The following is a 115,399-nucleotide window of genomic DNA, read 5'->3' as shown; positions in this document are numbered from 1 at the left end:
CTGTCCACTTAGGTGTCCATCCGTTCCTACCAATTTGCCGGTGAGCGCGCGCACGTGGTGCTCGTGTGTCCGTTCTTGGGACACCTGGCCTACTGGAACGGGTTCCAGCTCTGGCCAGGAGAACACGAGAGGCGCCCCCTCACCGCTGCTCCTCACAGCCGAATGGCACTCCGTGGTGTCCACGCGCCACATGTTACTAATGCACTCCTGGATGGATGGGCACTCGGGTCGCTTCCACATCTTTGCGATTGTGAATTGTGCCCTAACTGTCACCCTACCCCTTACCCAGCCCGTCTCCTCTGCCCCTGCCTGACGCGCTCCTCCCCCGCCAGGCCCGTCACTGTCCTCGGCCCCTGCCCCTGCCTGACCGGCCCCTTCCCGCCCCGGCCCGTCACCGTCACCGTCCTCTGCCCCTGCCTGACAGGCTCCTCTCCGCCCGGCCCACCACCTGGGCCACTGCCTGACTCGCTCCTCCCCGGCCAGGCCCGTCACTGTCCTGGGCCCCCGCCTGACCGGCTCCTTCCCGCCCGGCCTGTCACCGTCCTCGGCCCCTGCCTGACACGCTCCTCCCCGCCCGTCACCGTCCTCGGCCCCTGCCTGACCGGCTCCTCCGTCGCCTGGGCCTTCCAGGGGCTTGGTGTGGACGCTGCTTCCAGGAAGCCCTCCAGGAACCCGGCAGCAGGGCGGCCGCAGCAGTCTGGCGCAGGCATCGCTAAGTCGCCTGCCGGGGACGGGGACGTGCCCCGCTGTGCCGCGGGGGCCCAGCCTGGTGTCTTCCCTGAGGCCCTGGGGCTGCCGCTCCCCGCAAGGGGAGAGCCTCGGAGGTGGGGACCGCCTCCTGATGGGGACGTCCACGCAGCTCTCCACGTCGGATTCCGGGGCTCTCTGTCCTGCCTGAAGGCCCAGCTGGCCTGCGGGTCCTTAGAGTGGCAGGAACATCCTCAAACTGATATTGCGAGTCCGGGGGTTGTCTGCACTTTTGTGCTGGGCACCCCAGGGAGGCCCAGGGGCTGGCTGGACAACGCGGTCTGCTCGGGTGCTTTGGAGGAGCAACCGATGCCCTTTGGACTTTGGTAGCAGCGTCTCAGGTGTCTCTGAGCCCTGCGCCATGTCGGGGAGGAGGCGGGAGGGGCCGCGACCTGCAGTCGTGTTCCCGGGGTGGCACGGCATGTGGCTTCTTCCACAGGCTGCTTGGCCTGGGCTCCCTGCACCTGGGCCTTTGGGGGACTGGCCCTGTGCTTGCCAACGCTTCCTGCAGGGACCCGGAGCTGGGAGGTGGCATCTCCCAGCCCTGGGCCGGGCAGAGCCCCAGCGGGCCATGCCCACAACCTCTCTCAGCACGGGTCCCCCAGAAGGCTCCTTTGGGACCAGGATTCTCCTGCGGGTGACTTCTTAAAGTCTGGCCCCTGGATGGAGGGGCACCGGGAGCAGAGGAGCCGGAAGCGGAAGGGGGTGCCCATGCGAGGGGACATTTTCAGGCCAAGTACCAGCTTCAGCCTGATCCTCCTGGGAACCCCGGGGTGTACGTCACACCTCCTGGTTGTCCCGCTCTGAGACAAGGAGCCGGGCTTCGCATTCCCACAGCAGCCAGTCGTGGGCTGAGGACACCTGGGGCCTTGGGAACTCCCTGGCTTCTCTTTGGATTACCATTTGGAGCTGCTTGGGAATCGTGCCGCCACACACACCCGAGTGCAGGTGTCTTCTGCACAGACTGCGGGCCTCGCGCTTCTGAATGCCACTGGCTCGCCACCCACCCACGGGTGAACCTGGTCAGGGTGCTTTCTCTAAGGAGCCGACTCTGATCCGGGCGGGCTACCGGTGTCTCTGTTTGCTCGTTTCTTTCTTCCATTTCGGGAAAGTCTGCCTTACTGGGTGTGGAAATCTCCTATGCCTTTCCTCGCCTATTCTGTCAGCTTTAAAATTCTCTTTCAGTTGCCACCCTCACAGATGGATTAGGAAACTCTTTCCGGTGCACTCATTAGTGAAATGACCTCAAGGAAGCTCGAATCCAATATCTAATCGCCGGCTTTTAGCAAGTCCACACCCGAGGGTGGTTGGGGTCCAATCCAGCCCCGGGCCAGGCCCAGGCCCCTTGGACTGGGCCACAGGAGGACACGGAGCAGGGTCCCGGCCCCCACGGGAGCGGTGCCGGCAGTTCTCCAAGGGCTTGGGGGTTTTCCAGAGGTAGGAGATGGAGGGGACTGATTTCTTCAGCGCCCCCCAAACCACCCCGCCCCACCCCAGCCATGGGACACATCCCGAGAGACGCCCCTACACTCGCTCCCCTCCCCCATGCGCTGTGCCCCAGCCCTGGCCCTGGGGAATAGGCTGCAGCCCACCCACAGGGCGGGGGCGCAGCTGACAGGGGTTGTGCGGGAGGGCGGCCCCTGGCTGGGGTCAAAGGGTGAGCGCGCGTGCGCAGTCAGCGGCGGCGCGCTGGGGGTGGGGGCGGGTAGGTGAAGGAGGCGAGGTGAGGAGAGGAGGGGGGCTGGAAGGTCTCCACCTTGGCGGGTCCAGCCGTGGAGGCGCATCGTGTCTGTGTGTGTGTGTTTGTGTGTGTGTGTGTGTGTGTGTGTGTGTGTGTGTAGACAGCCCCCACCCCACCCCGCCCCGCCCCGTCCCTCACCTCAGTCCTCCGGAGTCTGCCCGACCGGGCCGGCCAACTGCACAGGCCCGGCGCGGGTCAGCGCTATCGCGGGGAAGCGCGGTGAGGCTGGCCTCTTGAGCGGGGCAGGGGCGCCCTCCGCGGTCTAGGGCCACACCACCCCGAACGCGCCCCATCTCGTCTGATCTCCGAAGCTAAGCAGCGTCGGGCCTGGTTAGTACTTGGATGGGAGACCGCCTGGGAATCCCGGGTGTCCTAGGCTTTTTTTTTTTTTTTTTTTTTTTTTTTTTGCCTGTTGCTCTGTCCCCTTGCCGGGAGCGCGGCGGGGCGGCGGTCCGGCGGATCACCCCCACCCTCAGCGCCCGCCGCGGTGCCTGCCGCCCCAGCCCGCACCGTGGGGCCTCCTCTTGTCCCAAGCCGGGACACCGCCGCCACGGGGCAGCATGCGTGCCATCTGGACTGTCCGGTCTCAGTCCAAAGGTCTGGTCTGTGGGAAACGACACGCTGGAGGAAACCTGGAGAGTCTGAGAGGGGAGGGAGTTCCGGAAGGATTCCAGGATGTCACTTTGAGCGAGTATGTGACCAGAACTCGTCCCGTTGCTTTTGGGGTTCTATGGGCTACACGTAGGAATCTCTGGTGGTGGCACTGGAGGTTGGGGGATCCGGAGTCACACCCAGACCTGCTCGACAGGCCTCCTTTTACTTTTCTTTTCGGATTCATGTTCTTAGAAAGTGTCTCTTATCTCTATGATTGCATTTTCTTTTCTCTCTCCTTTCTAGCAGATGATGGGAGTACAAGTATTGAGGTGACATGTGTTGCCCGTGCCCCCCTCCCCCCTGTCTCCTTATTTATTTCTCATTCTCTCCCAGCGTATTGTGGGGGTACCAATGTTCAGGTCGGGTGCATTGCTCTTTCCCCGCCTCCCCCCTCGGGTCAGAGCTTCAAGTGCGCCCATCCCCCAGTGGGTGCGCACCCACCCCCTCCCTAATGGATGTGTATGCCCACCCCCTCCCCACGCCCGCCCGACACCCACCCGATGAAGGTGATTCCTCGCTGTCCACTTAGGTGTCCATCCGTTCCTACCAATTTGCCGGTGAGCGCGCGCACGTGGTGCTCGTGTGTCCGTTCTTGGGACACCTGGCCTACTGGAACGGGTTCCAGCTCTGGCCAGGAGAACACGAGAGGCGCCCCCTCACCGCTGCTCCTCACAGCCGAATGGCACTCCGTGGTGTCCACGCGCCACATGTTACTAATGCACTCCTGGATGGATGGGCACTCGGGTCGCTTCCACATCTTTGCGATTGTGAATTGTGCCCTAACTGTCACCCTACCCCTTACCCAGCCCGTCTCCTCTGCCCCTGCCTGACGCGCTCCTCCCCCGCCAGGCCCGTCACTGTCCTCGGCCCCTGCCCCTGCCTGACCGGCCCCTTCCCGCCCCGGCCCGTCACCGTCACCGTCCTCTGCCCCTGCCTGACAGGCTCCTCTCCGCCCGGCCCACCACCTGGGCCACTGCCTGACTCGCTCCTCCCCGGCCAGGCCCGTCACTGTCCTGGGCCCCCGCCTGACCGGCTCCTTCCCGCCCGGCCTGTCACCGTCCTCGGCCCCTGCCTGACACGCTCCTCCCCGCCCGTCACCGTCCTCGGCCCCTGCCTGACCGGCTCCTCCGTCGCCTGGGCCTTCCAGGGGCTTGGTGTGGACGCTGCTTCCAGGAAGCCCTCCAGGAACCCGGCAGCAGGGCGGCCGCAGCAGTCTGGCGCAGGCATCGCTAAGTCGCCTGCCGGGGACGGGGACGTGCCCCGCTGTGCCGCGGGGGCCCAGCCTGGTGTCTTCCCTGAGGCCCTGGGGCTGCCGCTCCCCGCAAGGGGAGAGCCTCGGAGGTGGGGACCGCCTCCTGATGGGGACGTCCACGCAGCTCTCCACGTCGGATTCCGGGGCTCTCTGTCCTGCCTGAAGGCCCAGCTGGCCTGCGGGTCCTTAGAGTGGCAGGAACATCCTCAAACTGATATTGCGAGTCCGGGGGTTGTCTGCACTTTTGTGCTGGGCACCCCAGGGAGGCCCAGGGGCTGGCTGGACAACGCGGTCTGCTCGGGTGCTTTGGAGGAGCAACCGATGCCCTTTGGACTTTGGTAGCAGCGTCTCAGGTGTCTCTGAGCCCTGCGCCATGTCGGGGAGGAGGCGGGAGGGGCCGCGACCTGCAGTCGTGTTCCCGGGGTGGCACGGCATGTGGCTTCTTCCACAGGCTGCTTGGCCTGGGCTCCCTGCACCTGGGCCTTTGGGGGACTGGCCCTGTGCTTGCCAACGCTTCCTGCAGGGACCCGGAGCTGGGAGGTGGCATCTCCCAGCCCTGGGCCGGGCAGAGCCCCAGCGGGCCATGCCCACAACCTCTCTCAGCACGGGTCCCCCAGAAGGCTCCTTTGGGACCAGGATTCTCCTGCGGGTGACTTCTTAAAGTCTGGCCCCTGGATGGAGGGGCACCGGGAGCAGAGGAGCCGGAAGCGGAAGGGGGTGCCCATGCGAGGGGACATTTTCAGGCCAAGTACCAGCTTCAGCCTGATCCTCCTGGGAACCCCGGGGTGTACGTCACACCTCCTGGTTGTCCCGCTCTGAGACAAGGAGCCGGGCTTCGCATTCCCACAGCAGCCAGTCGTGGGCTGAGGACACCTGGGGCCTTGGGAACTCCCTGGCTTCTCTTTGGATTACCATTTGGAGCTGCTTGGGAATCGTGCCGCCACACACACCCGAGTGCAGGTGTCTTCTGCACAGACTGCGGGCCTCGCGCTTCTGAATGCCACTGGCTCGCCACCCACCCACGGGTGAACCTGGTCAGGGTGCTTTCTCTAAGGAGCCGACTCTGATCCGGGCGGGCTACCGGTGTCTCTGTTTGCTCGTTTCTTTCTTCCATTTCGGGAAAGTCTGCCTTACTGGGTGTGGAAATCTCCTATGCCTTTCCTCGCCTATTCTGTCAGCTTTAAAATTCTCTTTCAGTTGCCACCCTCACAGATGGATTAGGAAACTCTTTCCGGTGCACTCATTAGTGAAATGACCTCAAGGAAGCTCGAATCCAATATCTAATCGCCGGCTTTTAGCAAGTCCACACCCGAGGGTGGTTGGGGTCCAATCCAGCCCCGGGCCAGGCCCAGGCCCCTTGGACTGGGCCACAGGAGGACACGGAGCAGGGTCCCGGCCCCCACGGGAGCGGTGCCGGCAGTTCTCCAAGGGCTTGGGGGTTTTCCAGAGGTAGGAGATGGAGGGGACTGATTTCTTCAGCGCCCCCCAAACCACCCCGCCCCACCCCAGCCATGGGACACATCCCGAGAGACGCCCCTACACTCGCTCCCCTCCCCCATGCGCTGTGCCCCAGCCCTGGCCCTGGGGAATAGGCGGCAGCCCACCCACAGGGCGGGGGCGCAGCTGACAGGGGTTGTGCGGGAGGGCGGCCCCTGGCTGGGGTCAAAGGGTGAGCGCGCGTGCGCAGTCAGCGGCGGCGCGCTGGGGGTGGGGGCGGGTAGGTGAAGGAGGCGAGGTGAGGAGAGGAGGGGGGCTGGAAGGTCTCCACCTTGGCGGGTCCAGCCGTGGAGGCGCATCGTGTCTGTGTGTGTGTGTTTGTGTGTGTGTGTGTGTGTGTGTGTGTGTGTGTGTGTGTGTGTAGACAGCCCCCACCCCACCCCGCCCCGCCCCGTCCCTCACCTCAGTCCTCCGGAGTCCGCCCGACCGGGCCGGCCAACTGCACAGGCCCGGCGCGGGTCAGCGCTATCGCGGGGAAGCGCGGTGAGGCTGGCCTCTTGAGCGGGGCAGGGGCGCCCTCCGCGGTCTAGGGCCACACCACCCCGAACGCGCCCCATCTCGTCTGATCTCCGAAGCTAAGCAGCGTCGGGCCTGGTTAGTACTTGGATGGGAGACCGCCTGGGAATCCCGGGTGTCCTAGGCTTTTTTTTTTTTTTTTTTTTTTTTTTTTTTGCCTGTTGCTCTGTCCCCTTGCCGGGAGCGCGGCGGGGCGGCGGTCCGGCGGATCACCCCCACCCTCAGCGCCCGCCGCGGTGCCTGCCGCCCCAGCCCGCACCGTGGGGCCTCCTCTTGTCCCAAGCCGGGACACCGCCGCCACGGGGCAGCATGCGTGCCATCTGGACTGTCCGGTCTCAGTCCAAAGGTCTGGTCTGTGGGAAACGACACGCTGGAGGAAACCTGGAGAGTCTGAGAGGGGAGGGAGTTCCGGAAGGATTCCAGGATGTCACTTTGAGCGAGTATGTGACCAGAACTCGTCCCGTTGCTTTTGGGGTTCTATGGGCTACACGTAGGAATCTCTGGTGGTGGCACTGGAGGTTGGGGGATCCGGAGTCACACCCAGACCTGCTCGACAGGCCTCCTTTTACTTTTCTTTTCGGATTCATGTTCTTAGAAAGTGTCTCTTATCTCTATGATTGCATTTTCTTTTCTCTCTCCTTTCTAGCAGATGATGGGAGTACAAGTATTGAGGTGACATGTGTTGCCCGTGCCCCCCTCCCCCCTGTCTCCTTATTTATTTCTCATTCTCTCCCAGCGTATTGTGGGGGTACCAATGTTCAGGTCGGGTGCATTGCTCTTTCCCCGCCTCCCCCCTCGGGTCAGAGCTTCAAGTGCGCCCATCCCCCAGTCGGTGCGCACCCACCCCCTCCCTAATGGATGTGTATGCCCACCCCCTCCCCACGCCCGCCCGACACCCACCCGATGAAGGTGATTCCTCGCTGTCCACTTAGGTGTCCATCCGTTCCTACCAATTTGCCGGTGAGCGCGCGCACGTGGTGCTCGTGTGTCCGTTCTTGGGACACCTGGCCTACTGGAACGGGTTCCAGCTCTGGCCAGGAGAACACGAGAGGCGCCCCCTCACCGCTGCTCCTCACAGCCGAATGGCACTCCGTGGTGTCCACGCGCCACATGTTACTAATGCACTCCTGGATGGATGGGCACTCGGGTCGCTTCCACATCTTTGCGATTGTGAATTGTGCCCTAACTGTCACCCTACCCCTTACCCAGCCCGTCTCCTCTGCCCCTGCCTGACGCGCTCCTCCCCCGCCAGGCCCGTCACTGTCCTCGGCCCCTGCCCCTGCCTGACCGGCCCCTTCCCGCCCCGGCCCGTCACCGTCACCGTCCTCTGCCCCTGCCTGACAGGCTCCTCTCCGCCCGGCCCACCACCTGGGCCACTGCCTGACTCGCTCCTCCCCGGCCAGGCCCGTCACTGTCCTGGGCCCCCGCCTGACCGGCTCCTTCCCGCCCGGCCTGTCACCGTCCTCGGCCCCTGCCTGACACGCTCCTCCCCGCCCGTCACCGTCCTCGGCCCCTGCCTGACCGGCTCCTCCGTCGCCTGGGCCTTCCAGGGGCTTGGTGTGGACGCTGCTTCCAGGAAGCCCTCCAGGAACCCGGCAGCAGGGCGGCCGCAGCAGTCTGGCGCAGGCATCGCTAAGTCGCCTGCCGGGGACGGGGACGTGCCCCGCTGTGCCGCGGGGGCCCAGCCTGGTGTCTTCCCTGAGGCCCTGGGGCTGCCGCTCCCCGCAAGGGGAGAGCCTCGGAGGTGGGGACCGCCTCCTGATGGGGACGTCCACGCAGCTCTCCACGTCGGATTCCGGGGCTCTCTGTCCTGCCTGAAGGCCCAGCTGGCCTGCGGGTCCTTAGAGTGGCAGGAACATCCTCAAACTGATATTGCGAGTCCGGGGGTTGTCTGCACTTTTGTGCTGGGCACCCCAGGGAGGCCCAGGGGCTGGCTGGACAACGCGGTCTGCTCGGGTGCTTTGGAGGAGCAACCGATGCCCTTTGGACTTTGGTAGCAGCGTCTCAGGTGTCTCTGAGCCCTGCGCCATGTCGGGGAGGAGGCGGGAGGGGCCGCGACCTGCAGTCGTGTTCCCGGGGTGGCACGGCATGTGGCTTCTTCCACAGGCTGCTTGGCCTGGGCTCCCTGCACCTGGGCCTTTGGGGGACTGGCCCTGTGCTTGCCAACGCTTCCTGCAGGGACCCGGAGCTGGGAGGTGGCATCTCCCAGCCCTGGGCCGGGCAGAGCCCCAGCGGGCCATGCCCACAACCTCTCTCAGCACGGGTCCCCCAGAAGGCTCCTTTGGGACCAGGATTCTCCTGCGGGTGACTTCTTAAAGTCTGGCCCCTGGATGGAGGGGCACCGGGAGCAGAGGAGCCGGAAGCGGAAGGGGGTGCCCATGCGAGGGGACATTTTCAGGCCAAGTACCAGCTTCAGCCTGATCCTCCTGGGAACCCCGGGGTGTACGTCACACCTCCTGGTTGTCCCGCTCTGAGACAAGGAGCCGGGCTTCGCATTCCCACAGCAGCCAGTCGTGGGCTGAGGACACCTGGGGCCTTGGGAACTCCCTGGCTTCTCTTTGGATTACCATTTGGAGCTGCTTGGGAATCGTGCCGCCACACACACCCGAGTGCAGGTGTCTTCTGCACAGACTGCGGGCCTCGCGCTTCTGAATGCCACTGGCTCGCCACCCACCCACGGGTGAACCTGGTCAGGGTGCTTTCTCTAAGGAGCCGACTCTGATCCGGGCGGGCTACCGGTGTCTCTGTTTGCTCGTTTCTTTCTTCCATTTCGGGAAAGTCTGCCTTACTGGGTGTGGAAATCTCCTATGCCTTTCCTCGCCTATTCTGTCAGCTTTAAAATTCTCTTTCAGTTGCCACCCTCACAGATGGATTAGGAAACTCTTTCCGGTGCACTCATTAGTGAAATGACCTCAAGGAAGCTCGAATCCAATATCTAATCGCCGGCTTTTAGCAAGTCCACACCCGAGGGTGGTTGGGGTCCAATCCAGCCCCGGGCCAGGCCCAGGCCCCTTGGACTGGGCCACAGGAGGACACGGAGCAGGGTCCCGGCCCCCACGGGAGCGGTGCCGGCAGTTCTCCAAGGGCTTGGGGGTTTTCCAGAGGTAGGAGATGGAGGGGACTGATTTCTTCAGCGCCCCCCAAACCACCCCGCCCCACCCCAGCCATGGGACACATCCCGAGAGACGCCCCTACACTCGCTCCCCTCCCCCATGCGCTGTGCCCCAGCCCTGGCCCTGGGGAATAGGCGGCAGCCCACCCACAGGGCGGGGGCGCAGCTGACAGGGGTTGTGCGGGAGGGCGGCCCCTGGCTGGGGTCAAAGGGTGAGCGCGCGTGCGCAGTCAGCGGCGGCGCGCTGGGGGTGGGGGCGGGTAGGTGAAGGAGGCGAGGTGAGGAGAGGAGGGGGGCTGGAAGGTCTCCACCTTGGCGGGTCCAGCCGTGGAGGCGCATCGTGTCTGTGTGTGTGTGTTTGTGTGTGTGTGTGTGTGTGTGTGTGTGTGTGTGTGTGTGTGTGTGTAGACAGCCCCCACCCCACCCCGCCCCGCCCCGTCCCTCACCTCAGTCCTCCGGAGTCCGCCCGACCGGGCCGGCCAACTGCACAGGCCCGGCGCGGGTCAGCGCTATCGCGGGGAAGCGCGGTGAGGCTGGCCTCTTGAGCGGGGCAGGGGCGCCCTCCGCGGTCTAGGGCCACACCACCCCGAACGCGCCCCATCTCGTCTGATCTCCGAAGCTAAGCAGCGTCGGGCCTGGTTAGTACTTGGATGGGAGACCGCCTGGGAATCCCGGGTGTCCTAGGCTTTTTTTTTTTTTTTTTTTTTTTTTTTTTGCCTGTTGCTCTGTCCCCTTGCCGGGAGCGCGGCGGGGCGGCGGTCCGGCGGATCACCCCCACCCTCAGCGCCCGCCGCGGTGCCTGCCGCCCCAGCCCGCACCGTGGGGCCTCCTCTTGTCCCAAGCCGGGACACCGCCGCCACGGGGCAGCATGCGTGCCATCTGGACTGTCCGGTCTCAGTCCAAAGGTCTGGTCTGTGGGAAACGACACGCTGGAGGAAACCTGGAGAGTCTGAGAGGGGAGGGAGTTCCGGAAGGATTCCAGGATGTCACTTTGAGCGAGTATGTGACCAGAACTCGTCCCGTTGCTTTTGGGGTTCTATGGGCTACACGTAGGAATCTCTGGTGGTGGCACTGGAGGTTGGGGGATCCGGAGTCACACCCAGACCTGCTCGACAGGCCTCCTTTTACTTTTCTTTTCGGATTCATGTTCTTAGAAAGTGTCTCTTATCTCTATGATTGCATTTTCTTTTCTCTCTCCTTTCTAGCAGATGATGGGAGTACAAGTATTGAGGTGACATGTGTTGCCCGTGCCCCCCTCCCCCCTGTCTCCTTATTTATTTCTCATTCTCTCCCAGCGTATTGTGGGGGTACCAATGTTCAGGTCGGGTGCATTGCTCTTTCCCCGCCTCCCCCCTCGGGTCAGAGCTTCAAGTGCGCCCATCCCCCAGTCGGTGCGCACCCACCCCCTCCCTAATGGATGTGTATGCCCACCCCCTCCCCACGCCCGCCCGACACCCACCCGATGAAGGTGATTCCTCGCTGTCCACTTAGGTGTCCATCCGTTCCTACCAATTTGCCGGTGAGCGCGCGCACGTGGTGCTCGTGTGTCCGTTCTTGGGACACCTGGCCTACTGGAACGGGTTCCAGCTCTGGCCAGGAGAACACGAGAGGCGCCCCCTCACCGCTGCTCCTCACAGCCGAATGGCACTCCGTGGTGTCCACGCGCCACATGTTACTAATGCACTCCTGGATGGATGGGCACTCGGGTCGCTTCCACATCTTTGCGATTGTGAATTGTGCCCTAACTGTCACCCTACCCCTTACCCAGCCCGTCTCCTCTGCCCCTGCCTGACGCGCTCCTCCCCCGCCAGGCCCGTCACTGTCCTCGGCCCCTGCCCCTGCCTGACCGGCCCCTTCCCGCCCCGGCCCGTCACCGTCACCGTCCTCTGCCCCTGCCTGACAGGCTCCTCTCCGCCCGGCCCACCACCTGGGCCACTGCCTGACTCGCTCCTCCCCGGCCAGGCCCGTCACTGTCCTGGGCCCCCGCCTGACCGGCTCCTTCCCGCCCGGCCTGTCACCGTCCTCGGCCCCTGCCTGACACGCTCCTCCCCGCCCGTCACCGTCCTCGGCCCCTGCCTGACCGGCTCCTCCGTCGCCTGGGCCTTCCAGGGGCTTGGTGTGGACGCTGCTTCCAGGAAGCCCTCCAGGAACCCGGCAGCAGGGCGGCCGCAGCAGTCTGGCGCAGGCATCGCTAAGTCGCCTGCCGGGGACGGGGACGTGCCCCGCTGTGCCGCGGGGGCCCAGCCTGGTGTCTTCCCTGAGGCCCTGGGGCTGCCGCTCCCCGCAAGGGGAGAGCCTCGGAGGTGGGGACCGCCTCCTGATGGGGACGTCCACGCAGCTCTCCACGTCGGATTCCGGGGCTCTCTGTCCTGCCTGAAGGCCCAGCTGGCCTGCGGGTCCTTAGAGTGGCAGGAACATCCTCAAACTGATATTGCGAGTCCGGGGGTTGTCTGCACTTTTGTGCTGGGCACCCCAGGGAGGCCCAGGGGCTGGCTGGACAACGCGGTCTGCTCGGGTGCTTTGGAGGAGCAACCGATGCCCTTTGGACTTTGGTAGCAGCGTCTCAGGTGTCTCTGAGCCCTGCGCCATGTCGGGGAGGAGGCGGGAGGGGCCGCGACCTGCAGTCGTGTTCCCGGGGTGGCACGGCATGTGGCTTCTTCCACAGGCTGCTTGGCCTGGGCTCCCTGCACCTGGGCCTTTGGGGGACTGGCCCTGTGCTTGCCAACGCTTCCTGCAGGGACCCGGAGCTGGGAGGTGGCATCTCCCAGCCCTGGGCCGGGCAGAGCCCCAGCGGGCCATGCCCACAACCTCTCTCAGCACGGGTCCCCCAGAAGGCTCCTTTGGGACCAGGATTCTCCTGCGGGTGACTTCTTAAAGTCTGGCCCCTGGATGGAGGGGCACCGGGAGCAGAGGAGCCGGAAGCGGAAGGGGGTGCCCATGCGAGGGGACATTTTCAGGCCAAGTACCAGCTTCAGCCTGATCCTCCTGGGAACCCCGGGGTGTACGTCACACCTCCTGGTTGTCCCGCTCTGAGACAAGGAGCCGGGCTTCGCATTCCCACAGCAGCCAGTCGTGGGCTGAGGACACCTGGGGCCTTGGGAACTCCCTGGCTTCTCTTTGGATTACCATTTGGAGCTGCTTGGGAATCGTGCCGCCACACACACCCGAGTGCAGGTGTCTTCTGCACAGACTGCGGGCCTCGCGCTTCTGAATGCCACTGGCTCGCCACCCACCCACGGGTGAACCTGGTCAGGGTGCTTTCTCTAAGGAGCCGACTCTGATCCGGGCGGGCTACCGGTGTCTCTGTTTGCTCGTTTCTTTCTTCCATTTCGGGAAAGTCTGCCTTACTGGGTGTGGAAATCTCCTATGCCTTTCCTCGCCTATTCTGTCAGCTTTAAAATTCTCTTTCAGTTGCCACCCTCACAGATGGATTAGGAAACTCTTTCCGGTGCACTCATTAGTGAAATGACCTCAAGGAAGCTCGAATCCAATATCTAATCGCCGGCTTTTAGCAAGTCCACACCCGAGGGTGGTTGGGGTCCAATCCAGCCCCGGGCCAGGCCCAGGCCCCTTGGACTGGGCCACAGGAGGACACGGAGCAGGGTCCCGGCCCCCACGGGAGCGGTGCCGGCAGTTCTCCAAGGGCTTGGGGGTTTTCCAGAGGTAGGAGATGGAGGGGACTGATTTCTTCAGCGCCCCCCAAACCACCCCGCCCCACCCCAGCCATGGGACACATCCCGAGAGACGCCCCTACACTCGCTCCCCTCCCCCATGCGCTGTGCCCCAGCCCTGGCCCTGGGGAATAGGCGGCAGCCCACCCACAGGGCGGGGGCGCAGCTGACAGGGGTTGTGCGGGAGGGCGGCCCCTGGCTGGGGTCAAAGGGTGAGCGCGCGTGCGCAGTCAGCGGCGGCGCGCTGGGGGTGGGGGCGGGTAGGTGAAGGAGGCGAGGTGAGGAGAGGAGGGGGGCTGGAAGGTCTCCACCTTGGCGGGTCCAGCCGTGGAGGCGCATCGTGTCTGTGTGTGTGTGTTTGTGTGTGTGTGTGTGTGTGTGTGTGTGTGTGTGTGTGTGTGTGTGTAGACAGCCCCCACCCCACCCCGCCCCGCCCCGTCCCTCACCTCAGTCCTCCGGAGTCCGCCCGACCGGGCCGGCCAACTGCACAGGCCCGGCGCGGGTCAGCGCTATCGCGGGGAAGCGCGGTGAGGCTGGCCTCTTGAGCGGGGCAGGGGCGCCCTCCGCGGTCTAGGGCCACACCACCCCGAACGCGCCCCATCTCGTCTGATCTCCGAAGCTAAGCAGCGTCGGGCCTGGTTAGTACTTGGATGGGAGACCGCCTGGGAATCCCGGGTGTCCTAGGCTTTTTTTTTTTTTTTTTTTTTTTTTTTTTGCCTGTTGCTCTGTCCCCTTGCCGGGAGCGCGGCGGGGCGGCGGTCCGGCGGATCACCCCCACCCTCAGCGCCCGCCGCGGTGCCTGCCGCCCCAGCCCGCACCGTGGGGCCTCCTCTTGTCCCAAGCCGGGACACCGCCGCCACGGGGCAGCATGCGTGCCATCTGGACTGTCCGGTCTCAGTCCAAAGGTCTGGTCTGTGGGAAACGACACGCTGGAGGAAACCTGGAGAGTCTGAGAGGGGAGGGAGTTCCGGAAGGATTCCAGGATGTCACTTTGAGCGAGTATGTGACCAGAACTCGTCCCGTTGCTTTTGGGGTTCTATGGGCTACACGTAGGAATCTCTGGTGGTGGCACTGGAGGTTGGGGGATCCGGAGTCACACCCAGACCTGCTCGACAGGCCTCCTTTTACTTTTCTTTTCGGATTCATGTTCTTAGAAAGTGTCTCTTATCTCTATGATTGCATTTTCTTTTCTCTCTCCTTTCTAGCAGATGATGGGAGTACAAGTATTGAGGTGACATGTGTTGCCCGTGCCCCCCTCCCCCCTGTCTCCTTATTTATTTCTCATTCTCTCCCAGCGTATTGTGGGGGTACCAATGTTCAGGTCGGGTGCATTGCTCTTTCCCCGCCTCCCCCCTCGGGTCAGAGCTTCAAGTGCGCCCATCCCCCAGTCGGTGCGCACCCACCCCCTCCCTAATGGATGTGTATGCCCACCCCCTCCCCACGCCCGCCCGACACCCACCCGATGAAGGTGATTCCTCGCTGTCCACTTAGGTGTCCATCCGTTCCTACCAATTTGCCGGTGAGCGCGCGCACGTGGTGCTCGTGTGTCCGTTCTTGGGACACCTGGCCTACTGGAACGGGTTCCAGCTCTGGCCAGGAGAACACGAGAGGCGCCCCCTCACCGCTGCTCCTCACAGCCGAATGGCACTCCGTGGTGTCCACGCGCCACATGTTACTAATGCACTCCTGGATGGATGGGCACTCGGGTCGCTTCCACATCTTTGCGATTGTGAATTGTGCCCTAACTGTCACCCTACCCCTTACCCAGCCCGTCTCCTCTGCCCCTGCCTGACGCGCTCCTCCCCCGCCAGGCCCGTCACTGTCCTCGGCCCCTGCCCCTGCCTGACCGGCCCCTTCCCGCCCCGGCCCGTCACCGTCACCGTCCTCTGCCCCTGCCTGACAGGCTCCTCTCCGCCCGGCCCACCACCTGGGCCACTGCCTGACTCGCTCCTCCCCGGCCAGGCCCGTCACTGTCCTGGGCCCCCGCCTGACCGGCTCCTTCCCGCCCGGCCTGTCACCGTCCTCGGCCCCTGCCTGACACGCTCCTCCCCGCCCGTCACCGTCCTCGGCCCCTGCCTGACCGGCTCCTCCGTCGCCTGGGCCTTCCAGGGGCTTGGTGTGGACGCTGCTTCCAGGAAGCCCTCCAGGAACCCGGCAGCAGGGCGGCCGCAGCAGTCTGGCGCAGGCATCGCTAAGTCGCCTGCCGGGGACGGGGACGTGCCCCGCTGTGCCGCGGGGGCCCAGCCTGGTGTCTTCCCTGAGGCCCTGGGGCTGCCGCTCCCCGCAAGGGGAGAGCCTCGGAGGTGGGGACCGCCTCCTGATGGGGACGTCCACGCAGCTCTCCACGTCGGATTCCGGGGCTCTCTGTCCTGCCTGAAGGCCCAGCTGGCCTGCGGGTCCTTAGAGTGGCAGGAACATCCTCAAACTGATATTGCGAGTCCGGGGGTTGTCTGCACTTTTGTGCTGGGCACCCCAGGGAGGCCCAGGGGCTGGCTGGACAACGCGGTCTGCTCGGGTGCTTTGGAGGAGCAACCGATGCCCTTTGGACTTTGGTAGCAGCGTCTCAGGTGTCTCTGAGCCCTGCGCCATGTCGGGGAGGAGGCGGGAGGGGCCGCGACCTGCAGTCGTGTTCCCGGGGTGGCACGGCATGTGGCTTCTTCCACAGGCTGCTTGGCCTGGGCTCCCTGCACCTGGGCCTTTGGGGGACTGGCCCTGTGCTTGCCAACGCTTCCTGCAGGGACCCGGAGCTGGGAGGTGGCATCTCCCAGCCCTGGGCCGGGCAGAGCCCCAGCGGGCCATGCCCACAACCTCTCTCAGCACGGGTCCCCCAGAAGGCTCCTTTGGGACCAGGATTCTCCTGCGGGTGACTTCTTAAAGTCTGGCCCCTGGATGGAGGGGCACCGGGAGCAGAGGAGCCGGAAGCGGAAGGGGGTGCCCATGCGAGGGGACATTTTCAGGCCAAGTACCAGCTTCAGCCTGATCCTCCTGGGAACCCCGGGGTGTACGTCACACCTCCTGGTTGTCCCGCTCTGAGACAAGGAGCCGGGCTTCGCATTCCCACAGCAGCCAGTCGTGGGCTGAGGACACCTGGGGCCTTGGGAACTCCCTGGCTTCTCTTTGGATTACCATTTGGAGCTGCTTGGGAATCGTGCCGCCACACACACCCGAGTGCAGGTGTCTTCTGCACAGACTGCGGGCCTCGCGCTTCTGAATGCCACTGGCTCGCCACCCACCCACGGGTGAACCTGGTCAGGGTGCTTTCTCTAAGGAGCCGACTCTGATCCGGGCGGGCTACCGGTGTCTCTGTTTGCTCGTTTCTTTCTTCCATGTCGGGAAAGTCTGCCTTACTGGGTGTGGAAATCTCCTATGCCTTTCCTCGCCTATTCTGTCAGCTTTAAAATTCTCTTTCAGTTGCCACCCTCACAGATGGATTAGGAAACTCTTTCCGGTGCACTCATTAGTGAAATGACCTCAAGGAAGCTCGAATCCAATATCTAATCGCCGGCTTTTAGCAAGTCCACACCCGAGGGTGGTTGGGGTCCAATCCAGCCCCGGGCCAGGCCCAGGCCCCTTGGACTGGGCCACAGGAGGACACGGAGCAGGGTCCCGGCCCCCACGGGAGCGGTGCCGGCAGTTCTCCAAGGGCTTGGGGGTTTTCCAGAGGTAGGAGATGGAGGGGACTGATTTCTTCAGCGCCCCCCAAACCACCCCGCCCCACCCCAGCCATGGGACACATCCCGAGAGACGCCCCTACACTCGCTCCCCTCCCCCATGCGCTGTGCCCCAGCCCTGGCCCTGGGGAATAGGCGGCAGCCCACCCACAGGGCGGGGGCGCAGCTGACAGGGGTTGTGCGGGAGGGCGGCCCCTGGCTGGGGTCAAAGGGTGAGCGCGCGTGCGCAGTCAGCGGCGGCGCGCTGGGGGTGGGGGCGGGTAGGTGAAGGAGGCGAGGTGAGGAGAGGAGGGGGGCTGGAAGGTCTCCACCTTGGCGGGTCCAGCCGTGGAGGCGCATCGTGTCTGTGTGTGTGTGTTTGTGTGTGTGTGTGTGTGTGTGTGTGTGTGTGTGTGTGTGTGTGTAGACAGCCCCCACCCCACCCCGCCCCGCCCCGTCCCTCACCTCAGTCCTCCGGAGTCCGCCCGACCGGGCCGGCCAACTGCACAGGCCCGGCGCGGGTCAGCGCTATCGCGGGGAAGCGCGGTGAGGCTGGCCTCTTGAGCGGGGCAGGGGCGCCCTCCGCGGTCTAGGGCCACACCACCCCGAACGCGCCCCATCTCGTCTGATCTCCGAAGCTAAGCAGCGTCGGGCCTGGTTAGTACTTGGATGGGAGACCGCCTGGGAATCCCGGGTGTCCTAGGCTTTTTTTTTTTTTTTTTTTTTTTTTTTTTTGCCTGTTGCTCTGTCCCCTTGCCGGGAGCGCGGCGGGGCGGCGGTCCGGCGGATCACCCCCACCCTCAGCGCCCGCCGCGGTGCCTGCCGCCCCAGCCCGCACCGTGGGGCCTCCTCTTGTCCCAAGCCGGGACACCGCCGCCACGGGGCAGCATGCGTGCCATCTGGACTGTCCGGTCTCAGTCCAAAGGTCTGGTCTGTGGGAAACGACACGCTGGAGGAAACCTGGAGAGTCTGAGAGGGGAGGGAGTTCCGGAAGGATTCCAGGATGTCACTTTGAGCGAGTATGTGACCAGAACTCGTCCCGTTGCTTTTGGGGTTCTATGGGCTACACGTAGGAATCTCTGGTGGTGGCACTGGAGGTTGGGGGATCCGGAGTCACACCCAGACCTGCTCGACAGGCCTCCTTTTACTTTTCTTTTCGGATTCATGTTCTTAGAAAGTGTCTCTTATCTCTATGATTGCATTTTCTTTTCTCTCTCCTTTCTAGCAGATGATGGGAGTACAAGTATTGAGGTGACATGTGTTGCCCGTGCCCCCCTCCCCCCTGTCTCCTTATTTATTTCTCATTCTCTCCCAGCGTATTGTGGGGGTACCAATGTTCAGGTCGGGTGCATTGCTCTTTCCCCGCCTCCCCCCTCGGGTCAGAGCTTCAAGTGCGCCCATCCCCCAGTCGGTGCGCACCCACCCCCTCCCTAATGGATGTGTATGCCCACCCCCTCCCCACGCCCGCCCGACACCCACCCGATGAAGGTGATTCCTCGCTGTCCACTTAGGTGTCCATCCGTTCCTACCAATTTGCCGGTGAGCGCGCGCACGTGGTGCTCGTGTGTCCGTTCTTGGGACACCTGGCCTACTGGAACGGGTTCCAGCTCTGGCCAGGAGAACACGAGAGGCGCCCCCTCACCGCTGCTCCTCACAGCCGAATGGCACTCCGTGGTGTCCACGCGCCACATGTTACTAATGCACTCCTGGATGGATGGGCACTCGGGTCGCTTCCACATCTTTGCGATTGTGAATTGTGCCCTAACTGTCACCCTACCCCTTACCCAGCCCGTCTCCTCTGCCCCTGCCTGACGCGCTCCTCCCCCGCCAGGCCCGTCACTGTCCTCGGCCCCTGCCCCTGCCTGACCGGCCCCTTCCCGCCCCGGCCCGTCACCGTCACCGTCCTCTGCCCCTGCCTGACAGGCTCCTCTCCGCCCGGCCCACCACCTGGGCCACTGCCTGACTCGCTCCTCCCCGGCCAGGCCCGTCACTGTCCTGGGCCCCCGCCTGACCGGCTCCTTCCCGCCCGGCCTGTCACCGTCCTCGGCCCCTGCCTGACACGCTCCTCCCCGCCCGTCACCGTCCTCGGCCCCTGCCTGACCGGCTCCTCCGTCGCCTGGGCCTTCCAGGGGCTTGGTGTGGACGCTGCTTCCAGGAAGCCCTCCAGGAACCCGGCAGCAGGGCGGCCGCAGCAGTCTGGCGCAGGCATCGCTAAGTCGCCTGCCGGGGACGGGGACGTGCCCCGCTGTGCCGCGGGGGCCCAGCCTGGTGTCTTCCCTGAGGCCCTGGGGCTGCCGGGACCGCCTCCTGATGGGGACGTCCACGCAGCTCTCCACGTCGGATTCCGGGGCTCTCTGTCCTGCCTGAAGGCCCAGCTGGCCTGCGGGTCCTTAGAGTGGCAGGAACATCCTCAAACTGATATTGCGAGTCCGGGGGTTGTCTGCACTTTTGTGCTGGGCACCCCAGGGAGGCCCAGGGGCTGGCTGGACAACGCGGTCTGCTCGGGTGCTTTGGAGGAGCAACCGATGCCCTTTGGACTTTGGTAGCAGCGTCTCAGGTGTCTCTGAGCCCTGCGCCATGTCGGGGAGGAGGCGGGAGGGGCCGCGACCTGCAGTCGTGTTCCCGGGGTGGCACGGCATGTGGCTTCTTCCACAGGCTGCTTGGCCTGGGCTCCCTGCACCTGGGCCTTTGGGGGACTGGCCCTGTGCTTGCCAACGCTTCCTGCAGGGACCCGGAGCTGGGAGGTGGCATCTCCCAGCCCTGGGCCGGGCAGAGCCCCAGCGGGCCATGCCCACAACCTCTCTCAGCACGGGTCCCCCAGAAGGCTCCTTTGGGACCAGGATTCTCCTGCGGGTGACTTCTTAAAGTCTGGCCCCTGGATGGAGGGGCACCGGGAGCAGAGGAGCCGGAAGCGGAAGGGGGTGCCCATGCGAGGGGACATTTTCAGGCCAAGTACCAGCTTCAGCCTGATCCTCCTGGGAACCCCGGGGTGTACGTCACACCTCCTGGTTGTCCCGCTCTGAGACAAGGAGCCGGGCTTCGCATTCCCACAGCAGCCAGTCGTGGGCTGAGGACACCTGGGGCCTTGGGAACTCCCTGGCTTCTCTTTGGATTACCATTTGGAGCTGCTTGGGAATCGTGCCGCCACACACACCCGAGTGCAGGTGTCTTCTGCACAGACTGCGGGCCTCGCGCTTCTGAATGCCACTGGCTCGCCACCCACCCACGGGTGAACCTGGTCAGGGTGCTTTCTCTAAGGAGCCGACTCTGATCCGGGCGGGCTACCGGTGTCTCTGTTTGCTCGTTTCTTTCTTCCATTTCGGGAAAGTCTGCCTTACTGGGTGTGGAAATCTCCTATGCCTTTCCTCGCCTATTCTGTCAGCTTTAAAATTCTCTTTCAGTTGCCACCCTCACAGATGGATTAGGAAACTCTTTCCGGTGCACTCATTAGTGAAATGACCTCAAGGAAGCTCGAATCCAATATCTAATCGCCGGCTTTTAGCAAGTCCACACCCGAGGGTGGTTGGGGTCCAATCCAGCCCCGGGCCAGGCCCAGGCCCCTTGGACTGGGCCACAGGAGGACACGGAGCAGGGTCCCGGCCCCCACGGGAGCGGTGCCGGCAGTTCTCCAAGGGCTTGGGGGTTTTCCAGAGGTAGGAGATGGAGGGGACTGATTTCTTCAGCGCCCCCCAAACCACCCCGCCCCACCCCAGCCATGGGACACATCCCGAGAGACGCCCCTACACTCGCTCCCCTCCCCCATGCGCTGTGCCCCAGCCCTGGCCCTGGGGAATAGGCGGCAGCCCACCCACAGGGCGGGGGCGCAGCTGACAGGGGTTGTGCGGGAGGGCGGCCCCTGGCTGGGGTCAAAGGGTGAGCGCGCGTGCGCAGTCAGCGGCGGCGCGCTGGGGGTGGGGGCGGGTAGGTGAAGGAGGCGAGGTGAGGAGAGGAGGGGGGCTGGAAGGTCTCCACCTTGGCGGGTCCAGCCGTGGAGGCGCATCGTGTCTGTGTGTGTGTGTTTGTGTGTGTGTGTGTGTGTGTGTGTGTGTGTGTGTGTGTGTGTGTGTAGACAGCCCCCACCCCACCCCGCCCCGCCCCGTCCCTCACCTCAGTCCTCCGGAGTCCGCCCGACCGGGCCGGCCAACTGCACAGGCCCGGCGCGGGTCAGCGCTATCGCGGGGAAGCGCGGTGAGGCTGGCCTCTTGAGCGGGGCAGGGGCGCCCTCCGCGGTCTAGGGCCACACCACCCCGAACGCGCCCCATCTCGTCTGATCTCCGAAGCTAAGCAGCGTCGGGCCTGGTTAGTACTTGGATGGGAGACCGCCTGGGAATCCCGGGTGTCCTAGGCTTTTTTTTTTTTTTTTTTTTTTTTTTTTTTGCCTGTTGCTCTGTCCCCTTGCCGGGAGCGCGGCGGGGCGGCGGTCCGGCGGATCACCCCCACCCTCAGCGCCCGCCGCGGTGCCTGCCGCCCCAGCCCGCACCGTGGGGCCTCCTCTTGTCCCAAGCCGGGACACCGCCGCCACGGGGCAGCATGCGTGCCATCTGGACTGTCCGGTCTCAGTCCAAAGGTCTGGTCTGTGGGAAACGACACGCTGGAGGAAACCTGGAGAGTCTGAGAGGGGAGGGAGTTCCGGAAGGATTCCAGGATGTCACTTTGAGCGAGTATGTGACCAGAACTCGTCCCGTTGCTTTTGGGGTTCTATGGGCTACACGTAGGAATCTCTGGTGGTGGCACTGGAGGTTGGGGGATCCGGAGTCACACCCAGACCTGCTCGACAGGCCTCCTTTTACTTTTCTTTTCGGATTCATGTTCTTAGAAAGTGTCTCTTATCTCTATGATTGCATTTTCTTTTCTCTCTCCTTTCTAGCAGATGATGGGAGTACAAGTATTGAGGTGACATGTGTTGCCCGTGCCCCCCTCCCCCCTGTCTCCTTATTTATTTCTCATTCTCTCCCAGCGTATTGTGGGGGTACCAATGTTCAGGTCGGGTGCATTGCTCTTTCCCCGCCTCCCCCCTCGGGTCAGAGCTTCAAGTGCGCCCATCCCCCAGTGGGTGCGCACCCACCCCCTCCCTAATGGATGTGTATGCCCACCCCCTCCCCACGCCCGCCCGACACCCACCCGATGAAGGTGATTCCTCGCTGTCCACTTAGGTGTCCATCCGTTCCTACCAATTTGCCGGTGAGCGCGCGCACGTGGTGCTCGTGTGTCCGTTCTTGGGACACCTGGCCTACTGGAACGGGTTCCAGCTCTGGCCAGGAGAACACGAGAGGCGCCCCCTCACCGCTGCTCCTCACAGCCGAATGGCACTCCGTGGTGTCCACGCGCCACATGTTACTAATGCACTCCTGGATGGATGGGCACTCGGGTCGCTTCCACATCTTTGCGATTGTGAATTGTGCCCTAACTGTCACCCTACCCCTTACCCAGCCCGTCTCCTCTGCCCCTGCCTGACGCGCTCCTCCCCCGCCAGGCCCGTCACTGTCCTCGGCCCCTGCCCCTGCCTGACCGGCCCCTTCCCGCCCCGGCCCGTCACCGTCACCGTCCTCTGCCCCTGCCTGACAGGCTCCTCTCCGCCCGGCCCACCACCTGGGCCACTGCCTGACTCGCTCCTCCCCGGCCAGGCCCGTCACTGTCCTGGGCCCCCGCCTGACCGGCTCCTTCCCGCCCGGCCTGTCACCGTCCTCGGCCCCTGCCTGACACGCTCCTCCCCGCCCGTCACCGTCCTCGGCCCCTGCCTGACCGGCTCCTCCGTCGCCTGGGCCTTCCAGGGGCTTGGTGTGGACGCTGCTTCCAGGAAGCCCTCCAGGAACCCGGCAGCAGGGCGGCCGCAGCAGTCTGGCGCAGGCATCGCTAAGTCGCCTGCCGGGGACGGGGACGTGCCCCGCTGTGCCGCGGGGGCCCAGCCTGGTGTCTTCCCTGAGGCCCTGGGGCTGCCGCTCCCCGCAAGGGGAGAGCCTCGGAGGTGGGGACCGCCTCCTGATGGGGACGTCCACGCAGCTCTCCACGTCGGATTCCGGGGCTCTCTGTCCTGCCTGAAGGCCCAGCTGGCCTGCGGGTCCTTAGAGTGGCAGGAACATCCTCAAACTGATATTGCGAGTCCGGGGGTTGTCTGCACTTTTGTGCTGGGCACCCCAGGGAGGCCCAGGGGCTGGCTGGACAACGCGGTCTGCTCGGGTGCTTTGGAGGAGCAACCGATGCCCTTTGGACTTTGGTAGCAGCGTCTCAGGTGTCTCTGAGCCCTGCGCCATGTCGGGGAGGAGGCGGGAGGGGCCGCGACCTGCAGTCGTGTTCCCGGGGTGGCACGGCATGTGGCTTCTTCCACAGGCTGCTTGGCCTGGGCTCCCTGCACCTGGGCCTTTGGGGGACTGGCCCTGTGCTTGCCAACGCTTCCTGCAGGGACCCGGAGCTGGGAGGTGGCATCTCCCAGCCCTGGGCCGGGCAGAGCCCCAGCGGGCCATGCCCACAACCTCTCTCAGCACGGGTCCCCCAGAAGGCTCCTTTGGGACCAGGATTCTCCTGCGGGTGACTTCTTAAAGTCTGGCCCCTGGATGGAGGGGCACCGGGAGCAGAGGAGCCGGAAGCGGAAGGGGGTGCCCATGCGAGGGGACATTTTCAGGCCAAGTACCAGCTTCAGCCTGATCCTCCTGGGAACCCCGGGGTGTACGTCACACCTCCTGGTTGTCCCGCTCTGAGACAAGGAGCCGGGCTTCGCATTCCCACAGCAGCCAGTCGTGGGCTGAGGACACCTGGGGCCTTGGGAACTCCCTGGCTTCTCTTTGGATTACCATTTGGAGCTGCTTGGGAATCGTGCCGCCACACACACCCGAGTGCAGGTGTCTTCTGCACAGACTGCGGGCCTCGCGCTTCTGAATGCCACTGGCTCGCCACCCACCCACGGGTGAACCTGGTCAGGGTGCTTTCTCTAAGGAGCCGACTCTGATCCGGGCGGGCTACCGGTGTCTCTGTTTGCTCGTTTCTTTCTTCCATGTCGGGAAAGTCTGCCTTACTGGGTGTGGAAATCTCCTATGCCTTTCCTCGCCTATTCTGTCAGCTTTAAAATTCTCTTTCAGTTGCCACCCTCACAGATGGATTAGGAAACTCTTTCCGGTGCACTCATTAGTGAAATGACCTCAAGGAAGCTCGAATCCAATATCTAATCGCCGGCTTTTAGCAAGTCCACACCCGAGGGTGGTTGGGGTCCAATCCAGCCCCGGGCCAGGCCCAGGCCCCTTGGACTGGGCCACAGGAGGACACGGAGCAGGGTCCCGGCCCCCACGGGAGCGGTGCCGGCAGTTCTCCAAGGGCTTGGGGGTTTTCCAGAGGTAGGAGATGGAGGGGACTGATTTCTTCAGCGCCCCCCAAACCACCCCGCCCCACCCCAGCCATGGGACACATCCCGAGAGACGCCCCTACACTCGCTCCCCTCCCCCATGCGCTGTGCCCCAGCCCTGGCCCTGGGGAATAGGCGGCAGCCCACCCACAGGGCGGGGGCGCAGCTGACAGGGGTTGTGCGGGAGGGCGGCCCCTGGCTGGGGTCAAAGGGTGAGCGCGCGTGCGCAGTCAGCGGCGGCGCGCTGGGGGTGGGGGCGGGTAGGTGAAGGAGGCGAGGTGAGGAGAGGAGGGGGGCTGGAAGGTCTCCACCTTGGCGGGTCCAGCCGTGGAGGCGCATCGTGTCTGTGTGTGTGTGTTTGTGTGTGTGTGTGTGTGTGTGTGTGTGTGTGTGTGTGTGTGTGTGTAGACAGCCCCCACCCCACCCCGCCCCGCCCCGTCCCTCACCTCAGTCCTCCGGAGTCCGCCCGACCGGGCCGGCCAACTGCACAGGCCCGGCGCGGGTCAGCGCTATCGCGGGGAAGCGCGGTGAGGCTGGCCTCTTGAGCGGGGCAGGGGCGCCCTCCGCGGTCTAGGGCCACACCACCCCGAACGCGCCCCATCTCGTCTGATCTCCGAAGCTAAGCAGCGTCGGGCCTGGTTAGTACTTGGATGGGAGACCGCCTGGGAATCCCGGGTGTCCTAGGCTTTTTTTTTTTTTTTTTTTTTTTTTTTTTTGCCTGTTGCTCTGTCCCCTTGCCGGGAGCGCGGCGGGGCGGCGGTCCGGCGGATCACCCCCACCCTCAGCGCCCGCCGCGGTGCCTGCCGCCCCAGCCCGCACCGTGGGGCCTCCTCTTGTCCCAAGCCGGGACACCGCCGCCACGGGGCAGCATGCGTGCCATCTGGACTGTCCGGTCTCAGTCCAAAGGTCTGGTCTGTGGGAAACGACACGCTGGAGGAAACCTGGAGAGTCTGAGAGGGGAGGGAGTTCCGGAAGGATTCCAGGATGTCACTTTGAGCGAGTATGTGACCAGAACTCGTCCCGTTGCTTTTGGGGTTCTATGGGCTACACGTAGGAATCTCTGGTGGTGGCACTGGAGGTTGGGGGATCCGGAGTCACACCCAGACCTGCTCGACAGGCCTCCTTTTACTTTTCTTTTCGGATTCATGTTCTTAGAAAGTGTCTCTTATCTCTATGATTGCATTTTCTTTTCTCTCTCCTTTCTAGCAGATGATGGGAGTACAAGTATTGAGGTGACATGTGTTGCCCGTGCCCCCCTCCCCCCTGTCTCCTTATTTATTTCTCATTCTCCCCCAGCGTATTGTGGGGGTACCAATGTTCAGGTCGGGTGCATTGCTCTTTCCCCGCCTCCCCCCTCGGGTCAGAGCTTCAAGTGCGCCCATCCCCCAGTCGGTGCGCACCCACCCCCTCCCTAATGGATGTGTATGCCCACCCCCTCCCCACGCCCGCCCGACACCCACCCGATGAAGGTGATTCCTCGCTGTCCACTTAGGTGTCCATCCGTTCCTACCAATTTGCCGGTGAGCGCGCGCACGTGGTGCTCGTGTGTCCGTTCTTGGGACACCTGGCCTACTGGAACGGGTTCCAGCTCTGGCCAGGAGAACACGAGAGGCGCCCCCTCACCGCTGCTCCTCACAGCCGAATGGCACTCCGTGGTGTCCACGCGCCACATGTTACTAATGCACTCCTGGATGGATGGGCACTCGGGTCGCTTCCACATCTTTGCGATTGTGAATTGTGCCCTAACTGTCACCCTACCCCTTACCCAGCCCGTCTCCTCTGCCCCTGCCTGACGCGCTCCTCCCCCGCCAGGCCCGTCACTGTCCTCGGCCCCTGCCCCTGCCTGACCGGCCCCTTCCCGCCCCGGCCCGTCACCGTCACCGTCCTCTGCCCCTGCCTGACAGGCTCCTCTCCGCCCGGCCCACCACCTGGGCCACTGCCTGACTCGCTCCTCCCCGGCCAGGCCCGTCACTGTCCTGGGCCCCCGCCTGACCGGCTCCTTCCCGCCCGGCCTGTCACCGTCCTCGGCCCCTGCCTGACACGCTCCTCCCCGCCCGTCACCGTCCTCGGCCCCTGCCTGACCGGCTCCTCCGTCGCCTGGGCCTTCCAGGGGCTTGGTGTGGACGCTGCTTCCAGGAAGCCCTCCAGGAACCCGGCAGCAGGGCGGCCGCAGCAGTCTGGCGCAGGCATCGCTAAGTCGCCTGCCGGGGACGGGGACGTGCCCCGCTGTGCCGCGGGGGCCCAGCCTGGTGTCTTCCCTGAGGCCCTGGGGCTGCCGGGACCGCCTCCTGATGGGGACGTCCACGCAGCTCTCCACGTCGGATTCCGGGGCTCTCTGTCCTGCCTGAAGGCCCAGCTGGCCTGCGGGTCCTTAGAGTGGCAGGAACATCCTCAAACTGATATTGCGAGTCCGGGGGTTGTCTGCACTTTTGTGCTGGGCACCCCAGGGAGGCCCAGGGGCTGGCTGGACAACGCGGTCTGCTCGGGTGCTTTGGAGGAGCAACCGATGCCCTTTGGACTTTGGTAGCAGCGTCTCAGGTGTCTCTGAGCCCTGCGCCATGTCGGGGAGGAGGCGGGAGGGGCCGCGACCTGCAGTCGTGTTCCCGGGGTGGCACGGCATGTGGCTTCTTCCACAGGCTGCTTGGCCTGGGCTCCCTGCACCTGGGCCTTTGGGGGACTGGCCCTGTGCTTGCCAACGCTTCCTGCAGGGACCCGGAGCTGGGAGGTGGCATCTCCCAGCCCTGGGCCGGGCAGAGCCCCAGCGGGCCATGCCCACAACCTCTCTCAGCACGGGTCCCCCAGAAGGCTCCTTTGGGACCAGGATTCTCCTGCGGGTGACTTCTTAAAGTCTGGCCCCTGGATGGAGGGGCACCGGGAGCAGAGGAGCCGGAAGCGGAAGGGGGTGCCCATGCGAGGGGACATTTTCAGGCCAAGTACCAGCTTCAGCCTGATCCTCCTGGGAACCCCGGGGTGTACGTCACACCTCCTGGTTGTCCCGCTCTGAGACAAGGAGCCGGGCTTCGCATTCCCACAGCAGCCAGTCGTGGGCTGAGGACACCTGGGGCCTTGGGAACTCCCTGGCTTCTCTTTGGATTACCATTTGGAGCTGCTTGGGAATCGTGCCGCCACACACACCCGAGTGCAGGTGTCTTCCGCACAGACTGCGGGCCTCGCGCTTCTGAATGCCACTGGCTCGCCACCCACCCACGGGTGAACCTGGTCAGGGTGCTTTCTCTAAGGAGCCGACTCTGATCCGGGCGGGCTACCGGTGTCTCTGTTTGCTCGTTTCTTTCTTCCATTTCGGGAAAGTCTGCCTTACTGGGTGTGGAAATCTCCTATGCCTTTCCTCGCCTATTCTGTCAGCTTTAAAATTCTCTTTCAGTTGCCACCCTCACAGATGGATTAGGAAACTCTTTCCGGTGCACTCATTAGTGAAATGACCTCAAGGAAGCTCGAATCCAATATCTAATCGCCGGCTTTTAGCAAGTCCACACCCGAGGGTGGTTGGGGTCCAATCCAGCCCCGGGCCAGGCCCAGGCCCCTTGGACTGGGCCACAGGAGGACACGGAGCAGGGTCCCGGCCCCCACGGGAGCGGTGCCGGCAGTTCTCCAAGGGCTTGGGGGTTTTCCAGAGGTAGGAGATGGAGGGGACTGATTTCTTCAGCGCCCCCCAAACCACCCCGCCCCACCCCAGCCATGGGACACATCCCGAGAGACGCCCCTACACTCGCTCCCCTCCCCCATGCGCTGTGCCCCAGCCCTGGCCCTGGGGAATAGGCGGCAGCCCACCCACAGGGCGGGGGCGCAGCTGACAGGGGTTGTGCGGGAGGGCGGCCCCTGGCTGGGGTCAAAGGGTGAGCGCGCGTGCGCAGTCAGCGGCGGCGCGCTGGGGGTGGGGGCGGGTAGGTGAAGGAGGCGAGGTGAGGAGAGGAGGGGGGCTGGAAGGTCTCCACCTTGGCGGGTCCAGCCGTGGAGGCGCATCGTGTCTGTGTGTGTGTGTTTGTGTGTGTGTGTGTGTGTGTGTGTGTGTGTGTGTGTGTGTGTAGACAGCCCCCACCCCACCCCGCCCCGCCCCGTCCCTCACCTCAGTCCTCCGGAGTCCGCCCGACCGGGCCGGCCAACTGCACAGGCCCGGCGCGGGTCAGCGCTATCGCGGGGAAGCGCGGTGAGGCTGGCCTCTTGAGCGGGGCAGGGGCGCCCTCCGCGGTCTAGGGCCACACCACCCCGAACGCGCCCCATCTCGTCTGATCTCCGAAGCTAAGCAGCGTCGGGCCTGGTTAGTACTTGGATGGGAGACCGCCTGGGAATCCCGGGTGTCCTAGGCTTTTTTTTTTTTTTTTTTTTTTTTTTTTTGCCTGTTGCTCTGTCCCCTTGCCGGGAGCGCGGCGGGGCGGCGGTCCGGCGGATCACCCCCACCCTCAGCGCCCGCCGCGGTGCCTGCCGCCCCAGCCCGCACCGTGGGGCCTCCTCTTGTCCCAAGCCGGGACACCGCCGCCACGGGGCAGCATGCGTGCCATCTGGACTGTCCGGTCTCAGTCCAAAGGTCTGGTCTGTGGGAAACGACACGCTGGAGGAAACCTGGAGAGTCTGAGAGGGGAGGGAGTTCCGGAAGGATTCCAGGATGTCACTTTGAGCGAGTATGTGACCAGAACTCGTCCCGTTGCTTTTGGGGTTCTATGGGCTACACGTAGGAATCTCTGGTGGTGGCACTGGAGGTTGGGGGATCCGGAGTCACACCCAGACCTGCTCGACAGGCCTCCTTTTACTTTTCTTTTCGGATTCATGTTCTTAGAAAGTGTCTCTTATCTCTATGATTGCATTTTCTTTTCTCTCTCCTTTCTAGCAGATGATGGGAGTACAAGTATTGAGGTGACATGTGTTGCCCGTGCCCCCCTCCCCCCTGTCTCCTTATTTATTTCTCATTCTCTCCCAGCGTATTGTGGGGGTACCAATGTTCAGGTCGGGTGCATTGCTCTTTCCCCGCCTCCCCCCTCGGGTCAGAGCTTCAAGTGCGCCCATCCCCCAGTGGGTGCGCACCCACCCCCTCCCTAATGGATGTGTATGCCCACCCCCTCCCCACGCCCGCCCGACACCCACCCGATGAAGGTGATTCCTCGCTGTCCACTTAGGTGTCCATCCGTTCCTACCAATTTGCCGGTGAGCGCGCGCACGTGGTGCTCGTGTGTCCGTTCTTGGGACACCTGGCCTACTGGAACGGGTTCCAGCTCTGGCCAGGAGAACACGAGAGGCGCCCCCTCACCGCTGCTCCTCACAGCCGAATGGCACTCCGTGGTGTCCACGCGCCACATGTTACTAATGCACTCCTGGATGGATGGGCACTCGGGTCGCTTCCACATCTTTGCGATTGTGAATTGTGCCCTAACTGTCACCCTACCCCTTACCCAGCCCGTCTCCTCTGCCCCTGCCTGACGCGCTCCTCCCCCGCCAGGCCCGTCACTGTCCTCGGCCCCTGCCCCTGCCTGACCGGCCCCTTCCCGCCCCGGCCCGTCACCGTCACCGTCCTCTGCCCCTGCCTGACAGGCTCCTCTCCGCCCGGCCCACCACCTGGGCCACTGCCTGACTCGCTCCTCCCCGGCCAGGCCCGTCACTGTCCTGGGCCCCCGCCTGACCGGCTCCTTCCCGCCCGGCCTGTCACCGTCCTCGGCCCCTGCCTGACACGCTCCTCCCCGCCCGTCACCGTCCTCGGCCCCTGCCTGACCGGCTCCTCCGTCGCCTGGGCCTTCCAGGGGCTTGGTGTGGACGCTGCTTCCAGGAAGCCCTCCAGGAACCCGGCAGCAGGGCGGCCGCAGCAGTCTGGCGCAGGCATCGCTAAGTCGCCTGCCGGGGACGGGGACGTGCCCCGCTGTGCCGCGGGGGCCCAGCCTGGTGTCTTCCCTGAGGCCCTGGGGCTGCCGCTCCCCGCAAGGGGAGAGCCTCGGAGGTGGGGACCGCCTCCTGATGGGGACGTCCACGCAGCTCTCCACGTCGGATTCCGGGGCTCTCTGTCCTGCCTGAAGGCCCAGCTGGCCTGCGGGTCCTTAGAGTGGCAGGAACATCCTCAAACTGATATTGCGAGTCCGGGGGTTGTCTGCACTTTTGTGCTGGGCACCCCAGGGAGGCCCAGGGGCTGGCTGGACAACGCGGTCTGCTCGGGTGCTTTGGAGGAGCAACCGATGCCCTTTGGACTTTGGTAGCAGCGTCTCAGGTGTCTCTGAGCCCTGCGCCATGTCGGGGAGGAGGCGGGAGGGGCCGCGACCTGCAGTCGTGTTCCCGGGGTGGCACGGCATGTGGCTTCTTCCACAGGCTGCTTGGCCTGGGCTCCCTGCACCTGGGCCTTTGGGGGACTGGCCCTGTGCTTGCCAACGCTTCCTGCAGGGACCCGGAGCTGGGAGGTGGCATCTCCCAGCCCTGGGCCGGGCAGAGCCCCAGCGGGCCATGCCCACAACCTCTCTCAGCACGGGTCCCCCAGAAGGCTCCTTTGGGACCAGGATTCTCCTGCGGGTGACTTCTTAAAGTCTGGCCCCTGGATGGAGGGGCACCGGGAGCAGAGGAGCCGGAAGCGGAAGGGGGTGCCCATGCGAGGGGACATTTTCAGGCCAAGTACCAGCTTCAGCCTGATCCTCCTGGGAACCCCGGGGTGTACGTCACACCTCCTGGTTGTCCCGCTCTGAGACAAGGAGCCGGGCTTCGCATTCCCACAGCAGCCAGTCGTGGGCTGAGGACACCTGGGGCCTTGGGAACTCCCTGGCTTCTCTTTGGATTACCATTTGGAGCTGCTTGGGAATCGTGCCGCCACACACACCCGAGTGCAGGTGTCTTCTGCACAGACTGCGGGCCTCGCGCTTCTGAATGCCACTGGCTCGCCACCCACCCACGGGTGAACCTGGTCAGGGTGCTTTCTCTAAGGAGCCGACTCTGATCCGGGCGGGCTACCGGTGTCTCTGTTTGCTCGTTTCTTTCTTCCATGTCGGGAAAGTCTGCCTTACTGGGTGTGGAAATCTCCTATGCCTTTCCTCGCCTATTCTGTCAGCTTTAAAATTCTCTTTCAGTTGCCACCCTCACAGATGGATTAGGAAACTCTTTCCGGTGCACTCATTAGTGAAATGACCTCAAGGAAGCTCGAATCCAATATCTAATCGCCGGCTTTTAGCAAGTCCACACCCGAGGGTGGTTGGGGTCCAATCCAGCCCCGGGCCAGGCCCAGGCCCCTTGGACTGGGCCACAGGAGGACACGGAGCAGGGTCCCGGCCCCCACGGGAGCGGTGCCGGCAGTTCTCCAAGGGCTTGGGGGTTTTCCAGAGGTAGGAGATGGAGGGGACTGATTTCTTCAGCGCCCCCCAAACCACCCCGCCCCACCCCAGCCATGGGACACATCCCGAGAGACGCCCCTACACTCGCTCCCCTCCCCCATGCGCTGTGCCCCAGCCCTGGCCCTGGGGAATAGGCGGCAGCCCACCCACAGGGCGGGGGCGCAGCTGACAGGGGTTGTGCGGGAGGGCGGCCCCTGGCTGGGGTCAAAGGGTGAGCGCGCGTGCGCAGTCAGCGGCGGCGCGCTGGGGGTGGGGGCGGGTAGGTGAAGGAGGCGAGGTGAGGAGAGGAGGGGGGCTGGAAGGTCTCCACCTTGGCGGGTCCAGCCGTGGAGGCGCATCGTGTCTGTGTGTGTGTGTTTGTGTGTGTGTGTGTGTGTGTGTGTGTGTGTGTGTGTAGACAGCCCCCACCCCACCCCGCCCCGCCCCGTCCCTCACCTCAGTCCTCCGGAGTCCGCCCGACCGGGCCGGCCAACTGCACAGGCCCGGCGCGGGTCAGCGCTATCGCGGGGAAGCGCGGTGAGGCTGGCCTCTTGAGCGGGGCAGGGGCGCCCTCCGCGGTCTAGGGCCACACCACCCCGAACGCGCCCCATCTCGTCTGATCTCCGAAGCTAAGCAGCGTCGGGCCTGGTTAGTACTTGGATGGGAGACCGCCTGGGAATCCCGGGTGTCCTAGGCTTTTTTTTTTTTTTTTTTTTTTTTTTTTTTGCCTGTTGCTCTGTCCCCTTGCCGGGAGCGCGGCGGGGCGGCGGTCCGGCGGATCACCCCCACCCTCAGCGCCCGCCGCGGTGCCTGCCGCCCCAGCCCGCACCGTGGGGCCTCCTCTTGTCCCAAGCCGGGACACCGCCGCCACGGGGCAGCATGCGTGCCATCTGGACTGTCCGGTCTCAGTCCAAAGGTCTGGTCTGTGGGAAACGACACGCTGGAGGAAACCTGGAGAGTCTGAGAGGGGAGGGAGTTCCGGAAGGATTCCAGGATGTCACTTTGAGCGAGTATGTGACCAGAACTCGTCCCGTTGCTTTTGGGGTTCTATGGGCTACACGTAGGAATCTCTGGTGGTGGCACTGGAGGTTGGGGGATCCGGAGTCACACCCAGACCTGCTCGACAGGCCTCCTTTTACTTTTCTTTTCGGATTCATGTTCTTAGAAAGTGTCTCTTATCTCTATGATTGCATTTTCTTTTCTCTCTCCTTTCTAGCAGATGATGGGAGTACAAGTATTGAGGTGACATGTGTTGCCCGTGCCCCCCTCCCCCCTGTCTCCTTATTTATTTCTCATTCTCTCCCAGCGTATTGTGGGGGTACCAATGTTCAGGTCGGGTGCATTGCTCTTTCCCCGCCTCCCCCCTCGGGTCAGAGCTTCAAGTGCGCCCATCCCCCAGTCGGTGCGCACCCACCCCCTCCCTAATGGATGTGTATGCCCACCCCCTCCCCACGCCCGCCCGACACCCACCCGATGAAGGTGATTCCTCGCTGTCCACTTAGGTGTCCATCCGTTCCTACCAATTTGCCGGTGAGCGCGCGCACGTGGTGCTCGTGTGTCCGTTCTTGGGACACCTGGCCTACTGGAACGGGTTCCAGCTCTGGCCAGGAGAACACGAGAGGCGCCCCCTCACCGCTGCTCCTCACAGCCGAATGGCACTCCGTGGTGTCCACGCGCCACATGTTACTAATGCACTCCTGGATGGATGGGCACTCGGGTCGCTTCCACATCTTTGCGATTGTGAATTGTGCCCTAACTGTCACCCTACCCCTTACCCAGCCCGTCTCCTCTGCCCCTGCCTGACGCGCTCCTCCCCCGCCAGGCCCGTCACTGTCCTCGGCCCCTGCCCCTGCCTGACCGGCCCCTTCCCGCCCCGGCCCGTCACCGTCACCGTCCTCTGCCCCTGCCTGACAGGCTCCTCTCCGCCCGGCCCACCACCTGGGCCACTGCCTGACTCGCTCCTCCCCGGCCAGGCCCGTCACTGTCCTGGGCCCCCGCCTGACCGGCTCCTTCCCGCCCGGCCTGTCACCGTCCTCGGCCCCTGCCTGACACGCTCCTCCCCGCCCGTCACCGTCCTCGGCCCCTGCCTGACCGGCTCCTCCGTCGCCTGGGCCTTCCAGGGGCTTGGTGTGGACGCTGCTTCCAGGAAGCCCTCCAGGAACCCGGCAGCAGGGCGGCCGCAGCAGTCTGGCGCAGGCATCGCTAAGTCGCCTGCCGGGGACGGGGACGTGCCCCGCTGTGCCGCGGGGGCCCAGCCTGGTGTCTTCCCTGAGGCCCTGGGGCTGCCGCTCCCCGCAAGGGGAGAGCCTCGGAGGTGGGGACCGCCTCCTGATGGGGACGTCCACGCAGCTCTCCACGTCGGATTCCGGGGCTCTCTGTCCTGCCTGAAGGCCCAGCTGGCCTGCGGGTCCTTAGAGTGGCAGGAACATCCTCAAACTGATATTGCGAGTCCGGGGGTTGTCTGCACTTTTGTGCTGGGCACCCCAGGGAGGCCCAGGGGCTGGCTGGACAACGCGGTCTGCTCGGGTGCTTTGGAGGAGCAACCGATGCCCTTTGGACTTTGGTAGCAGCGTCTCAGGTGTCTCTGAGCCCTGCGCCATGTCGGGGAGGAGGCGGGAGGGGCCGCGACCTGCAGTCGTGTTCCCGGGGTGGCACGGCATGTGGCTTCTTCCACAGGCTGCTTGGCCTGGGCTCCCTGCACCTGGGCCTTTGGGGGACTGGCCCTGTGCTTGCCAACGCTTCCTGCAGGGACCCGGAGCTGGGAGGTGGCATCTCCCAGCCCTGGGCCGGGCAGAGCCCCAGCGGGCCATGCCCACAACCTCTCTCAGCACGGGTCCCCCAGAAGGCTCCTTTGGGACCAGGATTCTCCTGCGGGTGACTTCTTAAAGTCTGGCCCCTGGATGGAGGGGCACCGGGAGCAGAGGAGCCGGAAGCGGAAGGGGGTGCCCATGCGAGGGGACATTTTCAGGCCAAGTACCAGCTTCAGCCTGATCCTCCTGGGAACCCCGGGGTGTACGTCACACCTCCTGGTTGTCCCGCTCTGAGACAAGGAGCCGGGCTTCGCATTCCCACAGCAGCCAGTCGTGGGCTGAGGACACCTGGGGCCTTGGGAACTCCCTGGCTTCTCTTTGGATTACCATTTGGAGCTGCTTGGGAATCGTGCCGCCACACACACCCGAGTGCAGGTGTCTTCTGCACAGACTGCGGGCCTCGCGCTTCTGAATGCCACTGGCTCGCCACCCACCCACGGGTGAACCTGGTCAGGGTGCTTTCTCTAAGGAGCCGACTCTGATCCGGGCGGGCTACCGGTGTCTCTGTTTGCTCGTTTCTTTCTTCCATTTCGGGAAAGTCTGCCTTACTGGGTGTGGAAATCTCCTATGCCTTTCCTCGCCTATTCTGTCAGCTTTAAAATTCTCTTTCAGTTGCCACCCTCACAGATGGATTAGGAAACTCTTTCCGGTGCACTCATTAGTGAAATGACCTCAAGGAAGCTCGAATCCAATATCTAATCGCCGGCTTTTAGCAAGTCCACACCCGAGGGTGGTTGGGGTCCAATCCAGCCCCGGGCCAGGCCCAGGCCCCTTGGACTGGGCCACAGGAGGACACGGAGCAGGGTCCCGGCCCCCACGGGAGCGGTGCCGGCAGTTCTCCAAGGGCTTGGGGGTTTTCCAGAGGTAGGAGATGGAGGGGACTGATTTCTTCAGCGCCCCCCAAACCACCCCGCCCCACCCCAGCCATGGGACACATCCCGAGAGACGCCCCTACACTCGCTCCCCTCCCCCATGCGCTGTGCCCCAGCCCTGGCCCTGGGGAATAGGCGGCAGCCCACCCACAGGGCGGGGGCGCAGCTGACAGGGGTTGTGCGGGAGGGCGGCCCCTGGCTGGGGTCAAAGGGTGAGCGCGCGTGCGCAGTCAGCGGCGGCGCGCTGGGGGTGGGGGCGGGTAGGTGAAGGAGGCGAGGTGAGGAGAGGAGGGGGGCTGGAAGGTCTCCACCTTGGCGGGTCCAGCCGTGGAGGCGCATCGTGTCTGTGTGTGTGTGTTTGTGTGTGTGTGTGTGTGTGTGTGTGTGTGTGTGTGTGTGTGTGTAGACAGCCCCCACCCCACCCCGCCCCGCCCCGTCCCTCACCTCAGTCCTCCGGAGTCCGCCCGACCGGGCCGGCCAACTGCACAGGCCCGGCGCGGGTCAGCGCTATCGCGGGGAAGCGCGGTGAGGCTGGCCTCTTGAGCGGGGCAGGGGCGCCCTCCGCGGTCTAGGGCCACACCACCCCGAACGCGCCCCATCTCGTCTGATCTCCGAAGCTAAGCAGCGTCGGGCCTGGTTAGTACTTGGATGGGAGACCGCCTGGGAATCCCGGGTGTCCTAGGCTTTTTTTTTTTTTTTTTTTTTTTTTTTTTTGCCTGTTGCTCTGTCCCCTTGCCGGGAGCGCGGCGGGGCGGCGGTCCGGCGGATCACCCCCACCCTCAGCGCCCGCCGCGGTGCCTGCCGCCCCAGCCCGCACCGTGGGGCCTCCTCTTGTCCCAAGCCGGGACACCGCCGCCACGGGGCAGCATGCGTGCCATCTGGACTGTCCGGTCTCAGTCCAAAGGTCTGGTCTGTGGGAAACGACACGCTGGAGGAAACCTGGAGAGTCTGAGAGGGGAGGGAGTTCCGGAAGGATTCCAGGATGTCACTTTGAGCGAGTATGTGACCAGAACTCGTCCCGTTGCTTTTGGGGTTCTATGGGCTACACGTAGGAATCTCTGGTGGTGGCACTGGAGGTTGGGGGATCCGGAGTCACACCCAGACCTGCTCGACAGGCCTCCTTTTACTTTTCTTTTCGGATTCATGTTCTTAGAAAGTGTCTCTTATCTCTATGATTGCATTTTCTTTTCTCTCTCCTTTCTAGCAGATGATGGGAGTACAAGTATTGAGGTGACATGTGTTGCCCGTGCCCCCCTCCCCCCTGTCTCCTTATTTATTTCTCATTCTCTCCCAGCGTATTGTGGGGGTACCAATGTTCAGGTCGGGTGCATTGCTCTTTCCCCGCCTCCCCCCTCGGGTCAGAGCTTCAAGTGCGCCCATCCCCCAGTGGGTGCGCACCCACCCCCTCCCTAATGGATGTGTATGCCCACCCCCTCCCCACGCCCGCCCGACACCCACCCGATGAAGGTGATTCCTCGCTGTCCACTTAGGTGTCCATCCGTTCCTACCAATTTGCCGGTGAGCGCGCGCACGTGGTGCTCGTGTGTCCGTTCTTGGGACACCTGGCCTACTGGAACGGGTTCCAGCTCTGGCCAGGAGAACACGAGAGGCGCCCCCTCACCGCTGCTCCTCACAGCCGAATGGCACTCCGTGGTGTCCACGCGCCACATGTTACTAATGCACTCCTGGATGGATGGGCACTCGGGTCGCTTCCACATCTTTGCGATTGTGAATTGTGCCCTAACTGTCACCCTACCCCTTACCCAGCCCGTCTCCTCTGCCCCTGCCTGACGCGCTCCTCCCCCGCCAGGCCCGTCACTGTCCTCGGCCCCTGCCCCTGCCTGACCGGCCCCTTCCCGCCCCGGCCCGTCACCGTCACCGTCCTCTGCCCCTGCCTGACAGGCTCCTCTCCGCCCGGCCCACCACCTGGGCCACTGCCTGACTCGCTCCTCCCCGGCCAGGCCCGTCACTGTCCTGGGCCCCCGCCTGACCGGCTCCTTCCCGCCCGGCCTGTCACCGTCCTCGGCCCCTGCCTGACACGCTCCTCCCCGCCCGTCACCGTCCTCGGCCCCTGCCTGACCGGCTCCTCCGTCGCCTGGGCCTTCCAGGGGCTTGGTGTGGACGCTGCTTCCAGGAAGCCCTCCAGGAACCCGGCAGCAGGGCGGCCGCAGCAGTCTGGCGCAGGCATCGCTAAGTCGCCTGCCGGGGACGGGGACGTGCCCCGCTGTGCCGCGGGGGCCCAGCCTGGTGTCTTCCCTGAGGCCCTGGGGCTGCCGCTCCCCGCAAGGGGAGAGCCTCGGAGGTGGGGACCGCCTCCTGATGGGGACGTCCACGCAGCTCTCCACGTCGGATTCCGGGGCTCTCTGTCCTGCCTGAAGGCCCAGCTGGCCTGCGGGTCCTTAGAGTGGCAGGAACATCCTCAAACTGATATTGCGAGTCCGGGGGTTGTCTGCACTTTTGTGCTGGGCACCCCAGGGAGGCCCAGGGGCTGGCTGGACAACGCGGTCTGCTCGGGTGCTTTGGAGGAGCAACCGATGCCCTTTGGACTTTGGTAGCAGCGTCTCAGGTGTCTCTGAGCCCTGCGCCATGTCGGGGAGGAGGCGGGAGGGGCCGCGACCTGCAGTCGTGTTCCCGGGGTGGCACGGCATGTGGCTTCTTCCACAGGCTGCTTGGCCTGGGCTCCCTGCACCTGGGCCTTTGGGGGACTGGCCCTGTGCTTGCCAACGCTTCCTGCAGGGACCCGGAGCTGGGAGGTGGCATCTCCCAGCCCTGGGCCGGGCAGAGCCCCAGCGGGCCATGCCCACAACCTCTCTCAGCACGGGTCCCCCAGAAGGCTCCTTTGGGACCAGGATTCTCCTGCGGGTGACTTCTTAAAGTCTGGCCCCTGGATGGAGGGGCACCGGGAGCAGAGGAGCCGGAAGCGGAAGGGGGTGCCCATGCGAGGGGACATTTTCAGGCCAAGTACCAGCTTCAGCCTGATCCTCCTGGGAACCCCGGGGTGTACGTCACACCTCCTGGTTGTCCCGCTCTGAGACAAGGAGCCGGGCTTCGCATTCCCACAGCAGCCAGTCGTGGGCTGAGGACACCTGGGGCCTTGGGAACTCCCTGGCTTCTCTTTGGATTACCATTTGGAGCTGCTTGGGAATCGTGCCGCCACACACACCCGAGTGCAGGTGTCTTCTGCACAGACTGCGGGCCTCGCGCTTCTGAATGCCACTGGCTCGCCACCCACCCACGGGTGAACCTGGTCAGGGTGCTTTCTCTAAGGAGCCGACTCTGATCCGGGCGGGCTACCGGTGTCTCTGTTTGCTCGTTTCTTTCTTCCATTTCGGGAAAGTCTGCCTTACTGGGTGTGGAAATCTCCTATGCCTTTCCTCGCCTATTCTGTCAGCTTTAAAATTCTCTTTCAGTTGCCACCCTCACAGATGGATTAGGAAACTCTTTCCGGTGCACTCATTAGTGAAATGACCTCAAGGAAGCTCGAATCCAATATCTAATCGCCGGCTTTTAGCAAGTCCACACCCGAGGGTGGTTGGGGTCCAATCCAGCCCCGGGCCAGGCCCAGGCCCCTTGGACTGGGCCACAGGAGGACACGGAGCAGGGTCCCGGCCCCCACGGGAGCGGTGCCGGCAGTTCTCCAAGGGCTTGGGGGTTTTCCAGAGGTAGGAGATGGAGGGGACTGATTTCTTCAGCGCCCCCCAAACCACCCCGCCCCACCCCAGCCATGGGACACATCCCGAGAGACGCCCCTACACTCGCTCCCCTCCCCCATGCGCTGTGCCCCAGCCCTGGCCCTGGGGAATAGGCGGCAGCCCACCCACAGGGCGGGGGCGCAGCTGACAGGGGTTGTGCGGGAGGGCGGCCCCTGGCTGGGGTCAAAGGGTGAGCGCGCGTGCGCAGTCAGCGGCGGCGCGCTGGGGGTGGGGGCGGGTAGGTGAAGGAGGCGAGGTGAGGAGAGGAGGGGGGCTGGAAGGTCTCCACCTTGGCGGGTCCAGCCGTGGAGGCGCATCGTGTCTGTGTGTGTGTGTTTGTGTGTGTGTGTGTGTGTGTGTGTGTGTGTGTGTGTGTGTGTGTAGACAGCCCCCACCCCACCCCGCCCCGCCCCGTCCCTCACCTCAGTCCTCCGGAGTCCGCCCGACCGGGCCGGCCAACTGCACAGGCCCGGCGCGGGTCAGCGCTATCGCGGGGAAGCGCGGTGAGGCTGGCCTCTTGAGCGGGGCAGGGGCGCCCTCCGCGGTCTAGGGCCACACCACCCCGAACGCGCCCCATCTCGTCTGATCTCCGAAGCTAAGCAGCGTCGGGCCTGGTTAGTACTTGGATGGGAGACCGCCTGGGAATCCCGGGTGTCCTAGGCTTTTTTTTTTTTTTTTTTTTTTTTTTTTTTTGCCTGTTGCTCTGTCCCCTTGCCGGGAGCGCGGCGGGGCGGCGGTCCGGCGGATCACCCCCACCCTCAGCGCCCGCCGCGGTGCCTGCCGCCCCAGCCCGCACCGTGGGGCCTCCTCTTGTCCCAAGCCGGGACACCGCCGCCACGGGGCAGCATGCGTGCCATCTGGACTGTCCGGTCTCAGTCCAAAGGTCTGGTCTGTGGGAAACGACACGCTGGAGGAAACCTGGAGAGTCTGAGAGGGGAGGGAGTTCCGGAAGGATTCCAGGATGTCACTTTGAGCGAGTATGTGACCAGAACTCGTCCCGTTGCTTTTGGGGTTCTATGGGCTACACGTAGGAATCTCTGGTGGTGGCACTGGAGGTTGGGGGATCCGGAGTCACACCCAGACCTGCTCGACAGGCCTCCTTTTACTTTTCTTTTCGGATTCATGTTCTTAGAAAGTGTCTCTTATCTCTATGATTGCATTTTCTTTTCTCTCTCCTTTCTAGCAGATGATGGGAGTACAAGTATTGAGGTGACATGTGTTGCCCGTGCCCCCCTCCCCCCTGTCTCCTTATTTATTTCTCATTCTCTCCCAGCGTATTGTGGGGGTACCAATGTTCAGGTCGGGTGCATTGCTCTTTCCCCGCCTCCCCCCTCGGGTCAGAGCTTCAAGTGCGCCCATCCCCCAGTCGGTGCGCACCCACCCCCTCCCTAATGGATGTGTATGCCCACCCCCTCCCCACGCCCGCCCGACACCCACCCGATGAAGGTGATTCCTCGCTGTCCACTTAGGTGTCCATCCGTTCCTACCAATTTGCCGGTGAGCGCGCGCACGTGGTGCTCGTGTGTCCGTTCTTGGGACACCTGGCCTACTGGAACGGGTTCCAGCTCTGGCCAGGAGAACACGAGAGGCGCCCCCTCACCGCTGCTCCTCACAGCCGAATGGCACTCCGTGGTGTCCACGCGCCACATGTTACTAATGCACTCCTGGATGGATGGGCACTCGGGTCGCTTCCACATCTTTGCGATTGTGAATTGTGCCCTAACTGTCACCCTACCCCTTACCCAGCCCGTCTCCTCTGCCCCTGCCTGACGCGCTCCTCCCCCGCCAGGCCCGTCACTGTCCTCGGCCCCTGCCCCTGCCTGACCGGCCCCTTCCCGCCCCGGCCCGTCACCGTCACCGTCCTCTGCCCCTGCCTGACAGGCTCCTCTCCGCCCGGCCCACCACCTGGGCCACTGCCTGACTCGCTCCTCCCCGGCCAGGCCCGTCACTGTCCTGGGCCCCCGCCTGACCGGCTCCTTCCCGCCCGGCCTGTCACCGTCCTCGGCCCCTGCCTGACACGCTCCTCCCCGCCCGTCACCGTCCTCGGCCCCTGCCTGACCGGCTCCTCCGTCGCCTGGGCCTTCCAGGGGCTTGGTGTGGACGCTGCTTCCAGGAAGCCCTCCAGGAACCCGGCAGCAGGGCGGCCGCAGCAGTCTGGCGCAGGCATCGCTAAGTCGCCTGCCGGGGACGGGGACGTGCCCCGCTGTGCCGCGGGGGCCCAGCCTGGTGTCTTCCCTGAGGCCCTGGGGCTGCCGCTCCCCGCAAGGGGAGAGCCTCGGAGGTGGGGACCGCCTCCTGATGGGGACGTCCACGCAGCTCTCCACGTCGGATTCCGGGGCTCTCTGTCCTGCCTGAAGGCCCAGCTGGCCTGCGGGTCCTTAGAGTGGCAGGAACATCCTCAAACTGATATTGCGAGTCCGGGGGTTGTCTGCACTTTTGTGCTGGGCACCCCAGGGAGGCCCAGGGGCTGGCTGGACAACGCGGTCTGCTCGGGTGCTTTGGAGGAGCAACCGATGCCCTTTGGACTTTGGTAGCAGCGTCTCAGGTGTCTCTGAGCCCTGCGCCATGTCGGGGAGGAGGCGGGAGGGGCCGCGACCTGCAGTCGTGTTCCCGGGGTGGCACGGCATGTGGCTTCTTCCACAGGCTGCTTGGCCTGGGCTCCCTGCACCTGGGCCTTTGGGGGACTGGCCCTGTGCTTGCCAACGCTTCCTGCAGGGACCCGGAGCTGGGAGGTGGCATCTCCCAGCCCTGGGCCGGGCAGAGCCCCAGCGGGCCATGCCCACAACCTCTCTCAGCACGGGTCCCCCAGAAGGCTCCTTTGGGACCAGGATTCTCCTGCGGGTGACTTCTTAAAGTCTGGCCCCTGGATGGAGGGGCACCGGGAGCAGAGGAGCCGGAAGCGGAAGGGGGTGCCCATGCGAGGGGACATTTTCAGGCCAAGTACCAGCTTCAGCCTGATCCTCCTGGGAACCCCGGGGTGTACGTCACACCTCCTGGTTGTCCCGCTCTGAGACAAGGAGCCGGGCTTCGCATTCCCACAGCAGCCAGTCGTGGGCTGAGGACACCTGGGGCCTTGGGAACTCCCTGGCTTCTCTTTGGATTACCATTTGGAGCTGCTTGGGAATCGTGCCGCCACACACACCCGAGTGCAGGTGTCTTCTGCACAGACTGCGGGCCTCGCGCTTCTGAATGCCACTGGCTCGCCACCCACCCACGGGTGAACCTGGTCAGGGTGCTTTCTCTAAGGAGCCGACTCTGATCCGGGCGGGCTACCGGTGTCTCTGTTTGCTCGTTTCTTTCTTCCATTTCGGGAAAGTCTGCCTTACTGGGTGTGGAAATCTCCTATGCCTTTCCTCGCCTATTCTGTCAGCTTTAAAATTCTCTTTCAGTTGCCACCCTCACAGATGGATTAGGAAACTCTTTCCGGTGCACTCATTAGTGAAATGACCTCAAGGAAGCTCGAATCCAATATCTAATCGCCGGCTTTTAGCAAGTCCACACCCGAGGGTGGTTGGGGTCCAATCCAGCCCCGGGCCAGGCCCAGGCCCCTTGGACTGGGCCACAGGAGGACACGGAGCAGGGTCCCGGCCCCCACGGGAGCGGTGCCGGCAGTTCTCCAAGGGCTTGGGGGTTTTCCAGAGGTAGGAGATGGAGGGGACTGATTTCTTCAGCGCCCCCCAAACCACCCCGCCCCACCCCAGCCATGGGACACATCCCGAGAGACGCCCCTACACTCGCTCCCCTCCCCCATGCGCTGTGCCCCAGCCCTGGCCCTGGGGAATAGGCGGCAGCCCACCCACAGGGCGGGGGCGCAGCTGACAGGGGTTGTGCGGGAGGGCGGCCCCTGGCTGGGGTCAAAGGGTGAGCGCGCGTGCGCAGTCAGCGGCGGCGCGCTGGGGGTGGGGGCGGGTAGGTGAAGGAGGCGAGGTGAGGAGAGGAGGGGGGCTGGAAGGTCTCCACCTTGGCGGGTCCAGCCGTGGAGGCGCATCGTGTCTGTGTGTGTGTGTTTGTGTGTGTGTGTGTGTGTGTGTGTGTGTGTGTGTGTGTGTGTGTGTAGACAGCCCCCACCCCACCCCGCCCCGCCCCGTCCCTCACCTCAGTCCTCCGGAGTCCGCCCGACCGGGCCGGCCAACTGCACAGGCCCGGCGCGGGTCAGCGCTATCGCGGGGAAGCGCGGTGAGGCTGGCCTCTTGAGCGGGGCAGGGGCGCCCTCCGCGGTCTAGGGCCACACCACCCCGAACGCGCCCCATCTCGTCTGATCTCCGAAGCTAAGCAGCGTCGGGCCTGGTTAGTACTTGGATGGGAGACCGCCTGGGAATCCCGGGTGTCCTAGGCTTTTTTTTTTTTTTTTTTTTTTTTTTTTGCCTGTTGCTCTGTCCCCTTGCCGGGAGCGCGGCGGGGCGGCGGTCCGGCGGATCACCCCCACCCTCAGCGCCCGCCGCGGTGCCTGCCGCCCCAGCCCGCACCGTGGGGCCTCCTCTTGTCCCAAGCCGGGACACCGCCGCCACGGGGCAGCATGCGTGCCATCTGGACTGTCCGGTCTCAGTCCAAAGGTCTGGTCTGTGGGAAACGACACGCTGGAGGAAACCTGGAGAGTCTGAGAGGGGAGGGAGTTCCGGAAGGATTCCAGGATGTCACTTTGAGCGAGTATGTGACCAGAACTCGTCCCGTTGCTTTTGGGGTTCTATGGGCTACACGTAGGAATCTCTGGTGGTGGCACTGGAGGTTGGGGGATCCGGAGTCACACCCAGACCTGCTCGACAGGCCTCCTTTTACTTTTCTTTTCGGATTCATGTTCTTAGAAAGTGTCTCTTATCTCTATGCTCTATGATTGCATTTTCTTTTCTCTCTCCTTTCTAGCAGATGATGGGAGTACAAGTATTGAGGTGACATGTGTTGCCCGTGCCCCCCTCCCCCCTGTCTCCTTATTTATTTCTCATTCTCCCCCAGCGTATTGTGGGGGTACCAATGTTCAGGTCGGGTGCATTGCTCTTTCCCCGCCTCCCCCCTCGGGTCAGAGCTTCAAGTGCGCCCATCCCCCAGTCGGTGCGCACCCACCCCCTCCCTAATGGATGTGTATGCCCACCCCCTCCCCACGCCCGCCCGACACCCACCCGATGAAGGTGATTCCTCGCTGTCCACTTAGGTGTCCATCCGTTCCTACCAATTTGCCGGTGAGCGCGCGCACGTGGTGCTCGTGTGTCCGTTCTTGGGACACCTGGCCTACTGGAACGGGTTCCAGCTCTGGCCAGGAGAACACGAGAGGCGCCCCCTCACCGCTGCTCCTCACAGCCGAATGGCACTCCGTGGTGTCCACGCGCCACATGTTACTAATGCACTCCTGGATGGATGGGCACTCGGGTCGCTTCCACATCTTTGCGATTGTGAATTGTGCCCTAACTGTCACCCTACCCCTTACCCAGCCCGTCTCCTCTGCCCCTGCCTGACGCGCTCCTCCCCCGCCAGGCCCGTCACTGTCCTCGGCCCCTGCCCCTGCCTGACCGGCCCCTTCCCGCCCCGGCCCGTCACCGTCACCGTCCTCTGCCCCTGCCTGACAGGCTCCTCTCCGCCCGGCCCACCACCTGGGCCACTGCCTGACTCGCTCCTCCCCGGCCAGGCCCGTCACTGTCCTGGGCCCCCGCCTGACCGGCTCCTTCCCGCCCGGCCTGTCACCGTCCTCGGCCCCTGCCTGACACGCTCCTCCCCGCCCGTCACCGTCCTCGGCCCCTGCCTGACCGGCTCCTCCGTCGCCTGGGCCTTCCAGGGGCTTGGTGTGGACGCTGCTTCCAGGAAGCCCTCCAGGAACCCGGCAGCAGGGCGGCCGCAGCAGTCTGGCGCAGGCATCGCTAAGTCGCCTGCCGGGGACGGGGACGTGCCCCGCTGTGCCGCGGGGGCCCAGCCTGGTGTCTTCCCTGAGGCCCTGGGGCTGCCGCTCCCCGCAAGGGGAGAGCCTCGGAGGTGGGGACCGCCTCCTGATGGGGACGTCCACGCAGCTCTCCACGTCGGATTCCGGGGCTCTCTGTCCTGCCTGAAGGCCCAGCTGGCCTGCGGGTCCTTAGAGTGGCAGGAACATCCTCAAACTGATATTGCGAGTCCGGGGGTTGTCTGCACTTTTGTGCTGGGCACCCCAGGGAGGCCCAGGGGCTGGCTGGACAACGCGGTCTGCTCGGGTGCTTTGGAGGAGCAACCGATGCCCTTTGGACTTTGGTAGCAGCGTCTCAGGTGTCTCTGAGCCCTGCGCCATGTCGGGGAGGAGGCGGGAGGGGCCGCGACCTGCAGTCGTGTTCCCGGGGTGGCACGGCATGTGGCTTCTTCCACAGGCTGCTTGGCCTGGGCTCCCTGCACCTGGGCCTTTGGGGGACTGGCCCTGTGCTTGCCAACGCTTCCTGCAGGGACCCGGAGCTGGGAGGTGGCATCTCCCAGCCCTGGGCCGGGCAGAGCCCCAGCGGGCCATGCCCACAACCTCTCTCAGCACGGGTCCCCCAGAAGGCTCCTTTGGGACCAGGATTCTCCTGCGGGTGACTTCTTAAAGTCTGGCCCCTGGATGGAGGGGCACCGGGAGCAGAGGAGCCGGAAGCGGAAGGGGGTGCCCATGCGAGGGGACATTTTCAGGCCAAGTACCAGCTTCAGCCTGATCCTCCTGGGAACCCCGGGGTGTACGTCACACCTCCTGGTTGTCCCGCTCTGAGACAAGGAGCCGGGCTTCGCATTCCCACAGCAGCCAGTCGTGGGCTGAGGACACCTGGGGCCTTGGGAACTCCCTGGCTTCTCTTTGGATTACCATTTGGAGCTGCTTGGGAATCGTGCCGCCACACACACCCGAGTGCAGGTGTCTTCTGCACAGACTGCGGGCCTCGCGCTTCTGAATGCCACTGGCTCGCCACCCACCCACGGGTGAACCTGGTCAGGGTGCTTTCTCTAAGGAGCCGACTCTGATCCGGGCGGGCTACCGGTGTCTCTGTTTGCTCGTTTCTTTCTTCCATTTCGGGAAAGTCTGCCTTACTGGGTGTGGAAATCTCCTATGCCTTTCCTCGCCTATTCTGTCAGCTTTAAAATTCTCTTTCAGTTGCCACCCTCACAGATGGATTAGGAAACTCTTTCCGGTGCACTCATTAGTGAAATGACCTCAAGGAAGCTCGAATCCAATATCTAATCGCCGGCTTTTAGCAAGTCCACACCCGAGGGTGGTTGGGGTCCAATCCAGCCCCGGGCCAGGCCCAGGCCCCTTGGACTGGGCCACAGGAGGACACGGAGCAGGGTCCCGGCCCCCACGGGAGCGGTGCCGGCAGTTCTCCAAGGGCTTGGGGGTTTTCCAGAGGTAGGAGATGGAGGGGACTGATTTCTTCAGCGCCCCCCAAACCACCCCGCCCCACCCCAGCCATGGGACACATCCCGAGAGACGCCCCTACACTCGCTCCCCTCCCCCATGCGCTGTGCCCCAGCCCTGGCCCTGGGGAATAGGCGGCAGCCCACCCACAGGGCGGGGGCGCAGCTGACAGGGGTTGTGCGGGAGGGCGGCCCCTGGCTGGGGTCAAAGGGTGAGCGCGCGTGCGCAGTCAGCGGCGGCGCGCTGGGGGTGGGGGCGGGTAGGTGAAGGAGGCGAGGTGAGGAGAGGAGGGGGGCTGGAAGGTCTCCACCTTGGCGGGTCCAGCCGTGGAGGCGCATCGTGTCTGTGTGTGTGTGTTTGTGTGTGTGTGTGTGTGTGTGTGTGTGTGTGTGTGTGTGTGTGTAGACAGCCCCCACCCCACCCCGCCCCGCCCCGTCCCTCACCTCAGTCCTCCGGAGTCCGCCCGACCGGGCCGGCGAACTCCACAGGCCCGGCGCGGGTCAGCGCTATCGCGGGGAAGCGCGGTGAGGCTGGCCTCTTGAGCGGGGCAGGGGCGCCCTCCGCGGTCTAGGGCCACACCACCCCGAACGCGCCCCATCTCGTCTGATCTCCGAAGCTAAGCAGCGTCGGGCCTGGTTAGTACTTGGATGGGAGACCGCCTGGGAATCCCGGGTGTCCTAGGCTTTTTTTTTTTTTTTTTTTTTTTTTTTTTGCCTGTTGCTCTGTCCCCTTGCCGGGAGCGCGGCGGGGCGGCGGTCCGGCGGATCACCCCCACCCTCAGCGCCCGCCGCGGTGCCTGCCGCCCCAGCCCGCACCGTGGGGCCTCCTCTTGTCCCAAGCCGGGACACCGCCGCCACGGGGCAGCATGCGTGCCATCTGGACTGTCCGGTCTCAGTCCAAAGGTCTGGTCTGTGGGAAACGACACGCTGGAGGAAACCTGGAGAGTCTGAGAGGGGAGGGAGTTCCGGAAGGATTCCAGGATGTCACTTTGAGCGAGTATGTGACCAGAACTCGTCCCGTTGCTTTTGGGGTTCTATGGGCTACACGTAGGAATCTCTGGTGGTGGCACTGGAGGTTGGGGGATCCGGAGTCACACCCAGACCTGCTCGACAGGCCTCCTTTTACTTTTCTTTTCGGATTCATGTTCTTAGAAAGTGTCTCTTATCTCTATGATTGCATTTTCTTTTCTCTCTCCTTTCTAGCAGATGATGGGAGTACAAGTATTGAGGTGACATGTGTTGCCCGTGCCCCCCTCCCCCCTGTCTCCTTATTTATTTCTCATTCTCTCCCAGCGTATTGTGGGGGTACCAATGTTCAGGTCGGGTGCATTGCTCTTTCCCCGCCTCCCCCCTCGGGTCAGAGCTTCAAGTGCGCCCATCCCCCAGTCGGTGCGCACCCACCCCCTCCCTAATGGATGTGTATGCCCACCCCCTCCCCACGCCCGCCCGACACCCACCCGATGAAGGTGATTCCTCGCTGTCCACTTAGGTGTCCATCCGTTCCTACCAATTTGCCGGTGAGCGCGCGCACGTGGTGCTCGTGTGTCCGTTCTTGGGACACCTGGCCTACTGGAACGGGTTCCAGCTCTGGCCAGGAGAACACGAGAGGCGCCCCCTCACCGCTGCTCCTCACAGCCGAATGGCACTCCGTGGTGTCCACGCGCCACATGTTACTAATGCACTCCTGGATGGATGGGCACTCGGGTCGCTTCCACATCTTTGCGATTGTGAATTGTGCCCTAACTGTCACCCTACCCCTTACCCAGCCCGTCTCCTCTGCCCCTGCCTGACGCGCTCCTCCCCCGCCAGGCCCGTCACTGTCCTCGGCCCCTGCCCCTGCCTGACCGGCCCCTTCCCGCCCCGGCCCGTCACCGTCACCGTCCTCTGCCCCTGCCTGACAGGCTCCTCTCCGCCCGGCCCACCACCTGGGCCACTGCCTGACTCGCTCCTCCCCGGCCAGGCCCGTCACTGTCCTGGGCCCCCGCCTGACCGGCTCCTTCCCGCCCGGCCTGTCACCGTCCTCGGCCCCTGCCTGACACGCTCCTCCCCGCCCGTCACCGTCCTCGGCCCCTGCCTGACCGGCTCCTCCGTCGCCTGGGCCTTCCAGGGGCTTGGTGTGGACGCTGCTTCCAGGAAGCCCTCCAGGAACCCGGCAGCAGGGCGGCCGCAGCAGTCTGGCGCAGGCATCGCTAAGTCGCCTGCCGGGGACGGGGACGTGCCCCGCTGTGCCGCGGGGGCCCAGCCTGGTGTCTTCCCTGAGGCCCTGGGGCTGCCGCTCCCCGCAAGGGGAGAGCCTCGGAGGTGGGGACCGCCTCCTGATGGGGACGTCCACGCAGCTCTCCACGTCGGATTCCGGGGCTCTCTGTCCTGCCTGAAGGCCCAGCTGGCCTGCGGGTCCTTAGAGTGGCAGGAACATCCTCAAACTGATATTGCGAGTCCGGGGGTTGTCTGCACTTTTGTGCTGGGCACCCCAGGGAGGCCCAGGGGCTGGCTGGACAACGCGGTCTGCTCGGGTGCTTTGGAGGAGCAACCGATGCCCTTTGGACTTTGGTAGCAGCGTCTCAGGTGTCTCTGAGCCCTGCGCCATGTCGGGGAGGAGGCGGGAGGGGCCGCGACCTGCAGTCGTGTTCCCGGGGTGGCACGGCATGTGGCTTCTTCCACAGGCTGCTTGGCCTGGGCTCCCTGCACCTGGGCCTTTGGGGGACTGACCCTGTGCTTGCCAACGCTTCCTGCAGGGACCCGGAGCTGGGAGGTGGCATCTCCCAGCCCTGGGCCGGGCAGAGCCCCAGCGGGCCATGCCCACAACCTCTCTCAGCACGGGTCCCCCAGAAGGCTCCTTTGGGACCAGGATTCTCCTGCGGGTGACTTCTTAAAGTCTGGCCCCTGGATGGAGGGGCACCGGGAGCAGAGGAGCCGGAAGCGGAAGGGGGTGCCCATGCGAGGGGACATTTTCAGGCCAAGTACCAGCTTCAGCCTGATCCTCCTGGGAACCCCGGGGTGTACGTCACACCTCCTGGTTGTCCCGCTCTGAGACAAGGAGCCGGGCTTCGCATTCCCACAGCAGCCAGTCGTGGGCTGAGGACACCTGGGGCCTTGGGAACTCCCTGGCTTCTCTTTGGATTACCATTTGGAGCTGCTTGGGAATCGTGCCGCCACACACACCCGAGTGCAGGTGTCTTCTGCACAGACTGCGGGCCTCGCGCTTCTGAATGCCACTGGCTCGCCACCCACCCACGGGTGAACCTGGTCAGGGTGCTTTCTCTAAGGAGCCGACTCTGATCCGGGCGGGCTACCGGTGTCTCTGTTTGCTCGTTTCTTTCTTCCATGTCGGGAAAGTCTGCCTTACTGGGTGTGGAAATCTCCTATGCCTTTCCTCGCCTATTCTGTCAGCTTTAAAATTCTCTTTCAGTTGCCACCCTCACAGATGGATTAGGAAACTCTTTCCGGTGCACTCATTAGTGAAATGACCTCAAGGAAGCTCGAATCCAATATCTAATCGCCGGCTTTTAGCAAGTCCACACCCGAGGGTGGTTGGGGTCCAATCCAGCCCCGGGCCAGGCCCAGGCCCCTTGGACTGGGCCACAGGAGGACACGGAGCAGGGTCCCGGCCCCCACGGGAGCGGTGCCGGCAGTTCTCCAAGGGCTTGGGGGTTTTCCAGAGGTAGGAGATGGAGGGGACTGATTTCTTCAGCGCCCCCCAAACCACCCCGCCCCACCCCAGCCATGGGACACATCCCGAGAGACGCCCCTACACTCGCTCCCCTCCCCCATGCGCTGTGCCCCAGCCCTGGCCCTGGGGAATAGGCGGCAGCCCACCCACAGGGCGGGGGCGCAGCTGACAGGGGTTGTGCGGGAGGGCGGCCCCTGGCTGGGGTCAAAGGGTGAGCGCGCGTGCGCAGTCAGCGGCGGCGCGCTGGGGGTGGGGGCGGGTAGGTGAAGGAGGCGAGGTGAGGAGAGGAGGGGGGCTGGAAGGTCTCCACCTTGGCGGGTCCAGCCGTGGAGGCGCATCGTGTCTGTGTGTGTGTGTTTGTGTGTGTGTGTGTGTGTGTGTGTGTGTGTGTGTGTGTGTGTGTAGACAGCCCCCACCCCACCCCGCCCCGCCCCGTCCCTCACCTCAGTCCTCCGGAGTCCGCCCGACCGGGCCGGCCAACTGCACAGGCCCGGCGCGGGTCAGCGCTATCGCGGGGAAGCGCGGTGAGGCTGGCCTCTTGAGCGGGGCAGGGGCGCCCTCCGCGGTCTAGGGCCACACCACCCCGAACGCGCCCCATCTCGTCTGATCTCCGAAGCTAAGCAGCGTCGGGCCTGGTTAGTACTTGGATGGGAGACCGCCTGGGAATCCCGGGTGTCCTAGGCTTTTTTTTTTTTTTTTTTTTTTTTTTTTTGCCTGTTGCTCTGTCCCCTTGCCGGGAGCGCGGCGGGGCGGCGGTCCGGCGGATCACCCCCACCCTCAGCGCCCGCCGCGGTGCCTGCCGCCCCAGCCCGCACCGTGGGGCCTCCTCTTGTCCCAAGCCGGGACACCGCCGCCACGGGGCAGCATGCGTGCCATCTGGACTGTCCGGTCTCAGTCCAAAGGTCTGGTCTGTGGGAAACGACACGCTGGAGGAAACCTGGAGAGTCTGAGAGGGGAGGGAGTTCCGGAAGGATTCCAGGATGTCACTTTGAGCGAGTATGTGACCAGAACTCGTCCCGTTGCTTTTGGGGTTCTATGGGCTACACGTAGGAATCTCTGGTGGTGGCACTGGAGGTTGGGGGATCCGGAGTCACACCCAGACCTGCTCGACAGGCCTCCTTTTACTTTTCTTTTCGGATTCATGTTCTTAGAAAGTGTCTCTTATCTCTATGATTGCATTTTCTTTTCTCTCTCCTTTCTAGCAGATGATGGGAGTACAAGTATTGAGGTGACATGTGTTGCCCGTGCCCCCCTCCCCCCTGTCTCCTTATTTATTTCTCATTCTCCCCCAGCGTATTGTGGGGGTACCAATGTTCAGGTCGGGTGCATTGCTCTTTCCCCGCCTCCCCCCTCGGGTCAGAGCTTCAAGTGCGCCCATCCCCCAGTCGGTGCGCACCCACCCCCTCCCTAATGGATGTGTATGCCCACCCCCTCCCCACGCCCGCCCGACACCCACCCGATGAAGGTGATTCCTCGCTGTCCACTTAGGTGTCCATCCGTTCCTACCAATTTGCCGGTGAGCGCGCGCACGTGGTGCTCGTGTGTCCGTTCTTGGGACACCTGGCCTACTGGAACGGGTTCCAGCTCTGGCCAGGAGAACACGAGAGGCGCCCCCTCACCGCTGCTCCTCACAGCCGAATGGCACTCCGTGGTGTCCACGCGCCACATGTTACTAATGCACTCCTGGATGGATGGGCACTCGGGTCGCTTCCACATCTTTGCGATTGTGAATTGTGCCCTAACTGTCACCCTACCCCTTACCCAGCCCGTCTCCTCTGCCCCTGCCTGACGCGCTCCTCCCCCGCCAGGCCCGTCACTGTCCTCGGCCCCTGCCCCTGCCTGACCGGCCCCTTCCCGCCCCGGCCCGTCACCGTCACCGTCCTCTGCCCCTGCCTGACAGGCTCCTCTCCGCCCGGCCCACCACCTGGGCCACTGCCTGACTCGCTCCTCCCCGGCCAGGCCCGTCACTGTCCTGGGCCCCCGCCTGACCGGCTCCTTCCCGCCCGGCCTGTCACCGTCCTCGGCCCCTGCCTGACACGCTCCTCCCCGCCCGTCACCGTCCTCGGCCCCTGCCTGACCGGCTCCTCCGTCGCCTGGGCCTTCCAGGGGCTTGGTGTGGACGCTGCTTCCAGGAAGCCCTCCAGGAACCCGGCAGCAGGGCGGCCGCAGCAGTCTGGCGCAGGCATCGCTAAGTCGCCTGCCGGGGACGGGGACGTGCCCCGCTGTGCCGCGGGGGCCCAGCCTGGTGTCTTCCCTGAGGCCCTGGGGCTGCCGCTCCCCGCAAGGGGAGAGCCTCGGAGGTGGGGACCGCCTCCTGATGGGGACGTCCACGCAGCTCTCCACGTCGGATTCCGGGGCTCTCTGTCCTGCCTGAAGGCCCAGCTGGCCTGCGGGTCCTTAGAGTGGCAGGAACATCCTCAAACTGATATTGCGAGTCCGGGGGTTGTCTGCACTTTTGTGCTGGGCACCCCAGGGAGGCCCAGGGGCTGGCTGGACAACGCGGTCTGCTCGGGTGCTTTGGAGGAGCAACCGATGCCCTTTGGACTTTGGTAGCAGCGTCTCAGGTGTCTCTGAGCCCTGCGCCATGTCGGGGAGGAGGCGGGAGGGGCCGCGACCTGCAGTCGTGTTCCCGGGGTGGCACGGCATGTGGCTTCTTCCACAGGCTGCTTGGCCTGGGCTCCCTGCACCTGGGCCTTTGGGGGACTGGCCCTGTGCTTGCCAACGCTTCCTGCAGGGACCCGGAGCTGGGAGGTGGCATCTCCCAGCCCTGGGCCGGGCAGAGCCCCAGCGGGCCATGCCCACAACCTCTCTCAGCACGGGTCCCCCAGAAGGCTCCTTTGGGACCAGGATTCTCCTGCGGGTGACTTCTTAAAGTCTGGCCCCTGGATGGAGGGGCACCGGGAGCAGAGGAGCCGGAAGCGGAAGGGGGTGCCCATGCGAGGGGACATTTTCAGGCCAAGTACCAGCTTCAGCCTGATCCTCCTGGGAACCCCGGGGTGTACGTCACACCTCCTGGTTGTCCCGCTCTGAGACAAGGAGCCGGGCTTCGCATTCCCACAGCAGCCAGTCGTGGGCTGAGGACACCTGGGGCCTTGGGAACTCCCTGGCTTCTCTTTGGATTACCATTTGGAGCTGCTTGGGAATCGTGCCGCCACACACACCCGAGTGCAGGTGTCTTCTGCACAGACTGCGGGCCTCGCGCTTCTGAATGCCACTGGCTCGCCACCCACCCACGGGTGAACCTGGTCAGGGTGCTTTCTCTAAGGAGCCGACTCTGATCCGGGCGGGCTACCGGTGTCTCTGTTTGCTCGTTTCTTTCTTCCATTTCGGGAAAGTCTGCCTTACTGGGTGTGGAAATCTCCTATGCCTTTCCTCGCCTATTCTGTCAGCTTTAAAATTCTCTTTCAGTTGCCACCCTCACAGATGGATTAGGAAACTCTTTCCGGTGCACTCATTAGTGAAATGACCTCAAGGAAGCTCGAATCCAATATCTAATCGCCGGCTTTTAGCAAGTCCACACCCGAGGGTGGTTGGGGTCCAATCCAGCCCCGGGCCAGGCCCAGGCCCCTTGGACTGGGCCACAGGAGGACACGGAGCAGGGTCCCGGCCCCCACGGGAGCGGTGCCGGCAGTTCTCCAAGGGCTTGGGGGTTTTCCAGAGGTAGGAGATGGAGGGGACTGATTTCTTCAGCGCCCCCCAAACCACCCCGCCCCACCCCAGCCATGGGACACATCCCGAGAGACGCCCCTACACTCGCTCCCCTCCCCCATGCGCTGTGCCCCAGCCCTGGCCCTGGGGAATAGGCGGCAGCCCACCCACAGGGCGGGGGCGCAGCTGACAGGGGTTGTGCGGGAGGGCGGCCCCTGGCTGGGGTCAAAGGGTGAGCGCGCGTGCGCAGTCAGCGGCGGCGCGCTGGGGGTGGGGGCGGGTAGGTGAAGGAGGCGAGGTGAGGAGAGGAGGGGGGCTGGAAGGTCTCCACCTTGGCGGGTCCAGCCGTGGAGGCGCATCGTGTCTGTGTGTGTGTGTTTGTGTGTGTGTGTGTGTGTGTGTGTGTGTGTGTGTGTGTGTGTGTAGACAGCCCCCACCCCACCCCGCCCCGCCCCGTCCCTCACCTCAGTCCTCCGGAGTCCGCCCGACCGGGCCGGCGAACTCCACAGGCCCGGCGCGGGTCAGCGCTATCGCGGGGAAGCGCGGTGAGGCTGGCCTCTTGAGCGGGGCAGGGGCGCCCTCCGCGGTCTAGGGCCACACCACCCCGAACGCGCCCCATCTCGTCTGATCTCCGAAGCTAAGCAGCGTCGGGCCTGGTTAGTACTTGGATGGGAGACCGCCTGGGAATCCCGGGTGTCCTAGGCTTTTTTTTTTTTTTTTTTTTTTTTTTTTTGCCTGTTGCTCTGTCCCCTTGCCGGGAGCGCGGCGGGGCGGCGGTCCGGCGGATCACCCCCACCCTCAGCGCCCGCCGCGGTGCCTGCCGCCCCAGCCCGCACCGTGGGGCCTCCTCTTGTCCCAAGCCGGGACACCGCCGCCACGGGGCAGCATGCGTGCCATCTGGACTGTCCGGTCTCAGTCCAAAGGTCTGGTCTGTGGGAAACGACACGCTGGAGGAAACCTGGAGAGTCTGAGAGGGGAGGGAGTTCCGGAAGGATTCCAGGATGTCACTTTGAGCGAGTATGTGACCAGAACTCGTCCCGTTGCTTTTGGGGTTCTATGGGCTACACGTAGGAATCTCTGGTGGTGGCACTGGAGGTTGGGGGATCCGGAGTCACACCCAGACCTGCTCGACAGGCCTCCTTTTACTTTTCTTTTCGGATTCATGTTCTTAGAAAGTGTCTCTTATCTCTATGATTGCATTTTCTTTTCTCTCTCCTTTCTAGCAGATGATGGGAGTACAAGTATTGAGGTGACATGTGTTGCCCGTGCCCCCCTCCCCCCTGTCTCCTTATTTATTTCTCATTCTCTCCCAGCGTATTGTGGGGGTACCAATGTTCAGGTCGGGTGCATTGCTCTTTCCCCGCCTCCCCCCTCGGGTCAGAGCTTCAAGTGCGCCCATCCCCCAGTGGGTGCGCACCCACCCCCTCCCTAATGGATGTGTATGCCCACCCCCTCCCCACGCCCGCCCGACACCCACCCGATGAAGGTGATTCCTCGCTGTCCACTTAGGTGTCCATCCGTTCCTACCAATTTGCCGGTGAGCGCGCGCACGTGGTGCTCGTGTGTCCGTTCTTGGGACACCTGGCCTACTGGAACGGGTTCCAGCTCTGGCCAGGAGAACACGAGAGGCGCCCCCTCACCGCTGCTCCTCACAGCCGAATGGCACTCCGTGGTGTCCACGCGCCACATGTTACTAATGCACTCCTGGATGGATGGGCACTCGGGTCGCTTCCACATCTTTGCGATTGTGAATTGTGCCCTAACTGTCACCCTACCCCTTACCCAGCCCGTCTCCTCTGCCCCTGCCTGACGCGCTCCTCCCCCGCCAGGCCCGTCACTGTCCTCGGCCCCTGCCCCTGCCTGACCGGCCCCTTCCCGCCCCGGCCCGTCACCGTCACCGTCCTCTGCCCCTGCCTGACAGGCTCCTCTCCGCCCGGCCCACCACCTGGGCCACTGCCTGACTCGCTCCTCCCCGGCCAGGCCCGTCACTGTCCTGGGCCCCCGCCTGACCGGCTCCTTCCCGCCCGGCCTGTCACCGTCCTCGGCCCCTGCCTGACACGCTCCTCCCCGCCCGTCACCGTCCTCGGCCCCTGCCTGACCGGCTCCTCCGTCGCCTGGGCCTTCCAGGGGCTTGGTGTGGACGCTGCTTCCAGGAAGCCCTCCAGGAACCCGGCAGCAGGGCGGCCGCAGCAGTCTGGCGCAGGCATCGCTAAGTCGCCTGCCGGGGACGGGGACGTGCCCCGCTGTGCCGCGGGGGCCCAGCCTGGTGTCTTCCCTGAGGCCCTGGGGCTGCCGCTCCCCGCAAGGGGAGAGCCTCGGAGGTGGGGACCGCCTCCTGATGGGGACGTCCACGCAGCTCTCCACGTCGGATTCCGGGGCTCTCTGTCCTGCCTGAAGGCCCAGCTGGCCTGCGGGTCCTTAGAGTGGCAGGAACATCCTCAAACTGATATTGCGAGTCCGGGGGTTGTCTGCACTTTTGTGCTGGGCACCCCAGGGAGGCCCAGGGGCTGGCTGGACAACGCGGTCTGCTCGGGTGCTTTGGAGGAGCAACCGATGCCCTTTGGACTTTGGTAGCAGCGTCTCAGGTGTCTCTGAGCCCTGCGCCATGTCGGGGAGGAGGCGGGAGGGGCCGCGACCTGCAGTCGTGTTCCCGGGGTGGCACGGCATGTGGCTTCTTCCACAGGCTGCTTGGCCTGGGCTCCCTGCACCTGGGCCTTTGGGGGACTGGCCCTGTGCTTGCCAACGCTTCCTGCAGGGACCCGGAGCTGGGAGGTGGCATCTCCCAGCCCTGGGCCGGGCAGAGCCCCAGCGGGCCATGCCCACAACCTCTCTCAGCACGGGTCCCCCAGAAGGCTCCTTTGGGACCAGGATTCTCCTGCGGGTGACTTCTTAAAGTCTGGCCCCTGGATGGAGGGGCACCGGGAGCAGAGGAGCCGGAAGCGGAAGGGGGTGCCCATGCGAGGGGACATTTTCAGGCCAAGTACCAGCTTCAGCCTGATCCTCCTGGGAACCCCGGGGTGTACGTCACACCTCCTGGTTGTCCCGCTCTGAGACAAGGAGCCGGGCTTCGCATTCCCACAGCAGCCAGTCGTGGGCTGAGGACACCTGGGGCCTTGGGAACTCCCTGGCTTCTCTTTGGATTACCATTTGGAGCTGCTTGGGAATCGTGCCGCCACACACACCCGAGTGCAGGTGTCTTCTGCACAGACTGCGGGCCTCGCGCTTCTGAATGCCACTGGCTCGCCACCCACCCACGGGTGAACCTGGTCAGGGTGCTTTCTCTAAGGAGCCGACTCTGATCCGGGCGGGCTACCGGTGTCTCTGTTTGCTCGTTTCTTTCTTCCATTTCGGGAAAGTCTGCCTTACTGGGTGTGGAAATCTCCTATGCCTTTCCTCGCCTATTCTGTCAGCTTTAAAATTCTCTTTCAGTTGCCACCCTCACAGATGGATTAGGAAACTCTTTCCGGTGCACTCATTAGTGAAATGACCTCAAGGAAGCTCGAATCCAATATCTAATCGCCGGCTTTTAGCAAGTCCACACCCGAGGGTGGTTGGGGTCCAATCCAGCCCCGGGCCAGGCCCAGGCCCCTTGGACTGGGCCACAGGAGGACACGGAGCAGGGTCCCGGCCCCCACGGGAGCGGTGCCGGCAGTTCTCCAAGGGCTTGGGGGTTTTCCAGAGGTAGGAGATGGAGGGGACTGATTTCTTCAGCGCCCCCCAAACCACCCCGCCCCACCCCAGCCATGGGACACATCCCGAGAGACGCCCCTACACTCGCTCCCCTCCCCCATGCGCTGTGCCCCAGCCCTGGCCCTGGGGAATAGGCGGCAGCCCACCCACAGGGCGGGGGCGCAGCTGACAGGGGTTGTGCGGGAGGGCGGCCCCTGGCTGGGGTCAAAGGGTGAGCGCGCGTGCGCAGTCAGCGGCGGCGCGCTGGGGGTGGGGGCGGGTAGGTGAAGGAGGCGAGGTGAGGAGAGGAGGGGGGCTGGAAGGTCTCCACCTTGGCGGGTCCAGCCGTGGAGGCGCATCGTGTCTGTGTGTGTGTGTTTGTGTGTGTGTGTGTGTGTGTGTGTGTGTGTGTGTGTGTGTGTAGACAGCCCCCACCCCACCCCGCCCCGCCCCGTCCCTCACCTCAGTCCTCCGGAGTCCGCCCGACCGGGCCGGCCAACTGCACAGGCCCGGCGCGGGTCAGCGCTATCGCGGGGAAGCGCGGTGAGGCTGGCCTCTTGAGCGGGGCAGGGGCGCCCTCCGCGGTCTAGGGCCACACCACCCCGAACGCGCCCCATCTCGTCTGATCTCCGAAGCTAAGCAGCGTCGGGCCTGGTTAGTACTTGGATGGGAGACCGCCTGGGAATCCCGGGTGTCCTAGGCTTTTTTTTTTTTTTTTTTTTTTTTTTTTTGCCTGTTGCTCTGTCCCCTTGCCGGGAGCGCGGCGGGGCGGCGGTCCGGCGGATCACCCCCACCCTCAGCGCCCGCCGCGGTGCCTGCCGCCCCAGCCCGCACCGTGGGGCCTCCTCTTGTCCCAAGCCGGGACACCGCCGCCACGGGGCAGCATGCGTGCCATCTGGACTGTCCGGTCTCAGTCCAAAGGTCTGGTCTGTGGGAAACGACACGCTGGAGGAAACCTGGAGAGTCTGAGAGGGGAGGGAGTTCCGGAAGGATTCCAGGATGTCACTTTGAGCGAGTATGTGACCAGAACTCGTCCCGTTGCTTTTGGGGTTCTATGGGCTACACGTAGGAATCTCTGGTGGTGGCACTGGAGGTTGGGGGATCCGGAGTCACACCCAGACCTGCTCGACAGGCCTCCTTTTACTTTTCTTTTCGGATTCATGTTCTTAGAAAGTGTCTCTTATCTCTATGATTGCATTTTCTTTTCTCTCTCCTTTCTAGCAGATGATGGGAGTACAAGTATTGAGGTGACATGTGTTGCCCGTGCCCCCCTCCCCCCTGTCTCCTTATTTATTTCTCATTCTCTCCCAGCGTATTGTGGGGGTACCAATGTTCAGGTCGGGTGCATTGCTCTTTCCCCGCCTCCCCCCTCGGGTCAGAGCTTCAAGTGCGCCCATCCCCCAGTCGGTGCGCACCCACCCCCTCCCTAATGGATGTGTATGCCCACCCCCTCCCCACGCCCGCCCGACACCCACCCGATGAAGGTGATTCCTCGCTGTCCACTTAGGTGTCCATCCGTTCCTACCAATTTGCCGGTGAGCGCGCGCACGTGGTGCTCGTGTGTCCGTTCTTGGGACACCTGGCCTACTGGAACGGGTTCCAGCTCTGGCCAGGAGAACACGAGAGGCGCCCCCTCACCGCTGCTCCTCACAGCCGAATGGCACTCCGTGGTGTCCACGCGCCACATGTTACTAATGCACTCCTGGATGGATGGGCACTCGGGTCGCTTCCACATCTTTGCGATTGTGAATTGTGCCCTAACTGTCACCCTACCCCTTACCCAGCCCGTCTCCTCTGCCCCTGCCTGACGCGCTCCTCCCCCGCCAGGCCCGTCACTGTCCTCGGCCCCTGCCCCTGCCTGACCGGCCCCTTCCCGCCCCGGCCCGTCACCGTCACCGTCCTCTGCCCCTGCCTGACAGGCTCCTCTCCGCCCGGCCCACCACCTGGGCCACTGCCTGACTCGCTCCTCCCCGGCCAGGCCCGTCACTGTCCTGGGCCCCCGCCTGACCGGCTCCTTCCCGCCCGGCCTGTCACCGTCCTCGGCCCCTGCCTGACACGCTCCTCCCCGCCCGTCACCGTCCTCGGCCCCTGCCTGACCGGCTCCTCCGTCGCCTGGGCCTTCCAGGGGCTTGGTGTGGACGCTGCTTCCAGGAAGCCCTCCAGGAACCCGGCAGCAGGGCGGCCGCAGCAGTCTGGCGCAGGCATCGCTAAGTCGCCTGCCGGGGACGGGGACGTGCCCCGCTGTGCCGCGGGGGCCCAGCCTGGTGTCTTCCCTGAGGCCCTGGGGCTGCCGCTCCCCGCAAGGGGAGAGCCTCGGAGGTGGGGACCGCCTCCTGATGGGGACGTCCACGCAGCTCTCCACGTCGGATTCCGGGGCTCTCTGTCCTGCCTGAAGGCCCAGCTGGCCTGCGGGTCCTTAGAGTGGCAGGAACATCCTCAAACTGATATTGCGAGTCCGGGGGTTGTCTGCACTTTTGTGCTGGGCACCCCAGGGAGGCCCAGGGGCTGGCTGGACAACGCGGTCTGCTCGGGTGCTTTGGAGGAGCAACCGATGCCCTTTGGACTTTGGTAGCAGCGTCTCAGGTGTCTCTGAGCCCTGCGCCATGTCGGGGAGGAGGCGGGAGGGGCCGCGACCTGCAGTCGTGTTCCCGGGGTGGCACGGCATGTGGCTTCTTCCACAGGCTGCTTGGCCTGGGCTCCCTGCACCTGGGCCTTTGGGGGACTGGCCCTGTGCTTGCCAACGCTTCCTGCAGGGACCCGGAGCTGGGAGGTGGCATCTCCCAGCCCTGGGCCGGGCAGAGCCCCAGCGGGCCATGCCCACAACCTCTCTCAGCACGGGTCCCCCAGAAGGCTCCTTTGGGACCAGGATTCTCCTGCGGGTGACTTCTTAAAGTCTGGCCCCTGGATGGAGGGGCACCGGGAGCAGAGGAGCCGGAAGCGGAAGGGGGTGCCCATGCGAGGGGACATTTTCAGGCCAAGTACCAGCTTCAGCCTGATCCTCCTGGGAACCCCGGGGTGTACGTCACACCTCCTGGTTGTCCCGCTCTGAGACAAGGAGCCGGGCTTCGCATTCCCACAGCAGCCAGTCGTGGGCTGAGGACACCTGGGGCCTTGGGAACTCCCTGGCTTCTCTTTGGATTACCATTTGGAGCTGCTTGGGAATCGTGCCGCCACACACACCCGAGTGCAGGTGTCTTCTGCACAGACTGCGGGCCTCGCGCTTCTGAATGCCACTGGCTCGCCACCCACCCACGGGTGAACCTGGTCAGGGTGCTTTCTCTAAGGAGCCGACTCTGATCCGGGCGGGCTACCGGTGTCTCTGTTTGCTCGTTTCTTTCTTCCATTTCGGGAAAGTCTGCCTTACTGGGTGTGGAAATCTCCTATGCCTTTCCTCGCCTATTCTGTCAGCTTTAAAATTCTCTTTCAGTTGCCACCCTCACAGATGGATTAGGAAACTCTTTCCGGTGCACTCATTAGTGAAATGACCTCAAGGAAGCTCGAATCCAATATCTAATCGCCGGCTTTTAGCAAGTCCACACCCGAGGGTGGTTGGGGTCCAATCCAGCCCCGGGCCAGGCCCAGGCCCCTTGGACTGGGCCACAGGAGGACACGGAGCAGGGTCCCGGCCCCCACGGGAGCGGTGCCGGCAGTTCTCCAAGGGCTTGGGGGTTTTCCAGAGGTAGGAGATGGAGGGGACTGATTTCTTCAGCGCCCCCCAAACCACCCCGCCCCACCCCAGCCATGGGACACATCCCGAGAGACGCCCCTACACTCGCTCCCCTCCCCCATGCGCTGTGCCCCAGCCCTGGCCCTGGGGAATAGGCGGCAGCCCACCCACAGGGCGGGGGCGCAGCTGACAGGGGTTGTGCGGGAGGGCGGCCCCTGGCTGGGGTCAAAGGGTGAGCGCGCGTGCGCAGTCAGCGGCGGCGCGCTGGGGGTGGGGGCGGGTAGGTGAAGGAGGCGAGGTGAGGAGAGGAGGGGGGCTGGAAGGTCTCCACCTTGGCGGGTCCAGCCGTGGAGGCGCATCGTGTCTGTGTGTGTGTGTTTGTGTGTGTGTGTGTGTGTGTGTGTGTGTGTGTGTGTGTGTGTGTAGACAGCCCCCACCCCACCCCGCCCCGCCCCGTCCCTCACCTCAGTCCTCCGGAGTCCGCCCGACCGGGCCGGCGAACTCCACAGGCCCGGCGCGGGTCAGCGCTATCGCGGGGAAGCGCGGTGAGGCTGGCCTCTTGAGCGGGGCAGGGGCGCCCTCCGCGGTCTAGGGCCACACCACCCCGAACGCGCCCCATCTCGTCTGATCTCCGAAGCTAAGCAGCGTCGGGCCTGGTTAGTACTTGGATGGGAGACCGCCTGGGAATCCCGGGTGTCCTAGGCTTTTTTTTTTTTTTTTTTTTTTTTTTTTTGCCTGTTGCTCTGTCCCCTTGCCGGGAGCGCGGCGGGGCGGCGGTCCGGCGGATCACCCCCACCCTCAGCGCCCGCCGCGGTGCCTGCCGCCCCAGCCCGCACCGTGGGGCCTCCTCTTGTCCCAAGCCGGGACACCGCCGCCACGGGGCAGCATGCGTGCCATCTGGACTGTCCGGTCTCAGTCCAAAGGTCTGGTCTGTGGGAAACGACACGCTGGAGGAAACCTGGAGAGTCTGAGAGGGGAGGGAGTTCCGGAAGGATTCCAGGATGTCACTTTGAGCGAGTATGTGACCAGAACTCGTCCCGTTGCTTTTGGGGTTCTATGGGCTACACGTAGGAATCTCTGGTGGTGGCACTGGAGGTTGGGGGATCCGGAGTCACACCCAGACCTGCTCGACAGGCCTCCTTTTACTTTTCTTTTCGGATTCATGTTCTTAGAAAGTGTCTCTTATCTCTATGATTGCATTTTCTTTTCTCTCTCCTTTCTAGCAGATGATGGGAGTACAAGTATTGAGGTGACATGTGTTGCCCGTGCCCCCCTCCCCCCTGTCTCCTTATTTATTTCTCATTCTCTCCCAGCGTATTGTGGGGGTACCAATGTTCAGGTCGGGTGCATTGCTCTTTCCCCGCCTCCCCCCTCGGGTCAGAGCTTCAAGTGCGCCCATCCCCCAGTCGGTGCGCACCCACCCCCTCCCTAATGGATGTGTATGCCCACCCCCTCCCCACGCCCGCCCGACACCCACCCGATGAAGGTGATTCCTCGCTGTCCACTTAGGTGTCCATCCGTTCCTACCAATTTGCCGGTGAGCGCGCGCACGTGGTGCTCGTGTGTCCGTTCTTGGGACACCTGGCCTACTGGAACGGGTTCCAGCTCTGGCCAGGAGAACACGAGAGGCGCCCCCTCACCGCTGCTCCTCACAGCCGAATGGCACTCCGTGGTGTCCACGCGCCACATGTTACTAATGCACTCCTGGATGGATGGGCACTCGGGTCGCTTCCACATCTTTGCGATTGTGAATTGTGCCCTAACTGTCACCCTACCCCTTACCCAGCCCGTCTCCTCTGCCCCTGCCTGACGCGCTCCTCCCCCGCCAGGCCCGTCACTGTCCTCGGCCCCTGCCCCTGCCTGACCGGCCCCTTCCCGCCCCGGCCCGTCACCGTCACCGTCCTCTGCCCCTGCCTGACAGGCTCCTCTCCGCCCGGCCCACCACCTGGGCCACTGCCTGACTCGCTCCTCCCCGGCCAGGCCCGTCACTGTCCTGGGCCCCCGCCTGACCGGCTCCTTCCCGCCCGGCCTGTCACCGTCCTCGGCCCCTGCCTGACACGCTCCTCCCCGCCCGTCACCGTCCTCGGCCCCTGCCTGACCGGCTCCTCCGTCGCCTGGGCCTTCCAGGGGCTTGGTGTGGACGCTGCTTCCAGGAAGCCCTCCAGGAACCCGGCAGCAGGGCGGCCGCAGCAGTCTGGCGCAGGCATCGCTAAGTCGCCTGCCGGGGACGGGGACGTGCCCCGCTGTGCCGCGGGGGCCCAGCCTGGTGTCTTCCCTGAGGCCCTGGGGCTGCCGCTCCCCGCAAGGGGAGAGCCTCGGAGGTGGGGACCGCCTCCTGATGGGGACGTCCACGCAGCTCTCCACGTCGGATTCCGGGGCTCTCTGTCCTGCCTGAAGGCCCAGCTGGCCTGCGGGTCCTTAGAGTGGCAGGAACATCCTCAAACTGATATTGCGAGTCCGGGGGTTGTCTGCACTTTTGTGCTGGGCACCCCAGGGAGGCCCAGGGGCTGGCTGGACAACGCGGTCTGCTCGGGTGCTTTGGAGGAGCAACCGATGCCCTTTGGACTTTGGTAGCAGCGTCTCAGGTGTCTCTGAGCCCTGCGCCATGTCGGGGAGGAGGCGGGAGGGGCCGCGACCTGCAGTCGTGTTCCCGGGGTGGCACGGCATGTGGCTTCTTCCACAGGCTGCTTGGCCTGGGCTCCCTGCACCTGGGCCTTTGGGGGACTGGCCCTGTGCTTGCCAACGCTTCCTGCAGGGACCCGGAGCTGGGAGGTGGCATCTCCCAGCCCTGGGCCGGGCAGAGCCCCAGCGGGCCATGCCCACAACCTCTCTCAGCACGGGTCCCCCAGAAGGCTCCTTTGGGACCAGGATTCTCCTGCGGGTGACTTCTTAAAGTCTGGCCCCTGGATGGAGGGGCACCGGGAGCAGAGGAGCCGGAAGCGGAAGGGGGTGCCCATGCGAGGGGACATTTTCAGGCCAAGTACCAGCTTCAGCCTGATCCTCCTGGGAACCCCGGGGTGTACGTCACACCTCCTGGTTGTCCCGCTCTGAGACAAGGAGCCGGGCTTCGCATTCCCACAGCAGCCAGTCGTGGGCTGAGGACACCTGGGGCCTTGGGAACTCCCTGGCTTCTCTTTGGATTACCATTTGGAGCTGCTTGGGAATCGTGCCGCCACACACACCCGAGTGCAGGTGTCTTCTGCACAGACTGCGGGCCTCGCGCTTCTGAATGCCACTGGCTCGCCACCCACCCACGGGTGAACCTGGTCAGGGTGCTTTCTCTAAGGAGCCGACTCTGATCCGGGCGGGCTACCGGTGTCTCTGTTTGCTCGTTTCTTTCTTCCATTTCGGGAAAGTCTGCCTTACTGGGTGTGGAAATCTCCTATGCCTTTCCTCGCCTATTCTGTCAGCTTTAAAATTCTCTTTCAGTTGCCACCCTCACAGATGGATTAGGAAACTCTTTCCGGTGCACTCATTAGTGAAATGACCTCAAGGAAGCTCGAATCCAATATCTAATCGCCGGCTTTTAGCAAGTCCACACCCGAGGGTGGTTGGGGTCCAATCCAGCCCCGGGCCAGGCCCAGGCCCCTTGGACTGGGCCACAGGAGGACACGGAGCAGGGTCCCGGCCCCCACGGGAGCGGTGCCGGCAGTTCTCCAAGGGCTTGGGGGTTTTCCAGAGGTAGGAGATGGAGGGGACTGATTTCTTCAGCGCCCCCCAAACCACCCCGCCCCACCCCAGCCATGGGACACATCCCGAGAGACGCCCCTACACTCGCTCCCCTCCCCCATGCGCTGTGCCCCAGCCCTGGCCCTGGGGAATAGGCGGCAGCCCACCCACAGGGCGGGGGCGCAGCTGACAGGGGTTGTGCGGGAGGGCGGCCCCTGGCTGGGGTCAAAGGGTGAGCGCGCGTGCGCAGTCAGCGGCGGCGCGCTGGGGGTGGGGGCGGGTAGGTGAAGGAGGCGAGGTGAGGAGAGGAGGGGGGCTGGAAGGTCTCCACCTTGGCGGGTCCAGCCGTGGAGGCGCATCGTGTCTGTGTGTGTGTGTTTGTGTGTGTGTGTGTGTGTGTGTGTGTGTGTGTGTGTGTGTGTGTAGACAGCCCCCACCCCACCCCGCCCCGCCCCGTCCCTCACCTCAGTCCTCCGGAGTCCGCCCGACCGGGCCGGCGAACTCCACAGGCCCGGCGCGGGTCAGCGCTATCGCGGGGAAGCGCGGTGAGGCTGGCCTCTTGAGCGGGGCAGGGGCGCCCTCCGCGGTCTAGGGCCACACCACCCCGAACGCGCCCCATCTCGTCTGATCTCCGAAGCTAAGCAGCGTCGGGCCTGGTTAGTACTTGGATGGGAGACCGCCTGGGAATCCCGGGTGTCCTAGGCTTTTTTTTTTTTTTTTTTTTTTTTTTTTTGCCTGTTGCTCTGTCCCCTTGCCGGGAGCGCGGCGGGGCGGCGGTCCGGCGGATCACCCCCACCCTCAGCGCCCGCCGCGGTGCCTGCCGCCCCAGCCCGCACCGTGGGGCCTCCTCTTGTCCCAAGCCGGGACACCGCCGCCACGGGGCAGCATGCGTGCCATCTGGACTGTCCGGTCTCAGTCCAAAGGTCTGGTCTGTGGGAAACGACACGCTGGAGGAAACCTGGAGAGTCTGAGAGGGGAGGGAGTTCCGGAAGGATTCCAGGATGTCACTTTGAGCGAGTATGTGACCAGAACTCGTCCCGTTGCTTTTGGGGTTCTATGGGCTACACGTAGGAATCTCTGGTGGTGGCACTGGAGGTTGGGGGATCCGGAGTCACACCCAGACCTGCTCGACAGGCCTCCTTTTACTTTTCTTTTCGGATTCATGTTCTTAGAAAGTGTCTCTTATCTCTATGATTGCATTTTCTTTTCTCTCTCCTTTCTAGCAGATGATGGGAGTACAAGTATTGAGGTGACATGTGTTGCCCGTGCCCCCCTCCCCCCTGTCTCCTTATTTATTTCTCATTCTCTCCCAGCGTATTGTGGGGGTACCAATGTTCAGGTCGGGTGCATTGCTCTTTCCCCGCCTCCCCCCTCGGGTCAGAGCTTCAAGTGCGCCCATCCCCCAGTCGGTGCGCACCCACCCCCTCCCTAATGGATGTGTATGCCCACCCCCTCCCCACGCCCGCCCGACACCCACCCGATGAAGGTGATTCCTCGCTGTCCACTTAGGTGTCCATCCGTTCCTACCAATTTGCCGGTGAGCGCGCGCACGTGGTGCTCGTGTGTCCGTTCTTGGGACACCTGGCCTACTGGAACGGGTTCCAGCTCTGGCCAGGAGAACACGAGAGGCGCCCCCTCACCGCTGCTCCTCACAGCCGAATGGCACTCCGTGGTGTCCACGCGCCACATGTTACTAATGCACTCCTGGATGGATGGGCACTCGGGTCGCTTCCACATCTTTGCGATTGTGAATTGTGCCCTAACTGTCACCCTACCCCTTACCCAGCCCGTCTCCTCTGCCCCTGCCTGACGCGCTCCTCCCCCGCCAGGCCCGTCACTGTCCTCGGCCCCTGCCCCTGCCTGACCGGCCCCTTCCCGCCCCGGCCCGTCACCGTCACCGTCCTCTGCCCCTGCCTGACAGGCTCCTCTCCGCCCGGCCCACCACCTGGGCCACTGCCTGACTCGCTCCTCCCCGGCCAGGCCCGTCACTGTCCTGGGCCCCCGCCTGACCGGCTCCTTCCCGCCCGGCCTGTCACCGTCCTCGGCCCCTGCCTGACACGCTCCTCCCCGCCCGTCACCGTCCTCGGCCCCTGCCTGACCGGCTCCTCCGTCGCCTGGGCCTTCCAGGGGCTTGGTGTGGACGCTGCTTCCAGGAAGCCCTCCAGGAACCCGGCAGCAGGGCGGCCGCAGCAGTCTGGCGCAGGCATCGCTAAGTCGCCTGCCGGGGACGGGGACGTGCCCCGCTGTGCCGCGGGGGCCCAGCCTGGTGTCTTCCCTGAGGCCCTGGGGCTGCCGCTCCCCGCAAGGGGAGAGCCTCGGAGGTGGGGACCGCCTCCTGATGGGGACGTCCACGCAGCTCTCCACGTCGGATTCCGGGGCTCTCTGTCCTGCCTGAAGGCCCAGCTGGCCTGCGGGTCCTTAGAGTGGCAGGAACATCCTCAAACTGATATTGCGAGTCCGGGGGTTGTCTGCACTTTTGTGCTGGGCACCCCAGGGAGGCCCAGGGGCTGGCTGGACAACGCGGTCTGCTCGGGTGCTTTGGAGGAGCAACCGATGCCCTTTGGACTTTGGTAGCAGCGTCTCAGGTGTCTCTGAGCCCTGCGCCATGTCGGGGAGGAGGCGGGAGGGGCCGCGACCTGCAGTCGTGTTCCCGGGGTGGCACGGCATGTGGCTTCTTCCACAGGCTGCTTGGCCTGGGCTCCCTGCACCTGGGCCTTTGGGGGACTGGCCCTGTGCTTGCCAACGCTTCCTGCAGGGACCCGGAGCTGGGAGGTGGCATCTCCCAGCCCTGGGCCGGGCAGAGCCCCAGCGGGCCATGCCCACAACCTCTCTCAGCACGGGTCCCCCAGAAGGCTCCTTTGGGACCAGGATTCTCCTGCGGGTGACTTCTTAAAGTCTGGCCCCTGGATGGAGGGGCACCGGGAGCAGAGGAGCCGGAAGCGGAAGGGGGTGCCCATGCGAGGGGACATTTTCAGGCCAAGTACCAGCTTCAGCCTGATCCTCCTGGGAACCCCGGGGTGTACGTCACACCTCCTGGTTGTCCCGCTCTGAGACAAGGAGCCGGGCTTCGCATTCCCACAGCAGCCAGTCGTGGGCTGAGGACACCTGGGGCCTTGGGAACTCCCTGGCTTCTCTTTGGATTACCATTTGGAGCTGCTTGGGAATCGTGCCGCCACACACACCCGAGTGCAGGTGTCTTCCGCACAGACTGCGGGCCTCGCGCTTCTGAATGCCACTGGCTCGCCACCCACCCACGGGTGAACCTGGTCAGGGTGCTTTCTCTAAGGAGCCGACTCTGATCCGGGCGGGCTACCGGTGTCTCTGTTTGCTCGTTTCTTTCTTCCATTTCGGGAAAGTCTGCCTTACTGGGTGTGGAAATCTCCTATGCCTTTCCTCGCCTATTCTGTCAGCTTTAAAATTCTCTTTCAGTTGCCACCCTCACAGATGGATTAGGAAACTCTTTCCGGTGCACTCATTAGTGAAATGACCTCAAGGAAGCTCGAATCCAATATCTAATCGCCGGCTTTTAGCAAGTCCACACCCGAGGGTGGTTGGGGTCCAATCCAGCCCCGGGCCAGGCCCAGGCCCCTTGGACTGGGCCACAGGAGGACACGGAGCAGGGTCCCGGCCCCCACGGGAGCGGTGCCGGCAGTTCTCCAAGGGCTTGGGGGTTTTCCAGAGGTAGGAGATGGAGGGGACTGATTTCTTCAGCGCCCCCCAAACCACCCCGCCCCACCCCAGCCATGGGACACATCCCGAGAGACGCCCCTACACTCGCTCCCCTCCCCCATGCGCTGTGCCCCAGCCCTGGCCCTGGGGAATAGGCGGCAGCCCACCCACAGGGCGGGGGCGCAGCTGACAGGGGTTGTGCGGGAGGGCGGCCCCTGGCTGGGGTCAAAGGGTGAGCGCGCGTGCGCAGTCAGCGGCGGCGCGCTGGGGGTGGGGGCGGGTAGGTGAAGGAGGCGAGGTGAGGAGAGGAGGGGGGCTGGAAGGTCTCCACCTTGGCGGGTCCAGCCGTGGAGGCGCATCGTGTCTGTGTGTGTGTGTTTGTGTGTGTGTGTGTGTGTGTGTGTGTGTGTGTGTGTGTGTGTGTAGACAGCCCCCACCCCACCCCGCCCCGCCCCGTCCCTCACCTCAGTCCTCCGGAGTCCGCCCGACCGGGCCGGCGAACTCCACAGGCCCGGCGCGGGTCAGCGCTATCGCGGGGAAGCGCGGTGAGGCTGGCCTCTTGAGCGGGGCAGGGGCGCCCTCCGCGGTCTAGGGCCACACCACCCCGAACGCGCCCCATCTCGTCTGATCTCCGAAGCTAAGCAGCGTCGGGCCTGGTTAGTACTTGGATGGGAGACCGCCTGGGAATCCCGGGTGTCCTAGGCTTTTTTTTTTTTTTTTTTTTTTTTTTTTTGCCTGTTGCTCTGTCCCCTTGCCGGGAGCGCGGCGGGGCGGCGGTCCGGCGGATCACCCCCACCCTCAGCGCCCGCCGCGGTGCCTGCCGCCCCAGCCCGCACCGTGGGGCCTCCTCTTGTCCCAAGCCGGGACACCGCCGCCACGGGGCAGCATGCGTGCCATCTGGACTGTCCGGTCTCAGTCCAAAGGTCTGGTCTGTGGGAAACGACACGCTGGAGGAAACCTGGAGAGTCTGAGAGGGGAGGGAGTTCCGGAAGGATTCCAGGATGTCACTTTGAGCGAGTATGTGACCAGAACTCGTCCCGTTGCTTTTGGGGTTCTATGGGCTACACGTAGGAATCTCTGGTGGTGGCACTGGAGGTTGGGGGATCCGGAGTCACACCCAGACCTGCTCGACAGGCCTCCTTTTACTTTTCTTTTCGGATTCATGTTCTTAGAAAGTGTCTCTTATCTCTATGATTGCATTTTCTTTTCTCTCTCCTTTCTAGCAGATGATGGGAGTACAAGTATTGAGGTGACATGTGTTGCCCGTGCCCCCCTCCCCCCTGTCTCCTTATTTATTTCTCATTCTCTCCCAGCGTATTGTGGGGGTACCAATGTTCAGGTCGGGTGCATTGCTCTTTCCCCGCCTCCCCCCTCGGGTCAGAGCTTCAAGTGCGCCCATCCCCCAGTCGGTGCGCACCCACCCCCTCCCTAATGGATGTGTATGCCCACCCCCTCCCCACGCCCGCCCGACACCCACCCGATGAAGGTGATTCCTCGCTGTCCACTTAGGTGTCCATCCGTTCCTACCAATTTGCCGGTGAGCGCGCGCACGTGGTGCTCGTGTGTCCGTTCTTGGGACACCTGGCCTACTGGAACGGGTTCCAGCTCTGGCCAGGAGAACACGAGAGGCGCCCCCTCACCGCTGCTCCTCACAGCCGAATGGCACTCCGTGGTGTCCACGCGCCACATGTTACTAATGCACTCCTGGATGGATGGGCACTCGGGTCGCTTCCACATCTTTGCGATTGTGAATTGTGCCCTAACTGTCACCCTACCCCTTACCCAGCCCGTCTCCTCTGCCCCTGCCTGACGCGCTCCTCCCCCGCCAGGCCCGTCACTGTCCTCGGCCCCTGCCCCTGCCTGACCGGCCCCTTCCCGCCCCGGCCCGTCACCGTCACCGTCCTCTGCCCCTGCCTGACAGGCTCCTCTCCGCCCGGCCCACCACCTGGGCCACTGCCTGACTCGCTCCTCCCCGGCCAGGCCCGTCACTGTCCTGGGCCCCCGCCTGACCGGCTCCTTCCCGCCCGGCCTGTCACCGTCCTCGGCCCCTGCCTGACACGCTCCTCCCCGCCCGTCACCGTCCTCGGCCCCTGCCTGACCGGCTCCTCCGTCGCCTGGGCCTTCCAGGGGCTTGGTGTGGACGCTGCTTCCAGGAAGCCCTCCAGGAACCCGGCAGCAGGGCGGCCGCAGCAGTCTGGCGCAGGCATCGCTAAGTCGCCTGCCGGGGACGGGGACGTGCCCCGCTGTGCCGCGGGGGCCCAGCCTGGTGTCTTCCCTGAGGCCCTGGGGCTGCCGCTCCCCGCAAGGGGAGAGCCTCGGAGGTGGGGACCGCCTCCTGATGGGGACGTCCACGCAGCTCTCCACGTCGGATTCCGGGGCTCTCTGTCCTGCCTGAAGGCCCAGCTGGCCTGCGGGTCCTTAGAGTGGCAGGAACATCCTCAAACTGATATTGCGAGTCCGGGGGTTGTCTGCACTTTTGTGCTGGGCACCCCAGGGAGGCCCAGGGGCTGGCTGGACAACGCGGTCTGCTCGGGTGCTTTGGAGGAGCAACCGATGCCCTTTGGACTTTGGTAGCAGCGTCTCAGGTGTCTCTGAGCCCTGCGCCATGTCGGGGAGGAGGCGGGAGGGGCCGCGACCTGCAGTCGTGTTCCCGGGGTGGCACGGCATGTGGCTTCTTCCACAGGCTGCTTGGCCTGGGCTCCCTGCACCTGGGCCTTTGGGGGACTGGCCCTGTGCTTGCCAACGCTTCCTGCAGGGACCCGGAGCTGGGAGGTGGCATCTCCCAGCCCTGGGCCGGGCAGAGCCCCAGCGGGCCATGCCCACAACCTCTCTCAGCACGGGTCCCCCAGAAGGCTCCTTTGGGACCAGGATTCTCCTGCGGGTGACTTCTTAAAGTCTGGCCCCTGGATGGAGGGGCACCGGGAGCAGAGGAGCCGGAAGCGGAAGGGGGTGCCCATGCGAGGGGACATTTTCAGGCCAAGTACCAGCTTCAGCCTGATCCTCCTGGGAACCCCGGGGTGTACGTCACACCTCCTGGTTGTCCCGCTCTGAGACAAGGAGCCGGGCTTCGCATTCCCACAGCAGCCAGTCGTGGGCTGAGGACACCTGGGGCCTTGGGAACTCCCTGGCTTCTCTTTGGATTACCATTTGGAGCTGCTTGGGAATCGTGCCGCCACACACACCCGAGTGCAGGTGTCTTCCGCACAGACTGCGGGCCTCGCGCTTCTGAATGCCACTGGCTCGCCACCCACCCACGGGTGAACCTGGTCAGGGTGCTTTCTCTAAGGAGCCGACTCTGATCCGGGCGGGCTACCGGTGTCTCTGTTTGCTCGTTTCTTTCTTCCATTTCGGGAAAGTCTGCCTTACTGGGTGTGGAAATCTCCTATGCCTTTCCTCGCCTATTCTGTCAGCTTTAAAATTCTCTTTCAGTTGCCACCCTCACAGATGGATTAGGAAACTCTTTCCGGTGCACTCATTAGTGAAATGACCTCAAGGAAGCTCGAATCCAATATCTAATCGCCGGCTTTTAGCAAGTCCACACCCGAGGGTGGTTGGGGTCCAATCCAGCCCCGGGCCAGGCCCAGGCCCCTTGGACTGGGCCACAGGAGGACACGGAGCAGGGTCCCGGCCCCCACGGGAGCGGTGCCGGCAGTTCTCCAAGGGCTTGGGGGTTTTCCAGAGGTAGGAGATGGAGGGGACTGATTTCTTCAGCGCCCCCCAAACCACCCCGCCCCACCCCAGCCATGGGACACATCCCGAGAGACGCCCCTACACTCGCTCCCCTCCCCCATGCGCTGTGCCCCAGCCCTGGCCCTGGGGAATAGGCGGCAGCCCACCCACAGGGCGGGGGCGCAGCTGACAGGGGTTGTGCGGGAGGGCGGCCCCTGGCTGGGGTCAAAGGGTGAGCGCGCGTGCGCAGTCAGCGGCGGCGCGCTGGGGGTGGGGGCGGGTAGGTGAAGGAGGCGAGGTGAGGAGAGGAGGGGGGCTGGAAGGTCTCCACCTTGGCGGGTCCAGCCGTGGAGGCGCATCGTGTCTGTGTGTGTGTGTTTGTGTGTGTGTGTGTGTGTGTGTGTGTGTGTGTGTGTGTGTGTAGACAGCCCCCACCCCACCCCGCCCCGCCCCGTCCCTCACCTCAGTCCTCCGGAGTCCGCCCGACCGGGCCGGCCAACTGCACAGGCCCGGCGCGGGTCAGCGCTATCGCGGGGAAGCGCGGTGAGGCTGGCCTCTTGAGCGGGGCAGGGGCGCCCTCCGCGGTCTAGGGCCACACCACCCCGAACGCGCCCCATCTCGTCTGATCTCCGAAGCTAAGCAGCGTCGGGCCTGGTTAGTACTTGGATGGGAGACCGCCTGGGAATCCCGGGTGTCCTAGGCTTTTTTTTTTTTTTTTTTTTTTTTTTTTGCCTGTTGCTCTGTCCCCTTGCTGGGAGCGCGGCGGGGCGGCGGTCCGGCGGATCACCCCCACCCTCAGCGCCCGCCGCGGTGCCTGCCGCCCCAGCCCGCACCGTGGGGCCTCCTCTTGTCCCAAGCCGGGACACCGCCGCCACGGGGCAGCATGCGTGCCATCTGGACTGTCCGGTCTCAGTCCAAAGGTCTGGTCTGTGGGAAACGACACGCTGGAGGAAACCTGGAGAGTCTGAGAGGGGAGGGAGTTCCGGAAGGATTCCAGGATGTCACTTTGAGCGAGTATGTGACCAGAACTCGTCCCGTTGCTTTTGGGGTTCTATGGGCTACACGTAGGAATCTCTGGTGGTGGCACTGGAGGTTGGGGGATCCGGAGTCACACCCAGACCTGCTCGACAGGCCTCCTTTTACTTTTCTTTTCGGATTCATGTTCTTAGAAAGTGTCTCTTATCTCTATGATTGCATTTTCTTTTCTCTCTCCTTTCTAGCAGATGATGGGAGTACAAGTATTGAGGTGACATGTGTTGCCCGTGCCCCCCTCCCCCCTGTCTCCTTATTTATTTCTCATTCTCTCCCAGCGTATTGTGGGGGTACCAATGTTCAGGTCGGGTGCATTGCTCTTTCCCCGCCTCCCCCCTCGGGTCAGAGCTTCAAGTGCGCCCATCCCCCAGTGGGTGCGCACCCACCCCCTCCCTAATGGATGTGTATGCCCACCCCCTCCCCACGCCCGCCCGACACCCACCCGATGAAGGTGATTCCTCGCTGTCCACTTAGGTGTCCATCCGTTCCTACCAATTTGCCGGTGAGCGCGCGCACGTGGTGCTCGTGTGTCCGTTCTTGGGACACCTGGCCTACTGGAACGGGTTCCAGCTCTGGCCAGGAGAACACGAGAGGCGCCCCCTCACCGCTGCTCCTCACAGCCGAATGGCACTCCGTGGTGTCCACGCGCCACATGTTACTAATGCACTCCTGGATGGATGGGCACTCGGGTCGCTTCCACATCTTTGCGATTGTGAATTGTGCCCTAACTGTCACCCTACCCCTTACCCAGCCCGTCTCCTCTGCCCCTGCCTGACGCGCTCCTCCCCCGCCAGGCCCGTCACTGTCCTCGGCCCCTGCCCCTGCCTGACCGGCCCCTTCCCGCCCCGGCCCGTCACCGTCACCGTCCTCTGCCCCTGCCTGACAGGCTCCTCTCCGCCCGGCCCACCACCTGGGCCACTGCCTGACTCGCTCCTCCCCGGCCAGGCCCGTCACTGTCCTGGGCCCCCGCCTGACCGGCTCCTTCCCGCCCGGCCTGTCACCGTCCTCGGCCCCTGCCTGACACGCTCCTCCCCGCCCGTCACCGTCCTCGGCCCCTGCCTGACCGGCTCCTCCGTCGCCTGGGCCTTCCAGGGGCTTGGTGTGGACGCTGCTTCCAGGAAGCCCTCCAGGAACCCGGCAGCAGGGCGGCCGCAGCAGTCTGGCGCAGGCATCGCTAAGTCGCCTGCCGGGGACGGGGACGTGCCCCGCTGTGCCGCGGGGGCCCAGCCTGGTGTCTTCCCTGAGGCCCTGGGGCTGCCGCTCCCCGCAAGGGGAGAGCCTCGGAGGTGGGGACCGCCTCCTGATGGGGACGTCCACGCAGCTCTCCACGTCGGATTCCGGGGCTCTCTGTCCTGCCTGAAGGCCCAGCTGGCCTGCGGGTCCTTAGAGTGGCAGGAACATCCTCAAACTGATATTGCGAGTCCGGGGGTTGTCTGCACTTTTGTGCTGGGCACCCCAGGGAGGCCCAGGGGCTGGCTGGACAACGCGGTCTGCTCGGGTGCTTTGGAGGAGCAACCGATGCCCTTTGGACTTTGGTAGCAGCGTCTCAGGTGTCTCTGAGCCCTGCGCCATGTCGGGGAGGAGGCGGGAGGGGCCGCGACCTGCAGTCGTGTTCCCGGGGTGGCACGGCATGTGGCTTCTTCCACAGGCTGCTTGGCCTGGGCTCCCTGCACCTGGGCCTTTGGGGGACTGGCCCTGTGCTTGCCAACGCTTCCTGCAGGGACCCGGAGCTGGGAGGTGGCATCTCCCAGCCCTGGGCCGGGCAGAGCCCCAGCGGGCCATGCCCACAACCTCTCTCAGCACGGGTCCCCCAGAAGGCTCCTTTGGGACCAGGATTCTCCTGCGGGTGACTTCTTAAAGTCTGGCCCCTGGATGGAGGGGCACCGGGAGCAGAGGAGCCGGAAGCGGAAGGGGGTGCCCATGCGAGGGGACATTTTCAGGCCAAGTACCAGCTTCAGCCTGATCCTCCTGGGAACCCCGGGGTGTACGTCACACCTCCTGGTTGTCCCGCTCTGAGACAAGGAGCCGGGCTTCGCATTCCCACAGCAGCCAGTCGTGGGCTGAGGACACCTGGGGCCTTGGGAACTCCCTGGCTTCTCTTTGGATTACCATTTGGAGCTGCTTGGGAATCGTGCCGCCACACACACCCGAGTGCAGGTGTCTTCTGCACAGACTGCGGGCCTCGCGCTTCTGAATGCCACTGGCTCGCCACCCACCCACGGGTGAACCTGGTCAGGGTGCTTTCTCTAAGGAGCCGACTCTGATCCGGGCGGGCTACCGGTGTCTCTGTTTGCTCGTTTCTTTCTTCCATGTCGGGAAAGTCTGCCTTACTGGGTGTGGAAATCTCCTATGCCTTTCCTCGCCTATTCTGTCAGCTTTAAAATTCTCTTTCAGTTGCCACCCTCACAGATGGATTAGGAAACTCTTTCCGGTGCACTCATTAGTGAAATGACCTCAAGGAAGCTCGAATCCAATATCTAATCGCCGGCTTTTAGCAAGTCCACACCCGAGGGTGGTTGGGGTCCAATCCAGCCCCGGGCCAGGCCCAGGCCCCTTGGACTGGGCCACAGGAGGACACGGAGCAGGGTCCCGGCCCCCACGGGAGCGGTGCCGGCAGTTCTCCAAGGGCTTGGGGGTTTTCCAGAGGTAGGAGATGGAGGGGACTGATTTCTTCAGCGCCCCCCAAACCACCCCGCCCCACCCCAGCCATGGGACACATCCCGAGAGACGCCCCTACACTCGCTCCCCTCCCCCATGCGCTGTGCCCCAGCCCTGGCCCTGGGGAATAGGCGGCAGCCCACCCACAGGGCGGGGGCGCAGCTGACAGGGGTTGTGCGGGAGGGCGGCCCCTGGCTGGGGTCAAAGGGTGAGCGCGCGTGCGCAGTCAGCGGCGGCGCGCTGGGGGTGGGGGCGGGTAGGTGAAGGAGGCGAGGTGAGGAGAGGAGGGGGGCTGGAAGGTCTCCACCTTGGCGGGTCCAGCCGTGGAGGCGCATCGTGTCTGTGTGTGTGTGTTTGTGTGTGTGTGTGTGTGTGTGTGTGTGTGTGTGTGTGTGTGTGTGTAGACAGCCCCCACCCCACCCCGCCCCGCCCCGTCCCTCACCTCAGTCCTCCGGAGTCCGCCCGACCGGGCCGGCCAACTGCACAGGCCCGGCGCGGGTCAGCGCTATCGCGGGGAAGCGCGGTGAGGCTGGCCTCTTGAGCGGGGCAGGGGCGCCCTCCGCGGTCTAGGGCCACACCACCCCGAACGCGCCCCATCTCGTCTGATCTCCGAAGCTAAGCAGCGTCGGGCCTGGTTAGTACTTGGATGGGAGACCGCCTGGGAATCCCGGGTGTCCTAGGCTTTTTTTTTTTTTTTTTTTTTTTTTTTTTTGCCTGTTGCTCTGTCCCCTTGCCGGGAGCGCGGCGGGGCGGCGGTCCGGCGGATCACCCCCACCCTCAGCGCCCGCCGCGGTGCCTGCCGCCCCAGCCCGCACCGTGGGGCCTCCTCTTGTCCCAAGCCGGGACACCGCCGCCACGGGGCAGCATGCGTGCCATCTGGACTGTCCGGTCTCAGTCCAAAGGTCTGGTCTGTGGGAAACGACACGCTGGAGGAAACCTGGAGAGTCTGAGAGGGGAGGGAGTTCCGGAAGGATTCCAGGATGTCACTTTGAGCGAGTATGTGACCAGAACTCGTCCCGTTGCTTTTGGGGTTCTATGGGCTACACGTAGGAATCTCTGGTGGTGGCACTGGAGGTTGGGGGATCCGGAGTCACACCCAGACCTGCTCGACAGGCCTCCTTTTACTTTTCTTTTCGGATTCATGTTCTTAGAAAGTGTCTCTTATCTCTATGATTGCATTTTCTTTTCTCTCTCCTTTCTAGCAGATGATGGGAGTACAAGTATTGAGGTGACATGTGTTGCCCGTGCCCCCCTCCCCCCTGTCTCCTTATTTATTTCTCATTCTCCCCCAGCGTATTGTGGGGGTACCAATGTTCAGGTCGGGTGCATTGCTCTTTCCCCGCCTCCCCCCTCGGGTCAGAGCTTCAAGTGCGCCCATCCCCCAGTCGGTGCGCACCCACCCCCTCCCTAATGGATGTGTATGCCCACCCCCTCCCCACGCCCGCCCGACACCCACCCGATGAAGGTGATTCCTCGCTGTCCACTTAGGTGTCCATCCGTTCCTACCAATTTGCCGGTGAGCGCGCGCACGTGGTGCTCGTGTGTCCGTTCTTGGGACACCTGGCCTACTGGAACGGGTTCCAGCTCTGGCCAGGAGAACACGAGAGGCGCCCCCTCACCGCTGCTCCTCACAGCCGAATGGCACTCCGTGGTGTCCACGCGCCACATGTTACTAATGCACTCCTGGATGGATGGGCACTCGGGTCGCTTCCACATCTTTGCGATTGTGAATTGTGCCCTAACTGTCACCCTACCCCTTACCCAGCCCGTCTCCTCTGCCCCTGCCTGACGCGCTCCTCCCCCGCCAGGCCCGTCACTGTCCTCGGCCCCTGCCCCTGCCTGACCGGCCCCTTCCCGCCCCGGCCCGTCACCGTCACCGTCCTCTGCCCCTGCCTGACAGGCTCCTCTCCGCCCGGCCCACCACCTGGGCCACTGCCTGACTCGCTCCTCCCCGGCCAGGCCCGTCACTGTCCTGGGCCCCCGCCTGACCGGCTCCTTCCCGCCCGGCCTGTCACCGTCCTCGGCCCCTGCCTGACACGCTCCTCCCCGCCCGTCACCGTCCTCGGCCCCTGCCTGACCGGCTCCTCCGTCGCCTGGGCCTTCCAGGGGCTTGGTGTGGACGCTGCTTCCAGGAAGCCCTCCAGGAACCCGGCAGCAGGGCGGCCGCAGCAGTCTGGCGCAGGCATCGCTAAGTCGCCTGCCGGGGACGGGGACGTGCCCCGCTGTGCCGCGGGGGCCCAGCCTGGTGTCTTCCCTGAGGCCCTGGGGCTGCCGCTCCCCGCAAGGGGAGAGCCTCGGAGGTGGGGACCGCCTCCTGATGGGGACGTCCACGCAGCTCTCCACGTCGGATTCCGGGGCTCTCTGTCCTGCCTGAAGGCCCAGCTGGCCTGCGGGTCCTTAGAGTGGCAGGAACATCCTCAAACTGATATTGCGAGTCCGGGGGTTGTCTGCACTTTTGTGCTGGGCACCCCAGGGAGGCCCAGGGGCTGGCTGGACAACGCGGTCTGCTCGGGTGCTTTGGAGGAGCAACCGATGCCATTTGGACTTTGGTAGCAGCGTCTCAGGTGTCTCTGAGCCCTGCGCCATGTCGGGGAGGAGGCGGGAGGGGCCGCGACCTGCAGTCGTGTTCCCGGGGTGGCACGGCATGTGGCTTCTTCCACAGGCTGCTTGGCCTGGGCTCCCTGCACCTGGGCCTTTGGGGGACTGGCCCTGTGCTTGCCAACGCTTCCTGCAGGGACCCGGAGCTGGGAGGTGGCATCTCCCAGCCCTGGGCCGGGCAGAGCCCCAGCGGGCCATGCCCACAACCTCTCTCAGCACGGGTCCCCCAGAAGGCTCCTTTGGGACCAGGATTCTCCTGCGGGTGACTTCTTAAAGTCTGGCCCCTGGATGGAGGGGCACCGGGAGCAGAGGAGCCGGAAGCGGAAGGGGGTGCCCATGCGAGGGGACATTTTCAGGCCAAGTACCAGCTTCAGCCTGATCCTCCTGGGAACCCCGGGGTGTACGTCACACCTCCTGGTTGTCCCGCTCTGAGACAAGGAGCCGGGCTTCGCATTCCCACAGCAGCCAGTCGTGGGCTGAGGACACCTGGGGCCTTGGGAACTCCCTGGCTTCTCTTTGGATTACCATTTGGAGCTGCTTGGGAATCGTGCCGCCACACACACCCGAGTGCAGGTGTCTTCTGCACAGACTGCGGGCCTCGCGCTTCTGAATGCCACTGGCTCGCCACCCACCCACGGGTGAACCTGGTCAGGGTGCTTTCTCTAAGGAGCCGACTCTGATCCGGGCGGGCTACCGGTGTCTCTGTTTGCTCGTTTCTTTCTTCCATTTCGGGAAAGTCTGCCTTACTGGGTGTGGAAATCTCCTATGCCTTTCCTCGCCTATTCTGTCAGCTTTAAAATTCTCTTTCAGTTGCCACCCTCACAGATGGATTAGGAAACTCTTTCCGGTGCACTCATTAGTGAAATGACCTCAAGGAAGCTCGAATCCAATATCTAATCGCCGGCTTTTAGCAAGTCCACACCCGAGGGTGGTTGGGGTCCAATCCAGCCCCGGGCCAGGCCCAGGCCCCTTGGACTGGGCCACAGGAGGACACGGAGCAGGGTCCCGGCCCCCACGGGAGCGGTGCCGGCAGTTCTCCAAGGGCTTGGGGGTTTTCCAGAGGTAGGAGATGGAGGGGACTGATTTCTTCAGCGCCCCCCAAACCACCCCGCCCCACCCCAGCCATGGGACACATCCCGAGAGACGCCCCTACACTCGCTCCCCTCCCCCATGCGCTGTGCCCCAGCCCTGGCCCTGGGGAATAGGCGGCAGCCCACCCACAGGGCGGGGGCGCAGCTGACAGGGGTTGTGCGGGAGGGCGGCCCCTGGCTGGGGTCAAAGGGTGAGCGCGCGTGCGCAGTCAGCGGCGGCGCGCTGGGGGTGGGGGCGGGTAGGTGAAGGAGGCGAGGTGAGGAGAGGAGGGGGGCTGGAAGGTCTCCACCTTGGCGGGTCCAGCCGTGGAGGCGCATCGTGTCTGTGTGTGTGTGTTTGTGTGTGTGTGTGTGTGTGTGTGTGTGTGTGTGTGTGTGTGTGTGTAGACAGCCCCCACCCCACCCCGCCCCGCCCCGTCCCTCACCTCAGTCCTCCGGAGTCCGCCCGACCGGGCCGGCGAACTCCACAGGCCCGGCGCGGGTCAGCGCTATCGCGGGGAAGCGCGGTGAGGCTGGCCTCTTGAGCGGGGCAGGGGCGCCCTCCGCGGTCTAGGGCCACACCACCCCGAACGCGCCCCATCTCGTCTGATCTCCGAAGCTAAGCAGCGTCGGGCCTGGTTAGTACTTGGATGGGAGACCGCCTGGGAATCCCGGGTGTCCTAGGCTTTTTTTTTTTTTTTTTTTTTTTTTTTTTGCCTGTTGCTCTGTCCCCTTGCCGGGAGCGCGGCGGGGCGGCGGTCCGGCGGATCACCCCCACCCTCAGCGCCCGCCGCGGTGCCTGCCGCCCCAGCCCGCACCGTGGGGCCTCCTCTTGTCCCAAGCCGGGACACCGCCGCCACGGGGCAGCATGCGTGCCATCTGGACTGTCCGGTCTCAGTCCAAAGGTCTGGTCTGTGGGAAACGACACGCTGGAGGAAACCTGGAGAGTCTGAGAGGGGAGGGAGTTCCGGAAGGATTCCAGGATGTCACTTTGAGCGAGTATGTGACCAGAACTCGTCCCGTTGCTTTTGGGGTTCTATGGGCTACACGTAGGAATCTCTGGTGGTGGCACTGGAGGTTGGGGGATCCGGAGTCACACCCAGACCTGCTCGACAGGCCTCCTTTTACTTTTCTTTTCGGATTCATGTTCTTAGAAAGTGTCTCTTATCTCTATGATTGCATTTTCTTTTCTCTCTCCTTTCTAGCAGATGATGGGAGTACAAGTATTGAGGTGACATGTGTTGCCCGTGCCCCCCTCCCCCCTGTCTCCTTATTTATTTCTCATTCTCTCCCAGCGTATTGTGGGGGTACCAATGTTCAGGTCGGGTGCATTGCTCTTTCCCCGCCTCCCCCCTCGGGTCAGAGCTTCAAGTGCGCCCATCCCCCAGTCGGTGCGCACCCACCCCCTCCCTAATGGATGTGTATGCCCACCCCCTCCCCACGCCCGCCCGACACCCACCCGATGAAGGTGATTCCTCGCTGTCCACTTAGGTGTCCATCCGTTCCTACCAATTTGCCGGTGAGCGCGCGCACGTGGTGCTCGTGTGTCCGTTCTTGGGACACCTGGCCTACTGGAACGGGTTCCAGCTCTGGCCAGGAGAACACGAGAGGCGCCCCCTCACCGCTGCTCCTCACAGCCGAATGGCACTCCGTGGTGTCCACGCGCCACATGTTACTAATGCACTCCTGGATGGATGGGCACTCGGGTCGCTTCCACATCTTTGCGATTGTGAATTGTGCCCTAACTGTCACCCTACCCCTTACCCAGCCCGTCTCCTCTGCCCCTGCCTGACGCGCTCCTCCCCCGCCAGGCCCGTCACTGTCCTCGGCCCCTGCCCCTGCCTGACCGGCCCCTTCCCGCCCCGGCCCGTCACCGTCACCGTCCTCTGCCCCTGCCTGACAGGCTCCTCTCCGCCCGGCCCACCACCTGGGCCACTGCCTGACTCGCTCCTCCCCGGCCAGGCCCGTCACTGTCCTGGGCCCCCGCCTGACCGGCTCCTTCCCGCCCGGCCTGTCACCGTCCTCGGCCCCTGCCTGACACGCTCCTCCCCGCCCGTCACCGTCCTCGGCCCCTGCCTGACCGGCTCCTCCGTCGCCTGGGCCTTCCAGGGGCTTGGTGTGGACGCTGCTTCCAGGAAGCCCTCCAGGAACCCGGCAGCAGGGCGGCCGCAGCAGTCTGGCGCAGGCATCGCTAAGTCGCCTGCCGGGGACGGGGACGTGCCCCGCTGTGCCGCGGGGGCCCAGCCTGGTGTCTTCCCTGAGGCCCTGGGGCTGCCGCTCCCCGCAAGGGGAGAGCCTCGGAGGTGGGGACCGCCTCCTGATGGGGACGTCCACGCAGCTCTCCACGTCGGATTCCGGGGCTCTCTGTCCTGCCTGAAGGCCCAGCTGGCCTGCGGGTCCTTAGAGTGGCAGGAACATCCTCAAACTGATATTGCGAGTCCGGGGGTTGTCTGCACTTTTGTGCTGGGCACCCCAGGGAGGCCCAGGGGCTGGCTGGACAACGCGGTCTGCTCGGGTGCTTTGGAGGAGCAACCGATGCCCTTTGGACTTTGGTAGCAGCGTCTCAGGTGTCTCTGAGCCCTGCGCCATGTCGGGGAGGAGGCGGGAGGGGCCGCGACCTGCAGTCGTGTTCCCGGGGTGGCACGGCATGTGGCTTCTTCCACAGGCTGCTTGGCCTGGGCTCCCTGCACCTGGGCCTTTGGGGGACTGGCCCTGTGCTTGCCAACGCTTCCTGCAGGGACCCGGAGCTGGGAGGTGGCATCTCCCAGCCCTGGGCCGGGCAGAGCCCCAGCGGGCCATGCCCACAACCTCTCTCAGCACGGGTCCCCCAGAAGGCTCCTTTGGGACCAGGATTCTCCTGCGGGTGACTTCTTAAAGTCTGGCCCCTGGATGGAGGGGCACCGGGAGCAGAGGAGCCGGAAGCGGAAGGGGGTGCCCATGCGAGGGGACATTTTCAGGCCAAGTACCAGCTTCAGCCTGATCCTCCTGGGAACCCCGGGGTGTACGTCACACCTCCTGGTTGTCCCGCTCTGAGACAAGGAGCCGGGCTTCGCATTCCCACAGCAGCCAGTCGTGGGCTGAGGACACCTGGGGCCTTGGGAACTCCCTGGCTTCTCTTTGGATTACCATTTGGAGCTGCTTGGGAATCGTGCCGCCACACACACCCGAGTGCAGGTGTCTTCTGCACAGACTGCGGGCCTCGCGCTTCTGAATGCCACTGGCTCGCCACCCACCCACGGGTGAACCTGGTCAGGGTGCTTTCTCTAAGGAGCCGACTCTGATCCGGGCGGGCTACCGGTGTCTCTGTTTGCTCGTTTCTTTCTTCCATGTCGGGAAAGTCTGCCTTACTGGGTGTGGAAATCTCCTATGCCTTTCCTCGCCTATTCTGTCAGCTTTAAAATTCTCTTTCAGTTGCCACCCTCACAGATGGATTAGGAAACTCTTTCCGGTGCACTCATTAGTGAAATGACCTCAAGGAAGCTCGAATCCAATATCTAATCGCCGGCTTTTAGCAAGTCCACACCCGAGGGTGGTTGGGGTCCAATCCAGCCCCGGGCCAGGCCCAGGCCCCTTGGACTGGGCCACAGGAGGACACGGAGCAGGGTCCCGGCCCCCACGGGAGCGGTGCCGGCAGTTCTCCAAGGGCTTGGGGGTTTTCCAGAGGTAGGAGATGGAGGGGACTGATTTCTTCAGCGCCCCCCAAACCACCCCGCCCCACCCCAGCCATGGGACACATCCCGAGAGACGCCCCTACACTCGCTCCCCTCCCCCATGCGCTGTGCCCCAGCCCTGGCCCTGGGGAATAGGCGGCAGCCCACCCACAGGGCGGGGGCGCAGCTGACAGGGGTTGTGCGGGAGGGCGGCCCCTGGCTGGGGTCAAAGGGTGAGCGCGCGTGCGCAGTCAGCGGCGGCGCGCTGGGGGTGGGGGCGGGTAGGTGAAGGAGGCGAGGTGAGGAGAGGAGGGGGGCTGGAAGGTCTCCACCTTGGCGGGTCCAGCCGTGGAGGCGCATCGTGTCTGTGTGTGTGTGTTTGTGTGTGTGTGTGTGTGTGTGTGTGTGTGTGTGTGTGTGTGTGTGTAGACAGCCCCCACCCCACCCCGCCCCGCCCCGTCCCTCACCTCAGTCCTCCGGAGTCCGCCCGACCGGGCCGGCCAACTGCACAGGCCCGGCGCGGGTCAGCGCTATCGCGGGGAAGCGCGGTGAGGCTGGCCTCTTGAGCGGGGCAGGGGCGCCCTCCGCGGTCTAGGGCCACACCACCCCGAACGCGCCCCATCTCGTCTGATCTCCGAAGCTAAGCAGCGTCGGGCCTGGTTAGTACTTGGATGGGAGACCGCCTGGGAATCCCGGGTGTCCTAGGCTTTTTTTTTTTTTTTTTTTTTTTTTTTTTTGCCTGTTGCTCTGTCCCCTTGCCGGGAGCGCGGCGGGGCGGCGGTCCGGCGGATCACCCCCACCCTCAGCGCCCGCCGCGGTGCCTGCCGCCCCAGCCCGCACCGTGGGGCCTCCTCTTGTCCCAAGCCGGGACACCGCCGCCACGGGGCAGCATGCGTGCCATCTGGACTGTCCGGTCTCAGTCCAAAGGTCTGGTCTGTGGGAAACGACACGCTGGAGGAAACCTGGAGAGTCTGAGAGGGGAGGGAGTTCCGGAAGGATTCCAGGATGTCACTTTGAGCGAGTATGTGACCAGAACTCGTCCCGTTGCTTTTGGGGTTCTATGGGCTACACGTAGGAATCTCTGGTGGTGGCACTGGAGGTTGGGGGATCCGGAGTCACACCCAGACCTGCTCGACAGGCCTCCTTTTACTTTTCTTTTCGGATTCATGTTCTTAGAAAGTGTCTCTTATCTCTATGATTGCATTTTCTTTTCTCTCTCCTTTCTAGCAGATGATGGGAGTACAAGTATTGAGGTGACATGTGTTGCCCGTGCCCCCCTCCCCCCTGTCTCCTTATTTATTTCTCATTCTCCCCCAGCGTATTGTGGGGGTACCAATGTTCAGGTCGGGTGCATTGCTCTTTCCCCGCCTCCCCCCTCGGGTCAGAGCTTCAAGTGCGCCCATCCCCCAGTCGGTGCGCACCCACCCCCTCCCTAATGGATGTGTATGCCCACCCCCTCCCCACGCCCGCCCGACACCCACCCGATGAAGGTGATTCCTCGCTGTCCACTTAGGTGTCCATCCGTTCCTACCAATTTGCCGGTGAGCGCGCGCACGTGGTGCTCGTGTGTCCGTTCTTGGGACACCTGGCCTACTGGAACGGGTTCCAGCTCTGGCCAGGAGAACACGAGAGGCGCCCCCTCACCGCTGCTCCTCACAGCCGAATGGCACTCCGTGGTGTCCACGCGCCACATGTTACTAATGCACTCCTGGATGGATGGGCACTCGGGTCGCTTCCACATCTTTGCGATTGTGAATTGTGCCCTAACTGTCACCCTACCCCTTACCCAGCCCGTCTCCTCTGCCCCTGCCTGACGCGCTCCTCCCCCGCCAGGCCCGTCACTGTCCTCGGCCCCTGCCCCTGCCTGACCGGCCCCTTCCCGCCCCGGCCCGTCACCGTCACCGTCCTCTGCCCCTGCCTGACAGGCTCCTCTCCGCCCGGCCCACCACCTGGGCCACTGCCTGACTCGCTCCTCCCCGGCCAGGCCCGTCACTGTCCTGGGCCCCCGCCTGACCGGCTCCTTCCCGCCCGGCCTGTCACCGTCCTCGGCCCCTGCCTGACACGCTCCTCCCCGCCCGTCACCGTCCTCGGCCCCTGCCTGACCGGCTCCTCCGTCGCCTGGGCCTTCCAGGGGCTTGGTGTGGACGCTGCTTCCAGGAAGCCCTCCAGGAACCCGGCAGCAGGGCGGCCGCAGCAGTCTGGCGCAGGCATCGCTAAGTCGCCTGCCGGGGACGGGGACGTGCCCCGCTGTGCCGCGGGGGCCCAGCCTGGTGTCTTCCCTGAGGCCCTGGGGCTGCCGGGACCGCCTCCTGATGGGGACGTCCACGCAGCTCTCCACGTCGGATTCCGGGGCTCTCTGTCCTGCCTGAAGGCCCAGCTGGCCTGCGGGTCCTTAGAGTGGCAGGAACATCCTCAAACTGATATTGCGAGTCCGGGGGTTGTCTGCACTTTTGTGCTGGGCACCCCAGGGAGGCCCAGGGGCTGGCTGGACAACGCGGTCTGCTCGGGTGCTTTGGAGGAGCAACCGATGCCCTTTGGACTTTGGTAGCAGCGTCTCAGGTGTCTCTGAGCCCTGCGCCATGTCGGGGAGGAGGCGGGAGGGGCCGCGACCTGCAGTCGTGTTCCCGGGGTGGCACGGCATGTGGCTTCTTCCACAGGCTGCTTGGCCTGGGCTCCCTGCACCTGGGCCTTTGGGGGACTGGCCCTGTGCTTGCCAACGCTTCCTGCAGGGACCCGGAGCTGGGAGGTGGCATCTCCCAGCCCTGGGCCGGGCAGAGCCCCAGCGGGCCATGCCCACAACCTCTCTCAGCACGGGTCCCCCAGAAGGCTCCTTTGGGACCAGGATTCTCCTGCGGGTGACTTCTTAAAGTCTGGCCCCTGGATGGAGGGGCACCGGGAGCAGAGGAGCCGGAAGCGGAAGGGGGTGCCCATGCGAGGGGACATTTTCAGGCCAAGTACCAGCTTCAGCCTGATCCTCCTGGGAACCCCGGGGTGTACGTCACACCTCCTGGTTGTCCCGCTCTGAGACAAGGAGCCGGGCTTCGCATTCCCACAGCAGCCAGTCGTGGGCTGAGGACACCTGGGGCCTTGGGAACTCCCTGGCTTCTCTTTGGATTACCATTTGGAGCTGCTTGGGAATCGTGCCGCCACACACACCCGAGTGCAGGTGTCTTCTGCACAGACTGCGGGCCTCGCGCTTCTGAATGCCACTGGCTCGCCACCCACCCACGGGTGAACCTGGTCAGGGTGCTTTCTCTAAGGAGCCGACTCTGATCCGGGCGGGCTACCGGTGTCTCTGTTTGCTCGTTTCTTTCTTCCATTTCGGGAAAGTCTGCCTTACTGGGTGTGGAAATCTCCTATGCCTTTCCTCGCCTATTCTGTCAGCTTTAAAATTCTCTTTCAGTTGCCACCCTCACAGATGGATTAGGAAACTCTTTCCGGTGCACTCATTAGTGAAATGACCTCAAGGAAGCTCGAATCCAATATCTAATCGCCGGCTTTTAGCAAGTCCACACCCGAGGGTGGTTGGGGTCCAATCCAGCCCTGGGCCAGGCCCAGGCCCCTTGGACTGGGCCACAGGAGGACTCGGAGCAGGGTCCCGGCCCCCACGGGAGCGGTGCCGGCAGTTCTCCAAGGGCTTGGGGGTTTTCCAGAGGTAGGAGATGGAGGGGACTGATTTCTTCAGCGCCCCCCAAACCACCCCGCCCCACCCCAGCCATGGGACACATCCCGAGAGACGCCCCTACACTCGCTCCCCTCCCCCATGCGCTGTGCCCCAGCCCTGGCCCTGGGGAATAGGCGGCAGCCCACCCACAGGGCGGGGGCGCAGCTGACAGGGGTTGTGCGGGAGGGCGGCCCCTGGCTGGGGTCAAAGGGTGAGCGCGCGTGCGCAGTCAGCGGCGGCGCGCTGGGGGTGGGGGCGGGTAGGTGAAGGAGGCGAGGTGAGGAGAGGAGGGGGGCTGGAAGGTCTCCACCTTGGCGGGTCCAGCCGTGGAGGCGCATCGTGTCTGTGTGTGTGTGTTTGTGTGTGTGTGTGTGTGTGTGTGTGTGTAGACAGCCCCCACCCCACCCCGCCCCGCCCCGTCCCTCACCTCAGTCCTCCGGAGTCCGCCCGACCGGGCCGGCCAACTGCACAGGCCCGGCGCGGGTCAGCGCTATCGCGGGGAAGCGCGGTGAGGCTGGCCTCTTGAGCGGGGCAGGGGCGCCCTCCGCGGTCTAGGGCCACACCACCCCGAACGCGCCCCATCTCGTCTGATCTCCGAAGCTAAGCAGCGTCGGGCCTGGTTAGTACTTGGATGGGAGACCGCCTGGGAATCCCGGGTGTCCTAGGCTTTTTTTTTTTTTTTTTTTTTTTTTTTTGCCTGTTGCTCTGTCCCCTTGCTGGGAGCGCGGCGGGGCGGCGGTCCGGCGGATCACCCCCACCCTCAGCGCCCGCCGCGGTGCCTGCCGCCCCAGCCCGCACCGTGGGGCCTCCTCTTGTCCCAAGCCGGGACACCGCCGCCACGGGGCAGCATGCGTGCCATCTGGACTGTCCGGTCTCAGTCCAAAGGTCTGGTCTGTGGGAAACGACACGCTGGAGGAAACCTGGAGAGTCTGAGAGGGGAGGGAGTTCCGGAAGGATTCCAGGATGTCACTTTGAGCGAGTATGTGACCAGAACTCGTCCCGTTGCTTTTGGGGTTCTATGGGCTACACGTAGGAATCTCTGGTGGTGGCACTGGAGGTTGGGGGATCCGGAGTCACACCCAGACCTGCTCGACAGGCCTCCTTTTACTTTTCTTTTCGGATTCATGTTCTTAGAAAGTGTCTCTTATCTCTATGATTGCATTTTCTTTTCTCTCTCCTTTCTAGCAGATGATGGGAGTACAAGTATTGAGGTGACATGTGTTGCCCGTGCCCCCCTCCCCCCTGTCTCCTTATTTATTTCTCATTCTCTCCCAGCGTATTGTGGGGGTACCAATGTTCAGGTCGGGTGCATTGCTCTTTCCCCGCCTCCCCCCTCGGGTCAGAGCTTCAAGTGCGCCCATCCCCCAGTGGGTGCGCACCCACCCCCTCCCTAATGGATGTGTATGCCCACCCCCTCCCCACGCCCGCCCGACACCCACCCGATGAAGGTGATTCCTCGCTGTCCACTTAGGTGTCCATCCGTTCCTACCAATTTGCCGGTGAGCGCGCGCACGTGGTGCTCGTGTGTCCGTTCTTGGGACACCTGGCCTACTGGAACGGGTTCCAGCTCTGGCCAGGAGAACACGAGAGGCGCCCCCTCACCGCTGCTCCTCACAGCCGAATGGCACTCCGTGGTGTCCACGCGCCACATGTTACTAATGCACTCCTGGATGGATGGGCACTCGGGTCGCTTCCACATCTTTGCGATTGTGAATTGTGCCCTAACTGTCACCCTACCCCTTACCCAGCCCGTCTCCTCTGCCCCTGCCTGACGCGCTCCTCCCCCGCCAGGCCCGTCACTGTCCTCGGCCCCTGCCCCTGCCTGACCGGCCCCTTCCCGCCCCGGCCCGTCACCGTCACCGTCCTCTGCCCCTGCCTGACAGGCTCCTCTCCGCCCGGCCCACCACCTGGGCCACTGCCTGACTCGCTCCTCCCCGGCCAGGCCCGTCACTGTCCTGGGCCCCCGCCTGACCGGCTCCTTCCCGCCCGGCCTGTCACCGTCCTCGGCCCCTGCCTGACACGCTCCTCCCCGCCCGTCACCGTCCTCGGCCCCTGCCTGACCGGCTCCTCCGTCGCCTGGGCCTTCCAGGGGCTTGGTGTGGACGCTGCTTCCAGGAAGCCCTCCAGGAACCCGGCAGCAGGGCGGCCGCAGCAGTCTGGCGCAGGCATCGCTAAGTCGCCTGCCGGGGACGGGGACGTGCCCCGCTGTGCCGCGGGGGCCCAGCCTGGTGTCTTCCCTGAGGCCCTGGGGCTGCCGGGACCGCCTCCTGATGGGGACGTCCACGCAGCTCTCCACGTCGGATTCCGGGGCTCTCTGTCCTGCCTGAAGGCCCAGCTGGCCTGCGGGTCCTTAGAGTGGCAGGAACATCCTCAAACTGATATTGCGAGTCCGGGGGTTGTCTGCACTTTTGTGCTGGGCACCCCAGGGAGGCCCAGGGGCTGGCTGGACAACGCGGTCTGCTCGGGTGCTTTGGAGGAGCAACCGATGCCCTTTGGACTTTGGTAGCAGCGTCTCAGGTGTCTCTGAGCCCTGCGCCATGTCGGGGAGGAGGCGGGAGGGGCCGCGACCTGCAGTCGTGTTCCCGGGGTGGCACGGCATGTGGCTTCTTCCACAGGCTGCTTGGCCTGGGCTCCCTGCACCTGGGCCTTTGGGGGACTGGCCCTGTGCTTGCCAACGCTTCCTGCAGGGACCCGGAGCTGGGAGGTGGCATCTCCCAGCCCTGGGCCGGGCAGAGCCCCAGCGGGCCATGCCCACAACCTCTCTCAGCACGGGTCCCCCAGAAGGCTCCTTTGGGACCAGGATTCTCCTGCGGGTGACTTCTTAAAGTCTGGCCCCTGGATGGAGGGGCACCGGGAGCAGAGGAGCCGGAAGCGGAAGGGGGTGCCCATGCGAGGGGACATTTTCAGGCCAAGTACCAGCTTCAGCCTGATCCTCCTGGGAACCCCGGGGTGTACGTCACACCTCCTGGTTGTCCCGCTCTGAGACAAGGAGCCGGGCTTCGCATTCCCACAGCAGCCAGTCGTGGGCTGAGGACACCTGGGGCCTTGGGAACTCCCTGGCTTCTCTTTGGATTACCATTTGGAGCTGCTTGGGAATCGTGCCGCCACACACACCCGAGTGCAGGTGTCTTCTGCACAGACTGCGGGCCTCGCGCTTCTGAATGCCACTGGCTCGCCACCCACCCACGGGTGAACCTGGTCAGGGTGCTTTGTCTAAGGAGCCGACTCTGATCCGGGCGGGCTACCGGTGTCTCTGTTTGCTCGTTTCTTTCTTCCATGTCGGGAAAGTCTGCCTTACTGGGTGTGGAAATCTCCTATGCCTTTCCTCGCCTATTCTGTCAGCTTTAAAATTCTCTTTCAGTTGCCACCCTCACAGATGGATTAGGAAACTCTTTCCGGTGCACTCATTAGTGAAATGACCTCAAGGAAGCTCGAATCCAATATCTAATCGCCGGCTTTTAGCAAGTCCACACCCGAGGGTGGTTGGGGTCCAATCCAGCCCCGGGCCAGGCCCAGGCCCCTTGGACTGGGCCACAGGAGGACACGGAGCAGGGTCCCGGCCCCCACGGGAGCGGTGCCGGCAGTTCTCCAAGGGCTTGGGGGTTTTCCAGAGGTAGGAGATGGAGGGGACTGATTTCTTCAGCGCCCCCCAAACCACCCCGCCCCACCCCAGCCATGGGACACATCCCGAGAGACGCCCCTACACTCGCTCCCCTCCCCCATGCGCTGTGCCCCAGCCCTGGCCCTGGGGAATAGGCGGCAGCCCACCCACAGGGCGGGGGCGCAGCTGACAGGGGTTGTGCGGGAGGGCGGCCCCTGGCTGGGGTCAAAGGGTGAGCGCGCGTGCGCAGTCAGCGGCGGCGCGCTGGGGGTGGGGGCGGGTAGGTGAAGGAGGCGAGGTGAGGAGAGGAGGGGGGCTGGAAGGTCTCCACCTTGGCGGGTCCAGCCGTGGAGGCGCATCGTGTCTGTGTGTGTGTGTTTGTGTGTGTGTGTGTGTGTGTGTGTGTGTGTGTGTGTAGACAGCCCCCACCCCACCCCGCCCCGCCCCGTCCCTCACCTCAGTCCTCCGGAGTCCGCCCGACCGGGCCGGCCAACTGCACAGGCCCGGCGCGGGTCAGCGCTATCGCGGGGAAGCGCGGTGAGGCTGGCCTCTTGAGCGGGGCAGGGGCGCCCTCCGCGGTCTAGGGCCACACCACCCCGAACGCGCCCCATCTCGTCTGATCTCCGAAGCTAAGCAGCGTCGGGCCTGGTTAGTACTTGGATGGGAGACCGCCTGGGAATCCCGGGTGCCCTAGGCTTTTTTTTTTTTTTTGCCTGTTGCTCTGTCCCCTTGCCGGGAGCGCGGCGGGGCGGCGGTCCGGCGGATCACCCCCACCCTCAGCGCCCGCCGCGGTGCCTGCCGCCCCAGCCCGCACCGTGGGGCCTCCTCTTGTCCCAAGCCGGGACACCGCCGCCACGGGGCAGCATGCGTGCCATCTGGACTGTCCGGTCTCAGTCCAAAGGTCTGGTCTGTGGGAAACGACACGCTGGAGGAAACCTGGAGAGTCTGAGAGGGGAGGGAGTTCCGGAAGGATTCCAGGATGTCACTTTGAGCGAGTATGTGACCAGAACTCGTCCCGTTGCTTTTGGGGTTCTATGGGCTACACGTAGGAATCTCTGGTGGTGGCACTGGAGGTTGGGGGATCCGGAGTCACACCCAGACCTGCTCGACAGGCCTCCTTTTACTTTTCTTTTCGGATTCATGTTCTTAGAAAGTGTCTCTTATCTCTATGATTGCATTTTCTTTTCTCTCTCCTTTCTAGCAGATGATGGGAGTACAAGTATTGAGGTGACATGTGTTGCCCGTGCCCCCCTCCCCCCTGTCTCCTTATTTATTTCTCATTCTCCCCCAGCGTATTGTGGGGGTACCAATGTTCAGGTCGGGTGCATTGCTCTTTCCCCGCCTCCCCCCTCGGGTCAGAGCTTCAAGTGCGCCCATCCCCCAGTGGGTGCGCACCCACCCCCTCCCTAATGGATGTGTATGCCCACCCCCTCCCCACGCCCGCCCGACACCCACCCGATGAAGGTGATTCCTCGCTGTCCACTTAGGTGTCCATCCGTTCCTACCAATTTGCCGGTGAGCGCGCGCACGTGGTGCTCGTGTGTCCGTTCTTGGGACACCTGGCCTACTGGAACGGGTTCCAGCTCTGGCCAGGAGAACACGAGAGGCGCCCCCTCACCGCTGCTCCTCACAGCCGAATGGCACTCCGTGGTGTCCACGCGCCACATGTTACTAATGCACTCCTGGATGGATGGGCACTCGGGTCGCTTCCACATCTTTGCGATTGTGAATTGTGCCCTAACTGTCACCCTACCCCTTACCCAGCCCGTCTCCTCTGCCCCTGCCTGACGCGCTCCTCCCCCGCCAGGCCCGTCACTGTCCTCGGCCCCTGCCCCTGCCTGACCGGCCCCTTCCCGCCCCGGCCCGTCACCGTCACCGTCCTCTGCCCCTGCCTGACAGGCTCCTCTCCGCCCGGCCCACCACCTGGGCCACTGCCTGACTCGCTCCTCCCCGGCCAGGCCCGTCACTGTCCTGGGCCCCCGCCTGACCGGCTCCTTCCCGCCCGGCCTGTCACCGTCCTCGGCCCCTGCCTGACACGCTCCTCCCCGCCCGTCACCGTCCTCGGCCCCTGCCTGACCGGCTCCTCCGTCGCCTGGGCCTTCCAGGGGCTTGGTGTGGACGCTGCTTCCAGGAAGCCCTCCAGGAACCCGGCAGCAGGGCGGCCGCAGCAGTCTGGCGCAGGCATCGCTAAGTCGCCTGCCGGGGACGGGGACGTGCCCCGCTGTGCCGCGGGGGCCCAGCCTGGTGTCTTCCCTGAGGCCCTGGGGCTGCCGGGACCGCCTCCTGATGGGGACGTCCACGCAGCTCTCCACGTCGGATTCCGGGGCTCTCTGTCCTGCCTGAAGGCCCAGCTGGCCTGCGGGTCCTTAGAGTGGCAGGAACATCCTCAAACTGATATTGCGAGTCCGGGGGTTGTCTGCACTTTTGTGCTGGGCACCCCAGGGAGGCCCAGGGGCTGGCTGGACAACGCGGTCTGCTCGGGTGCTTTGGAGGAGCAACCGATGCCCTTTGGACTTTGGTAGCAGCGTCTCAGGTGTCTCTGAGCCCTGCGCCATGTCGGGGAGGAGGCGGGAGGGGCCGCGACCTGCAGTCGTGTTCCCGGGGTGGCACGGCATGTGGCTTCTTCCACAGGCTGCTTGGCCTGGGCTCCCTGCACCTGGGCCTTTGGGGGACTGGCCCTGTGCTTGCCAACGCTTCCTGCAGGGACCCGGAGCTGGGAGGTGGCATCTCCCAGCCCTGGGCCGGGCAGAGCCCCAGCGGGCCATGCCCACAACCTCTCTCAGCACGGGTCCCCCAGAAGGCTCCTTTGGGACCAGGATTCTCCTGCGGGTGACTTCTTAAAGTCTGGCCCCTGGATGGAGGGGCACCGGGAGCAGAGGAGCCGGAAGCGGAAGGGGGTGCCCATGCGAGGGGACATTTTCAGGCCAAGTACCAGCTTCAGCCTGATCCTCCTGGGAACCCCGGGGTGTACGTCACACCTCCTGGTTGTCCCGCTCTGAGACAAGGAGCCGGGCTTCGCATTCCCACAGCAGCCAGTCGTGGGCTGAGGACACCTGGGGCCTTGGGAACTCCCTGGCTTCTCTTTGGATTACCATTTGGAGCTGCTTGGGAATCGTGCCGCCACACACACCCGAGTGCAGGTGTCTTCTGCACAGACTGCGGGCCTCGCGCTTCTGAATGCCACTGGCTCGCCACCCACCCACGGGTGAACCTGGTCAGGGTGCTTTCTCTAAGGAGCCGACTCTGATCCGGGCGGGCTACCGGTGTCTCTGTTTGCTCGTTTCTTTCTTCCATGTCGGGAAAGTCTGCCTTACTGGGTGTGGAAATCTCCTATGCCTTTCCTCGCCTATTCTGTCAGCTTTAAAATTCTCTTTCAGTTGCCACCCTCACAGATGGATTAGGAAACTCTTTCCGGTGCACTCATTAGTGAAATGACCTCAAGGAAGCTCGAATCCAATATCTAATCGCCGGCTTTTAGCAAGTCCACACCCGAGGGTGGTTGGGGTCCAATCCAGCCCCGGGCCAGGCCCAGGCCCCTTGGACTGGGCCACAGGAGGACACGGAGCAGGGTCCCGGCCCCCACGGGAGCGGTGCCGGCAGTTCTCCAAGGGCTTGGGGGTTTTCCAGAGGTAGGAGATGGAGGGGACTGATTTCTTCAGCGCCCCCCAAACCACCCCGCCCCACCCCAGCCATGGGACACATCTCGAGAGACGCCCCTACACTCGCTCCCCTCCCCCATGCGCTGTGCCCCAGCCCTGGCCCTGGGGAATAGGCGGCAGCCCACCCACAGGGCGGGGGCGCAGCTGACAGGGGTTGTGCGGGAGGGCGGCCCCTGGCTGGGGTCAAAGGGTGAGCGCGCGTGCGCAGTCAGCGGCGGCGCGCTGGGGGTGGGGGCGGGTAGGTGAAGGAGGCGAGGTGAGGAGAGGAGGGGGGCTGGAAGGTCTCCACCTTGGCGGGTCCAGCCGTGGAGGCGCATCGTGTCTGTGTGTGTGTGTTTGTGTGTGTGTGTGTGTGTGTGTGTGTGTGTGTGTGTGTGTGTGTGTAGACAGCCCCCACCCCACCCCGCCCCGCCCCGTCCCTCACCTCAGTCCTCCGGAGTCCGCCCGACCGGGCCGGCCAACTGCACAGGCCCGGCGCGGGTCAGCGCTATCGCGGGGAAGCGCGGTGAGGCTGGCCTCTTGAGCGGGGCAGGGGCGCCCTCCGCGGTCTAGGGCCACACCACCCCGAACGCGCCCCATCTCGTCTGATCTCCGAAGCTAAGCAGCGTCGGGCCTGGTTAGTACTTGGATGGGAGACCGCCTGGGAATCCCGGGTGCCCTAGGCTTTTTTTTTTTTTTTGCCTGTTGCTCTGTCCCCTTGCCGGGAGCGCGGCGGGGCGGCGGTCCGGCGGATCACCCCCACCCTCAGCGCCCGCCGCGGTGCCTGCCGCCCCAGCCCGCACCGTGGGGCCTCCTCTTGTCCCAAGCCGGGACACCGCCGCCACGGGGCAGCATGCGTGCCATCTGGACTGTCCGGTCTCAGTCCAAAGGTCTGGTCTGTGGGAAACGACACGCTGGAGGAAACCTGGAGAGTCTGAGAGGGGAGGGAGTTCCGGAAGGATTCCAGGATGTCACTTTGAGCGAGTATGTGACCAGAACTCGTCCCGTTGCTTTTGGGGTTCTATGGGCTACACGTAGGAATCTCTGGTGGTGGCACTGGAGGTTGGGGGATCCGGAGTCACACCCAGACCTGCTCGACAGGCCTCCTTTTACTTTTCTTTTCGGATTCATGTTCTTAGAAAGTGTCTCTTATCTCTATGATTGCATTTTCTTTTCTCTCTCCTTTCTAGCAGATGATGGGAGTACAAGTATTGAGGTGACATGTGTTGCCCGTGCCCCCCTCCCCCCTGTCTCCTTATTTATTTCTCATTCTCTCCCAGCGTATTGTGGGGGTACCAATGTTCAGGTCGGGTGCATTGCTCTTTCCCCGCCTCCCCCCTCGGGTCAGAGCTTCAAGTGCGCCCATCCCCCAGTGGGTGCGCACCCACCCCCTCCCTAATGGATGTGTATGCCCACCCCCTCCCCACGCCCGCCCGACACCCACCCGATGAAGGTGATTCCTCGCTGTCCACTTAGGTGTCCATCCGTTCCTACCAATTTGCCGGTGAGCGCGCGCACGTGGTGCTCGTGTGTCCGTTCTTGGGACACCTGGCCTACTGGAACGGGTTCCAGCTCTGGCCAGGAGAACACGAGAGGCGCCCCCTCACCGCTGCTCCTCACAGCCGAATGGCACTCCGTGGTGTCCACGCGCCACATGTTACTAATGCACTCCTGGATGGATGGGCACTCGGGTCGCTTCCACATCTTTGCGATTGTGAATTGTGCCCTAACTGTCACCCTACCCCTTACCCAGCCCGTCTCCTCTGCCCCTGCCTGACGCGCTCCTCCCCCGCCAGGCCCGTCACTGTCCTCGGCCCCTGCCCCTGCCTGACCGGCCCCTTCCCGCCCCGGCCCGTCACCGTCACCGTCCTCTGCCCCTGCCTGACAGGCTCCTCTCCGCCCGGCCCACCACCTGGGCCACTGCCTGACTCGCTCCTCCCCGGCCAGGCCCGTCACTGTCCTGGGCCCCCGCCTGACCGGCTCCTTCCCGCCCGGCCTGTCACCGTCCTCGGCCCCTGCCTGACACGCTCCTCCCCGCCCGTCACCGTCCTCGGCCCCTGCCTGACCGGCTCCTCCGTCGCCTGGGCCTTCCAGGGGCTTGGTGTGGACGCTGCTTCCAGGAAGCCCTCCAGGAACCCGGCAGCAGGGCGGCCGCAGCAGTCTGGCGCAGGCATCGCTAAGTCGCCTGCCGGGGACGGGGACGTGCCCCGCTGTGCCGCGGGGGCCCAGCCTGGTGTCTTCCCTGAGGCCCTGGGGCTGCCGGGACCGCCTCCTGATGGGGACGTCCACGCAGCTCTCCACGTCGGATTCCGGGGCTCTCTGTCCTGCCTGAAGGCCCAGCTGGCCTGCGGGTCCTTAGAGTGGCAGGAACATCCTCAAACTGATATTGCGAGTCCGGGGGTTGTCTGCACTTTTGTGCTGGGCACCCCAGGGAGGCCCAGGGGCTGGCTGGACAACGCGGTCTGCTCGGGTGCTTTGGAGGAGCAACCGATGCCCTTTGGACTTTGGTAGCAGCGTCTCAGGTGTCTCTGAGCCCTGCGCCATGTCGGGGAGGAGGCGGGAGGGGCCGCGACCTGCAGTCGTGTTCCCGGGGTGGCACGGCATGTGGCTTCTTCCACAGGCTGCTTGGCCTGGGCTCCCTGCACCTGGGCCTTTGGGGGACTGGCCCTGTGCTTGCCAACGCTTCCTGCAGGGACCCGGAGCTGGGAGGTGGCATCTCCCAGCCCTGGGCCGGGCAGAGCCCCAGCGGGCCATGCCCACAACCTCTCTCAGCACGGGTCCCCCAGAAGGCTCCTTTGGGACCAGGATTCTCCTGCGGGTGACTTCTTAAAGTCTGGCCCCTGGATGGAGGGGCACCGGGAGCAGAGGAGCCGGAAGCGGAAGGGGGTGCCCATGCGAGGGGACATTTTCAGGCCAAGTACCAGCTTCAGCCTGATCCTCCTGGGAACCCCGGGGTGTACGTCACACCTCCTGGTTGTCCCGCTCTGAGACAAGGAGCCGGGCTTCGCATTCCCACAGCAGCCAGTCGTGGGCTGAGGACACCTGGGGCCTTGGGAACTCCCTGGCTTCTCTTTGGATTACCATTTGGAGCTGCTTGGGAATCGTGCCGCCACACACACCCGAGTGCAGGTGTCTTCTGCACAGACTGCGGGCCTCGCGCTTCTGAATGCCACTGGCTCGCCACCCACCCACGGGTGAACCTGGTCAGGGTGCTTTCTCTAAGGAGCCGACTCTGATCCGGGCGGGCTACCGGTGTCTCTGTTTGCTCGTTTCTTTCTTCCATGTCGGGAAAGTCTGCCTTACTGGGTGTGGAAATCTCCTATGCCTTTCCTCGCCTATTCTGTCAGCTTTAAAATTCTCTTTCAGTTGCCACCCTCACAGATGGATTAGGAAACTCTTTCCGGTGCACTCATTAGTGAAATGACCTCAAGGAAGCTCGAATCCAATATCTAATCGCCGGCTTTTAGCAAGTCCACACCCGAGGGTGGTTGGGGTCCAATCCAGCCCCGGGCCAGGCCCAGGCCCCTTGGACTGGGCCACAGGAGGACACGGAGCAGGGTCCCGGCCCCCACGGGAGCGGTGCCGGCAGTTCTCCAAGGGCTTGGGGGTTTTCCAGAGGTAGGAGATGGAGGGGACTGATTTCTTCAGCGCCCCCCAAACCACCCCGCCCCACCCCAGCCATGGGACACATCCCGAGAGACGCCCCTACACTCGCTCCCCTCCCCCATGCGCTGTGCCCCAGCCCTGGCCCTGGGGAATAGGCGGCAGCCCACCCACAGGGCGGGGGCGCAGCTGACAGGGGTTGTGCGGGAGGGCGGCCCCTGGCTGGGGTCAAAGGGTGAGCGCGCGTGCGCAGTCAGCGGCGGCGCGCTGGGGGTGGGGGCGGGTAGGTGAAGGAGGCGAGGTGAGGAGAGGAGGGGGGCTGGAAGGTCTCCACCTTGGCGGGTCCAGCCGTGGAGGCGCATCGTGTCTGTGTGTGTGTGTTTGTGTGTGTGTGTGTGTGTGTGTGTGTGTGTGTGTGTAGACAGCCCCCACCCCACCCCGCCCCGCCCCGTCCCTCACCTCAGTCCTCCGGAGTCCGCCCGACCGGGCCGGCCAACTGCACAGGCCCGGCGCGGGTCAGCGCTATCGCGGGGAAGCGCGGTGAGGCTGGCCTCTTGAGCGGGGCAGGGGCGCCCTCCGCGGTCTAGGGCCACACCACCCCGAACGCGCCCCATCTCGTCTGATCTCCGAAGCTAAGCAGCGTCGGGCCTGGTTAGTACTTGGATGGGAGACCGCCTGGGAATCCCGGGTGCCCTAGGCTTTTTTTTTTTTTTTGCCTGTTGCTCTGTCCCCTTGCCGGGAGCGCGGCGGGGCGGCGGTCCGGCGGATCACCCCCACCCTCAGCGCCCGCCGCGGTGCCTGCCGCCCCAGCCCGCACCGTGGGGCCTCCTCTTGTCCCAAGCCGGGACACCGCCGCCACGGGGCAGCATGCGTGCCATCTGGACTGTCCGGTCTCAGTCCAAAGGTCTGGTCTGTGGGAAACGACACGCTGGAGGAAACCTGGAGAGTCTGAGAGGGGAGGGAGTTCCGGAAGGATTCCAGGATGTCACTTTGAGCGAGTATGTGACCAGAACTCGTCCCGTTGCTTTTGGGGTTCTATGGGCTACACGTAGGAATCTCTGGTGGTGGCACTGGAGGTTGGGGGATCCGGAGTCACACCCAGACCTGCTCGACAGGCCTCCTTTTACTTTTCTTTTCGGATTCATGTTCTTAGAAAGTGTCTCTTATCTCTATGATTGCATTTTCTTTTCTCTCTCCTTTCTAGCAGATGATGGGAGTACAAGTATTGAGGTGACATGTGTTGCCCGTGCCCCCCTCCCCCCTGTCTCCTTATTTATTTCTCATTCTCTCCCAGCGTATTGTGGGGGTACCAATGTTCAGGTCGGGTGCATTGCTCTTTCCCCGCCTCCCCCCTCGGGTCAGAGCTTCAAGTGCGCCCATCCCCCAGTGGGTGCGCACCCACCCCCTCCCTAATGGATGTGTATGCCCACCCCCTCCCCACGCCCGCCCGACACCCACCCGATGAAGGTGATTCCTCGCTGTCCACTTAGGTGTCCATCCGTTCCTACCAATTTGCCGGTGAGCGCGCGCACGTGGTGCTCGTGTGTCCGTTCTTGGGACACCTGGCCTACTGGAACGGGTTCCAGCTCTGGCCAGGAGAACACGAGAGGCGCCCCCTCACCGCTGCTCCTCACAGCCGAATGGCACTCCGTGGTGTCCACGCGCCACATGTTACTAATGCACTCCTGGATGGATGGGCACTCGGGTCGCTTCCACATCTTTGCGATTGTGAATTGTGCCCTAACTGTCACCCTACCCCTTACCCAGCCCGTCTCCTCTGCCCCTGCCTGACGCGCTCCTCCCCCGCCAGGCCCGTCACTGTCCTCGGCCCCTGCCCCTGCCTGACCGGCCCCTTCCCGCCCCGGCCCGTCACCGTCACCGTCCTCTGCCCCTGCCTGACAGGCTCCTCTCCGCCCGGCCCACCACCTGGGCCACTGCCTGACTCGCTCCTCCCCGGCCAGGCCCGTCACTGTCCTGGGCCCCCGCCTGACCGGCTCCTTCCCGCCCGGCCTGTCACCGTCCTCGGCCCCTGCCTGACACGCTCCTCCCCGCCCGTCACCGTCCTCGGCCCCTGCCTGACCGGCTCTTCCGTCGCCTGGGCCTTCCAGGGGCTTGGTGTGGACGCTGCTTCCAGGAAGCCCTCCAGGAACCCGGCAGCAGGGCGGCCGCAGCAGTCTGGCGAAGGCATCGCTAAGTCGCCTGCCGGGGACGGGGACGTGCCCCGCTGTGCCGCGGGGGCCCAGCCTGGTGTCTTCCCTGAGGCCCTGGGGCTGCCGCTCCCCGCAAGGGGAGAGCCTCGGAGGTGGGGACCGCCTCCTGATGGGGACGTCCACGCAGCTCTCCACGTCGGATTCCGGGGCTCTCTGTCCTGCCTGAAGGCCCAGCTGGCCTGCGGGTCCTTAGAGTGGCAGGAACATCCTCAAACTGATATTGCGAGTCCGGGGGTTGTCTGCACTTTTGTGCTGGGCACCCCAGGGAGGCCCAGGGGCTGGCTGGACAACGCGGTCTGCTCGGGTGCTTTGGAGGAGCAACCGATGCCCTTTGGACTTTGGTAGCAGCGTCTCAGGTGTCTCTGAGCCCTGCGCCATGTCGGGGAGGAGGCGGGAGGGGCCGCGACCTGCAGTCGTGTTCCCGGGGTGGCACGGCATGTGGCTTCTTCCACAGGCTGCTTGGCCTGGGCTCCCTGCACCTGGGCCTTTGGGGGACTGGCCCTGTGCTTGCCAACGCTTCCTGCAGGGACCCGGAGCTGGGAGGTGGCATCTCCCAGCCCTGGGCCGGGCAGAGCCCCAGCGGGCCATGCCCACAACCTCTCTCAGCACGGGTCCCCCAGAAGGCTCCTTTGGGACCAGGATTCTCCTGCGGGTGACTTCTTAAAGTCTGGCCCCTGGATGGAGGGGCACCGGGAGCAGAGGAGCCGGAAGCGGAAGGGGGTGCCCATGCGAGGGGACATTTTCAGGCCAAGTACCAGCTTCAGCCTGATCCTCCTGGGAACCCCGGGGTGTACGTCACACCTCCTGGTTGTCCCGCTCTGAGACAAGGAGCCGGGCTTCGCATTCCCACAGCAGCCAGTCGTGGGCTGAGGACACCTGGGGCCTTGGGAACTCCCTGGCTTCTCTTTGGATTACCATTTGGAGCTGCTTGGGAATCGTGCCGCCACACACACCCGAGTGCAGGTGTCTTCTGCACAGACTGCGGGCCTCGCGCTTCTGAATGCCACTGGCTCGCCACCCACCCACGGGTGAACCTGGTCAGGGTGCTTTCTCTAAGGAGCCGACTCTGATCCGGGCGGGCTACCGGTGTCTCTGTTTGCTCGTTTCTTTCTTCCATGTCGGGAAAGTCTGCCTTACTGGGTGTGGAAATCTCCTATGCCTTTCCTCGCCTATTCTGTCAGCTTTAAAATTCTCTTTCAGTTGCCACCCTCACAGATGGATTAGGAAACTCTTTCCGGTGCACTCATTAGTGAAATGACCTCAAGGAAGCTCGAATCCAATATCTAATCGCCGGCTTTTAGCAAGTCCACACCCGAGGGTGGTTGGGGTCCAATCCAGCCCCGGGCCAGGCCCAGGCCCCTTGGACTGGGCCACAGGAGGACACGGAGCAGGGTCCCGGCCCCCACGGGAGCGGTGCCGGCAGTTCTCCAAGGGCTTGGGGGTTTTCCAGAGGTAGGAGATGGAGGGGACTGATTTCTTCAGCGCCCCCCAAACCACCCCGCCCCACCCCAGCCATGGGACACATCCCGAGAGACGCCCCTACACTCGCTCCCCTCCCCCATGCGCTGTGCCCCAGCCCTGGCCCTGGGGAATAGGCGGCAGCCCACCCACAGGGCGGGGGCGCAGCTGACAGGGGTTGTGCGGGAGGGCGGCCCCTGGCTGGGGTCAAAGGGTGAGCGCGCGTGCGCAGTCAGCGGCGGCGCGCTGGGGGTGGGGGCGGGTAGGTGAAGGAGGCGAGGTGAGGAGAGGAGGGGGGCTGGAAGGTCTCCACCTTGGCGGGTCCAGCCGTGGAGGCGCATCGTGTCTGTGTGTGTGTGTTTGTGTGTGTGTGTGTGTGTGTGTGTGTGTGTGTGTGTAGACAGCCCCCACCCCACCCCGCCCCGCCCCGTCCCTCACCTCAGTCCTCCGGAGTCCGCCCGACCGGGCCGGCCAACTGCACAGGCCCGGCGCGGGTCAGCGCTATCGCGGGGAAGCGCGGTGAGGCTGGCCTCTTGAGCGGGGCAGGGGCGCCCTCCGCGGTCTAGGGCCACACCACCCCGAACGCGCCCCATCTCGTCTGATCTCCGAAGCTAAGCAGCGTCGGGCCTGGTTAGTACTTGGATGGGAGACCGCCTGGGAATCCCGGGTGCCCTAGGCTTTTTTTTTTTTTTTGCCTGTTGCTCTGTCCCCTTGCCGGGAGCGCGGCGGGGCGGCGGTCCGGCGGATCACCCCCACCCTCAGCGCCCGCCGCGGTGCCTGCCGCCCCAGCCCGCACCGTGGGGCCTCCTCTTGTCCCAAGCCGGGACACCGCCGCCACGGGGCAGCATGCGTGCCATCTGGACTGTCCGGTCTCAGTCCAAAGGTCTGGTCTGTGGGAAACGACACGCTGGAGGAAACCTGGAGAGTCTGAGAGGGGAGGGAGTTCCGGAAGGATTCCAGGATGTCACTTTGAGCGAGTATGTGACCAGAACTCGTCCCGTTGCTTTTGGGGTTCTATGGGCTACACGTAGGAATCTCTGGTGGTGGCACTGGAGGTTGGGGGATCCGGAGTCACACCCAGACCTGCTCGACAGGCCTCCTTTTACTTTTCTTTTCGGATTCATGTTCTTAGAAAGTGTCTCTTATCTCTATGATTGCATTTTCTTTTCTCTCTCCTTTCTAGCAGATGATGGGAGTACAAGTATTGAGGTGACATGTGTTGCCCGTGCCCCCCTCCCCCCTGTCTCCTTATTTATTTCTCATTCTCTCCCAGCGTATTGTGGGGGTACCAATGTTCAGGTCGGGTGCATTGCTCTTTCCCCGCCTCCCCCCTCGGGTCAGAGCTTCAAGTGCGCCCATCCCCCAGTGGGTGCGCACCCACCCCCTCCCTAATGGATGTGTATGCCCACCCCCTCCCCACGCCCGCCCGACACCCACCCGATGAAGGTGATTCCTCGCTGTCCACTTAGGTGTCCATCCGTTCCTACCAATTTGCCGGTGAGCGCGCGCACGTGGTGCTCGTGTGTCCGTTCTTGGGACACCTGGCCTACTGGAACGGGTTCCAGCTCTGGCCAGGAGAACACGAGAGGCGCCCCCTCACCGCTGCTCCTCACAGCCGAATGGCACTCCGTGGTGTCCACGCGCCACATGTTACTAATGCACTCCTGGATGGATGGGCACTCGGGTCGCTTCCACATCTTTGCGATTGTGAATTGTGCCCTAACTGTCACCCTACCCCTTACCCAGCCCGTCTCCTCTGCCCCTGCCTGACGCGCTCCTCCCCCGCCAGGCCCGTCACTGTCCTCGGCCCCTGCCCCTGCCTGACCGGCCCCTTCCCGCCCCGGCCCGTCACCGTCACCGTCCTCTGCCCCTGCCTGACAGGCTCCTCTCCGCCCGGCCCACCACCTGGGCCACTGCCTGACTCGCTCCTCCCCGGCCAGGCCCGTCACTGTCCTGGGCCCCCGCCTGACCGGCTCCTTCCCGCCCGGCCTGTCACCGTCCTCGGCCCCTGCCTGACACGCTCCTCCCCGCCCGTCACCGTCCTCGGCCCCTGCCTGACCGGCTCCTCCGTCGCCTGGGCCTTCCAGGGGCTTGGTGTGGACGCTGCTTCCAGGAAGCCCTCCAGGAACCCGGCAGCAGGGCGGCCGCAGCAGTCTGGCGAAGGCATCGCTAAGTCGCCTGCCGGGGACGGGGACGTGCCCCGCTGTGCCGCGGGGGCCCAGCCTGGTGTCTTCCCTGAGGCCCTGGGGCTGCCGCTCCCCGCAAGGGGAGAGCCTCGGAGGTGGGGACCGCCTCCTGATGGGGACGTCCACGCAGCTCTCCACGTCGGATTCCGGGGCTCTCTGTCCTGCCTGAAGGCCCAGCTGGCCTGCGGGTCCTTAGAGTGGCAGGAACATCCTCAAACTGATATTGCGAGTCCGGGGGTTGTCTGCACTTTTGTGCTGGGCACCCCAGGGAGGCCCAGGGGCTGGCTGGACAACGCGGTCTGCTCGGGTGCTTTGGAGGAGCAACCGATGCCCTTTGGACTTTGGTAGCAGCGTCTCAGGTGTCTCTGAGCCCTGCGCCATGTCGGGGAGGAGGCGGGAGGGGCCGCGACCTGCAGTCGTGTTCCCGGGGTGGCACGGCATGTGGCTTCTTCCACAGGCTGCTTGGCCTGGGCTCCCTGCACCTGGGCCTTTGGGGGACTGGCCCTGTGCTTGCCAACGCTTCCTGCAGGGACCCGGAGCTGGGAGGTGGCATCTCCCAGCCCTGGGCCGGGCAGAGCCCCAGCGGGCCATGCCCACAACCTCTCTCAGCACGGGTCCCCCAGAAGGCTCCTTTGGGACCAGGATTCTCCTGCGGGTGACTTCTTAAAGTCTGGCCCCTGGATGGAGGGGCACCGGGAGCAGAGGAGCCGGAAGCGGAAGGGGGTGCCCATGCGAGGGGACATTTTCAGGCCAAGTACCAGCTTCAGCCTGATCCTCCTGGGAACCCCGGGGTGTACGTCACACCTCCTGGTTGTCCCGCTCTGAGACAAGGAGCCGGGCTTCGCATTCCCACAGCAGCCAGTCGTGGGCTGAGGACACCTGGGGCCTTGGGAACTCCCTGGCTTCTCTTTGGATTACCATTTGGAGCTGCTTGGGAATCGTGCCGCCACACACACCCGAGTGCAGGTGTCTTCTGCACAGACTGCGGGCCTCGCGCTTCTGAATGCCACTGGCTCGCCACCCACCCACGGGTGAACCTGGTCAGGGTGCTTTCTCTAAGGAGCCGACTCTGATCCGGGCGGGCTACCGGTGTCTCTGTTTGCTCGTTTCTTTCTTCCATGTCGGGAAAGTCTGCCTTACTGGGTGTGGAAATCTCCTATGCCTTTCCTCGCCTATTCTGTCAGCTTTAAAATTCTCTTTCAGTTGCCACCCTCACAGATGGATTAGGAAACTCTTTCCGGTGCACTCATTAGTGAAATGACCTCAAGGAAGCTCGAATCCAATATCTAATCGCCGGCTTTTAGCAAGTCCACACCCGAGGGTGGTTGGGGTCCAATCCAGCCCCGGGCCAGGCCCAGGCCCCTTGGACTGGGCCACAGGAGGACACGGAGCAGGGTCCCGGCCCCCACGGGAGCGGTGCCGGCAGTTCTCCAAGGGCTTGGGGGTTTTCCAGAGGTAGGAGATGGAGGGGACTGATTTCTTCAGCGCCCCCCAAACCACCCCGCCCCACCCCAGCCATGGGACACATCCCGAGAGACGCCCCTACACTCGCTCCCCTCCCCCATGCGCTGTGCCCCAGCCCTGGCCCTGGGGAATAGGCGGCAGCCCACCCACAGGGCGGGGGCGCAGCTGACAGGGGTTGTGCGGGAGGGCGGCCCCTGGCTGGGGTCAAAGGGTGAGCGCGCGTGCGCAGTCAGCGGCGGCGCGCTGGGGGTGGGGGCGGGTAGGTGAAGGAGGCGAGGTGAGGAGAGGAGGGGGGCTGGAAGGTCTCCACCTTGGCGGGTCCAGCCGTGGAGGCGCATCGTGTCTGTGTGTGTGTGTTTGTGTGTGTGTGTGTGTGTGTGTGTGTGTGTGTGTGTAGACAGCCCCCACCCCACCCCGCCCCGCCCCGTCCCTCACCTCAGTCCTCCGGAGTCCGCCCGACCGGGCCGGCCAACTGCACAGGCCCGGCGCGGGTCAGCGCTATCGCGGGGAAGCGCGGTGAGGCTGGCCTCTTGAGCGGGGCAGGGGCGCCCTCCGCGGTCTAGGGCCACACCACCCCGAACGCGCCCCATCTCGTCTGATCTCCGAAGCTAAGCAGCGTCGGGCCTGGTTAGTACTTGGATGGGAGACCGCCTGGGAATCCCGGGTGCCCTAGGCTTTTTTTTTTTTTTTGCCTGTTGCTCTGTCCCCTTGCCGGGAGCGCGGCGGGGCGGCGGTCCGGCGGATCACCCCCACCCTCAGCGCCCGCCGCGGTGCCTGCCGCCCCAGCCCGCACCGTGGGGCCTCCTCTTGTCCCAAGCCGGGACACCGCCGCCACGGGGCAGCATGCGTGCCATCTGGACTGTCCGGTCTCAGTCCAAAGGTCTGGTCTGTGGGAAACGACACGCTGGAGGAAACCTGGAGAGTCTGAGAGGGGAGGGAGTTCCGGAAGGATTCCAGGATGTCACTTTGAGCGAGTATGTGACCAGAACTCGTCCCGTTGCTTTTGGGGTTCTATGGGCTACACGTAGGAATCTCTGGTGGTGGCACTGGAGGTTGGGGGATCCGGAGTCACACCCAGACCTGCTCGACAGGCCTCCTTTTACTTTTCTTTTCGGATTCATGTTCTTAGAAAGTGTCTCTTATCTCTATGATTGCATTTTCTTTTCTCTCTCCTTTCTAGCAGATGATGGGAGTACAAGTATTGAGGTGACATGTGTTGCCCGTGCCCCCCTCCCCCCTGTCTCCTTATTTATTTCTCATTCTCTCCCAGCGTATTGTGGGGGTACCAATGTTCAGGTCGGGTGCATTGCTCTTTCCCCGCCTCCCCCCTCGGGTCAGAGCTTCAAGTGCGCCCATCCCCCAGTGGGTGCGCACCCACCCCCTCCCTAATGGATGTGTATGCCCACCCCCTCCCCACGCCCGCCCGACACCCACCCGATGAAGGTGATTCCTCGCTGTCCACTTAGGTGTCCATCCGTTCCTACCAATTTGCCGGTGAGCGCGCGCACGTGGTGCTCGTGTGTCCGTTCTTGGGACACCTGGCCTACTGGAACGGGTTCCAGCTCTGGCCAGGAGAACACGAGAGGCGCCCCCTCACCGCTGCTCCTCACAGCCGAATGGCACTCCGTGGTGTCCACGCGCCACATGTTACTAATGCACTCCTGGATGGATGGGCACTCGGGTCGCTTCCACATCTTTGCGATTGTGAATTGTGCCCTAACTGTCACCCTACCCCTTACCCAGCCCGTCTCCTCTGCCCCTGCCTGACGCGCTCCTCCCCCGCCAGGCCCGTCACTGTCCTCGGCCCCTGCCCCTGCCTGACCGGCCCCTTCCCGCCCCGGCCCGTCACCGTCACCGTCCTCTGCCCCTGCCTGACAGGCTCCTCTCCGCCCGGCCCACCACCTGGGCCACTGCCTGACTCGCTCCTCCCCGGCCAGGCCCGTCACTGTCCTGGGCCCCCGCCTGACCGGCTCCTTCCCGCCCGGCCTGTCACCGTCCTCGGCCCCTGCCTGACACGCTCCTCCCCGCCCGTCACCGTCCTCGGCCCCTGCCTGACCGGCTCCTCCGTCGCCTGGGCCTTCCAGGGGCTTGGTGTGGACGCTGCTTCCAGGAAGCCCTCCAGGAACCCGGCAGCAGGGCGGCCGCAGCAGTCTGGCGAAGGCATCGCTAAGTCGCCTGCCGGGGACGGGGACGTGCCCCGCTGTGCCGCGGGGGCCCAGCCTGGTGTCTTCCCTGAGGCCCTGGGGCTGCCGCTCCCCGCAAGGGGAGAGCCTCGGAGGTGGGGACCGCCTCCTGATGGGGACGTCCACGCAGCTCTCCACGTCGGATTCCGGGGCTCTCTGTCCTGCCTGAAGGCCCAGCTGGCCTGCGGGTCCTTAGAGTGGCAGGAACATCCTCAAACTGATATTGCGAGTCCGGGGGTTGTCTGCACTTTTGTGCTGGGCACCCCAGGGAGGCCCAGGGGCTGGCTGGACAACGCGGTCTGCTCGGGTGCTTTGGAGGAGCAACCGATGCCCTTTGGACTTTGGTAGCAGCGTCTCAGGTGTCTCTGAGCCCTGCGCCATGTCGGGGAGGAGGCGGGAGGGGCCGCGACCTGCAGTCGTGTTCCCGGGGTGGCACGGCATGTGGCTTCTTCCACAGGCTGCTTGGCCTGGGCTCCCTGCACCTGGGCCTTTGGGGGACTGGCCCTGTGCTTGCCAACGCTTCCTGCAGGGACCCGGAGCTGGGAGGTGGCATCTCCCAGCCCTGGGCCGGGCAGAGCCCCAGCGGGCCATGCCCACAACCTCTCTCAGCACGGGTCCCCCAGAAGGCTCCTTTGGGACCAGGATTCTCCTGCGGGTGACTTCTTAAAGTCTGGCCCCTGGATGGAGGGGCACCGGGAGCAGAGGAGCCGGAAGCGGAAGGGGGTGCCCATGCGAGGGGACATTTTCAGGCCAAGTACCAGCTTCAGCCTGATCCTCCTGGGAACCCCGGGGTGTACGTCACACCTCCTGGTTGTCCCGCTCTGAGACAAGGAGCCGGGCTTCGCATTCCCACAGCAGCCAGTCGTGGGCTGAGGACACCTGGGGCCTTGGGAACTCCCTGGCTTCTCTTTGGATTACCATTTGGAGCTGCTTGGGAATCGTGCCGCCACACACACCCGAGTGCAGGTGTCTTCTGCACAGACTGCGGGCCTCGCGCTTCTGAATGCCACTGGCTCGCCACCCACCCACGGGTGAACCTGGTCAGGGTGCTTTCTCTAAGGAGCCGACTCTGATCCGGGCGGGCTACCGGTGTCTCTGTTTGCTCGTTTCTTTCTTCCATGTCGGGAAAGTCTGCCTTACTGGGTGTGGAAATCTCCTATGCCTTTCCTCGCCTATTCTGTCAGCTTTAAAATTCTCTTTCAGTTGCCACCCTCACAGATGGATTAGGAAACTCTTTCCGGTGCACTCATTAGTGAAATGACCTCAAGGAAGCTCGAATCCAATATCTAATCGCCGGCTTTTAGCAAGTCCACACCCGAGGGTGGTTGGGGTCCAATCCAGCCCCGGGCCAGGCCCAGGCCCCTTGGACTGGGCCACAGGAGGACACGGAGCAGGGTCCCGGCCCCCACGGGAGCGGTGCCGGCAGTTCTCCAAGGGCTTGGGGGTTTTCCAGAGGTAGGAGATGGAGGGGACTGATTTCTTCAGCGCCCCCCAAACCACCCCGCCCCACCCCAGCCATGGGACACATCCCGAGAGACGCCCCTACACTCGCTCCCCTCCCCCATGCGCTGTGCCCCAGCCCTGGCCCTGGGGAATAGGCGGCAGCCCACCCACAGGGCGGGGGCGCAGCTGACAGGGGTTGTGCGGGAGGGCGGCCCCTGGCTGGGGTCAAAGGGTGAGCGCGCGTGCGCAGTCAGCGGCGGCGCGCTGGGGGTGGGGGCGGGTAGGTGAAGGAGGCGAGGTGAGGAGAGGAGGGGGGCTGGAAGGTCTCCACCTTGGCGGGTCCAGCCGTGGAGGCGCATCGTGTCTGTGTGTGTGTGTTTGTGTGTGTGTGTGTGTGTGTGTGTGTGTGTGTGTGTGTGTGTGTAGACAGCCCCCACCCCACCCCGCCCCGCCCCGTCCCTCACCTCAGTCCTCCGGAGTCCGCCCGACCGGGCCGGCCAACTGCACAGGCCCGGCGCGGGTCAGCGCTATCGCGGGGAAGCGCGGTGAGGCTGGCCTCTTGAGCGGGGCAGGGGCGCCCTCCGCGGTCTAGGGCCACACCACCCCGAACGCGCCCCATCTCGTCTGATCTCCGAAGCTAAGCAGCGTCGGGCCTGGTTAGTACTTGGATGGGAGACCGCCTGGGAATCCCGGGTGCCCTAGGCTTTTTTTTTTTTTTTGCCTGTTGCTCTGTCCCCTTGCCGGGAGCGCGGCGGGGCGGCGGTCCGGCGGATCACCCCCACCCTCAGCGCCCGCCGCGGTGCCTGCCGCCCCAGCCCGCACCGTGGGGCCTCCTCTTGTCCCAAGCCGGGACACCGCCGCCACGGGGCAGCATGCGTGCCATCTGGACTGTCCGGTCTCAGTCCAAAGGTCTGGTCTGTGGGAAACGACACGCTGGAGGAAACCTGGAGAGTCTGAGAGGGGAGGGAGTTCCGGAAGGATTCCAGGATGTCACTTTGAGCGAGTATGTGACCAGAACTCGTCCCGTTGCTTTTGGGGTTCTATGGGCTACACGTAGGAATCTCTGGTGGTGGCACTGGAGGTTGGGGGATCCGGAGTCACACCCAGACCTGCTCGACAGGCCTCCTTTTACTTTTCTTTTCGGATTCATGTTCTTAGAAAGTGTCTCTTATCTCTATGATTGCATTTTCTTTTCTCTCTCCTTTCTAGCAGATGATGGGAGTACAAGTATTGAGGTGACATGTGTTGCCCGTGCCCCCCTCCCCCCTGTCTCCTTATTTATTTCTCATTCTCTCCCAGCGTATTGTGGGGGTACCAATGTTCAGGTCGGGTGCATTGCTCTTTCCCCGCCTCCCCCCTCGGGTCAGAGCTTCAAGTGCGCCCATCCCCCAGTCGGTGCGCACCCACCCCCTCCCTAATGGATGTGTATGCCCACCCCCTCCCCACGCCCGTCCGACACCCACCCGATGAAGGTGATTCCTCGCTGTCCACTTAGGTGTCCATCCGTTCCTACCAATTTGCCGGTGAGCGCGCGCACGTGGTGCTCGTGTGTCCGTTCTTGGGACACCTGGCCTACTGGAACGGGTTCCAGCTCTGGCCAGGAGAACACGAGAGGCGCCCCCTCACCGCTGCTCCTCACAGCCGAATGGCACTCCGTGGTGTCCACGCGCCACATGTTACTAATGCACTCCTGGATGGATGGGCACTCGGGTCGCTTCCACATCTTTGCGATTGTGAATTGTGCCCTAACTGTCACCCTACCCCTTACCCAGCCCGTCTCCTCTGCCCCTGCCTGACGCGCTCCTCCCCCGCCAGGCCCGTCACTGTCCTCGGCCCCTGCCCCTGCCTGACCGGCCCCTTCCCGCCCCGGCCCGTCACCGTCACCGTCCTCTGCCCCTGCCTGACAGGCTCCTCTCCGCCCGGCCCACCACCTGGGCCACTGCCTGACTCGCTCCTCCCCGGCCAGGCCCGTCACTGTCCTGGGCCCCCGCCTGACCGGCTCCTTCCCGCCCGGCCTGTCACCGTCCTCGGCCCCTGCCTGACACGCTCCTCCCCGCCCGTCACCGTCCTCGGCCCCTGCCTGACCGGCTCCTCCGTCGCCTGGGCCTTCCAGGGGCTTGGTGTGGACGCTGCTTCCAGGAAGCCCTCCAGGAACCCGGCAGCAGGGCGGCCGCAGCAGTCTGGCGAAGGCATCGCTAAGTCGCCTGCCGGGGACGGGGACGTGCCCCGCTGTGCCGCGGGGGCCCAGCCTGGTGTCTTCCCTGAGGCCCTGGGGCTGCCGCTCCCCGCAAGGGGAGAGCCTCGGAGGTGGGGACCGCCTCCTGATGGGGACGTCCACGCAGCTCTCCACGTCGGATTCCGGGGCTCTCTGTCCTGCCTGAAGGCCCAGCTGGCCTGCGGGTCCTTAGAGTGGCAGGAACATCCTCAAACTGATATTGCGAGTCCGGGGGTTGTCTGCACTTTTGTGCTGGGCACCCCAGGGAGGCCCAGGGGCTGGCTGGACAACGCGGTCTGCTCGGGTGCTTTGGAGGAGCAACCGATGCCCTTTGGACTTTGGTAGCAGCGTCTCAGGTGTCTCTGAGCCCTGCGCCATGTCGGGGAGGAGGCGGGAGGGGCCGCGACCTGCAGTCGTGTTCCCGGGGTGGCACGGCATGTGGCTTCTTCCACAGGCTGCTTGGCCTGGGCTCCCTGCACCTGGGCCTTTGGGGGACTGGCCCTGTGCTTGCCAACGCTTCCTGCAGGGACCCGGAGCTGGGAGGTGGCATCTCCCAGCCCTGGGCCGGGCAGAGCCCCAGCGGGCCATGCCCACAACCTCTCTCAGCACGGGTCCCCCAGAAGGCTCCTTTGGGACCAGGATTCTCCTGCGGGTGACTTCTTAAAGTCTGGCCCCTGGATGGAGGGGCACCGGGAGCAGAGGAGCCGGAAGCGGAAGGGGGTGCCCATGCGAGGGGACATTTTCAGGCCAAGTACCAGCTTCAGCCTGATCCTCCTGGGAACCCCGGGGTGTACGTCACACCTCCTGGTTGTCCCGCTCTGAGACAAGGAGCCGGGCTTCGCATTCCCACAGCAGCCAGTCGTGGGCTGAGGACACCTGGGGCCTTGGGAACTCCCTGGCTTCTCTTTGGATTACCATTTGGAGCTGCTTGGGAATCGTGCCGCCACACACACCCGAGTGCAGGTGTCTTCTGCACAGACTGCGGGCCTCGCGCTTCTGAATGCCACTGGCTCGCCACCCACCCACGGGTGAACCTGGTCAGGGTGCTTTCTCTAAGGAGCCGACTCTGATCCGGGCGGGCTACCGGTGTCTCTGTTTGCTCGTTTCTTTCTTCCATGTCGGGAAAGTCTGCCTTACTGGGTGTGGAAATCTCCTATGCCTTTCCTCGCCTATTCTGTCAGCTTTAAAATTCTCTTTCAGTTGCCACCCTCACAGATGGATTAGGAAACTCTTTCCGGTGCACTCATTAGTGAAATGACCTCAAGGAAGCTCGAATCCAATATCTAATCGCCGGCTTTTAGCAAGTCCACACCCGAGGGTGGTTGGGGTCCAATCCAGCCCCGGGCCAGGCCCAGGCCCCTTGGACTGGGCCACAGGAGGACACGGAGCAGGGTCTCGGCCCCCACGGGAGCGGTGCCGGCAGTTCTCCAAGGGCTTGGGGGTTTTCCAGAGGTAGGAGATGGAGGGGACTGATTTCTTCAGCGCCCCCCAAACCACCCCGCCCCACCCCAGCCATGGGACACATCCCGAGAGACGCCCCTACACTCGCTCCCCTCCCCCATGCGCTGTGCCCCAGCCCTGGCCCTGGGTAATAGGCGGCAGCCCACCCACAGGGCGGGGGCGCAGCTGACAGGGGTTGTGCGGGAGGGCGGCCCCTGGCTGGGGTCAAAGGGTGAGCGCGCGTGCGCAGTCAGCGGCGGCGCGCTGGGGGTGGGGGCGGGTAGGTGAAGGAGGCGAGGTGAGGAGAGGAGGGGGGCTGGAAGGTCTCCACCTTGGCGGGTCCAGCCGTGGAGGCGCATCGTGTCTGTGTGTGTGTGTTTGTGTGTGTGTGTGTGTGTGTGTGTGTGTGTGTGTGTGTGTGTGTAGACAGCCCCCACCCCACCCCGCCCCGCCCCGTCCCTCACCTCAGTCCTCCGGAGTCCGCCCGACCGGGCCGGCCAACTGCACAGGCCCGGCGCGGGTCAGCGCTATCGCGGGGAAGCGCGGTGAGGCTGGCCTCTTGAGCGGGGCAGGGGCGCCCTCCGCGGTCTAGGGCCACACCACCCCGAACGCGCCCCATCTCGTCTGATCTCCGAAGCTAAGCAGCGTCGGGCCTGGTTAGTACTTGGATGGGAGACCGCCTGGGAATCCCGGGTGCCCTAGGCTTTTTTTTTTTTTTTTTTTTTTTTTTTTTGCCTGTTGCTCTGTCCCCTTGCCGGGAGCGCGGCGGGGCGGCGGTCCGGCGGATCACCCCCACCCTCAGCGCCCGCCGCGGTGCCTGCCGCCCCAGCCCGCACCGTGGGGCCTCCTCTTGTCCCAAGCCGGGACACCGCCGCCACGGGGCAGCATGCGTGCCATCTGGACTGTCCGGTCTCAGTCCAAAGGTCTGGTCTGTGGGAAACGACACGCTGGAGGAAACCTGGAGAGTCTGAGAGGGGAGGGAGTTCCGGAAGGATTCCAGGATGTCACTTTGAGCGAGTATGTGACCAGAACTCGTCCCGTTGCTTTTGGGGTTCTATGGGCTACACGTAGGAATCTCTGGTGGTGGCACTGGAGGTTGGGGGATCCGGAGTCACACCCAGACCTGCTCGACAGGCCTCCTTTTACTTTTCTTTTCGGATTCATGTTCTTAGAAAGTGTCTCTTATCTCTATGATTGCATTTTCTTTTCTCTCTCCTTTCTAGCAGATGATGGGAGTACAAGTATTGAGGTGACATGTGTTGCCCGTGCCCCCCTCCCCCCTGTCTCCTTATTTATTTCTCATTCTCCCCCAGCGTATTGTGGGGGTACCAATGTTCAGGTCGGGTGCATTGCTCTTTCCCCGCCTCCCCCCTCGGGTCAGAGCTTCAAGTGCGCCCATCCCCCAGTCGGTGCGCACCCACCCCCTCCCTAATGGATGTGTATGCCCACCCCCTCCCCACGCCCGCCCGACACCCACCCGATGAAGGTGATTCCTCGCTGTCCACTTAGGTGTCCATCCGTTCCTACCAATTTGCCGGTGAGCGCGCGCACGTGGTGCTCGTGTGTCCGTTCTTGGGACACCTGGCCTACTGGAACGGGTTCCAGCTCTGGCCAGGAGAACACGAGAGGCGCCCCCTCACCGCTGCTCCTCACAGCCGAATGGCACTCCGTGGTGTCCACGCGCCACATGTTACTAATGCACTCCTGGATGGATGGGCACTCGGGTCGCTTCCACATCTTTGCGATTGTGAATTGTGCCCTAACTGTCACCCTACCCCTTACCCAGCCCGTCTCCTCTGCCCCTGCCTGACGCGCTCCTCCCCCGCCAGGCCCGTCACTGTCCTCGGCCCCTGCCCCTGCCTGACCGGCCCCTTCCCGCCCCGGCCCGTCACCGTCACCGTCCTCTGCCCCTGCCTGACAGGCTCCTCTCCGCCCGGCCCACCACCTGGGCCACTGCCTGACTCGCTCCTCCCCGGCCAGGCCCGTCACTGTCCTGGGCCCCCGCCTGACCGGCTCCTTCCCGCCCGGCCTGTCACCGTCCTCGGCCCCTGCCTGACACGCTCCTCCCCGCCCGTCACCGTCCTCGGCCCCTGCCTGACCGGCTCCTCCGTCGCCTGGGCCTTCCAGGGGCTTGGTGTGGACGCTGCTTCCAGGAAGCCCTCCAGGAACCCGGCAGCAGGGCGGCCGCAGCAGTCTGGCGCAGGCATCGCTAAGTCGCCTGCCGGGGACGGGGACGTGCCCCGCTGTGCCGCGGGGGCCCAGCCTGGTGTCTTCCCTGAGGCCCTGGGGCTGCCGGGACCGCCTCCTGATGGGGACGTCCACGCAGCTCTCCACGTCGGATTCCGGGGCTCTCTGTCCTGCCTGAAGGCCCAGCTGGCCTGCGGGTCCTTAGAGTGGCAGGAACATCCTCAAACTGATATTGCGAGTCCGGGGGTTGTCTGCACTTTTGTGCTGGGCACCCCAGGGAGGCCCAGGGGCTGGCTGGACAACGCGGTCTGCTCGGGTGCTTTGGAGGAGCAACCGATGCCCTTTGGACTTTGGTAGCAGCGTCTCAGGTGTCTCTGAGCCCTGCGCCATGTCGGGGAGGAGGCGGGAGGGGCCGCGACCTGCAGTCGTGTTCCCGGGGTGGCACGGCATGTGGCTTCTTCCACAGGCTGCTTGGCCTGGGCTCCCTGCACCTGGGCCTTTGGGGGACTGGCCCTGTGCTTGCCAACGCTTCCTGCAGGGACCCGGAGCTGGGAGGTGGCATCTCCCAGCCCTGGGCCGGGCAGAGCCCCAGCGGGCCATGCCCACAACCTCTCTCAGCACGGGTCCCCCAGAAGGCTCCTTTGGGACCAGGATTCTCCTGCGGGTGACTTCTTAAAGTCTGGCCCCTGGATGGAGGGGCACCGGGAGCAGAGGAGCCGGAAGCGGAAGGGGGTGCCCATGCGAGGGGACATTTTCAGGCCAAGTACCAGCTTCAGCCTGATCCTCCTGGGAACCCCGGGGTGTACGTCACACCTCCTGGTTGTCCCGCTCTGAGACAAGGAGCCGGGCTTCGCATTCCCACAGCAGCCAGTCGTGGGCTGAGGACACCTGGGGCCTTGGGAACTCCCTGGCTTCTCTTTGGATTACCATTTGGAGCTGCTTGGGAATCGTGCCGCCACACACACCCGAGTGCAGGTGTCTTCTGCACAGACTGCGGGCCTCGCGCTTCTGAATGCCACTGGCTCGCCACCCACCCACGGGTGAACCTGGTCAGGGTGCTTTCTCTAAGGAGCCGACTCTGATCCGGGCGGGCTACCGGTGTCTCTGTTTGCTCGTTTCTTTCTTCCATGTCGGGAAAGTCTGCCTTACTGGGTGTGGAAATCTCCTATGCCTTTCCTCGCCTATTCTGTCAGCTTTAAAATTCTCTTTCAGTTGCCACCCTCACAGATGGATTAGGAAACTCTTTCCGGTGCACTCATTAGTGAAATGACCTCAA

At 64.4% G+C, this 115,399-nt stretch overlaps 31 pseudogenes; all 31 read left to right on the top strand.

The window, feature by feature from the left end:
- The first annotated feature begins 2,748 nt into the window (after positions 1-2,748).
- On the top strand, positions 2,749-2,867 carry LOC142867405 (uncharacterized; annotated as a pseudogene).
- A 3,548-nt stretch (positions 2,868-6,415) lies between these two features.
- On the top strand, positions 6,416-6,534 carry LOC142867403 (uncharacterized; annotated as a pseudogene).
- A 3,553-nt stretch (positions 6,535-10,087) lies between these two features.
- Positions 10,088-10,206, top strand: LOC142867402 (uncharacterized; annotated as a pseudogene).
- A 3,552-nt stretch (positions 10,207-13,758) lies between these two features.
- LOC142867401 (uncharacterized) lies at positions 13,759-13,877 on the top strand (annotated as a pseudogene).
- Positions 13,878-17,427: 3,550 nt separating this feature from the next.
- On the top strand, positions 17,428-17,546 carry LOC142867400 (uncharacterized; annotated as a pseudogene).
- A 3,523-nt stretch (positions 17,547-21,069) lies between these two features.
- On the top strand, positions 21,070-21,188 carry LOC142867399 (uncharacterized; annotated as a pseudogene).
- A 3,553-nt stretch (positions 21,189-24,741) lies between these two features.
- LOC142867398 (uncharacterized) lies at positions 24,742-24,860 on the top strand (annotated as a pseudogene).
- A 3,519-nt stretch (positions 24,861-28,379) lies between these two features.
- On the top strand, positions 28,380-28,498 carry LOC142867397 (uncharacterized; annotated as a pseudogene).
- Positions 28,499-32,040: 3,542 nt separating this feature from the next.
- Positions 32,041-32,159, top strand: LOC142867396 (uncharacterized; annotated as a pseudogene).
- A 3,551-nt stretch (positions 32,160-35,710) lies between these two features.
- LOC142867395 (uncharacterized) lies at positions 35,711-35,829 on the top strand (annotated as a pseudogene).
- Positions 35,830-39,380: 3,551 nt separating this feature from the next.
- LOC142867394 (uncharacterized) lies at positions 39,381-39,499 on the top strand (annotated as a pseudogene).
- A 3,554-nt stretch (positions 39,500-43,053) lies between these two features.
- Positions 43,054-43,172, top strand: LOC142867392 (uncharacterized; annotated as a pseudogene).
- Positions 43,173-46,728: 3,556 nt separating this feature from the next.
- Positions 46,729-46,847, top strand: LOC142867391 (uncharacterized; annotated as a pseudogene).
- A 3,550-nt stretch (positions 46,848-50,397) lies between these two features.
- On the top strand, positions 50,398-50,516 carry LOC142867390 (uncharacterized; annotated as a pseudogene).
- Positions 50,517-54,066: 3,550 nt separating this feature from the next.
- Positions 54,067-54,185, top strand: LOC142867389 (uncharacterized; annotated as a pseudogene).
- Positions 54,186-57,733: 3,548 nt separating this feature from the next.
- On the top strand, positions 57,734-57,852 carry LOC142867388 (uncharacterized; annotated as a pseudogene).
- Positions 57,853-61,402: 3,550 nt separating this feature from the next.
- Positions 61,403-61,521, top strand: LOC142867387 (uncharacterized; annotated as a pseudogene).
- A 3,550-nt stretch (positions 61,522-65,071) lies between these two features.
- On the top strand, positions 65,072-65,190 carry LOC142867386 (uncharacterized; annotated as a pseudogene).
- A 3,550-nt stretch (positions 65,191-68,740) lies between these two features.
- LOC142867385 (uncharacterized) lies at positions 68,741-68,859 on the top strand (annotated as a pseudogene).
- Positions 68,860-72,407: 3,548 nt separating this feature from the next.
- LOC142867384 (uncharacterized) lies at positions 72,408-72,526 on the top strand (annotated as a pseudogene).
- A 3,551-nt stretch (positions 72,527-76,077) lies between these two features.
- Positions 76,078-76,196, top strand: LOC142867383 (uncharacterized; annotated as a pseudogene).
- Positions 76,197-79,749: 3,553 nt separating this feature from the next.
- LOC142867381 (uncharacterized) lies at positions 79,750-79,868 on the top strand (annotated as a pseudogene).
- A 3,552-nt stretch (positions 79,869-83,420) lies between these two features.
- Positions 83,421-83,539, top strand: LOC142867380 (uncharacterized; annotated as a pseudogene).
- Positions 83,540-87,044: 3,505 nt separating this feature from the next.
- LOC142867379 (uncharacterized) lies at positions 87,045-87,163 on the top strand (annotated as a pseudogene).
- A 3,511-nt stretch (positions 87,164-90,674) lies between these two features.
- Positions 90,675-90,793, top strand: LOC142867447 (uncharacterized; annotated as a pseudogene).
- A 3,508-nt stretch (positions 90,794-94,301) lies between these two features.
- On the top strand, positions 94,302-94,420 carry LOC142867446 (uncharacterized; annotated as a pseudogene).
- A 3,498-nt stretch (positions 94,421-97,918) lies between these two features.
- On the top strand, positions 97,919-98,037 carry LOC142867444 (uncharacterized; annotated as a pseudogene).
- A 3,528-nt stretch (positions 98,038-101,565) lies between these two features.
- LOC142867443 (uncharacterized) lies at positions 101,566-101,684 on the top strand (annotated as a pseudogene).
- A 3,528-nt stretch (positions 101,685-105,212) lies between these two features.
- Positions 105,213-105,331, top strand: LOC142867442 (uncharacterized; annotated as a pseudogene).
- Positions 105,332-108,867: 3,536 nt separating this feature from the next.
- On the top strand, positions 108,868-108,986 carry LOC142867441 (uncharacterized; annotated as a pseudogene).
- A 3,536-nt stretch (positions 108,987-112,522) lies between these two features.
- Positions 112,523-112,641, top strand: LOC142867440 (uncharacterized; annotated as a pseudogene).
- The last annotated feature ends 2,758 nt before the right edge of the window (positions 112,642-115,399 follow it).

The sequence above is a fragment of the Microcebus murinus genome, unplaced genomic scaffold, assembly GCF_040939455.1.
Source record: "Microcebus murinus isolate Inina unplaced genomic scaffold, M.murinus_Inina_mat1.0 scaf015_hap2_Mmur4.0, whole genome shotgun sequence".
Taxonomy (NCBI): Eukaryota; Metazoa; Chordata; class Mammalia; order Primates; family Cheirogaleidae; genus Microcebus; species Microcebus murinus.
This window is presented reverse-complemented; position numbering and strand designations above follow the sequence as displayed.